Source organism: Hippoglossus stenolepis, chromosome 5 (assembly GCF_022539355.2).
Source record: "Hippoglossus stenolepis isolate QCI-W04-F060 chromosome 5, HSTE1.2, whole genome shotgun sequence".
Lineage (NCBI taxonomy): Eukaryota > Metazoa > Chordata > Actinopteri > Pleuronectiformes > Pleuronectidae > Hippoglossus > Hippoglossus stenolepis.
Window position 1 is genome coordinate 16,549,264 of NC_061487.1, and position 121,896 is coordinate 16,671,159.

The following is a 121,896-nucleotide window of genomic DNA, read 5'->3' on the forward strand; positions in this document are numbered from 1 at the left end:
ACACCTGCCTCGGCCCTGGTGGGATCCCCCCCCTCGCTCCAAAATGAAGCACAGAGGCATTGGCTTAATTATCCCCCTCCAACCATCAGCACTACCACCATCCACACCCCCACACTGACTCTCAACAAGACGAAGATAAAAAAAAATACAATTAAGAGTAAACGTTTAGGGGAGAGATTATTTACTGGGGCCCATCTAGACACTGAGGTCCTGAGAGACGAGCATGTCCATCAGCTTGGGGGAAGTCGAGCAATCCAATTAAACTAGAGATCTTTCAGGCAGTCGGCACTAACCAACGGTGGTCATCACCCAACGACAACACCGCTTCAATGATTAGTGATTTAAATCCTGGGATGAATAAAAGCAAAACACATATCTTCTATAGAAAGAGGTGCAAACTATTCAAACTACAACACTTCACCTCAGTTTAACTCCAACTCTTTCCCCCAGTATCTCCTGCAACAATATTTCACGATGTATATCAATAATATACAGTATATAAACATATGTGTGTGTATTATGTGCATTGCATTCTCTCTCTCTCTCTCTCTCAATGTATTTTTAATGTTTGTATTCTTTATACTTGTATATTGTATAATTATGTACATCCTGCTTAGTGTGTTATGTGCCTGAGAACTAGCTGCTGTAACACAGGAATTTGGATCAATAAAGTATCTATCTATCTATCTATCTATCTATCTATCTATCTATCTATCTATCTGTCTATCTGTCTATCTCTATCTATCTGTCTATCTATCTATCTATCTGTCTATCTATCTATCTATCTATCTATCTATCTATCTATCTATCTGTCCACCTGTCAGTCTGTCTCTCTCTCTCTATCTATCTATCTATCTATCTATCTATCTATCTATCTATATCTGTCTGTCTGTCTGTCTGTCTGTCCACCTGTCAGTCCGTCTGTCTCTCTCCGTCTATCTATAAAAACTATGCGAGGTCATCACTTGTTTGCATCAAGAGAAGAAGAGTAAAGTGGACCAGGACACATGAGTCATATTCATGGTGGAGAAGAAGTGATGTGGGGCCTCTGTCAGACTGGAGTCACTGGGATATGTACTGTAAGTGTTACCAGTTGTTACCCATCCACACTGAAGGCTGACCACTCTGCAGCGAACAGGGGATTCTCATTAAGACAACAAAAGGCATGCGGGGCTGTGACAGCAGGAAGATTCCTGTGCTCTGTGTAGTATGCAGACTTCACCACAGACCCTCCAGGCTGAGGCTAAAAAAAAAGATTGCTGCAATTCAAAGAGCAGGACTTTACTTTGAGAGAGGCAAACCAAATGAGAGTCTGGGCCCCGGGTCCCCCAGGTCACCTAGCAGGTGGGAATGAGATGAAGCAGAGCAGGGGAGTGAAAGAAGAAAAAAAACGGATGGCAGAGTGGGGACATCACATCTGGGCTGAATTAGGAAAGTAATACGGCGGACCCAGAAATGTGTTTGAGGATCTGGGAGGCAGATCTCCTTTCCTTAGGAACAGCAGGTTAGTGTGTCAGCGGGGAGTCCAGATGAGAATGATTAGAGCTGGCCTTTGAGGAGCAGGTGCCTCCTCTACCTCCGCTGCTTAGCACTGACTGGACCGTCATTAATCTTACATTGTCATAAGGCATTTAAGCAGATGATACTTTATGAGCTTGTCAATTTCCACCGTGTATGTGGTTTGTTTCAGATTTCTTTTTTTTCCGTAGGGGCCATTAGGAAGAGGCGCTTCGTTACAGCCTTGAAGTTTAGACTGGAATCTTCTGGTGCAGAGATGGAAACAGCGGCTCGTCCTCACTGCAAATGACCTCACATAGCATTGCATCATGGTGGAGTTTGTGAATATGTTATTTGGCAATATCACAATTTAAAATCGTGTGGCCGGCAGATTAAGTGTCGCCTCACCGAACGCAGCCAGCTATTAAAAACAGAGATACGTCCACTGACTAAATCCTGTGAGAAGCCAAGAGTAACAACAGTGTCTCCTTAATAGTCTCATAATTCCCCCCTTGGCTGTAACGTCTCCCTCCGCTCCCCCAGCCCTCCTGCTCCGCATGGCGGGGACGGACACTTTTGAGAATCGATTCAGCGCTACATTAAGTAATCCAGTAATCATTTACACCAACTGTGTTTGGAGAAACACGAGCATATTAAACTGGCATTAATGTCACTACGGAGCAGTTTGGGCGCCACGGCAGCGAGATCAGATTTGGACGGCCCGCGTTGAGGGCTCTGCTCTCGGTTACCTCCTCGAGCTATACAGTGGAGTGGAAGATCTCCTTTTTCACGCCACCATTTCCACCCCATTCCTTTGCATCTCATTGTTATCCCCGTCTCGGAAAACAATCCAGTCAGTCAGCGAGAGCGAGGAGTATGCATCTGCTCGCAGGCGAGTGGGAAGAGCAGCTGTGGACGCAGACCACTGCATGAGAACCGCAGTGTAGGTGTTTGTCAACATGAAAAAAGGCCCTAGACAGACAAAGATACTCTTTCACAATTTCAGATCTGCAGTGGAGCGGCGCTTTGTTATTCATCCCACCTCGTGATTGCATGCATTTTCACTGTATTCAGCTCCACTTAAGCATCGTGATATTGATACAAGTAGTGATGTCGAGCACCAGATTAAGGGGCTTTTATAGTTTGACAACTTCTCCGTAACATATTTTGGATTTTAAAAAACGCCATTCTTTGTTGTGCATGAAACCCTCATCAAGCTGTGAGCTATCTTACACCGTGGACAAGGAGGAGGAGATGGAAGGGAAATCTCAGGCGAAGGAAGACCAAGCTGAGCAACTCTACAGACATGCCTGAAATGCATTGTGCAGATTTTAAGGTGTCAAAACACGAAAAATATTTTTTCACCTGCCAATGGTAAAATAAAGAGGATGTGCTATGAGAGAGAACTTTAAAGGTAACATGTTTGAGACCATTTGGGATATCGTAAGAAACAGCAGACCAGTATTTAGTCTCACTCAGAACACATATGTATGCCAATGCTCAACAGTCCCCTTAAATTCAATCAAGCTGCACCAAATTTCACGGAAAACGCTCTATCCCACAATGTTAAATAAAGTTCAAGGACAATCCTGGATCAACCGCCTGATCCAGATCCGCACCAAAATGTAATGAGTTATTTCCTAACCCATGACGTAGTGTTCCACCAAGTTTCGTGGTAATCTGTCGAGTAGTTTTTGTGTAATCTTGCTTACAAACAAACAAACCAACACACAAACAAACAGCGGTGAGGACATAACCTTCACAGAGATAATAGAGAACATCAGAGCAAGGTGTGTGTTCAACCATAACTCAAGCAATACATTTTAAATATGCAAAAAACTGAGATAATTGTATTAAATATCACTCAATGAAATATTCTCGTTTCTTGATATTTGCATTGGACAAGTTTGTTGGCAGGAGACAAGCATTGAACTTTTGAAAAGTGTGAATCATCTGCCCCGAAAACTTTCGCCTGCATTCTCGTGCTCTCTCGTCGGTTCGGGATGGAAGGTGTGGGTGGCTGCTGGATCAGTAATGATTTACAAATAATAAGTAGAGAAATGAACAAATCAATAAATCAGTAAGAGCTCTGGATATTTGCGAGGCAACCTTATTTCTTTATTTATCCGGGGTGTTTTATTTGTTTTCAGCTCTCCGAGGCAGGAGCAGGAATCCCAAATTATCCAGGGGGTTAGGGGGCGCGGTGCCCCTGAGCCCCGAGCCCCATAGCGGAGGTAACGTATTCAATGGCCTGGGGCGAGTGGAGGAGAGGAGCGGCCCTGCTGCATACTGATGGCAGGGAGAGAAGCCCAGTAATTGGAGCTGCAGAGGAGAGGGGAGAGGAGGGCAAGCACTGGGAGATGATGGCTTTGTTTTCTCTCTTCCTGTCTGCGCCGCTCAAACTCCTCCCCCCCAGACCCCTTCTCTCCCTCACACTCACTAAGTAGAGATATGGAGAAATTGAATAGAGATACTTACTAATTGGTCTCTTGCTGCTTGCTTAAAGGACCATAGACATTCTTTTTTTTTTTTTCACTGAAACTAATAAACTGTGTGTGTGTGTAAGTATGTGTGTGTGTGTGTGTGTGTAGTATTTCAAGGATCACATGAAGCGCTGTGTCGTTCTAATGGAGAAAAGAAAAAGGTGTGAAGGACCGCTTACACGGTGGTTTTAAGAATGGTTGTTATTTTTATTAAGACTGAAAGCAGAAGCTGCTCAATATAACATGAGCATGTCCTTTAAAAAAAAAAAAATCTAAGAGTATTTATGATGCCGTATCAAAGCTCGACTGGATCCTTTCCTGTGTTGCGTCTCCCCTCTTGTCGTAAAACATATGCATTACGTCCATGAAAGCCAATTTAAACGCAGCGCCGCCCGATATGATGTAAATTGGTAAATACTATTTTAATCAGAGCACATCGCAGTTAATTAAGAAAATTACTTTGACAAACTGTTTGAAGCCGGCGCGAGAGCTCAAGCCAACATTGCAATCAGGCTCATTCCTTATGGTGGTGCTCCCTCATGTGGGTACAAGGAAACGCTGAGGAGGCATGCTGCATATACATCGCCGAGGATCACAATCAAATCAGCCAGGAGGAAAGTGGCGAGGAAGCGAATCTCCCAAAAAACAAAACCCCCCGGCACGTTGTTCCCGCGGCGTCCCTCTGCCGACTGACACACTTAAATGATATGAAATAAACTGGCAAACGGCCTGACAGAACCAGAGGCTGTGGTGGCATGTTTGGAATCACTGCTGCTGGCCAGTTTTCCTTTATAACAGGTTGAAGCCCCCAGGTCACTAGAAGGACATGAGGAAGTGGAGCTTTCATTTCCTGTCAAAGAGGAGCAGACAGATGCTTTCCAAAGGCATCAGTCGCTGGCTAATTGGGCCCCGGTGGGTGACACCGCGGCATCATAAATAAAACAAACAGTTGTGGCGTGTTTTTTTTTGCCACTGGACTCTTTACACCTTCATCACAGAGCGAGCGGTTCTGATGAAACGCGCGGCCTAATTACTCTGGTACGTGGCTGTTATCTTTTCTGCCTCGCTGTAATTGATCCTTTCTTTTCTCTCTCTGCATTTATGTTTTTAATCAGAAATGAGAGCGTGCATTGCCTGAGAGCTGGAAGACCTTGTTGGAGCCGATAATTAGCTGCCGCGGTTAATGGGCCTGACTGCAAACGGGCGCTACACACACCAGTCTCTGGTGTGGTGACGTGGAGGAGCTCGGAGAAGACTCGGCGCTCGGGGGCGATGCTCGTGTGATTAGTCTCCTCACTTCGACCACGACACCTCTTCACACCTATAGCTTCACAGTCAGCGCCACGGAACTCCACTCGCCAATCAAGTCTGCCCCCTCCGAACCTCAGACTGATCCATGACCAGACTCAGTGTTTAATCTCTTTTCTTTTAACTAGAAACACTGAAACGTCTATTTGTTTTCAAAGTAGCGCAAAAAGTAACGTTGCCTCTTTAATATGTTGTGCTGCATTTTCTGTATTTGTATAGCAGCATGTATGCTAATTCAGATAAATATACAACTTGCCCTGGGCCCTGAATTATAAATCGGGCTAATAATAATACACTTAGAGTCTCTTGCTTCTTTTAAATTCACACTGGATCAAAATACATCAGCTCCCCCGATTGTCATGTTGTGCATTCTTCACTCGGAGACTTTGTTATTCCGCCAGTGGCTCCTTCCTTGGGACCATATATTCATATTCATCCAGAACCTATAGAATGTGTCAAATAGAGGTGTCCTAATTGTGTCCTTGATGAAAGGCTATTAATATTGAACACTTTCACATTCACCCATGTGCCAGCGGAGGAGGAAATGTGTTTTCCCCTTCTTTCTCGCCGAGACAAAAAGCAGATCTGCTCATATCTCTAATGATACCTGATTCCCCGGGGGTTAGTGGCGAGACGAGCTGTGGCTTTAGCAGATTCATCAAACAAAATGTGCTTCTCTTTCCTCAGGAGGCTGGGAGTCACATTGCGTTATATCACTGTTAATTAGAATGAAATATGCAGTTCAATTATTCTTTGTATTGTTTCCTGACGCGTGTGCTCGTGCTAACTGCGGAGCACTGATGTAACACCAAATGTTAGAAAGCTTAACACTTTATTTCCTCTCTTTTTTTTCAAAGGCACACTCAGTGTCCCTCCCTCCCCTCCTCATACAGTTTATCCATTTCCTAACAAAGTAAGCTCATAGCTATTCCCCACAGCGGCTGTAAAAACACAGCCTTTAAGAATTTGAAGGTTGTCGCAGTTCTCATAAGCAGTACTGTCATGATTCTGGCAGGAGGCGCCCTGATTGGCTGGGTGGCCAACTGTCTGTTCCCATGTGACATTGTATTTCTGAGGCAAGGCAGTCGCTGTCTTGTGGCCGGTGTCAGATCCCAACAACCTCTGATCTGGGAACAGCGACTGTCAGGACTGCACCTGTAGCACCGAGACCTTGTGTCCCCCCTCGTCCACAACGCAGGGTTTGCGCTCAGACATGCTTTGCATCTCGCCGCCTCTCATTGGCCTGAGCAATACTCCAGAGACTGGGCATGATCCCAGCTGTTGTCTTCATTTTAATGCACTCTGAATAATATTAAAGCAGAATCAGTTGAATTTATTAATGCAGCTTGCCCCTTAGAGAGATGCTTTTAAAGGCCAATGATTTAATTTCAGCTCTTAAAGGCCATCTTCTATTCTTGAAGCTGTAAAGAATTATGGCTTTTGCCATGTCTTAACACCGCTGTGTACCGCGGGCCACAAAATGAATTATTAGTAAACTGGAGGTACTGAAAACAGCCGCTATTAGTGACCATTTTTCTCTCTGTTGTTACCTCAGTCCCCCATTCCCAGAGACAACATCAATCCTGGTTACCGTGATTTATATCGTCTCTCATCAGCAGACTAAAGCAATGTGCCGACTCGGTAAGTTACAATCTGGAACAAACCGCGAAAAGCAGGTTAGCGCATCTTTTTAAAACCTCCCCATTCAGCCTCCTTAGGTTTGTGTGCTCCAGTGGCGGATCAGGGATTTTTCTAAATCGGGGGCCATCATTTATAGAGAGGGGGCAATTATAAGCCCATCATCAATGCACAATTCCTGATGCATTAAGGTGCACAAAGTCATTCCTTGTTTACCGGTAGCTCGATAGCTAAACCACATTTATATTAATATATTTAGTCAATTGCTCCTTTTTCAAGCCCGTTGTGTACTTCAAAAAACAAAAAATCAAAAAACTAAAATCTGGTATTGTTAGCTAGTGACTACCGACAGGAGAGGGGCACTCCAGGGGCCAATCACATTTCAGCTCGGGCCAGAGCCCCCCCTGGCCCCACCCCTGGATCTGCCCCTGGTTGGCTCATAATCACAAAACAATCAGTTAACTGTTGCAAACTCAGCGAGGTTTGTCATTTGGGTTGTGTTTCCACCGAGTTGACGCTCAGCAAATCCTGCTCTTTATTGGTGTCAGGCTTGTGCGCGGAGGCACAGCATCACCTCCACACCTTTAATTTAGGCCAGTCGGGAAACGGAGCGCAGCCGCTGATCTCCGCGACCCGCTGCTCAGGTGGTACACGCAGACCAAATAACACATGCATAAGAGCTTCAACACATGTAAGTTAACTGTGAGTCGCGCTTTTGTTACTTTGTCCTACTGTGCGCATTATGTCTCTCAGAGAGGAGGTCAGAGAACCTTAACGGCACTGCACATGTAACAATTACTACAGGGGTGCTGAGAATAGTGGCTTATTCAAATGAGGACGGTTTTGTGTGTGCTGTGCATCTCCTTGTAAAGCAGCACTGAACTGCGACAGAGAAAGAGGTGCACTGTTCCCTCTCTCTGCACTTGGTAGTTTGACGCCCGCTCCGGGGCTGAACATCAGAGGAGCGGCTGCTGAAAAAACAGGTTGTATGGGTCCTCGCACACAGCCTGCCTGTGGTGCCGCCTGAAGGACTGCCATGGAAACAAGGAGTGTGACAGGCTCTGGGGGGATCCGCCACAGCTGCAGGCACTTCCTTTTTGACAGCCTGATGAAGACATCACTGCCACAACATGCACAACAACAACAACTACCGCAGGAAAAAAAAATGTGATCAGACAACTTTAACTGCTGTGTGGTTCAAATGTTCATTAGCAGGCGTGCAAAGCATCCAGGGGATTTTCGCCACACCACATTTTAAAGTGACTTCCTCTTCCGAGATTCACAGTCTTCCCAGGAGAAAAATACGTAAAACAAATAATACCTCAAAAAAGATTGCACCTCTTTTGGAAATGGGGCTTATTTGTGTTTGCGTGTGTGTGTGTGTTTATATGAGTGGGTGGCATAAGTGTGCACTGGTGCATGCAGCGCCAAATCAACAACTGCTGTAACCCTGTCACACTCGTCTCTGTGATCCGTTGACTATGAATGATACAGGGAACATCCAAGTCCACCACCTCAGTGCCACAGTTTCAAGGGGTTTGACAGCTTGAAGGCAGGCGACCGTGGTCCCACACGACCCCTCGTAATGTCATCGGCAGAATTTGCCTCAATGATATCCCCCGACACACTATTATTTCAACTTAAAAACTGCTACTCACCGAAGCGAGTTAAACTGGGCTCTATACGTGCACGCTAATTGCCGGGGTCTAATTATCATATGTTCTGTTAGAGATTTAGACGTCCTGGTGCGGCAATTTGGTTGTTTGCTGAGATGTCGATTAAAAAGTACCCTGGGAGTTTTTGCTTAATTGGTTTCACTTCTTGGGGACACTTCGCCAGGCCTCGCCAGTGATCTGCTTGTACCCCCCCTTCTTTCCACAGCTCTGTCCTCCTCCCAGCACAGCCAAAACCAGCATCCCCAACCCGCATCACCCCCCCACAACCCCAGTGGAGCCAAGAATGTAGGAGGGTTCCAGCCAGTGTGTGGGATTTAGCTCGTCAGAAGCTCAGGGTCACCTCCACACCCTCTCACTTTGAAATGGACCCCTGGTGGCAGCTCCTGGGAGAGCCCAGTGATGTCTCTATCAGCCTGTCAAAAGAGATAGCCCGGGGCTCCACCAGGTCCCCCTGAGCCAATCAAACTCTTCACAAAGCACAGATGGATGCTCTTTCACCAGCGTGCTACTTCTGCGGCGCGGCGGTGGTGGGGGGGCAGCCGGCCGTGATGCTCAGTCCCCCAGTCGGTTAGAACAAACTCCCCTCGCTGAGGTCCAAGCCCGGTTCAGCCCCAACTTTAATTCTAACAATGTATGTTTAAAAAGAGAGCGCTTAGCGTTTGTGTACTACAAGAGAAACAGAAAACAGGTGGAGGAATTTATTTACTTATGCCAATGAGTTTGTATAGTGAACGTTTAACAACCACTCATGTAGATTATGCTCATGTAGTGAAATGTACTTATTTAGAACGTTACTTTCCTCTCTCAGTAGAATATTGTCCAGTTTGCAAAATTCTAAATGTGTCAATAATTGACAGATAGAAAATCATCTTTCACAAACTAGTGTGGAAAAGACAGAGTGTGTGTGTGTGTGTATCCACGAGAGGCCAGGTGATTTTATCATAAAGTGCTGAGGATGGAGCGAGTCCTCTCGGTGAGATGAGCTCTCTTTCCCTCTCTCTCTCTCTCATCTGGACCCTGTTATTGTGAGGAGGCAACAAAGCAGTGCATTAGGAAGCACAGTGGAGCCACACAGCTTTGATGTGAGCTCGGTAACCAAGGCGCAGCGGTGGCCGGTGTGTGAGCTCTGTTCCAATGGCTGTGTTGTGTAATCAGATGTGTTTACTGTGTATTCAAGTAAAGACGCGGTGTAATCCATCCTCACTAGAGTGCAGTCATTGTAGAAACACGGGCAAAAAAACACGAGCTCACACTGATCATGATTCTTTATTTAGGATTCTTGCAAATGCTCCATTTGATGCTGCAGACATGATGTTGAGTAAAAATAAACTGTCAAATTAATCAGCTGAACATGAGGGAAAAAATAACACTTAGAAAATGTATATAAAAAAAGGTCAACCAGAGATAATACACATATAAATACATTTCTATATATGCTGAAATCCAATAAAGAAATCTTACAGCATTATGTTATATACAATAAAACCTTACCAAGACAAGTATAATATAATTCAGTACTGTCCTAATATGTGCAACAAAACATTGATTCTCCCTTGTAATTCAAATATCAATGATATGTATTCTATGATTTTTATCCTTTAACTATATTAACATGTGGATATAAAGAAACTGCCATGGTTTCTTTCCCATAACCTTAAGGCAAATTTCTGTTTCACCAAAGTCAAAAAAAGTCAAAACAGTGGAAGTTGAAGGTAAACTAAAACCGACGCTTTTCATTCCTTTTCTAAATCATATCCAAAGATGAAGGCTGCGCCTGGCAGCGCTCTTTTCTTTACCTCCAGGGTTGTGATTGACAGCACCATGTGCTTCCCTCCTAGCTGCTGCAGTTCACAGCCCCTGTCAGGGGAGTGGCAAACACACAAGCCAGAGTGCGGCTGTCTGCCCCTCAGCAGCAGGGGGCAGAGTTAGGGTGGTATGGTGGGGTGCACGGGGTCATGGGCTCTGCTAGTGCTGGAGCATTGTTGTCAGGTAGAGCGCGGCGTACCATATTCAAAAGGAGAGCAGGCTTTCATCCAGCGTGTCCGCCGAGCCTACCTTTTCCTCCGTGGCTGGCTCTGGCTGGTGGGCGCTCTCAGCACGCTGTACTGCACCTGTAAAAACAAACAGGAGTTTGGTCAGAGGCAGGTAATCCGAGCTCAGTGGAGCGCACGGTAATGGCTCCCCTGAGGAGAGCTGGTGCAGGGGAAAGCGAGGCGGGCTCGCCTGTAATGAATCATTTTTTAAACACAGGAGCAGAGGGGATTAATCACAGGGAGGAAGGATTTGAAGAGTCAAGGGTTCCGTACCAGTGTACGCCCCCCTCATTCTGCACCACAATCACAATATTAGAAACAGACATCAACTGTTGAGATGACCTGCCAGGCCAGTCAGGGAGCTACACACTGCATAATCACTCACTATAGCTCCTGTCCCCTAAAGAAAACTTTGTTCAAGCCTCAGAATAGCATAAAGCCAGGGTTGTTGGAGCGGAGAAGTTATCAACATCAGTTGATGTCTAACTTTCTTCGTGGCTTTACAGACTCGGAGTGTGACTAATTTCTTCAGGCAAAAACAAGACGTGAAAAGTGACATTTGGACTCACAGCCTAGTTTTTTTTTTCTGCCAGTTACATATGTAGAATTAAGTTCAAGATGATTCACTCCTGTCTCAGTGTTTCTCTCAGAAAATCCATGATGTTCAAATGTATTTACAAAATAAATGTGTGTCGTAAAATCATGTTCTCTCTGCGGAAAAAAATAATTCAGTGGGCCGTTTTATTTTTTTTGTCCCACCAAAATTGCCACCATCGTCCAAAGAAGACTGATCATAGTGTGAACTGAAAAGGAGAGGAGCTGGAATTCGAAAACTTGCTTTTGAAGCGTGCCTGCCGAGCTCAAACAATGCAGTGAATCTGTTGAATAAAGGTAAGAACTATGCTAATTAGCCGGTCTCCATTATTAGAATGGGAGATGGAATGTGGGAACAAAGTGACTGCCTCCTGCATCAGAACATGAAACTGTCCTCAGAACTGACAGATGCTTCTTATTTCAGGACAGACACTGTGTTGTCAGAAGTCCCCGTTTGAGGCAGACTTTGTAGATGTGCACAGGCACTAATTGCCAAGTCACATTTGCAAGAAAGACAGGAGTCAATTTTCAGCCTTTGTGGTGTTTTTGTGTCCACACCTATCCGAGCATTGAAGTTCTAAGTCAACAAAAACAAAATATGTGGTCTATTGTTTTGGGTCTCCTGTGTATATGATGTTAAGGTTATTTTTCACAGCACATAATGAAACGTACTTATGATGAATCTTAAGGGTGTTTTGTTTTTTTATGATTGGAGCTATTCTCAAGATGTAGTCTCTCTTTTAAACCGGGCTAAAAAGTATTGTTTCCATGGGATTTGAAAGTGAGTCGCTTTCAAAGCTCAAACGCTGTATCCCAACGGGGAAGAAGACATACAAAAGATTCCGAATCAAAATGTATTTACCACCTTGTTTTGCCAACTCAGTCAGCCAAATCTCAAACAACACAGGCTCCCTCCAACATCACAGAGGAGTCAGCGATGGCTTGCTGCAGGAGGACATCAAGGGTGCAGCAGAGAAAGGGGCTGGGGTGAGAGTGTATTCCCAGATCCAGACTGTAAGGATTTCTCACTGAATTCTGTCTGGCGAGTTACCTCCGAGATGAAGGCGCTGTGTGGCACTTCATTTCCTGGCCAGGCAGAATTCTCAGCCGGAGAACGGCGAGCGCCCAGCACCACTTACAAAACCCTGACAGCTCTCCTCAGCTCTGTGATGTAAATGCAAATGACATATCAGCCATGGCTAATATGTAATCACATATGGCACCCAGAAAGACGACCGGGGCTCATGACTACATTAATTGACTCAGCCACCCTGAAGTGACTGAGGCCACATCAGAGTTTTTATGCGCTGACACAACAGCCACACACGTCAGGAGCCCTCTGCCGGTGCCTCGGCCAATCACTAACTTTAATGTCACAGCGCTTCAATCACACAGACAAAATTGCTAATAACGGACGAGGCTGCGGCAATATGGCTGAGTGCAGATCTAAGCATCTCCCCGCTCTGGCGCTACGGCGACTACATGGAGCTGCACCGAGGAATAATTGGGCCAGGGCTGCTTTAAAGGCGAGAGTCCATTAATAATCAAACAAAGCCAGAGGATATATTTCTGCAACACTTGGGAATTCTGGTACAGCAAATAATGCCGACATCTTCAGGGAATTCCCTCCCTATCTGTATGTAAAACTGGACCCTTACCTTTTGAACATCAGAAGGCACCCTCTTGAGGAAATCCAGTATTTCATTATTGTCAATAGTATATGGGTTGCGCAGCTTCTTGGTAAATTTGTTAACGCCTGTGAAAACAAGAACACATTAATAAATAAAGGTGTCATACCAACCGGCATATTTGTTACAGCTTTACACTGTAAAAAACAACTGCATTAATATTATACTGAAAGTGTTGTGTAACCGTGTATACTGCATGCACAGAATGGGAATCCTGCTAATACATCATTGATGTCATTTCAAATTATTTGTTGCAGGCAAACTAAATTCAAGCCTGACCAATGAAGACAGGTAAGGATACAGCAACCTCTCAATTTATTATCACCCGTTGTAAACCTGCCTGTTTGGAATGGGCTGTTCTCTTGTCTCTGTGTTGATGCTCCGGAGCAACTTCAGAATTATTCCTTGTCATTAGTGAGCCCTCCTCAAAAGGTTCTACAATATACTGTCACTGTGTGCAGAGCTTTTTCTAAACAGTCTACGTTGCGGAGGGAAGTTAGTCATGTGTTCATCTTACCTGATTTATCTCCAGTGAAGATGATTTTCATAAAATGAAACTGAATTTGCTTTATTACTTTTCAACATCTAATGATTTACTGAACTGCTGTCATTTTTTCATACATTGCATGTCAAGTATAATTGACAAAATCTTCAGACCCAAGTTTACAACCTCTCAAAATAAAAGCTATAATTCAGCTCAGTATAAAGCATCGCAGCAGCAAATTGACCTTGTGCTTTAACTTTGAAGACAAACTGGCGAACAGGAAGTGACTCTGTGAATGTTGTTTCCATGACGGAGATCAACAACCACAACACCAGTGAATGTCTGTGTCGGTCTGATATGGTGAAATAAAAGTAATCAGCTTATTAAAATGATCCGGCTTTGATTTTGACCCAGCTGCCCACTGCCCCGCCCCCACTGACTGCTACAGACTGCTAGCAGCTTGTTTATTCAAATTTCATTAATATTGAACGTATCCTGTGTCCAAATCGCACCAAATTCAACACTGCACTTCCCCGGGCAATTTACGATACAAATGCCAAGTGTAAAGCCGATAATATAATCGGTTCAGGAGATATACGTTCCACATACAGACAGACGTTTGTGGGATTAGTAGGTAGAACTAAATGAACAACAGGCAAACTTTCATTACAACTTTTTCTTTGCTTCAACCCGATCATTTCTAGCACATCTATATTTACTTTGCACATGGCTGCGCAGCGCTGAGGAAGAAAATCTCTTGGGTCTTGTAATGGGACCATTATATTCACAGCCTGGTACTGCCTGTACCTCAACATGCAGACAAAGAACCTAAGGACTTAAATATGTGCAAGCAACTTGAAAGGCCTGCCTTGCAACCACAGAGATGGGGGTTAACTGGGAAGGCAGAGGAGTGTCTCAGACTGTGTGTTTTTTTTGTTTGATACAGTGTTTTTTTTGGTATTGATTGTGTTGAAGGCAGTGTGGAAGTACAGTGGTTGTGGGCTTACAGCTGGAGGAGGAGAGCCTGTTAAGGGCAGCGTTATCTCCCTGACCACTGAGATGACTGTCTATTCTGTATGACTACAGCAGATAATGAGAGGCTAGACCAGGAGCCTACAGACTGCCCAAGGACATCATGTATTATATACAGCTTGCTGCTCTACCTCCGCTTTGTTTCCACACAAACCTTAGGCCTCGCCTCTGCTGGGCTCTGCCACATCAGCCCACACTGAGCAAAGCAAACCTCTGCAGCTGTCTGATCTCAGTGCATCTGCAGAGGTGTAGGAATGGCAGAGTTCTGAAATTACTGCACTTCATTAAATTCATGGATTTTCCGTTAGGGTGACTGAATAAGAGTTGTGTGGTATGTTCGTAACATTTTCTAGTATTTTTTAGGACATTTTGCTCAGAGTAATGAAGAATCTAGCAAGAAAAAAATAGTGGCAGTTTGTTAGTTTTTGGTACGTTCCCAAAAACCCTTTTAATAAGCAGATGAATGTACATATATATGTACATATATTTAAATGGACGGTTTTTAAATAGAACTTTTACAGTCTTATCAACCACACAAAGCGCTTTACAGTACAAGTCCCATTCACCCATTCTCACACACATTCATACAGCGCTTCTAAAACCAGTGCTGTTTCCGCAAACGGCAATTTGGGGTTAAATATCTTGCCCAGGGGCACATTGGAAGGCAAACTGGAGGAGCCGGCGATCGAACTACCAACCTTCTCCTCTCTCCCTCCTGAGCAACAACCGCCACACAATTTACAATTTTGTGAATTTGTATGTGTTTTTGGATGTACAACTTACCCCATATCAGCACAATATATCGCAGTGGGACGAAATACAACAGCGCCGTTGACACAGACAGCACCAGGCAGGTCAGGCATGACATGAAGGGGACAGACCAGTTGAATATGCTGTAAAGGAATAATCACGTCAGTCTAATGTCAACTGATAATGAAGTCAACGTTCTTTTAAATAAAAAAAAAATGAAGTGGTTGATTTACTTCTTGAATCGCTCTCCGATGTTTGAGATTTCGTCCAAAACATTCTGGACGACCAGCACGACTTCCTGCACCATATGTATCTTATCCATCAAACCCTTTTTTCCAGATTCCTAGAGAGAGAAAAAAGGAAACACAAAATGCACAGACACTGATGAGGGACAGTGTATGTCAATTGTTGGGCAGGGTAGACAAAGAACAGTTTATCTTTGCAATGCCATTATGTGTGATTTATCTATTGAATGGCCCGTAATGAGCAAACAGTGTACATCTTCAGACTATGCTTTTGAAGATGAGAGGGACTCAGTGCTCAGACGATGTTATGTGGATGGCTGAGAGATTTCAGCTTTTGTCTGACACACACAATAGGGCTGTTGCACAAGTGCAGCACAATCAAGTCTCTCCGGTAGATGAAAAGTACACAAAATGGCCAATCCGCAATCAGATAGACAAGACAACCTAGACGAGAAGTGCAGGGGGCCTCACAACTTAAGAGGACGGATTCCATTCCAGCAGCCTGCACAGGGACAAGCTTCAACATGTTTTTACAAATCTGCCAGGTCTGGCTCCCTAACACTTTCTCTGACAAAAAAAACCCTCCTGCTCAGAACACCGGTGTGATGTGTCGCTCACTCACTCATTCATATGATTCTTGTTACAGCCACCACTGCACATAAAGTATTATTTGCTTTTAAAGCACCACGATAGTAATGACTGAGTCAAGCAATAAGTCAACATGTGAGGGGGGTTGTGTCAAAATGAAAAAAAAAAAGACATGATCACATCAAGGCTAGAAATAACGAGTGTGAAGGCTTCCAGAGACAGAGGAGTGACTAATGATAACACGAGTAACACAAGCTAAAGAGGGCTGAGAAAGCTCACATCAAAAGGAGGAAATAATGACAGGAATGATGACAAAGGAGGGTGGGAGAGGCAGAAGGGGAGTGAGAGTGTCGCGGGGGGAGGAGGGCACGCTGATGGACCCTACCGGGAGGCTTGAGGATGTCTATATGTTTATGTTACGAGTCAGCCAAAGTCGCAGCCTGTGTGCATTGACAGGTTCCAGACAGAACGCCTTTATCAGAGCTTCATGAGACAGCCCCTGGGAACACGCTGTCTGCCAGCACAGAGAGACTCCCCACCGCCAGGCCCACTCTTCTCCACGAAAGGCGCAGGAAGAGAGCAATTCCCACACTAGCGGAGCCTCCCCCACTGGGCTCAGATCTGGACAGACACTGGAGGCTCAGTATTGTCCAAAAAAGGAAGAACTATCACAAATATGCTTTCTTTGAGTTTAACGTCATGGTCTCACCATGGGGAAAGAGGACTGTCTGTGTGCGTGCATCCTGCTCTGCCTCGCTGCACTGGGGGGGCTGAGCAAACCTTTGTGCAGATTCTTTACTCCAACATCAGGTGTTAATTGAGCTCTTTATCCTGAATTTATTTTGAAAGCAGGGATCTCTGTTTGAGACATTACAATCTATGAACCGGGTCTGTGAGCTCCTGGACCTCCTTCTGCTCATCAGTGTGCCTCACTTTCAAATTTTTTTTGTTTTATTTGTGATAAGACGCATTATTTGAACGTACAATATGTAAATTTGGCCACTAGGAGTCTATCAATCAAAACAATACTTAAAAGACCTAGTTTGATCCCTAGTGTGGGATCATGTGGGAGTTGTAGTATTTACCACAATTGCCGATGAAAATCTACCTGACGTAATAAAGTTTTATTCCCATTACGCAGCAAACGGCAATGAATAATCCAGAGTGACCGATATAAACAGCGGAAGAACAACCGAGCAGTGTGTTTAACCATCTTCATAAGTCGTTTACACCAGGAAGTAATAGCAGAGACGTCACAGGTAGAGGATATGGGGTGATTAAGAGGTGACCAAAATTAAACGTCAAGTGGCCTTAAATTAATTTGTGGGTTTCTCTGGGTTTTAACATTGTCGGAAACATTTTGGATAAAGTAAGTACATGAGTCAATAAAATATATAACATAGGTCTAGTAATTTTTTGGACATTTATGTGAAGAATTGTTACAAATTGTATGTTTAATTGTAGGTTTCTGCAGCGGGTACACATGCAGGGTAAATTTAGCCTGTCCTGGCAGGATTAAACAGAAACTCTATTGGCTTTCATTTCTAAATGTTAAAACAGACAAATGGATATTCTGAATCATGCATCTAGAGACGGAGGTCTAGCGATTATCATTTTTCATCTGCTTTAAGTTTCGCAGAATCCTCCCATCTGAGCAACTGAAGTCCTTCCTAAATGAATCATATGAATCAATATTCTTTATCTTTGTTCATTTTTTCCGACACGTACATGAGTGCAGAGAAAACATAAAAAATAAATAAAAGATGTCCTGCTGAAATGGGAAAAGGATGGGTAAACGAGGGACGGACTAAATGAATCCTAAATGTCTACTGATTAGAAAACCTGTGTGAAATCATATTCTCATTTCAAATAAAATTGTAAAAGCTTCCTTTTAAGGGTGGAGTAATCGAGAACCAATTTGATCTCCTGCGCAAAGGTAAACATACTCTCGCAGACATGCAGGGTGTCATCAAAGACTGTAAAAAGCTCATTTAGCATAATTTTAATTAGAATAATCGCTGCCAAATTTGAATTCTCAGACTGAATATTTTCCGGGGGACTTTTCTGACAAGGATAAGAAGTGTGTTTGGATGAAAAACACCTGTGTTCCTGGCAAATTATCACATATGGAGGTAAAATGAGCTGACAAACAATTTGCTGGGATAAAACAGAGGAAAAAAACCCACCAGCTCTCTTTAGGCTTTAATGTGTCTGCGGGTCCGTGTGCGATGGGCTCTCGTAATGCACATCACGGATCATGACCTGGGCAGTCCGCCTATCTGGTGTACTCAAGGAGACCCAGCGGTGACTGTGGACTATCGGGTGAGAGATGGACTAACCCCCCCCACCCCCAGCCCAGTCTAGCACCCGCGCAACTGCCTCCTCCCCCAGCCCCCCATGCAAACTCCCCCGGGCTGGGCTCTGGGAGCAAGTCAACCCAAGACCAGCACTTCCAGCCAGGGGGCAATGAACGGGCTGTTTCATCTCCCCTGTTCGTTTCTGTTGGAGATCTATGGACTTGTTTTTGCCTCTCTGCTTCTTTATGTTATGATTAAATATTGTCTATCTGCACAATTGATACCTAAGGCCAAAGGGAAGTCACTTTGCCCACACATAATTTGTAAGCTGCCTCTTTCCCCGAGGACAGATTTGTTCACAGGCAGAGAATCTGTTCTGTATTATCCTGATGTAACAGTGCCTAGCCTTTCGTCTCTCTTTAACGTCATGCCTTCATATTCGCGCTACTCTGTCTGAGGTTTACATATTTCCTTCCTCAAGGGGACAAAAGGGGGATAAAAACATATTTGAGTGGTAATCATAACCTTCTCAGAGGGAAAAGCCTTTATTCACATGTTCGAGCAGAGACTAGGGAAAAAAGCAAAAGGCTTTGAAGTCATCAAATTTAACACTGATCACTCTTTAACCCCAAATATTTTCTAAAGAAGACTTTGATTGGAGGTGTAAAGCTACACTGCTTGATCTAGCTGCATGATATCACATTCAAGTGACAGCAAGACCATAACAAGTCTTTCAAATAAGCCACTTTAAATTAAAGTTGACAGCTTAAAACAAACATGGGTGAGTGCTTAATTAGTAAATGAAAGGAGATATTTCATTTCCTCTGAGTGTGAAAGGGTTTAGCAGCCTCATGTAAAAACCTTTCAAAAAGCTTTAAGAGGCGAAAGCTGAGTTCGGAAACGCACGCGGCACATTGAGAGGATCTTCAACCTCCTCTAAAGACACTGCCCTTTCTTAACATTCTAAAAAGTAAATACCGAAGTTTCAAGGCAAATGAAATATTAACTTTATAATGTGATTTAATATTCATCAAAACGCTTGCGTGTCTAAGCACCAGTTTGCCGGTTCCTCGCAGTGATACCCAGTGTGTGGCTTCCCACTCTGTGTGCAGACGTATCAGACGTATCATGCGAGTTTCATCTGTGAATTAGCTCATCCTTTCAGACAGGAGTTGGTGGATGTGCCTTTGTTTTTAAAAGAAGCTGGCTTTTTTCAGCGCCCCAGGTCAGCACAACAGAATATATTGAGCGCATTATGGATATGAATCCTGGGCCTAGACACGCAGCACAAGGGTCATCGCTCGGAGGCTCAGCGTTAGTTCCACACTTCATTGCCATAAAGCAATAATGCACATCCCTGTTAACTCTTCCTTTTTTACAGAGGACAGTGGGATCAGTGTAATTGAATATTATTTGCTGTGGGGAAATATAATTTTCAAGCTACTTAAAAATGTCCGGTTTTGTTTTTCAAGAGATACCAGAGAGATGTACTAATAAATATTATTACGTATGATTTCTCTTAAATGAACAAGTGAAAATGACCCATAACCTCTGGAGCAGAGTATTAGTTTCCATCTGTATTATTGTAGTTTGTTTATTTGGTCTATTATAAAAATGTCATTCTCACCATAACTTTTACATTTAGTTACTCCATTCACATGGAGAGATATATCAGGACTATTGATCCTATTCGGAACAAAAAGATCACTCAGTAGAACGTACACTTCCACCACGGCCCACACGTCCCCGTATGAAACTTACACTTGAATTCATTAGATCCAGATATTTATTTGGATCTGCATTTGGACACACTCATAAATATCAGTCCCCTGATCATGCCTGATTTTTTTTCTTTAAGACCCATGAATTATTCAGAAATCAGTGAAAATGTTGGTAAACGCAATTTCACAATATTAAAGAAAGTGAACAAAGCTCCAGCATTTAATTTAATGGGTTCCTCCCTGACCCAAGCTTCATCCTTCCACCAAGTTTTGTGATAATCCAACCTGTAGTTTTAGCATTATCATGCTTACAAATCAACAAATCAACCAATTAACAAATGGACAGAGGTGAGGAACACCTCCATGGAGGAGGTAACAATATTCCTCCTATTGATTATTCTGAAGACATTTTTTTAACAGAATATTCCTTTCATATTTCTGTTTACATGTTACAGAGTCTGATTACGACTCGAATCAACATTACATCCTCCTCGTTTACAATTAAACATGGGGTATATGTCATCAAGCAGTTAGTAACAACCATATGTCGATTTCACAAAATGCTGTGAAAACTCCAACAGGACGTTTTATTTGATTATTGCTTATTAAGAGTATGGTCTTATTTGGGTTAAGGTGATCAGAACATGCTGTTTACATGGAGCGTCTTATTCAGACTACCATCTTAATCTGGTTAATATCAGAATATTAGTGTCCATGTAAACGTGTCTGATGCCCCAACAGCTGTGCAAAATGTAACTGTAGCTGTTTAAATTGAAGTAATATAGCTTTTCAAAGGGCTGCAGTCTCGATGTGGTGCATTTTCAGAGTGACACTGAATACCCAGAGGATCAGAAGAAAGCGCTTCATGCTGCAACTGTTTCAAAAGATGCTGCCCTCATTTGGGATGCATGAAAATATTTCTATTCTTAGTTAGAAAAGAGCTTCTGAGAAGTGACTGTCAATGTGCTAAAATATTGACTAGAACCTGAATGGCTTTTTTTGGGTGCAATATTTCCTGTTCTCAAAGCAGCATATTTGTATAAGAACCACCGGTATTTGCTGAACAAGGACTTTACACTGCCCAGCAGTACGCAGATGTTGTTATATTGTTTGATTTAACCTTGGTTATTTGGAAAGGAATATTATCAAGGATCAAACTTGGGGATAAAGAAAGAGAGTTCTGTACAAAGTAATGTCACAGCCAAAATGGTACAAGAGCCTGTGTTTACGGTGAAGCTTAAAAGATATATTTATATATATATATATATATATATATTGGAAACTGAGGAGTAATAACATTCCAGTAAAACATATTATCCCTTAAAATGTTAGAAAGAGACAAGATAAAATACCTTCTCTTCTTCCTCTTCGTCGTCACCCATGCTCATGTTCACCTGAGAGAAAATAAAGGGTAGAGGGTGATTTCAAACGAACGGGACATGTGGGCACTGGAGCATTTTTAACAAACACCTAGTAATGAAATTTTCTTTGAGTACATTCACCCCTATTGGGAGAGGCTTGTTTCCATAGAGACTGCATCACAGGGGTGACCTCACACAAAAGGAGAGGTGAAAGAGGGCCTTCTTCACAAGAGCACTGTCACACCAAAGCAATCTCATTTCTCCACAACATAAGCACACAGAAAAACAGAAAGAGGAAAGGAGAAGAAAAAAAAAAAAACACGTTTAATTTGGATGCTGTTGCCTAGATCACTTTATATCAAGTCATCCCTGACCCCACTGTGGTGCACGCTGTGACATTGCCTGGGAACAGAGCTGTGTCATTGCCAGCTTGAGGGTCACCGAGGGGTGACAGAGTCTCCACACTGGATATGAGGGTGAGCCTGGGCTTTAACATTGCCTAGGGACGGCATCTTTGCCAGCAGCCATAAACACAATCACTGGGCCGAGGATGTTGCTTTGGGGAGGGTGCGTGAACAGGCCAGGCCCCTGGCTGGCTGGTGAGGAGGCTTACAACACAGTGAAATTGGGGGGCAGTCAGAAGTGTGAACAGCATTAACCTTCACAGACATGTGTAGGGCAAACATCATTTCCATAACAGTAGATAGCGAGGAGATAGTCTTATGCTGTGGAAAGAACTATAGTCTTTCCTCTTCAGATGTGGTGAGACTATATCAACAGACTGCAGGCTGTACTGTACATTTACAGTGATTCAATTTCAGTGGCTTCTTACTGCTTGATGTTTTATTGAGCCCCTGGAGACAATGTAGAAACTAGTCTTACCAGCTATAAAACAACTGGAATGCTGCCACAGCGGACTGTGGTGCATTTTATATAACAACTGCAGTATTATATAGTATGTATGCAAGTGTGAGAGTTGTTAATTGGCATTGCTGTAAAACCACAATTCACTCAGTGTCTACCTAAAGGATGTAATTCCATCTGGATGCGAGCATTGGTGGGTTTACATAGATTGAATCTGCACTATAACGGCATGCGTCTACAGATCTCTGTGGATGAACACTGAGGAGTTCAGGGACCTCGTCACTCACCAGGTCCTGGTTGGAGCTGGCCTTCCCCGCAGAGAGCTGAAAGTAGTTCCAGCCGATGAGCAGGAGCAGGAAGAGGGGCAGCATGAAGAGCTCCCAGTGCCACACTGTCACGAGGAAGATCTGAGGAGACGGGATATGACAGTTAAAACGCAAAGCACATCACACTATAGCAATGTCACCCAGCTTTGAAATCTCAGCAAGGCTCTTATAAAAATTGAATGTATAATGGAGATAACCATGTACTAAGTCTCACGAACAGCAAGCATTGGTACTGTTAGCGATTTGAAAGTGACGGACATTCAGGGACAACTTTTAATATCTTGAAATCCTATTTATCTGCACCAGAAACACTGTGCTGGCGGAGCGCCTTGCAGCTGAAAAGAAAAGTACGACATGGATAGGCATGGTGTGCTGTCTTTTAACTGGCACATCAAATCCGCTTAGATTCGGAGGCAGCGAGTCTCTTTGACGAGGCACATATGGCAACTGGAGAAGCATTTGCAACATTTACCCCCTCCGTGGCGATGATACTGAGAAAAGCCAAGACCCCTGGTAGAAATAAGATGGATCACACTGAATGACTAATCCCTCATAATTCTGTAAAGGAGTGGTGCTAAGCACGTTGCACAACACCCACTGCATTTCACAGCAGAGAACTAATTGGACGGCTGCATTTAAACCCATTTAGTGACAGCCTAATGAGCCTTTCTCCGACTGAAGTGATCAGGAATGTGTGAGGAGGATCACATCAGCAGGTTGACAGGGATGAAATAAAAATGTCCCAAACAGCAAGTTGAACCTTAAAATCTATTGATAGTGCGAATATGAGGCGGAAAAAACTACACATTTCGCACTTTAATTTCATCCTGACCCTTTATGTAAATTTCCGATAATTAATAAAACCATTGCAACAGCTAAATGCTTTGTTCTGTCATAGCAGGTCTTTGTTTCAAAACATTGAATATTACTGCTGTGATGACCCCACACAATGGTAGCACTGTGCAGTCTAGGCTCAAAGAGCTAGAGGCCGGTTAGAGTATGAACAATATGTTCGAGTTAAGCCCGAGACAGGATGTGAAGCTCTGGGGCCTTCAGGCCTCAATAGCGGGCCTGTAAACAGCAGACTGCTCCTGTCATAGTAACCGTGCAAAGTCTGTGCACGTTGCTCAGGGGGCCAGTCATACCTACTGCCACACCAGGCCTAGGTTCAAATGGCCACTAGAGAAACGTGAACCATGAGTAATGCAGACAACACTGTGGCCCAAGTGCCCCAGGCTTCACCACTGTAACACGTATTATCCCTGCGTACAACCTGGGAGATGGTGGGTGAGCTGGAGCATAATGCAGAAACACAGCAGGATATAAGGAAATGAACAATATGTTGTTGTATTTTTCTTATACGTATTGAATTACGTGTATAGCAGCAAACTAGAGCTGGTGGGGGGGATGTAAAAAAGGTAAACAATGAATATGCATGATGTGCAAAGGTAGCTGCAGTACATCTCCTCTCTGTTATGAATAACCTACGTCATGTGTTGTCACCTCAGTTCCCATGAGGCGATTCTAAAGCGACGCTCCCCTTGCCCCAGAGGAATTCAGCTGGCTGGAGGACAGGTAGCTTGTCATATTCCCAGTATTCTCGTGAAAAAAGGAAGAAGAAAAGGGGGGAAATGTGCCTGGAAACTGACATGAGCCCAGCAGGAATGTTGAACCTCCTTGCCCTCCCTGCAAAAGCTGCTACATTAACCACTAAAGTCTAATTGCTTGGTCTCTGTCTTCCTGAGCAAGTCAACAGAGGGAGCCAATTCATTTCCGCCCAGGGAGCCGGCAGAGAGAATCTGTCACAGGTATTCATAATCGCCCACTAATGCAAATTTCTGCACACCGCGTTCTGGCTCAGTGGACAAGATAAAAGCCTACAGAAATACAATGCCTTGTGTCTAAACTGAGCGCTTAAATGAGGGTATAAACCAAAACTGTCAGAAGTATCTTCTCAATTCTTCCCTCATGGTATGTCAGCCCGTGTGTTGAGGACTTACATGCTTTCTTAACACTAATAAAAACGATTGAGGACAAAAATCTGGGAAAAACCTCTCGGATTCCTTCACTCAGGTGCATCGACTGAGACTCTGCCGTCAGATTTCCCACAGTAATGAGCAGAGACAAGGCTATACCGTCCCCTTGTCTGCTCACATTCTCCAGAGTTTGTGTGAAATGGAGACAGAACTAATTCCAAAGTAAGTGGTTTATGTTTTATTAGAAAGCAGCTAAATGTGATTAAAGGACATGTTGGACAAAGTGCAACCTTTGAAACGCAAGTGTAAATTTGTATTAAAAAAATAATCCACATTTTTAATTGCCTTCAAGGGTGGACTCCATCTCAGTCTAACTGGCCTGACTCCAGACAAATTAGGCATGACAGGTAAAACCTTGAACTTTTTTTAACAAGACAATGCTAATATGTTGCTCGAGCTGTGAAACAGTCATGTATTTAACCAAAAAGGACGTAAAGACATAAACAAAAGCAAGGGAGGTAATAATTAATGACATACCGAAGCATTTCGGTGTACACACAACAGGACTAGATAACAAACGACTTGTAATTGAGAAAGTGATAGTATGCATGTCTGGGAGGAGTGTCTCCAGTGTAAGAAACCTCCCTTGACAAACACCCTTTAGCTGAAAAATGTCTGTATGATTATGCGCAGGGTGTCTAGGGAGGAAAAAATAGAATGAATTAATAAAACTATTAGCACACGGTGGAGTAGATGATGGAGATGCACTCTCCTTAGCCACCTGTAAGCGCTTGGAGAAGGGGGCAACCCTGGGCAGGGCAATTCTGCCAGCAGGGTTAAGAACAGCCTGACAGATTTGTTTTATAGCGCCATTAATATGATTCCACTAAATGCATTCTGCGCCTTCTCATGCAGATCCCCTGGCCAGCAGAATCCGGCACCTAATAATAAAGCACTCAGCGATTAAAAGTGTGAATAAAATAACTTAAAGCTGAGCAAGCATGGCAGCTCCCACCACCCACACTCTCCCAGGAGAGGGAGAAGGGATCGCAGCAGGAACAAAGGGACAAAGACACCCTCTGTAAGAGTTTCTACCATCCTGTAAATTGATTAACAGAGGGCGGGGTGGCCCAGTCTACCAACCCAAACTACTGACTGGCAGACGTAGCAGCAGACTGCGAGCCTGCCAAACGCTGCCCTTATACACTGCTGCACACAACAGACTATAAATACAAGCCTCACATCACTAAAACACACATAATACTGTTGATGAGCCAAATTAGTATGGCATCTCAGCACATGGTTTCGTGCTGTACAAAAACAGCAATCGACTATTCCACTATTATTCTTCTCATGGTACATTTCAAAAATACCTTTATTTTTAAGGCTGTGCACTATCCGAAAACATGCAAGATTTAATCTTGGCCGCATCCTCACTTCTTCTCTTCAGTTGCACTCCACTTGGAAAGCTAAACAAAGCGAGAAGAGCGCCAGCCAGAATTATGAGGGTCAGTCATGGGGGCTGTGGACGGATGCCAGATTACGTGAACATACACAGAAAGAGTTAACAAGACTGACTTCAGGCTGCAGGGTTTGTGCGTGCATGTGTGCGGCTGACTCTGTGAGACAGAGAAAAGGACATATTGTGCGAGTATGTGCAAGTATTTGATAAACAAATATTAAGGAAAAAAATTCAAATTATTGCTATTTTAAAAAATGGACATAACCTTGAATAGTCTTTACTCTGAAGACATTATTATCTTATTTTGCTGGGTGAAATAAAGGGCAGCAAAAATTAATCTGCATTACTTGCTCAATTAAAATACAAAAAAAAAAAGAGATTAATAATGAATCAAAAGCACAAATAGCAGCTCAGCTCACGCAGGTCTTTTTTATACAGCCAGGCTGAAACACAGTCTGGCTGAGGGCTTATGCAGAGGACAGGAGCGGCAGGCTTTAAAGTAGCTGTAAACGCAGAGCAATGAGACATGTAATTTGTGTTGAGCTTGGGCCAGCGTGGGGACAGGCTTTCAGGGGGTGTCGGAGGCAGAGGAAGAACAGATAAGATTTCTCTTCAGGGCAGGTAGAGTGTGTGGGCAGCCGTAGTGCTCTGAGCTAACGCTGAATAAATATTTCACATACGCTCAGCTCAAGTCTTATCGACTGGGTAGAGAGAGAAAGAGAGAGAGAGAGAGAGAGAGAGAGAGAGAGAGAGGGTGGAACTACATTTGGGTGAGAGCAATAAAATGGGGAATTTCATGTCCCTCTTCAGCGGGTCGAAATCTGCTGGAAGAGTACCAGGGTGATACAATTTAAAATTCAATTTTCCTATCAAACACGAATTTACCAACATTGATATTTACTGCACTTCCTATTCAAGTTAAGTGGTTAGTTCTCCACTGAGTATACAATTAGTATTAATAATCTACTACATGATGGTTAAAAAAATCTGTTTTAATAAAAGAAATTATAGCTAAATCTAACCATGAACAATTACATTCTTTGGGTAAACCATAAACCATTGTAATAAAAATAACCTATGATGTTGCAATGTGCAATTTCAGCTAATTCAGTGTGGGTCATATTTGACTAATTTATAAAAAATAAAAAATAAAATATATATATATATATATATATATATATATATATATATAAATGTTAGCCAGCTCAAACTGATAACAGCCAGAGCTTGTAAGGACGCCTGCACAGTACAGTGCAATAGTGATAGCAGCTCTTTATCAAAGCACTGAAGAAGAGCAGCCGTGCGAGGCAAAGGCATTAGCATTTGCTCACAGGGCCAGTGCTGGCCGTTGTCTCCCCGTCTGTCTGACACATGCCAGGGCCAGAGCAGCACCAGTACGAGGCTGGAGCGGGGCAGTCAGCGGGTGCCCCGTGGTGCCTGTCAGTGGTGGCTACACTGACCCCGCACTCCGGCACTGGCCACTAGTGTTTAATCCGTGTCGGGAGCGTTAACACTGAGCGACCTCCTGGGTGACAGATCTGCCATGCGAGCCTTTTCCCCTGAGGAGGCGGGGAGGGAGTGGTATGGACTCTCTCTCCCTGTCAGCTCGGCTCAAACGCACGTTAACGTGGCAGGGGCCAAGACTGGCCCCGGAACTGCCACACACGGGGTGGACAGGTTGCCACCTCAGCTGCCTGGGGAGAGCGGTCCTCTGTGACTAGGAAGGTGGTGAGTATGTTAAATGTAGTCATTATGATACAGCACACACAATGGGGTTAAACGCAGAGCATACTTCATCAAGGCTGGAGACGCTCATAATATAACAACACTACAACAGATCAACACAGTTATTTAGTGCAGTAAACTAATATTAATCTGAAGACCCTTTACTTGTTCATACTTAAAAGTTACTTTATGCTGTTTAATAATAATGATGAATTTGGTTACTTTAAATTGAATCAAATGTGTTCTCAAGACTGAAATCCATGTCTTAAATCTTATAAAAACGGGAACAATTTCACAGCCCTAATGAAGTGAATATTAGCAGGGAAAGCTTATTAATCCCACTAATAGGGGGACATGTTTCAAGGTTACACATTCAGGCTGCATCCAGCCAGTCTCAAGAGCTGACAAGTGACACGTAGCCAATCCAGGTCAGCTAAATAATAATACTGTGTTAAATCAGGAGGCATCGCTGAGCAGTTTGCTATAGTCACAGCCCATCATTTAATAATTAATAGATCTCAGACTGGAAACCATGAATACACGGATCGCCATCACTGCCGTCATTTTTTTTCCTTTTCTCCCTTGCTAGACACATTCCCACTGCAAGGTCTGTGAGAACTCCCACAACCACGGCGATGGAGAGTGTAACCCCCACGAGACGGAAGAAACCCACTCCTATAAGGCCGCCAACTTTTTCCAACAGAGAGAAAACAGATGCAAAGCAGAAACAAGGAGACAATTCACAGGCGTGCACAGTCCTCGCGCTGTTCTCACAAAAGCTCGGCCACACTGCAATGCAGCAAACCACAAACGGCGGCTCCAAGACTCACAAAGCGTCTCCTTTTCAGGGACAGTGTTAACAAGAACAATTATGACAACTCTGATTATAGCTTTGATCTCGGCTGGACTGCTGCGCTGGTTAATGGCCCCAACTGCTGTGGCTCTACACAGGTGGTCTCCTGAGACCTCTGGAGCCAGATCTGACCCTGTCCTGCCCTCATCTAGGGAGACGGCGATTCTATCAGCCCCCCAAAAAAGCACCCGGTGCAGCTGCCAAGTGTGTTTACAGCTGCACCGCATCAAACATTCATCAAATGCCATCTTTACAGTGTGTGATGTGAGGCAATCAGCATTTCACAGGCTGTCAAATGATGTCTAAAGCAGTTGCTACCTGGCAGTGTCAAAAAGAAATACTCACATTAGGTATACAGGTTTCTTTCTAGTCCAACTCCTGACAGATGAGGTTCCTCATATGTTAAAATATTAATTCTACTTAAATACTTAAAGCGGTCTAATGACAGCAAAGCTCAAAATCAGCTTTCAAGTGTAAATGATCCTTTTTCTTTTCTTTTTTTCACTTTCATCCATTTCATCTAAATCTAAATTGTTCTCAACTTTTAAACTTCTGAAACAGATTAATTTGGCCGGATAATAAATGCTCATTTAGAATTTTTCATTTTTTTGTGGAAGAACTTGTTTCTCTTGGTCAAATGCACAGAAATGGAGGATTTCACTCCAAGTTGTTCCCACGAATGGCTCCTGTAGGGAAAAGTAACTGATCTCTTTCGCGCCTCCATTCATGTTTCCAGCAGTGCTGTAGCTCCATCTACAGGTCCCCGTCTTGTGTGCAGCAAAGAACTCTGGGTGACCCCTCTGCAGTCACTGCTGATGTATAGCACATTCATCTCACCCAGTCTTAGTGAAAAGCACATCTAAAGGCCGTTATTTTATGAAGATTTTAGCTGTCACATTTTCTCTCTCAGATAAAGGAACATGCTGTTGTCAAACTCTTGAAAAGCGCAGATCCTAGGCTCATTACTGTAGCATAAACAAGCAGAGGAGGAAAAAAATCAAAATTTCTTGTTTGTATTTCTGTTCACTGATGAAAATGTTTATGAGGATTTGCCAGAACTCTGTTTAAATGTGTGAGTAAGAATTTTTTTTCTTCTTCAGTTTTTTTGTTACATTACCTAATTAGACTCTATTTTAAAACTGCAACCCATTGGTGGAAAATTGAAGGCAACTTCAAACACTATGGACTCTGCTGATGAGGTTGCACAATCAAAACAAGTAACCTCCTGCACTCGCAAACAGCGACAGTACCGAGAGACTTTCCATTCCTTACCGAGTTTCCTCTCACACAATAACACCCAGCAGCAGCATTAATCTAAATAACCCATCAATCTGTGAATCTGTAAAAGTTATGTGTTCCTGGATGAGCAACTTTGTGGTTGCCACTCATGAGCGGGAAAAAAAGTTATCTCGGAATGAACAAACAAGACTTCTTCAAGAAGAAAAACAACCCTTAATTTTTTCCCACATTGCTATTCACTCACGTGAACCCGAGCGGTGATCCCTCGTGCAAAATATGAATACCTTACACACCACACACCAACAAGCACTTCATAATACATACATGAATCTACATAAACAGGATAGAAATGTAGACTACATGCTGTGCCAGGGTCAGAAAATTGGCCTGTGGGACTGAGTGATATAATGGCTAAGTATTCCTGGTAAAGCACTACACGAGCATCCCGCAGTCCCAGTAGAAACCACAACAGCGGTAATGCATTACAGGATGTATATGGTGTAAAAGGGTAGGACTGGTCTGCCTGCTTGATAAATAATGTATTGTAATGTATATTAAAGCCAGACCGACCACTGCAGCATTCCTAACGGCGTACCCTGAGAAGCGCTGCGCTGCCTGCCACTTTGGAAAAGAGCAGACACTCGTGGTATAATCATGCACATCTGAGAGGCAAGCAGAGGCCATCTGTCAATGTCTGAATCAGTTACCTTATTACCACTGCCTAAAGATATAAAGATAGGAGTGGGAGCTGCTTTCATTAAGGCACATGGTGGCATGCTGCTTCAGACGGCTCCAAACACTAACTTAATTGCAAATGATGACTTGGGGGAGGAGGAGGGGCTGCAAAGGGGCTGGCCTTGGAGTGGGCAGGGGCACGGGTGTAGATGGTGGCGTGGCACAAGGCTTGTAATGAGAGTCAGTCGAGACCTTGATGTTATCAGATACTAGTGCAAGTTCAGAGTCTCTTCTGTCACTTGCAATTACATGCTTTGTTTACATGTCATTTGCATGTTTCACTGTGCTTGTCGCTCGTTGAGATTATAGTAAATCATTGAAAGAAAACAACGTATCACTCTGTGAACTCTCGGTCTGCTGATGAGTGGGTGATGAATGCACAGGGGCAGGTTCACTTTGCTTAGGCAATCCTCGCCGCGAACCTCCAACACTTCCGACTATTAGAAGCGCACCTCATACAGACGGAGGCGTGCTCTGACTATTCTGCTACTGTCTGCTTTTGAAAACATCAACCACTATCCTGGTGGTGCTGGCGTCTTACAACAGAGCAGTTGTTCCAAATAAAAAAAGGACAAAGCAGCCACAGTCAAGGTCACGATAATTACCATTTCCCTGTCAGGGAGCAGATTACGTACAAGTGACAAAAATAAGACGGAGAAGCACGACAGCTCCAGCTACAATGAGGATGGTGATGAAAACAGTGAGTATGGGAGTCTTTTTTTCTTTCATTCTACGCTCTCCATTTGTGTGCAGCACTCCTAAACAGCAGGTGGAGTCGAAGTGAAAATGAAAGATTAGAGTGTGCCACCACACACTCCCATCGCCTGCGGAGGATCTAATTATAGGTGGAAGAAGATGGCCCCATCCCGCTGACCTGTCCCCTGTCAGCCTGCCTATCCTCCTGCTCTCCTGCCCATATCCCTGCCTCCAAGTCTCTCGCTATCTGCCTTCGTGGACTGCGCACTTCTTACCCAACTGTCTTCCTCCCTCCGTGCTCCAACTTTCTTTCCCAGATAGTAGCCTGCCTCCCACTCTATCTTTATACAATCGCTCGCATTGTTCTCTGTCTTGCCGACTGTGTGTCCGCCGGCCTGTCTGTGTGCCGTGCAGTTCTAAAGGCTGTGATACACCGAGCATGGCCATTGCCTGAGGGGATTTGCACCTAAGGATCAGTGAGAAGGGCTTATAGAATACACCAGGTATGAATTGCATGTCATCCTGAGACAGCACAGACAGAAGAAAGGCAGTGAAAGGAGAGTTCTTCACACACCCTGTCTGTGACCGCTTCCTCACCCTGACACGGCGCTGGCAGGGCTTTCATAGCAAGTGTACACTCTTAATCATGACATTACATGTGCTGTACTGAGGGGGATTCACAGGGTGATTTAAGATTATTTAAGCTTAGGACCTTAGATCACATACCCTCATTAAAAACAGCTAAACAGAGACATTTAAACAAGGTTCAAATCTCGGAGGCCGACTGTCACTCCTCCGCCCAAGGAAGCTGAGACGGTGATCCTCCTTACACCGTCCCCTGGGTTAGGAGGCTTTGCTAAGAAGTCAGATGTACAAACGCCCGAACCCCATACCTTCAAAACACACTCTAATGTCATCAGAACTGAAGGGAAAACCAAGTGGGGTTTGATTTAAAGGATCGAGCACATCCATCACATACACGCGGGATAAAAACAGAAGGCAGCCATTGTTTTTCATGGGAAAAAAGCGCTGGCAGAGAGAGAAAATGGCTAAACCAAAGATTCTCCACAACATCTAATTCACATAAAATGAAAGAGTTAAAACAGGGCTGCGGTGAAATGGGACAAAACTTGTTCGCCCCAAGGCTTAAAGAGAGTTCATTAACGTGAAGCAATGACTTACCAGAAAGGCTATTAGACTGCGTTGTGTGCTCTCCCATTGAAAACAGCTTTTAATGTACTGTAACGTGTACAGAACTGCTGTGCTGATTTTTCGAACCCGATATATATTCCGGGCAAGAACCTAATGGGACATAATTGGAAGAAAACACCGGTTAGTATCATTTGAAACTGGACATAATGTTTATGACTTTGCAATGAGGTTGAATCAAATCCATTATTAGCTACTTGTGAAATTAGATGTTTAAAGCCAATTAAACTAATTAGCACGACTATGACCGATCCAAACTATGACCATGTGTAGTTCTGCTGTGGCTACTTGATTAGTGTGATACGAGGGGAACCTTCTGGGAAAGCTTTTTGTTCCATCTAATGAATTCTGTTAAAAAAACATCAATAGAGCCGACCTTTTTGGAGAACTTCAGGTTTTCCTCCATTAATTTTGTCTCCTCTGGTTGGAAGGTTCTGACACCAGCCCGGACCTGGGACAAAGAAAGAAGATGAAATAGTGCAGTTTAACGTCAGGTTTTGACTTTACACTATAATATGAACTTTATTATAATTCTTATCTCTATGAACAGATTCTAAATGTGAATATGTAGAATCTGTAGGAGTTGGACAGGATTTTGGGGTGTTATGGTTTCAGTCAACATGGAGAGCAAAAGAGGTGGAACACATTGACCGCAATACAGCGGCTATCTGCTTTTTAATTTATCAGCATTCATATGCAGATACGTAGCTGCTAATAGAGATGAGCCAAAATATCGTCTGGATCTAAATCACCTACAGAAAGTATTGCTGTTTGTGTTTCGTGTGGAGAAACGTTCCACCTGTGTGATAAAAGAAACTAGTCCGACTGTAAACAGTCTATGGCAAAAAGAAGACAGAGTCTTGGGCCACTCTCTACACCGAAAGTCCCAAAATATTGGCCGTTGGCCCCAGAGACTAACGCGCCGTCAGACGATAGCCTATGTGCTCCGCGACTGTCATCATTCTAACAAACTTGACCTCATTCAGCCTTACTTTATTATAGATAACGTCCAGCACCAGTGTGATGGTTCCTTTGGATGCCCTTCCCAAGTCTTCCTTCTTCAAGAAAGGACATATCTGCTGCCCATTCTGAACCTTTGAGAATTTAAAAGAACAGTGTATATATATTAGTAAATGTGGTCATAATTTACAATGAGTTCATATTTTGTATATCAGAGTCCTTTACAAACTGAAAAAAAAAAAAAAACTTACACTCAATAAAGGAATTGCCACTTTCCCCAAACATATTGGGGTTTTGTCTCCATTTTCATCAAGGACAGTCAGTTCCATCACATCATGAATGTCTTTGATTGGGCTGTAACATAAGTGTGAGCACATATAATTAAAGAAATTAAGATACACAGCACAGAATGGGACAGATGCCCTGATTCTTTTTTCATTTCTTTCGTACTAACAATGTAAGGGCTTTGTTCCACTCAGGATTGACGGTCTTGTAGATTGTGTGAGTTTGAAGTTTACTGTTACCGAGCTCAATAACACATAAGGGGTTGCTTTTTCCTGCAAATAACAAATAACCGTTGTTAGTCATTATAAATAAAAGGCCATGAACAAGATGATAGAAAACAAAGAAGTGGATGTTCTGACTCAGATTACCATTGAGGTCTGTTGGAGGGAGATCATTGGCCTTTATAACTTTGACCTGAAGGAAGCCAACCTCCCCCACACATTTGTGCGAGTTCTTCAAGCTCTGAAAAAAGGAATATGATTAAATATGTTATTCAAAATGTTTGAGCAGGGTTAATAAATGTACCCCAAAAATTGAATCCTGGCATATGACATAACTGTACGCCTTATGAATCAGCCGATGAAACATAATTGGTAGAAGGATATTGTGCTAAAAATTGGAAACTTTATTTTTTGCCTAAAGATAAACTAAACCAAAAAGCTGACTTACAAATCTCTCCACTATTGTGTGTCTCTCATCAGGCTTCTCCAAGGCAGCAATTTCAATGTCAGAGATGGAGACTCCCCAGCAAGGTCGCAGGGTGACCAGAAACACTACCCTGCCCTTTCCTGGGTTCAGCACATGAGTGTAGAGGTGCCTCTCATTAAATGAGAGTCCCGATAGGTCAACCTCAAACCTGAGACACAAAAGGAAAATCGCTCCATTGAAACACATGAGGCCAACTAGTTCTGTCGAGGAGCCAATGAGAGCAAAATTAACACCATCTACTAAGAAATACTCACATCCCCCATGATTCCTCACCCTTCCTCCCTCTTTTCCAGGACACCTCCACCTGCAGAGGTTCCTGGTTATCGTCAAACTGATTGAAGTCAAACTGTTCTCTCCACTGGGGATTGGCCTGAATGCAAAGGTTCTAGGGGCAATAAAGACACAGATTCAGCACGTGCAGTAACGTGGAAACACACGCGTTCACATGTTTTGACGCAATGTCAGGTTTAATGCATTATCAGACTGAGCAGCTCCTGCATGGCAGGTGGATTAAGTCTTCATTCAGTCCAACCAGAACAAGGCAGGGGAGGAGAAAGAGAGGTGTGTTGTGTGTGTATGTGGGCATGTGTCTCAATTTGTGTGTGCTTGTATGTGTACGCTTCAGTAGCCACTCTGGGATTGTAAACACTGACAGCTTCCAATTAGAATCAGCTTTGTTCAACAAACAAACAAGCAGAGAGGAAAGCGGAGAGGTTTACAAAGAAATGACACAACAACACGAGACAAGTGCAGCATAGAATCATCAGGGGGGAGGCCAACAAGTACAGGTAGATGAACAGGGCATGCTGGGTATGCAAATGAAGGCAATGAAGCCCAACACCCGAAGCACGGGGAGAAGTGAGTGGCAGGCTTGCCCAGTCTAATGAGCTGCCTCAGCCATGGCCCAGTGAGCCAAGGTGGAGGTGAGTCACTGACAGGCACCTGCTGAGAGAGAGAGGCAGGGAAGTAAGAGATAGGGGCTGGGAAGAAACACTTGAAGTGTAAAGAACAGACATAGAAGCATGAGTAAAGGGAGTGTTAGGGAAGTGGGCTAAAGAAAGACTTCTTAAAAACAAGTCCAACCTTGCTCTTGTACTTCTGATCACCAAGGCGAAAGCGGACATAAATGTCCCCATGGCCGTACTGCGGCAGGTCCTGTCCCTCCACCAAGGTGATACTGAGCATCCCGCTCCACATCTGGTTCTTCGGCTGAGTCCTCTGTGGTTCCGCCGACCGCTGGGATGCTGCGGCCTGGTTCTGCTGCGGGGTGCAGATACACACAGACAATTAAAGGTTGTTTTTTTATGAGGCACCGTGTGTGGAGGCTCGGTGCGCTCCCCTTCGTTTACCTGCTCCTGCCTCAGCCTGGCACCTCATCATGTTCACAGAGTGCATGAAAGTAGGACAAAGGTTTACACTATACAGCACATCTCTGTTGGAGCACATTAGCACATCTCTACTGACAGGCAAGTCACACCACGGAGACTCCTGGAGAGAGAGGAAGAGAGGGACGTCAGCAAGCAGCCAGATGTCCCTGGCTGTGACAGTCCCACTCATCACTGGCTCCCAGACTGAGTGTGGGGAGGCAGGACACTTGGCATACTGCACCAGAGACAGCAGGCAGCAGTGAGTAATGATGCAAACCCCACAGCTCTCTCTCATCACCAAATTATGCATACATGCAGTATGTATGGCCGGCATCAGAGTATACTGCATGTTGGCAAATTCATCCGAATTTCATTTAGCCAGATTAAAACAACAAATCTTTTCCACTAATGTGACGCTAAAACGAAAAAAGATGTTGCGCATTTTAAGAACTCTGGAAATCAAGGACGAGCCCAGCGAATAATCCACTTCTCCTGCCGTGTGTCACAGAGGGAGTGGGAAAGAGAGGCCTTGATATGTTTCCATGTGAGAGTTCCCGTGAGGCCATGCGGTGATAGGCCAGGGCTGTAAAAACAAACAGCAGAGAGGTTGTGTAGGGCTGACTGTAATTAAAGAGCAGGACCGTAATCTGCTCTAGCCTCTTTGATTGCCCAGCTCCTTCAGCTGCCCCAGCGACGCTGCTTCAAACAGCCCCACTACAACTCCCCTGCCACTCCGGCCCCTCCTCTTCACTGCGGGGTCACAACCCACATTGCCACCCAATCCGAGGGGGATCAAAGCACATCTCAGGGACCTGAATTAACATGGAATACCACAGGCACAGCCCTATAAATATCAGCCCCTTCAAAAGAAGAGGAACAGAGGGAGTGGAGGAGCGATATAAACCATGCCTCAGCCAAGTCATCCCAAGTGTTTATCTTGGACACATTTCTATCTCAGCGGCCAATAAAACAATTCCACTTAACTGTAAGTGGCCCCTAAAGAGAATCTATTCCTGGTCCTAAAAGGGCTGTGCGATTGCTTCCATATGGTGGGACAGCATGGGGACAAGCACGATGAGCTCAGACCCAGGACCATTTGGCGAGTACCTCAGCACTGTCCATCCACAGCTGTGATATTACATCCCAACATCTGGGTTATTGCCTGCTATGCCTGGGAATTATCAGCCTTGCCGATCTTAGGCATCCCACACTGGCAACATGCCTCGAACAGCAGAGCCCCCCCCTCCCGCTTCTACCATACGCCCCCCTCCTGTTTGAAACACTATCACACAGCAGAATTTTACTCAGGCACTTGCCATTCCCTGTCTCTGTGGTGGCAACACAGAGGGAGAAAACGATGTTCGGAAAGAGGGGGAGTGGAGCTGCAAGAGCTGGGTGTTCAGCACGTCCAGGATAGGTGTTAAATGCAATAAGATATTGTACGTTTGTCAAAAATGAAATGGGGGAGAAATGGCATTGTTACATTGTTAAATTAGCACTGTGATTTAGGAAGCCGAACGTTGTGTTGAGTCCCATCACACATTTCTGTCTCCCTTTGAGTATCTTTAACCATCTGTAGTGGATAACCTACAATGTGTATGAAAATGGCTTCATTCCTTTGTCATCTAATTTCAAGTTGAGATTGTCTACTGGACCATCAAGAGACTGAACAGTGGCAGATGCAGTGACTACATAGGTGTGAATATAAACCCACTCGCTGCAGCGCCAGTCCCAAACAGCCACCCTCCTATTTCACTCTGAATCTAATTACAGCTGCAATATATTGAAAACCACTTGAGAGGAGATGGAACTTTGTTTACAACAAAAAACAAATACTCCTCTATAATACTCATCTGAGGGCTTCATCATGTCAACATATTTAGTCAACACTATTATTTTGGTTTAGATCAAAATATGATATTGTACCGTACCTTTTCACAGACAACAACACCACTGAAAATAATATGCATTGCAAAAAAAAATGATTCCCTATACAACCACAAAAGAAACAGGCTACGCTGAAACCAAGGTTACACACAAAAGCCTGAATCCTCAGCATACACCTCAGTCTTTGTTGCATCATTGCACAGTGAGCTACTGCCCCCTAGTGCTTCACATCAGGGTAAGTGTTAACTTCTGCTGTGTAAATGACAAGAGTTGAATGCAATAAAATATTATTTGTACTCCCGATACAATTTGGAAATTGGGAAATGTAATGATTTCTCAGTCCATACCTTATTCTTTCTTTGTGGCCATCTCTACAAAAAGAAAAGAATTATAAGAATCAGTAAAAGACTAAGCAAAAAGAAAATGCATCAAGAGAAAATGTTAATGAAGTAACTTCTCTTACCGGGCTTCTCTTGATGGTGGCATCTCGAAACATTAAGCAGACGTCAACAACAACCACTCCGAGGTCATCCCCTTTACTTTTAGGATCATCAAGATGCAACTCCATTTCATAGGTTCTGTTAAAAGAAAAAAAAACAGACAAGAAGATTACAACTGACGATCACTTATGGATGTCTGTAAAAGAATCTGTTCTATAAAATATAAATGAAGAATATAATACCCACTTGTACAATTCCAGATTTTTCAGAGAAATAGAGCTGGAACCCATGAACTCGTCAGCAGTCCGATTTTTATCATAGACCTGCAACAACATTACACATTTCATTTAGATCATAAAGTAAACTGCAGGCACCTGTATCGTAAGATAATGCACTTCGATTCAAACAAATATTTCTTACTCGAACTTCCACAAGGTGCTCTCGATCTCGCAGAGGATGAGAGAAGGACTCGTTCCACCGTGGGTTCAGGTTTTTATAAACCACTTTGCTTTTGTAGAACTGCTTTCCTTCAAGTTTGAACTTCACATATGGATCACTGGTACCTGAAATTCAATGTAGAAAATGAGCGAATCGACGCAACGTGAAGTGTTAACATTTAATCAAAAGTGTAAAAACACTCATTTCATAGCATTCTGTGGTGAGAGAGAATTATTTAATGCTTACTTTGTTTACTTTCTGTACGTGTTCATAGCATATTGTCACGTTAAAATGTACACCGTGTATGAAAACAGACATATAAATATACACACACACACACCCTTCCCCCATGCTGGTTGTGTGAGACACTGAAATATGTGAGGAGGAGGAGGAGGAGGAGGAGGGGGTGCACCCCACACATGGCAAAAACAGAGGAAAGTAGCTGTTTAATTGTGAAAGAGTAGAATCACTCGCCAGCATGAGGCGACCAGAAACCAAAATCTAGAAGCAACCAGTGTTAATCTCCCAAGCCTGTTAAGAAAGTCTGTCTGCGAGTGGGGTAGGGGTATGGGACTTCTTTGTTTCTGCAATTGCATGCAGATTGGCCAAAAAATGAAAGCCAGCCCTATGCCTTCATTTGTATAGGGGAATAAAAGGGTGCTTGAGAGAGCCTGCAGGGAGGCTTGAATCACATGACAAAGGCCCTGTGGGGATGGGCTGTCAGGCCTGTCAGCTCCCCACTCCAAATGAACATCTCGCAAAGGCAGGCAGGACCCACAGCAGCTCCACCCTGCCAGCCTGTGACAGGGAAACCTCCAGGCAACTTGACAGGAGGAGAATGTGGCAGCTAGCAAGGAGAAAAGCTCTGGCATGACTGAGAACAGTGACGATGGAAATTAATGGGAAAGAAGAGGAGAACAAAAACCAAGGAGTGGGGGCCCGGTGGCGTGGGTCCTTTCAGAATATGTAATGACAATGTATGCCATTGGTGAGCGTTTGGCATGGTGTTGATTGTTGGGCAAACAGTGGAGAGACAGGGGGCATGTGGGGATTGCATCATCACAGTGCCATCTTGTCATGGAGAGTAAGGTCTCAACTAGCAGGGAGTAGGGCACTGAGGTGGGAGGGTCTCCTGCCACCATGCAGGAAATAAACGGTTAAGCATCGTAAGAAAAGCATTGTGAGAAAAATGTCCGCTCACCATTACGCTGTAAAGTGATCTTCAAATGTATAATAATGATTAAAACCACAGTTGCCTTAAGGTGGACGTTTTCAATTAGGATTAATGACGCTCTGAATTTTCTGCTATAAAATACATCTATTGATCTAAAATGACTACTTTTAACTGCCATTATTACTTGAAGTAAAACAAACTGTATTAGCCAAAAAATCTGCTAAATTAATCTGTAAATAATCAGTCACACTTAATGTGACCACACATTAATTTACTCATATGTCAGAGTTCCGTTTATGTCCACTTGAGGGCGCTGCTTTCCTAAAGTAAACTTGACATGAGCCTCAGGGAAGGGACATGATGAGAGGAAACCTCTGTTTATCTTTCACTCACAGATCAAATTGACTGACACTGTTGACTCAAATCTTAATAGTCAACAAAGTTACGGAAATCAGCTCATTAAATGAGTAAAAATCAAAACAATCTATGAAGGTTTACGCTTGATTTTACACCCGGGTGTCAGTTATTAATTGCAAAGTATGGATCCAAAATTCATATGAATGAAACTCAAAGAAAAACAACAACTCAAAAACAACTGAGTGTCAATACATTTACTAAGTAATCCACATCCATTATTACCATTTTTCAAATGGTTTAAATATGTGGCAGTGCCAGTCTGCAGATCATTTGTTGTCTTTGATAAGAACTGATTGCTTGATCCCAGTGTGTGTTTTGTCATACTGGTCTGACAGCATGTTTCTCTAATGTGTGCTTTTTTTTCTTTTACATACACCACTTGATAAGAAACATCATCCTCACAGGAAAACATAATCAAAACTGAACACATCTTGGCTTTATACTCATTAACACTTATCCCATTCACAACTTCTCACTGGCTGATTGATTCATAAACACATCAAACTCATCAGGATGTATATGCACATGCAGTGTTTCATGTTTTGCTAAAAGCCAACACACAAGGAACTGCATATTTGTTCAGGATGTAAAAGACATCTTATCTGATCTGACATCTCTACATCTGTACAGTTCCTTCAAAAAAGTCCCCACAGTTAAAAGGGCAATTTGGTGTTAACTAAGACAGAGATAATAATGGTCCGCTTAAGATCCACGTGCTACTAAAACAGCATAAACGCTAGAAAATATCCTTTCAAAAGGAGGAATGCAGCAGGAGATAGTCTGGGTTAGACGTACTCTCAACAGGAAAATCTCCGGGGGTTCATGGGGTAGGTGGGGGTGGGGGGTCTGGGTAGAACATGCAGGAGGCAGGATCATTTTCATCCTCAGATTTTAATAGTCTTTTTTCAGTTTTGAACCCTCCAGATATCGTCCTGCTGTATTCTCACATTGCTCAATCGGACGTTGTCCAGAGTTTTTACTAGGGGGCTGGAAGGAAAAACTCCGGAGAACTCACCTAGTAAATGACTCAGAAATGTGAATTCTCACGTACAGCCCCTCCTGATAATTTTGGGCGAATTTCTGGAGTTCAGTGCATTTCTGAAAGCAGCTTCAGACTTTAATATCCCCTGCAGGTTGTTGACCTACCTGAGCGCTTGTGTTTGATGACCAGGTTCCTCCCCTGCTTTAGATTTATGGTCAGGAGGTATCTCTGGAACGACAAATGTGCCTGCACCTCAGGACCTGCTGCCTGCTGAGGAGAACCAATCACATTGAGATGCTTCCTCATGTCACACGTTTGACTTTCTTCAGCAGTGCACTGAGTACTCACAGAGTTGTCCGATGGGTCTTGAACATTTTCTTCAAAGAACTCGAACGTTTCACTGGACATCTACACAGAAGAAAACCATACATTTTATGATACATCAGATTGCAAGCATTTAGTAAAACAATCAAGCTGATGTGTGTAGATAAGGCTACTACTCTAAAGGTCTCATTGTACTTTTCAGTTACAAAAGGGGCTTATCCATTTTAACACAGACTCCATAGAAATGTTTAAAACAGAGTTTAACACAACGATTTCATCTTGTGCAATATTTTAATTCTCAAAAATTCATGTTTAGTGTTTACAATGTTTTTTTGTATTTTCTACTTATTCTCTGTTTTTATGTATGTATATATTTATATCATTTTTTCCCTCTTATTTTAAGCTTGTTCAGCACATTGTCAGCTGTGGTTGTTTTAAACGTGCTACATAAATAAACTTTGACTTAACTCTAATGTTCCTTATGATAATAGATAATGGCTGATACAGACAAACAACAACAAAGCACAGCACTGTTATCAACAGGAAAAAGTGTCAAGGCAAAAGGTCTCTTGCGCCACTAACTCGTTACACTGGTTTTCAACCGGTGTATCTAAACTAAACAGGATACAACAGCCTGAGTTTCAACTCTATCCAAGAGCTGTGTGGAATCAAATCCCAGGTGGTGAATTTGCATTTAACACTAATCTCGTGAGAATACTGTGGATTTACTGTGGCTGCAGCAGTAGACTGAAAAGTTAGTGTCATAAAGTATAAGCTTAAAAAAAAGGAATGTCAACTTTATGTAAGTCACCATATCAGAGTCTGGGCACACCTCTTAGCATAACAACTGAAAAACCAACCCACACTATTTGAAAGTGAAATGAAAGCATACAAATGTTCAAGGGAATGTGACCGATGTTACATTATACTACGTTACTCACAGTTCTTACTGTGCTGATATTATATTTGTAAGTGTTTTTTATTCATAAGACCTTATTTACTTCACACAACCCTTCTCTTGACCAGTTTATTATGGCCCTACAGATACATACATGATCTAATTCCTAGGAGAAGAATAGTTACCTCCTTCAAGAAGTTTATATTTCAGCCCTGCTTGTTTGTTTTTTGGTTTATCAGCAGGAATCTATTAAATAACTACTGAATGGATTTCCAGAAAACTTGGTAGAGGATGGAACACGGGCCAAGAAAGAATCCCATTAAATGTTGGCACCGATCCGGACAATGAGGCGGATCGAGGACATTTTTATAACTGTCTTTAACATTGGGAAATATATTTCCACCAAATTCCCAAAATGCACGGATCTTGATCTTATGCAGCTACCTATGAATGTGTGTAATTTGTTGCAGCTTGTTTGAATTTAAGGGGACTTTTTATAAAAGTTTCTAGTACTTAATGGTCTTTGGTGTTTGTGCACAGGACTGGACTGGTTTTGATTTATATCTGTACTATTGCTTTACAAAGAAATCATCAAATAACATCTACATACTTCTCCTATGACTGTAGCTGGAGTAAAACGCATGTAATAAAACTGACCTCTCCTATTTCTTGCAGGGCCTCCTCGTCCCGAGTTTCCTCTCGCAGAGCCTCCTCTGTGGAGACCCGTCTCATCAGGATGGGGAACCAGAGTTCGCGGTCCAGTTCCTCTGAGTCCGTTGCCCAGGGCCCACTGACTCGCTCCTCGCTGGGAGTGCCAGAGGCGGAGTCCATCGAGGTGCCATCTGCACTCTCCAAAGGAGCACCCAGAGTGTCTAGTGTCAGAGACATGCTGTGTGGAAGAGCTGTTCTTTTGGTTACCGGCGGAGTCCTGTTTTCAGATAATGCCTTCCTCTGTTCAATTGGTTTGGCCCTTCTCTCTGTGTATGGCGTCGATTGCTCTCCCAGTGAATGGGCTCTGGCCAGCGCTGCAGCCAGAGAACCTGGGAGAAGTCTCTCTCCTGAGGTGTCTTCACCTGAGACACTCCCTCTCTCTATACGGTCTGGTCTTGGTGGATAGACTTGTACGTTGTTAAAAATAGATCTTGGTGCAGGAAAAGGGTCCACAGTAGATTTCTGTCCACTCCCCTTGAATTCTTTATTCACCCGTGCATACAAAGCATCTTCAGGCAAGTTTCCCCTTTTCTCAAAATTAATCATGCATTCAGTTTCCTCATAAAGGGCCAGTATATCTGCTGGTGCACTTATTCTGTTCATAGCTGCCGCTGCGTAGACTGTATGAACCCTGGGTGTAACTTCTGGAAATGAGTCATTAAGTCTGTCCATTCTGAAAATCGGTCCATCGGTGACTGAGCCACTTGCGACAGAATCAGTGTCACTCATACGGGGAGAAATGCCAACGGAGATGTTATCAGAGACGGTGGACAGCAAGGCGTTCTGTGTGGTCTGACCTGGCACCAAGCTCAGATCTGGTACAGAAATGCTGCGGCGTTGGGCCAGCTTCCTCCCCTGCTTGGCGAGTGGCTTCTTACCGGGCTTCTTCAGATTAGGCAACTTAGTTTTCAGCCGCAAGTTCTCCAGGAAGTTCTTTTTCTTAACCTCCATCTTGAGTGATACCTTCACATAGACAGAAAATGTAAAATCAGGTTCCTGTGTGTTACAAGTGTACTTGCCATATCATGACAATAAACAACAGCCAAATGTAAAATCCACTACAGGTGGCTACTGATTACAGTTATGAACAATCTTTAAAAATGATTGAATATAATGACACTTACTGAGCAGAAATACATCCCCACAGTCTGTTTTACATTAAATGTTCTGTCTAAGGCACAAATAATATTTCGTGAAGGCAAAATTAGATCTATTGAAACCCTGCTACCGTACACAGGAAATAGCAAAGATATTCATGTCACACAAAATGTCCCCGTTTTCTGTCTTAAGCTAAAAGAAAACACAAATAAGTAACGTTCAAAACTAAAAGCAGGTATTGAGCCGCTTTAACAAAGTTAAATCTTAGAATTAAACCTACTACCTGATGTCTGATCCTAAAAATGTTTCTGAGTACATTTCTGACATTCCCTCCTGGATCTTTTTAGTCTAATTTAGTCAAAAGAAAACATCATTCTTTACCTGTTCAGCTGAGCTCGGCTGAGCAGCCTCGCTCTGATTCAGTTTGCACCGAGAGCAAGTTTTCCAACAGGCAGCTCAACCATCTTAACTATGATGATGAGGAAAGAAAAAAACAGGCCGAGTCTCGGGGCAGCTCAAACTGTGGAGTGCACTTTCCTGCTTGATGGCAACTTTGAAGGCGTGCGATTGGTGGAGAGGCCAAACTGGGTGAAACTAGCCATACCAGTCTCACAAGATGAGTTTCAATGACTAGGAGAATGCCACAGTCAGAGTGTTGAGTGTTGAGTCCTGCCCAGTTCTTTCATGAAGAATGTGGGAGAGGGAAAAGAATCCGGTGACAAATATTCCGTTCACAACAAGACAGTAGCACTGAAATTATGACGCAAGAGTTGTTCATTGTACACACGCAGTAGTAGTTGGCCTCATTGTTATTGCTTTGAATATGCGACTGTTCATTTTGCATTTGTATCTGGCTGTGTATCTGTTTTTAGATTCGCACTTCCGCTAATGTGGGTTAAGTATTTGAGAATACACTTAAAGCTATAAGCTGGCCTAGTTCTACAATACAACGTCCTTCTTATGTGTCCAAAACAGGCCGGAAATACTGCCGATGGATCCCGCAACATGACTGAGGCATATGAAATGTTGGCTGACTCTTCGTTTTACCTCATTCCCCGATCTTCAGCTCAGATCTGGCACCGGCCTTTTCATTCCAAACTGCATTTCTTTCACACAGCCGCATATTTGTTGAGAGTGGAAAAAGGTTTAGCCTAAGCTCGTCAAACTTGAGCATTTGTGTTTGCAAAGTATAAACTCTAGCTGTATGGGGGCTAATGCAGGAGGCCCACTGGTGTTCCCTCTCTCCCTCTCTCTCTCTGCTCCTCGCTGGAGACTATATGACAACAGATGAGTTTCAGTTTGGACCGAGTCTCGTTCAATATTTGCTGATGTCTTAAGGAGATCAGGGCCTCATGAAAGCGCTGCATCTTGGCTCCCAGTTGAAAGGCAGGGCTGGAGATCCGGAACAGGGCAAGCCCCCCCATGGCAGGTGGCATGTCACCCTCCCTCACATGCAACTTAAACAGCTTAAAAATCCTCCGTGGTTACTCCTCACATGCAGACAGGACCTGGTTCATCACAGCCTGCATCTGATGGACGGAAAGCCAAGCACATGCACTTAGGGACAGGTATACAGAGCATAGACTGAACATAAAGATGGACGACGTGTCTCCACTTCCTTCGAATCCTGAAATGAAGCCAAAATATCCTGGATACAAACGCAGCCCTTTTGTGCATTTGGAGGCAAAGTTTGCACAGTAGCGATCTGGGGATGGAGCCACGGCATCAAAGTCCCGCCTCTACACGGACTTGATCAATCCAGAGTCAGTCTAAGCTGTCAATCATGACATTTCACCCTGTTCCTATAGCATCAAATAACTGATTAAAACCAAGCTTATTGGAAGAATTTGCCCTTTGACACACATCAGTGTGATAAGAACAACCCAAAATCACAGACACCATCTTTAAGGAAAAAAAAAGTTTGACATGCACTTTAGCTTATTAGTTTGGTCCCATCCACTAACACAGAGGAGGCAGGGTTTATGACCCATCCCGCAGCCAGCCAGCAGCAGGATGCTTTGGCTTCATTTTTGGGTGCTGTTATGTCATCCATCTTTATTTACAGTTTCTGGCCCACTCCAAACATCCACCCTCAAGGACCCAAACTTTGAGGTTCGTTCTCAGTATGTCGGCCTTTCGGCAGACTGTGCTGAAGGGAATAACCCACAGTTCATACTGTAAATCGGACCCATTTCTGCTTATACCAGTTTTTAGCTCTTTCTACTTTTCAAACTCAATCACTCATCACATACAGAGCGATGCTTAAAAAAAGTCAGAATTCCCCTTTGGTAAATATTCAGAAGTTGTAAAATCCACTCATGTAACAAAATGTGAACATTATTTTTCTGGGGTCATCACTACCAGCACTAACTAGCTTCACCTGTCCGCCATTTTGAAGCGTTTGAAGTTCTGTCTGAACTTTGAACTCAACTCCCACGTTAAGTTAGCATCTGTTCAAATGTTCTATTTGCACCTTTAGTCTCTGAACACTTAAACTCAGTGTTTCTTATCCAAAGGGTTTAACTCACCTTGAACTGGATACTTTAAACTAACTTCTCCTTTTGTTAACTTTGCCTGCGTCATCTACTTCCTCCACCTGAACCAACGACATGCACCCACACAGCTGACCTGCGGCCTATAGAGTCGCTTACTGTGTCACAGTGCCGTCTGCTGGTCATACGCTGGAAATGCACAAATCTCTTCTGTAAAAACCTCTTGTGAATCGGAATGTCACTGTCACATGATAAATACATTGTGGTTTTTTGTATGATGCTTTTATTTGATCTGTATATGTGTATGTATATATATATATATAACTTTTATATAACTCATTTTACACTTTTAATGTCAACCAAAGGCTAAATATGGCTAGGTTTCTATTATTATTATCATTAATAATAATGATAATAATAATACTAATATCATTCCATTTAACTTGAGCTGACTTGACTATTCACTAATCACTTGGCAGATTCTGGTTTATCTTTCTAAAATATATATCTATAACCCTTTTTCTAAGTTAAAATTGGCTTCATATAAATCAAATAACTACGGCATCCAAAAGCTACCTAAAGACACCAGTAATAATATTATAGAAACTATAATGGAGGTCTTTCTATTTTGACTTAAACAGAGACTGCAACACTGAGCTCAGATATTAAATCAGCATTTTAAATATTTTGTAACTGGTGTATATCAGACAATTTCTATCTAAATGTAGGGAGTATAGTTTTGTTTTACAGCATTGTGTTTTTTCTGTTCTGCTTGTGTCACTGTGTGAGAGGCAATAGAGAAAGTGCCCCCTTGTTTTAACTCAGGCAATAAAACACATTCTCAAAGTGGAATTCAAAGACGAATAGACATGGAGTTCAGATTGAGCATACACTGAGGTGTTTAATAAAGTTGACAGTTTCTACTGTTTGGGACTTCACAGGAGAACAAATTCTATGTAAGAGTCGTTTACTTCATTTTATACAGAATAAAAGAGATCACCTAAATTACACATTAAAAGCCAATATTTGTACTTTTGTGAAGAATACAAATTTTGTACAACAATAGCTAGCATAGTATCTTAATTGTTTTAATAAAAAGATCACTTGAATATTTATCGTATGATGAAAATAAAATAACACATTCAAGGGAAATAAAATGTAGATTAACTTAAAATCTCTTTTAAATTCCGAAACAAATAATTTCATTATTGGCAACAAAGTCCAGCTTGTGCCGCCAAACGGTCCGAGCGTCTAGACCGAAAACAGCTTCTTTAGTTAAGTGAACTATCAACTACAAACACTTACCAAACACGTAGTTCTGTTTTTTATAAAAGCCATGAAGCAAAGCAGTGTACTCTTGCACAGCAAAGTGAAGAAAGTCCTCTACAAAGGTTCATTGATTAGCCATTCCTTTCACATTCATCAGTTGTGCAGAATTTGGACATACACCCAAGAGAGCCGAGCGTATCACGGTGCATTCACCGAGGCATTTTGTTTCTTTGTGCGAGTCTTTTTCCAAAAAAGGCAGGTCTGGTCACGTTTGAGTGATTTCTGCGTTTAGAAAATAAAAGTGGTGTCATTTATTCTTTGGGATAAGGCATTTCCTAACTGTGCATATAGGTAAACTACAAAATTCCCTGATATGTTATCGAGTGCTAAAGTATGTGCTCAACTACGAGGTGATGCCGCCACGACGGGCAGACAATTTTTTTGTTGTTGTTGTAGTTTTGTTGTTTATTATTGCTATTTTCACCTGGATTTACATAATGAATCACTAAGCATCATGGGATGTCTACTTAATGTGCATGAACATGAAGAGATTGCCCCGGGGGATCCAAATCAATCATTTCATAAAATGTATTCTGTGCATCGGGAAGTCCAGCGACGTCAAGCTGTGGCACTTCAGGATTTAAGAGGCTAACAGTCTGTCCTCTGATGCTCTTCTTCGTAATGCTATGTGGACTACATGTGACCTGTAATGACATCATCTTCTATTTATATAGATATATATATATATAATGGGAATTGAAGTTAAAACTGCATAGATCATCATAGGCTTTGACTGAGAACTTCTATGGCGTTGAAGATGGGGCAGAGAGAACAGAAACCTGAGAAACGCACACAAGACATGTCGCGGCGAATGCAGAGTGATACCTCGCTCTCGTACAGCAAACGTCTCATACGCGGGTGTGCAGTGAGATTGACGCGAGGAGATTGAAGTCGATGACGTTGCACTGTTGTTGTTGTTGTTGTAATGATTTAGCTGCTTAGTTATTTGCTTCTGTGACGAACGAGAAGGAAACAAGTCACCGTCTCCTTTCTTTTCAGCTGAGACATCTGCTCTGTGTTGCAGCACTTCTCCTGCACACGACCTCAGCGCCTTCTGACTTTCACTTTTCTAGCTCCTAAGGTTCCTACAGGCCTGCAGCACTCGTACTACGTATTGATATGAATCCACTTTCAGTAGCCAATTAAAGGAAACCGGTGAGTATTTTTCTACATAATTATTTCAAGTAGACCGAGATATTTACAACACGGGCGGTTTTTCAGATTTGTGTGAAGGTCAGCAGCCGCCTCCATCACGTTTTATGTCTTCTGCTTCTGCCAGTAAAAGGACAGTGGAAAAGGCCTGAGAGGTGCCACGTCTCTCATGCTGTAACAGTAGATCATTCTGGGATGTGGGACGTTGGGTTTGACTGTTGGCAGTGTATTCCGCAGCTGCTGGTATACAACTAACACGAGCTAACACAATAGGAGGGGAGGAAAACCCTATTTCCCCTGTAGCCTTGTGATCATCCTTCATAAATATGAAAATAGTAGAACTTCAACCTCACAGCATTGTTATTACAATGTCTTCAGGACAAACAGTCATCACTAATAAAGAGAGAGAGAGAGAGAAAAAAAACTAAAACGTACAGGAGATTATGTTGATAATTAAATTTAGAAGAGATTACAGTAAAATGAACACGATAGCAAATATTGACCAGTGAATGATCTACTTTTTTTTTAAGGGTCTACTCTTGTAAACTCGGCTGTAATCCACAAAAATATACTTTTCTTGAAAACGGTGGTCGTACAGTACATTCAGCATGTACCCTCACCCTGGTGATATATATTAAAGTCGCTATTTACACAACAAAAAGAAAAATGTTTGGCTCAAATTTTCAATCATACAAACAGAACAAGCAAATGTTCATGGCTTTAGAATATCGATTCATGATGTGGCGTACATGACTTTACACTGTTTGTAATAAAGCACAATTAAAAAAAAAGAAAAAAAAAACAATGGCGAAGAAACGGTGCATTTGGAGTGACCTGTTAGGAAACCATAGCAACTGTACAAAATAACAAAAGAAAACAGCTTTGGCTTATATTACTGATGAACTGTTATACAAATGTGAACATGTTTGATTTTCTCACCAGTTCAACTGGACAGGTTTTCTTAATTGCACATTTAGACTGAATATCCTACTCTTTTAAATTATAAAATGAATAAGTATGTCATTATTGCAATAAATTCTGTTGCTATTTTGTTTTTACCTCCCCCAACAGGTATTGTTTCATCTATTCACTAAAGTAGTCTCTGTTTCTCATGTGACCATAACTCCTGTGTAGTATTAGTTAACTCCGTGCTGTCTGTGTCTCCTGATCGAGTCGATAAATCACGAGAGGCCACTTGAGATAAAGGTCTTGTGTGGTTACAGCATGATTTTTTTTAAAAGATAGTTCTTGCAGTGAACATCGTATTTAAGGGTCCTCAGCCTGAAAGCAACACGACTTCCTCTGATTGTTTGCAACATGCAAGCACAACAGCAAAACAGCAACTACATGTAAGTGTCTGACTAGACCAGTGACTACAATAATCTACCGCCTATTGTTTAACAATTTTCTCTCTTCTGCAAAAAGTCTGAATTGCACCAAGTACCTGATACCACCCGCTTGTGCATTTAATTCAGTCCAACTCACTGAAATTTTTATTCTTTTTAAATCTTACTGCATCAGTTTGACAATTGACTTTAGATATATTACATCTCAGTCTCACAAATTGAAAGTGGAGTTGAATAATAGTATCATAATAATAGCTCAAAGGACCCTTGCTCTTTCTTTCATCTCCATGTCTAACCCCTCCCACTCTCTGACTGGCTGGTGACTGGAGGCGTGATCGGGGCTCTTTATGTCACCCATGTGTCCATGCGCAAGCGCTTGACCGAGGGGCTTTCCCTGTCTTCAGAGCCAGCAGGGGGTCTGCCGAGCCCCAGCGGGGAGTGGAAGTCGGGCCGGTGGTCTTCACGGTCGCTTCCGTCGTACGAGCTACAGGAGGAGCTGAGGCTGTCGGCAGGTGAGCGTCCCAGAACTTCCTGTCGGCTGGACCCCTGCTGCAGCTGCTGCTGGGGGAAGCTGGACGGGGTGACGCGCTCCCGCGGCGGCGAAATGGGTTCGGACTTGATGTTTATGCTCTGGCTGGTGTTGATGGATAGGTTGGAGACCTGAGTTAGGTGACCTCCGCCACTGCAGAGGAGACAAACGGGGCATTTTAGTGTTCGGTTCAAAAAAAGAGACAACAAATAGGAGGTGAAGAGACAGGAATATGTAGATGTGTGATTCAGCGTAATATCACAGAGCGCAGTGGGTGTTGCTTTCATGTGCGGGCGTCTGGAGAGTGTGCTTTTGTTTGGAAGTGTGTTACTCACACCAAAGAATTAAGAGCTGCCTGGCCCAGTTGATGCTGTTGCCATGCCGACATGGAGCCCAATGAGAGCCCAGGAGAGCTGAAGCCCTGTAGGGAAGAGATCTCTGCGCTGCTCAGGGAGTACTCTGTAAAAACAAAAGCAGCCACACGCACACATGGTGAGAACTCGCTCGCATTTCAGCTGAGTGCCACTGAAAAAAGAGCAGGGACCAGCGTGCGGCATAAACAGTCACAGCTAAGGTGGTTGTTGTCGGTCCGAGGGGAGAGCGCGGCCAGACTCACCGGGGTTGTAGGAGGTGGGCATGCCTGAGTAGACCAGGCCCTGTGGGGGTAAGCTGGGGGTGGTGACAGACACAACTGGAGTGGCCAGCGGCTGGTTGGACTGGGAGCTGCTTAACCTCTGGGTGTTCTGCAAAACACACAAAGCGAGAAAGAAAGCATGAGCCCAGAATACAAATACAAAACAATATGTGTGTGTGTTCTTAGAAATAAAGACAGCATCAATGTTTTTCTTTAATTTTCAAGTTTTACTAAATTTGTCATTTTTTATTTGCATATTATGGTTATCTGGGACATAAGAGTGTAATAATGACAGCTGCCACAAGGGGGTGGTGAAGCTTTATGGCAGTCAATATTTAATTTTACTGATCCAATGTTGCAGTAACTGAATAAATATTAAGAAGTGATGCTTTGGTTTCTTGTTGGTATTTTCTGAAATGTATCCACCTACAGCTCAATAAAACAATGTGTGTCATGCTTAAATGAATATATACAAAAACTGAAAGGTGGATTTCACTAATTAATAGAAATGATTAATTTATTCCATCAATTTAAAGCGGCTAAGTGACGGACGTAGTCAGTGCAGGAATCACAAGAGGAGACATGCAGCTGTAGGCACAAAAATACGATTAATCAGATATATTAGAATCTGCTAAATGAGTGTCTACTTTGTCAGTCATGAGAAAACAAAATGTTTTTATAGCGTTAGTGCAGGAGTGAGACGAATCAGAGTGGGTCTGGGGATCCGTTTCATAATCAAATAAACACCTCTTAACTGAGAGGGTGCAAAGGGGTAAAATTAACGACACATTTCAATTCCCAGGGTGACGCACGCAGGAGCTCCAGTCGTTTTTTGTTTTTAGTGCAGCGACTGGCATGCAGCCCACAAAAACATACCTACAGAGTCCGGTGTGGTCATGCAGCATACGATGCTACAAACGCACACACACACACACACCCCCACGCCAAGACTAATCAAATGCAGAGAAAACAATACCAAAGCAAATCCTCATAAGAATTAAATGTATCAGGGATATGTGCCGATGCCAGCAGCTGCATTTGAAGCAGCATTGCATCATAATCTAGTTGATGGCTTCCTCGCATTGTTCCAACACTCAGCAGCCAGATGACTTCACCAAACCCAAGTATCTCACAGAATGATATCATTTCAGATGATGTCAACTTCACTTCAGTGGAAAAATATATACTGTTAATGGTTTGTACTTCACTCAAGACGACTTTAACCCTCAAACTTTCCAGATTGTGATAGACTATAATAGTTTTTTGTTTTTTTTATTAAACAGTGATTCACGCATACATCGCTCTCTCTCTGTCACACACACACACACACACACACACACACACACACACACACACACACACACACACACACACACACACACACACACACACACACACACACACACACACACACACACACACACTACTAGTGGTTTATGACTTACAGTGACGTGTTGGGAATGGAGGAGCCAATTTAACAGGCTCAGGCAATTTTCACAGGCCAAACCCAAAACATGCAGTGACAAACCGTTTTCTTTTTTTATAACGTCATTATTGCTGGCAGTTCCGAGAGACAATCTCCGGTTGGAGCGCCCTTGGTCTAGTGTGCGTGTGATTACCGGAAGCATGTTCACATTGCAGCCATTTGCGCCAGGCATTCGTCAAAACTCACCAAATCCATTTCCTCCTCCTCCGACTGCTCTCAGCGGAAGAAGAGAAGAGAGGCAGAGTTACAGAAAAGAAGCAGAGCAACTGTAGATCGCTCTGGAAAATAGTGCCAGCTACTCTATCTAGATTTTCACAGTGGAGGGAACAACAGGGACACTCATTTTGTGTTTGTGGTTCAATGTATCACCCAAGAACCATTTTGTCCAAATCCTTGTCACGTCTCCCTCGATCACAGGGCTGACACTTGCAGACAAACTCACACCTCTTGGTAATTTAGTGTTTCCAATCAGCCTTACCTGCATGTCTTTGGACTATGGGCAGAGAACAGAGTGGGAAACTACACTGACACAGAGAGAATATGCAACTCCACACAAAAAACAGGGAGATTAAACCCAGAATCTTGTGCTAACTACTTCAACACCGTGACTTCTGGCACTTAATGAAGCTACCGTGAGTTTATCTTGTTGATATTGAAGAGGAAACACTCAAATCCTGCACAATGGCTGTGAGGTTAGGACCCAAGAGTACAGGCTGGAAAATACTTCAGGACACTGACTGATGCTCACCTGATTGTTAACGTGACACCACAATCACCTCATAATGATCAGCTAAAGTTTCTTCGCTTCTACCAACAATGGCTGCACAGTGCGGTGCATTTCCTATCCTCCCTGTGCCGAGAGAAGAAGCAGAAGCTCCATCTTTTCGGTGCGGTGGGACATACTGCCACCAGACCAGGGCTGTCTTAATGCCCACACTCAATCAATAGCAGCAGGAAGACACGACAAGGGCGACAAGATATTATCTGGCTCACACCCTGGGCCCATGATTAAGTCTTCATCTACACTCTGTCACACCGAGATGTGATTAATTTAATACCATTATGGCCTAATGACAGGCTGTCTGCAGACCTGCCACAGCCAGCACCAAAACGCCCTGACGGCTCAGACAGAGCAGAACCGTCCTCCCACCCCGCCTAACCTGTTTCAGACCTCTCGCAAGGCAACCCGTGCTGCTCCGCCGATTTCACATGGTCGACACGGTAACACGCAGTTATTTTAAAACACTGATCCAGGCTCGGAAAAAGAGGAGCACCCACAGTAACCTGAGGTTTATTTACCAAACACAATCGTTTTCCTGGCATGGCTCCTGTTGCCGACAACACCTGCAACATGAAGAGTTGGAAATATTGCATTTGTGGCCAATGTCTGAAACCCCCCATTTACGATGTTTTATAAATGTTGAAATATGACCGGGAGAAGTTTAGCCTCAGGTGTTCGCTGCAGTCGGAGCGCTCTGCAACTTCATTATTATAATTAGAGAAAGTCTCTCATTTAAATGTGAATAGCTGAGCGAGAGTTACGAGACTGGAGCTGCAGATCTGTGAAGACTGCAGCACAGATGAGGCCTGCACACTGTGAGTGAGTGAGTTCCACTTGGCAGATAAATATAGTCCTTGGTAAGGTGACAACCTCACTAGAACAGAGAGCTGCACTGCTGTGATAACATCAAAAAATGTGTGTAGGCAAAACCCAGCTATGAGAGTCTAGATAAAGACGCTAAACATCGATCTGCTCTGCCCCGCAGCAAAAAGACGTAAAGGTCCTTTGGTTGTTTCTTCTCGTGTGCAGTGGTGGAGCTCTGTACTCACCAGTGGGGGCATCATCCCTTTGCTCGATGGAGGGATAACAACCCTTAGGTCTGGCTTGCGGTTTCCCATCCCCATGTTCCCTCCGGGGGGCGGTGGAGACTTGGTGGGCATGACTTTACCCAGGCCGTTGCCGCTGGGTGTGCTGAGGAGGCCGGGGGAGCCCCTGGGGTTAACGAAACCGTTCCCTGCAGAGGTACAAGGCGACAGAAACACATCATCAAACCATGGACTGTGACTGACAACACCAGCAGTCATCAAGCAAACCTCTCGCACAGCGTTGTTTTCCTGCGTGCCACGGCACACGCCGTTAAGTGTTTCCAACCCTCTGGGAAGTTTTAATAGACTTGGATAATTATCCCGCACATTTACAATAATAAAATGTCCATTTCAAAATTGATGAGCCTTTTATTTTTATTGTGAATGATTACATCAAAGTCAGCTCTTTGTGTCTTGGGATGAGGAGCAGTTGATTGTCAAATGTACTGTGACTGCTTAAAAGTAATAGCTGAAGTCATTACAAATGAATAAAAACAATAAAAGAACTCCGAGTTGTTGTTTTTTTACACTGTGCTCACAAACAATAGAAAAGTGTTACTTTACTTTTAACATTCACACCTTGTTGTGTGTGTACATTAGCCACTTCCTCTTTATCAGAAAGAGAGTATAAGTCCCCAACAACTTAATTTAGGAGTCTCCTCACACCCCCTCATCATGAAACCAATAGGTTTTTATTGTTTTTCTCAAGATTTTCTTTGCTTATATAGTATATTTTTGTCGTAGATGACGATGTTAATTGTGTCTTCCTAAATCAAAAGATGTTTATAATTAATAAAATCACTGTACACTTCCTGCACCTTGCGATCTGTTCTTAGTACATCTGTCGGCATCTCTTCTGTTTTATTCCTGCTGCTTTTCTCAACCTACAGTTGGTTATTTTCAAAGGTCCAAGATACAGCGTGACTCATCTGTGCAAGGTCTGCAGTGGGATTCTGCAGCTTCCACACAAATATGCTCAAATACAAACCCAATGAGTGGTTCACCATACAAAAGCAATATTTCAAGTGCACTTGAATTTCACATTTACTTCACTTTATGTAGGTCTGAGTTAAAGCTACGACCTCGAAATGAAAATCCTGAAAACAACGGGAAGAGCTAATGAATGGTATCTCACACTGCATCAACGGATCAGTGGCACTTCAACAAGTTGCTGACTTCTCCATTGTGTCCGATTTATCCCGGCGTAACACAAAGTGTGCGCACAACGAGCCGGCTCTTGTGCAGGAACATAATGGAACAATAGATCCTCTGACTACAGATAAGGACAGCAACAATTCATGGTCAAATAAACAGCTATAACACCTACAATAGTATCTCACAGCTGAATCAACAGTGTGTACGCAGCTATTCAACATCAGCTCTGGCTTTGATCATACAGCATTTGGCTGCCGCTAGAAAAGTAATGTTTACAGAATTAGCCGAGTGTACGTCCAGGGGCCTAAAAATAGCAAATCTGATTAAAAGCAGTGGAGATGTCATTCAGAGGGAATGAGATGCAAGTACAAATATTAGTTGATGTAAGGGCTGCAATTTGTGAAGTGCTTTCTGATTACAGTCAGCAAGCTCTGATATTTTACTTTGAGATTACAGCTCAAAACATAAAGCTGTTGTGGAGAAAAGCCACAGACAAAAGACTCAGTATAATAAACGTGATTTGCATTATTAATGACACATGGTTAGGTATTTGTGGAGAAGGCCCAAAGTTAATTAGCTGGTTTTGTGACATTTGGCCATTCTCACATGGGATTACATCATCAACATGACAATCTTGTCAAGGTAACACAGATACAAAGCTAGAAAAAGACATAAATTATAACAGGGTATATGCATCTGTATGCACCTTCAAATTACACATGTGTAAATGCAGGATTCATATAAAAGTGTGTCTTCACTCTCTCTCTCTCCATTTCACGCATACCGTCCTGTCTATAATGGCAAAATGCCCCCAAAAATATCTTAAAATAAAAGGTGCAGTGAAAACAAAGGCATGCTAAAAACCTGAAGTTGATCATGAGAAACAGTATTTTTCCTCATCTCTCCGTCTTTTTCCAAGTAACTGGTGAACTTCCAGCAAATGTTTGATATGTTAATGGGCAACTCTACGTCTGTGCATCTTGTACACGTTCTTTTTCTTGGCTATTTGCAGTTATTCAATCAAATACATCTGTTTCTGTGTCCTACCTGCATTCTTCATTGTGCTTTTTTATGCTTTTGTAAAATTACAACAGTAATGTAGCCATTAACGTCGTACTGGGGTCTTTACCAACTCAGTGTCCAGTGTGTGAGACGCTTGACACTTTGCCAGTTCATCCCAAGGCAAAGACCTCCACTCAGTGCTGTCTTCATTTAGCTGATTCCGACTTGGATCGACTCGGATCGACCCACCTGACCTGCATATCTTTGCAATGTGCCTCTGATTATGACTTCAGATATCTGACGATGACTAAACATCGCACTTGTTTGAGATATTTGCCAAGATGCAGAAACACATGTCTGCACAAAATACTTGGGTTTCACAAAATTAGAACCAGCTTTTCATTTCAGTGGGCTTTTCTTGCGTCTGTCCTCATTCTATATCCAGACTTTCTTCTGGTTGTGCCAATAAATCCTCTCTGGCTGAAAACTGTGCACGTCGAAAGCTGTTTGGTTTCTGTTCATTGTCCTGAATTATTAACACGGTCTGGGAAGAGGCGTTACATAAGGCCCTGTGTTTACAACTGAAACATTCAGCTTTTCATTTTAAGTTCGGGGAAGGAAAACACTGACTTATTATGCCCCAACGTCCCACGTGTGTCAGGCTCAGGCAAAAGAGAACATGGCTTGATGAATGAGAAGACTCCTAGAGCCCAATCCTATTGTTGTGTCTCAGAAAACTGAGACCGGTCAGGATGTGCACACAGGGATTTGTTAAGACCAGGTATAGTATCATACTTGACCCTCACTCTTTTCTTAAAAACTGCAGACTCTAGAAAAAGTGGCAGACCACTCACATTGTTGCTTCTTTATTTAGCATATACGAGATTCACCACCATCATCCAACTTTGAATACAGGTTTTTACGTTATTATCTGTAGCACTTATCCTACGGATCATTTAGAGTCTCCAATCAACCTAACCCCAATCTGCATGTCTCTGGGTGGTGGGAAGAAGCCAGAGTACACAGAGAAAACTCCTGCAGACACAAGGGGAACATGCAAACTCCACACAGGGAGACCCCCCACTCGCAGGGCTAACAGGCCAATCACCACTTAGCATAATGGCCGCCCTCCTCATCTCCCGTGTGGGGTAGAGGCAGTTTAATGTTCCCTGTACGTTGTGTTAGGGAGTTTCTAACAATTGTTGCCATGCACTTCCTAAATTTAGCTTAGGCCAGATGTGAATAGTCATTGTTATGAATGTTCAACTTGGAGGTTAGCTGTGTATTGTTCTTTTGATTGGTGTTTGTATTTATATATTTCTGCATAAACAGATGACTTGATATTTGTATAGATTACATGTGAAATGTTATAAAAATAGTTTGACATAAAAAAGAAAGAGCCACCTGCGTAATGTCAGCATAAGAAAATCAAAAGCAAAAATGAAGTAAATTAACTTTCTAAAAGTGCCAGTGCCACGACAGAACTGTTCATTCTGCTGTCAGATGTGAAGCGCCGAACATACAAACATGCTTTGTTATGGTGTTTCAAGAGCTTGTAACGCTCCAATATTAATGAAGGGATGTGTACAGCTCGCAGACATATTGCATAACAGAGGACACTCACATGCAACACACACACACACACAAAAACAGCAAAATGACCCTTTGAAATTATAGTAGCTGTTGAGCTATATTATCTAAACCAGCCGCTAGATAAGAACAACAATACACTGCTTATTCTCCTAATAACAGAAATGTGTTTGCTTCAAAAATCTCTCCGGCAATGTTCACTGTCACATTCTTGCAGAACAGATAATCCTCACAATCAACTAATAACTAAATAATCCCTCGTCCAGATCCCACAATTAAAACAGACCCAGCGGTTCAGTGGGAAATAAAAAAAGGGTTGATTTACTTTTGGATTTTACATGCACTCAAGCTTCTCTCTATGGAGGCCACTGTTGAACAGGAGAGGAGGTGTCACACAGCCAAAATCCTCCATTTGGCCACTTTGAAAGGCTCCTGCTGCGGTCATAACTGCTACATGTGAAAAATCAGAGCTATGTCAGGAATGGTCATCTGACAGCGGGGGCTTCTCCTCCCTGTAGCCTCTGCTGTTCTACACACTTGGTACAAACAACAGCTGCAGCATGATCACACCGCGCCAAACGCTGACGCCCCCCTGGCAGAGGTCTAACGCTGCCCCCCCCCCGGGGAACTAACCACACCCCAAAACTTAAAACTCGCCCAGCGCTCCCTTTAAATTGCTGACGGTAAACCAATCTTAGATGGGAGGGCTCGTCATACTTTCTAATCAATACCTCATCAGATATCCCCTTAACCTTTTATCCGTGTGGCCTTCAGCTTGTTATCATCTTCGAATGTCACGCGGTTTCGCAACTACATTCTGCATTATGTCAGAAATACTATATGGAATACGGCGAGCTCACGAGGAGAGAGTTAAAACTCCACCTGCCTCCGCCTCTCACGTGGCACATTGCGCCCGTGACAGGCTGTCCGGTCATTGTGTACCGAAGGACTTAGATGGATGTCATGGCCCGAATACCTACAGGGTTATGCTGGTCTAGGCATCTTACAGACCCTCTCCAGCCTTTTAAGGGCTGCCAGGGTAGAGTGGGGTGGGAGTGAGGGGGGGGTGTGGGGGCAGATGCACCTGTCAATAGAGGGAAGGAAACAGGGGGAGGGAGGGCCTCACGGAGGTGACGGGTCTAAATGAAACGCTGCGTTTATCTCTCTGCCAGAGACAGTTGGACGGCTAATTACCTCACCTGGTTGCCCCTTTCAAATGCCCTCGCCGCGCTGTGTGAACGCTGCCCGCTCTCCCACACGTGCATTTAACAAGCATATCATACACGCCCTCTGTTGAGAGGAGGAACACACACCAGTCCCCCTTTGCCTGCGGTGAAAATATAATCAGGCAAAAGGCGCCATCAGTCAGTGACACTGACAACTGTCGTGGACCAATCGCAGATGGACACGCAACTATCCGGCTCACGTGCTAAGTCGCAGGTCTACTGGGCAGAGCTACAGAGAGCTTATGGATCTCTCCGGGAGGACTCACCCGCTGGGCCGGAGCCCGCACCACTTGGCACTGAAAGGTCTGTGGTATCCAGCATGCCACCTAATGAGATGCACAGAGTGATGAGATCAACCATCTGCAACCTTCTGCAAAGCGAGCAGAGCATGTGATGGAGATGCCAGACCAGACATGAAAATGTCATGTGGATGTGTCTTCACTGAGCACAGAACAGGGAGGGGTGTGCTCCCACCTGTGTTGTCATTGGGAAATATCCACGATGTGATGAAAGAGTGGAAACCAAGCATTCAACCACAAGGACGCACCTTCAACATGCAGTTATTCACTCTCTTGGAATTCAGGCAACTACTAAAGTGTCTCCTTAATGTCGTATGAATAGTTTCATAGAAAGACACTTTCAAGAGATACCAATTATTATAAAAAAAATATGCTGATGCAATTTAATAAAAATTAAAAAAACACCTCGCAACAAATAATCAAGAAAGAATATGGTGAAAAACAACCCATAGTTAAGAGCCCGTGTGCATTGGTAGGCCTGATGTATGGTTCGATTTGAATGAGGCATTTCACACCTTGTTGTTAGTACTTCTGTCGTATGTGGTGCAACTGAATCTTGCAAACGCCTTCTGCACTGACTGAGTCAGACCAGTCGTACAAGTACAGGCATAGTCTGACATCATTTTGCCACAATGCTGACAGAATGAGACGTGCGATGAGGGACAACTCAGGGTGTGAAAAAATAAGTATCACACAAACACAGTATATCACCCTTATATCCAATGCCATTGTGGGAAAACTGTGTAAACTCTACTATATATGTATTTTAGGACCAAAGAAATCCTGAAATGATCTATGAGGAATAATTTGACAATTATAAGTTAGATGAGAATATTGATAGCAAACCTGCACTGTAAAAGACATTTACTGTATTATTTTACTATTTTTTGTTAATGTTTTTTTTTGTATTAAGTGTAAATGCCATAACATGACGGTAAATTGCTTCATTAAAAATATTAATCATCAAATAAAAGTTGTAATCCTTAAATTAATATAGTTATATATCATTTTTACAGGATTATTCAATTTCTTAATGGTCTTGAATGTTAAATTACATTGAATTTTATGTAAAAATATTATTTCTTTTTGCAGTTTTTTTAGTGTGGTTATAAATCCAGGCTTTTTGTTTCCGGTCTTTATGAAAAGTTTCAAACTTGGCTGAACGACTACGATCAGTTTTTACTTGAATCTTCACATTGTTCTACAAACACAAATGATGCTGTTGGATTAATTTGATGCTATTATCAAAGAGGTGTGTTAATCTATTAAATCAAACCTAGTCTGAGTGGTCGGGATTATCCTCACCTTCTGACCAAATGACTGAGCTGAGCCACTAACCTGCATTGCCGGCACTGGTGGGCCTCTGGGGGCCTCCACTGGAGCCCACATTCCTGTGCAGAGAGGCCTGCGGAGGGGACAGCATCCCACTGTCGCTCAGAGAGCTGGTGGCTGCTGCCAGGGACTGACTGCCCAGAGTCCCCCCCGGCTGGTACATGGCATTAGGGTTGGATACAGGCACAGCCACATGCATGGAGAAGTTCTGCTGAGGCAATGCTGAGGGCTGTGGAGGAGGGAGACACACACACACACACACACATACATTCACACACACACACAAACACACACACAGACGCACACACAAAGAGAAGATATTTACACACAATCACAATGAAAATCCAAGGTCTGATGAGAAATCTGATGGAACAGTGGTTGTCATGGCATCATTAACAAAGAGCTGCCCCTGAGGTTCAGCTTAAATAAAGTAAGAAAATTCTTAAAACATTCAGGGAGAGCTTTACTAAAGCTGCAAAAAAAAAAGGTTAGACTATTGGGCATTTTATGTTTTCATTAACACATTACATGTAGAACACACAAATCTCCAGTGCTACAACAGTGCACACAAACCACAGAAAACAAAAATCCAAATAAAACATGCATTCAGGTGTTCACTTCGGCATTGCAGCAGTCAGCACGCCAGGCGTACGTTTGTGTTTTGAGACCACCCCCCCCCCCCGCGTTAATATGTCTCTCTGTACGACAGAGAGGGCTGATGGGGGGGGAATCACAACCACAAGAGTCGTGACTCACACGCATTTACCTACAACGCGCTGACTGTGCAAAGCACAAGTGAGAATGACAGGTGGCAGTGAGAAACGATTCATCATAGCATTATCCAGTGAGCCGGTCGGGTGTTATCATTAGTTGGTTAATGGCAGAGTGATGCTCCTCAAGTCAGGAGCAGAGAGAAGATGACTGCTTAGTAAGCACCGTGTTCTTGCACGTTTCTAATATTGTCACGCATGATAAGATCACAAAAAAGATCTGCGGTAGTTTAGAGGGTGAGCCGCTGTGTTACTTGATGAGGGAGAGGGAAGATGCTAAATGATAGCGTGTGTGCCGGTGAGCTCTGAGGACACTTTGCTGCCGGAACTGTTTCAGAAAAAGAGATGTTTAATTCTAGAGTGCAGCCAGAGAGCGGCAATAGGAGGATTTGAAGTGGAAAAAAATGTAAATGAATTGCAAAAAATTGTAAACTATAAAAATAAATAATCTTTGTTTCTGTTGAGATATGAGGTGGAAACCAGGTTTGGGACGGAAATTACTCATCCCTAAAACACAGGATATGCAGATCTTTGTGATAAACACTCACTAGACATGAGTATTTACTAAGTGTGTGAAGTTTGTTTGTGTTGAAATATGATAATATCACCATGGTATTTGGCTTATAATCTCTCCAGCAGAAGAACGGAACATTTCACCTGTTTATGAAATGTGATCTTATCAGGGTGTGCCAAAATATCAGCTGCAGAACAAATCAATGTAAAGAAAAAAAATGCACCCCCAGAGAAGTGGGCATTAATCTTAAGCTACAGTAGAGGTATAGGGTAAAAAAAAAAAAAGAGGAATAAAAGTTAGATGAAAAAAAAAGGAGTGAAAATCCTTTGTGCCACAAAGCCAAGCAAAAACAGTGCATTTACAGTACTTACGATTTTATGATTTCTCATCATATTATCAAACTCCTCATTAATTTTTTTATACTTTTCTTCTGTGTGAGGAGTGAGGACATATGAGGCATCGGGGTCCGGGCTATCACAACCTCTGTGTTCTTTCTTGTTTAGCGCCTGTAGTGAACATCAACATAAAGACAGGGATCAACACAAAAGAGCAGGCGACAGAGGAAAGTACTTACACCACAGCGCTTGTACATTAAATCACTCTCTTCGCTTAGTTTGCCGAAATGGTCGTCCATGAGGGGGCTGTGCCCGAAACAGTCATCGGGATCGGGACTAGCACAGTCATTATGGCCTTTGTTTCTCAATTTCTGAAATGAAATTGCACAGTTCAAAAGAAACAGTATACAAGGTGGGGTTTTGTTGTCTTCTATTAGCCATACATTGTTTTTAACTGAAAAACACCAATCATGTACCAAAATGATAAACTATTACTATTATAATAATCTGACACCATGTTGCACTCTCTCTCTATGTTTCTTATGTACATTTTTATTATTGATATTTTGTATAGTTTTGTTCCAATACATCTTATATAGTATTTGCTGTAACACAGGGATTTCCCAGTTTTGACATCAACAAAGTACATGTGCAATGTATCTATATATTGCTTTTTTTCTTCTTCTTCTTTCGGTATGTCATACTTTTACTTATGGCTAAAGTAAAACATTCACAGCTGCTCCAGCATCCATAGTTTAAAACCAGGCTCTGGAACAAGGAGAAACTGAAATGTCAGAAATACTCTTTCGCCCTTCAGATGTGTTCCGAGAAACAAAATCCTCTTCCCCTTTTTTTTTGTCTCTTCCCCTCGAACTTCCCTCCCTGCCTCCGCCCCTCCGCTCTGTTCATCCTCTCCTCTCGCTGCAAGTGCATGTTTGCATTTTTCATTATATTTCAGTTATCATAAGCCAACCAGCTGGAAAGGAGCCCCTGCATGAGAAGATTCTTACAGAGGAGCACTTCAGTTTATCCCACACTGTAATTCAGTACAGTTGTCACTCGTGGGATCTTTTCCAAGTTAATGCATGTACAGGGGGAGGAAATGGATTATCAGATGTGGTCAAAAATGCCTGTTTGAGCAGGACATTTTACAATTATTATAAAAGCAGAAGGCTCGTGAGTGCACAGAGTTATAAAGATCCTGTTCTGACTTCAGGGGGGGGGGACACATGTCGTACAACTAAACAAATAAATGCTGAACACTGTGCTCACTTTCATACAGGCGGTTCTCTGCTCCTCATTACAGCTCTGAATAGCAGTGTTAACAAGACTCGCTGACAGCATGTGACAGCTTGTGATATCGAGGCAGCGTACATCAAAACATGATTTATGTGTGGCTCTGAAGGTTTCTCTATCAGGCGGCTGCAGGTCCACGGCAGCGCCCTGCCCTGTCTGAGGGCTGCCGCGGAGGCCTCGTGTCTACAGGAAGGTCACTGACTCCTGTGGATGTAGGGGTCAGGGAGTGAGCCAGAGGAGCGTTACCTACACACACTAATGAGACCTTATTCTCTCTCTTCCTCTGTGTGTGTGTGTGTGTGTGTGTGTGTGTGTGTGTGTGTGTGTGTGTGTGTGTGTGTGTGTGTGTGTGTGTGTGTGTGTGTGTGTGGCAAGGTATTTCTACAGCTGCTACATCCTCTGACAGCGGCGTGACAATACGTTTAGGTCTGTGCAGAAAATGTGGCTAACCCAGCGCTGCTCACCACAACCTCAATGTACATCACATTTCCCTCAAAACTGTGCCACGGCTTTATGAGGCTCTATAATATCACTGCTCATTAAGCTCCGCACTGTTTCTGAGGGCTGCGCTGGGCATTTTTGGGCATGAGAACAATGTTAATCGAAGCTGCACAGACAGAAATGTGGCGCTGTGCACAGCTCAGACACAAATGAGGAAGTTTAAAGAAGCGCCCACATTTTTTCAGACATAAGTATCCACAATGCCCAAAGGAGAGCGAGAGAGAGGGAGAGGAGGCCTCTGGATAATGAATGGCCAGCACAGTACCACAGATACATTACTGTTTGGTGTGGTACAAAGCAGTGGCATTCTTCTCATTCTAAGAAAACGCCTTGCTGGTTCATTTCCTGTTTACTGAGCGCGCTCTCTTTAGTTAGGGTCCTGAAAGGCCTGTGTTTACTGGGGTTAAACTATGCACTTTCTCCTCCAGCCGAGCCAAGGATCCGATCCTAACCTGCAAATTTGAGCTCCAACCTGCTCATTATGTGAATAGCTCGGTCGGAGCGGTCAGGCACGGCTGTGTGATTTGGGGCAGGGCTGCTCCACTTTCACAACAAGCCTGGCCAGCCCTCAGCACACCGCACCCACTGGCCCACGCCATTTAGGGAAAGGTTGCAGCAGCACAGTGGGTGAGCGGGAACCAGATAGCGGCAAACAAAGACAGGCACTCAGCACTCAGATCTGTTCCACCATACATGACAGGAATCACTGCAACACATGTTATCTTCAAAACGATGCACTGGAGCTGTGATGCGGCGAGCAGTGTGTACACGACATTTGGCGTGCGAGCGCTAATCATCCCTGTGGATGTACTAATGTATATATAACAGTTAAGGCCTGGGAAAGCATGGCTTTAATTCTCTGTTAAATGACTTGGCATGTTCTGGGTGTTCCACAGACGCTGCCCACAGCTCTCAGTGAATGGATCACTAAATCAGCACATGGCCAAACAGGTGTCCCTCTTCCAAACACCTGTCAAGACCTGGCTCCCCGTGCCGGCCTGTCTGAGGCAGCCGTGCAGAGACATGGCCGTAGAAGGGAACGCATGGATCACATGTATCCCTGAAGGTCACCAGACCCCGGATCAACTCGGCTCTTACGTGTCAATGCAGCAGATTGCTCCAGACACCACAGCGATCCGACCTAGAAAAGGGGAAACGTAGTCGACGATGATCACGCAAATAAAAAAAAGAATAGATCACTCCTTTTTGAATTAGTTTGATGAAAGCGGGGGGCAAAATGCATCTGAAAGTGTTGAATCAAGTGGCAGTGTTTGCATTTTGGCTGAACGTGAATGCATGAGATTTTCAGTAGCGTTTTTAAAACATGAACGATGGGCTGTTTATTATAGGAGGGGTAGGGGGTGGTTTGCCTAGCGTATAGACAAGGAAACTTGTGTAATCTATTCACAAAGGCCCTGAGAGGCTCACAAAGATGAGAGGGACCAAGGCCAGCAGCTATTTTCTCACAGCAGCCACAAACCTGTATTGATAGAAATTTGGCTCTGAGTGGCCTGACGTCAAACCAAAGCCAGGCACTATTGTCTGTGTTTGCATGTAAGTGTGTCCATCAGTTTGCCTGTGTGGTACTTCAAATTCTCTTCGAGAAGAAAAAAATAAATCTTCCATCCCAGGAAGCCTTGAAGCTTCCTTATCCTGAAGAAAACATCCATCCATCATCTCCACTTGAGCCCCGACTACTAACTTATGAAACCATGGGGAACATTCAGCACAGTAAGTACCTCTCCAGGTTTGCAGGATACAGTGTGTTCAGAACAGAGAGTGACAGTGCAGTAAAAAGCAGCCTTGGACATCACTTTGATTTGATATTGTGATTTTGTAAATGTTATTCTGCACAATGGAATTTCTATTAGATATAAACGTTTCACATCGTGCCTACATTGAGCTCAATTCTGGGCCTTGGATTTACTTGCAAGCACTATAGTGCTTCTTTTCTAAATTGAAGCCTAACCAAACGCTATTCAATGGATTTAACATAAAAACCTAAACCATTGCATAAACCACCTACATCACCATTTTCTTGAGAAGTACTTTCAGCGAAATGGGGCCCGAGCAATTTACTCTGCTGCTGTGAGTCTTGGAAAACCATTTTACTCTGATGTTCTCCGTCTCTTTTAGCAGGAGAGCTTTCTGCATTTAACTTATTCATGTTCTGTAGAGTACTGTACGTGAATAGGACGCAGGGTGAAAGGAGGGAGATACTGGTTAGGTATAAAAGCTGAAGTTCAAAATTGTAGGGGGTGGGGTGGCTTAAAGAAAGGCACGATGAGGCTGTTTCCATACTCTCCGCCATTGTGCCTGAATCCCAGCAAAGGGCTATACTTACAGTGGCTTTCGCTTCTGCTGGAGCACCACCTGACCTGTGACTGGTGCACCGCAGCTCGGATTACCGGCCCCTCCACGAGCAAGACAGCTTGTAGCGTAATGGCAACGCGGCAGGAAATTACACGAAATGTTTCAAAAGTGGAGTACATCGTGAGTGTTTAATGCACGTTGTGTTTGTTCCATTCCCTCCCTGAAGTGTGGAGAAGCTGCATTTTAACCGCTTGTTGTGGAGTGGGCCGAGTACCCTCGCCTGGTTACAGCCGGGTGTCCCAGCCTCTCACCCCGTACCGCTGTGAATTAGCCCTTGTGCCCGCCACTACGCTAAGCAAGGTAGCGTGCTAATCCACATGACATCACTATTGTGTCCAGGCCGTTCCATCTAATGTGCTTATCAAAGGGCTTCTTTGAGTGGGAACATACTAGGAAATCAGCATGGGGAGGCGGCTGATAGGAAGGCTTTTATCTGCGGAGGAATATTTCTGCTCTTATATAACATCTTAAGAGACTTCCACTACCATCATGTTCCCTTTCCCCCCGTGGTGCTGTAGTCTTCACTTGAGGGGAATAAAAGCCTCTTTTTGTTGATCTTCAGGAACTCTATGCCAGTGCCCATGCAACACTGGGTTACTGTAATATAGGAAGCCTTTCCTCTCGCTCCTTTTTCCACCACATATTGTGAGTTGGGAGCGAGGGGCTATTAGATAAGGAGACCTCTGTAATTCCCAGACATATCTTGTTTAATCTCATGACCATTACACATTACGGACTGATATCAGGATATGAGGCTGGATTCGTGTCCTTCCTTTGGCTCACTCCATTGTCAAGTGACTCAGGGGGGGAGACAGGAAGAGCAGCGGGAGGGGGCGAGCTCTCAACCTTTATTTTATTTTCATATTATTGTCTTGCAGCTGTTAGAAAAAAAAACAATATACAAAGTGAGATTCGATTCCCCACCTGACATCACAATGACATTGGACAAACCGCGGTGAACCGAGAGTTTAAAGTCAGTGGGCCATTAATCCAAAGTGAGTCAGGTTCGCTGAATCTAAAGCCACCACAGAGACAAATTCGTCATTTTCCGTCTTAAATAATGTGAATTATCGCGTTTGACTGACTGGATTGCCAATTAAATATAGCCCACCCATTTTACTGAATAAGAGGCAATTGGAAGTGCAGTGAGCGGTCCCTTCAGAGCTTTCTGCTCTGAGACTCTGGTGAATGACGGAAGTGACAAAGCTATTAGCTGCCACAATCAGAGAGCATAGTCTCAATCAGTGGACTGCACACTTTCAGTATAGACTAGAGGGAATTAAACTACAAATTGAGGATGAAGGCAAACCAATGTCATCACCATCTAAAAAGAATGAGAACATGCACTCTGTTCCTACTTCACATAAAGGAAAGGTGGCACAGATTAAAAAATGATCAGAGGAAATTACAATCCAGACGGAAACGGATTATTGAAAACCTTTCTGATGGTTTTTCACTCCCAGTATCTCTGTCTCGCTCTCCGGCTATCGCTCTCTCCCTGGTCATTGAGTTGATCATTAGCTGTCAGGGCCCTTGAAACCATACCCCCAACCCTGAACTCCCATTCCTGCTCGCCTCTAAAATATTCATAAGGACAATTAGGAGTTCCGATAAGGCGAGTACGGAGGGCTGAGGGGGCGTGCGGCAGAGAGGGCAGGATGTGCCAGCAGGACGTCTGTTCTGCAACACTCTATACCCAGACCACAGACCTGTCCTCATCAATCTGAGACCCAGCAGCGTCCCTTTTTGCCCCACGGTCAGGCGCGGCAGCCGGGGGAAGGTGGCACCGTGCCAACTAAACCCCCCAGTTGCCCCCACCACCACCACCACCACCCCAAATCCCAGCAGGCCTTGCTCTGTCCTAGCCCCTGGGCAGGAGGGGTTGGACACACAGCACGCACGGTGGGAGGAGGGGGGCGCAAGGGTAAGCTGACTGTTGAACGAGCTAACTCACAGAAGCCGCCCACGCACACAAGCAAGGTCTCGTTTCAGACGCTCGGCGCACAAGGTCACCGAAGAACACAGAGGGTGGACTCACGGCTTTTGGTCCTAGTGATCATTAACATAGCGGGAGCCAGTGTCGCTCTGCAACCACATCCAACCAACTTCTGTCGCTTTTTGACCTACATCATATTCAACACATGCAGTTTATGGTTTGAGCTCAATTTGAGAAGCTACAAATTGATTTTACCAGCTACACATTTTTAAAGCTGAGGAGTGACAAAGCACTGAATTGTTATTTATCATTAATCTTATTTTCTGTGAAAGATGACGCGTAAATGAGAAATACATTTTCACCGCTGTGAAGTAATTGAAGTACCGGTGTGAACAGATTAAGGCTGTGTCCGAAATCACTCGCTACTCACTACGTAGTCCACTAAATATAGTTTTGCCCTTTTGTAGTGCTGTCCAAATGTTAAGAGAGATTTTCAAACCCTATGTAGTAAATGGTCTGTCTTGATATAGCTCTTTTCTAGTCGTGATGCCCACTCAAAGCACTCATTGTTTCTCACAATCCAGTAGTGAAAAGTAGCTTAAAAATACGACCAACCATCTTTAGCAGCGTTCTTTATTTACAGTCTTTATTTACTTGCCACCGCTCAATTACTGAAGGTCACTTTCACAGTTTCATAAAGGAAGCTGCAGCCAGCACCACAACAGGCCAAGCAAACAGCCCATTGCAAACAGGCAGGTTTAAGAACGGCACTGCACTAGTTAAATGATCAACATACTACGACATGAGTCATGTGAATGTGTTTATGCTAAGATCTGCTGCTAGTCCGCTCCACACTGACTAACTATTCAAACTCAAACTCTCAGTTATCTTCGTTTCTGTGGAAGCTGACGCATAAAGATACAGTTCACTTTTTCACTGCTCTGAAGTGACTCAAGTCTTATTTACAGGATGGTTGAAGCGTGTTAACTTCATGCCAGGGACAATGTTAAAGCCATGTATGTCCACAGAAATAAGTCCCAATAAAGTGTCTTCTTGTGTTTGACAAACAAACTTAACCTAATTCAACATCCAAACACTGGTTCCAAGAAGCAAAATGCAAAAGTTTGATATTTCGCAAAAAAACATTTTCAATTTGAGATGAAAAACACTATTTATATACTCTAACAGAACAATTCAGTCATTCAGTTAAAAAAAGCTGTTTCTCTGTCTCTGTCTCTGTCTCTGTCTCTCTCTCTCTCTCTCTCTCTCTCTCTCTCTCTCTCTCTCTCTCTCTCTCTCTCTCTCTCTCTCTCTCTCTGGTGAATAAAAGTTTTTATGTAATGGTTTTAGCTCCAGATTTTGAGATATAGCATATCTAATTTTAGAGCTCGGAGTATTAACTCTTTAGTGTCACTGGAAAATAGCGTTGAGTAGAAGGCATCGTGGATTGTTATTGTGTCTCCTTTTATTATATGCTCTCTACAACACTCTCAGTTTGAAATGAGACATGTGCACTGTTGAGAGGACGGAAAAAAAGCTCTGACGTCAATGAAGCACGACATGTGCCAAAAGCAAAAAAAATCTCTTAGCAGTAACCTGGTAACAAGCATCACACACCGGAGCAGAGACATAATAAAACAATGAGATGTAATACATGATGGATTTAAAATGCACAGAGAACTAGTTCTGGATAATGGAGTTGAGCAATTCAGCAATTCAAAGGGAAACTGTAGTAAAGCCCTAAAGGAGAAAACCCCACATAAAGAGAGGAGTGGCTTACTGCTGGTTATGATCAGGTTAATCAAACTATATTTTAACAGTTGGAAAGTCCAACGCCATTACTCTGCCGCCAAGTAATAATTAATGAGTACTGTATCTGTTCCATACGTTCCATAGCAGAGATATATTACAGAATAATCTGCCCTATACTCGCATGAACATTAGCACATCTGTTTCATTACACTCAGAAAACTACAAAAGAGGACCGGTGACCCTTTTTCACTAAAAGCCCAGAGGAGAAGGAGTCCTTGTCCTATAAAAAGAGCCACTTTGAAACGCAGCATGTTGCTCGCAACAGAACCATTAATAGAGCTTCAGTCACTGTGGCAAGACAAGACTTTTCAGACAACTCTCCGCAGACTGCTGCTGAACAGATGATGTGATCGTGTACATCAAGAGGAAAGGAATGACTGAATAAGTGAACAGGACTATTTACACCGTCATAACTTCAGAAGAGGCTCTAATAAAGCAATACCACATCATTAACAAGATGTAAAATAAGGCCACAGTGAATATTTCTAATTAAATCAAGGCTCTGAATGCATCATTGAAAACATCTAAGAAACAACAAACAACCTATAAAAATATATTAGGTCTTGATTTTGTTATTTATTGACTTTGTTTACACAGACAGCAATTTTCCAATATTAACTCGATTCAGAAGATAATCTGAATAAGACCCTGCCATGTAAATATAATTTTCTGATTCCCTTAACCTCAATAAGGTCACTGTCAGAAGAAGCAACAATCAAACTAGAATGTCACTCAGCAGAGCGAAAAAACATGCGCCAAGGTCCGACAGTTATTTAAATCCTATCAAAAAGCACCTAATTTCATACACTCATAGATCAGTCCCATAAATGTGTCAGGTTATTTTTTTCATCTAGATCCATAAATTATTCGCGGGGAAACGGTAAAAAGATTGAAAAACGTCTGCATGCGATGTTAAAGAAAGTGAAAAAAAAATCTGGACCTGCACGGAAGTACAGCCTCCTCTGAGTTTTGTGGAAATTGAATCAGTTATTTTTGCTTACAAACAAAACACCAAACAAATGGACAGGGGTAAAACCTCCTTGGCGCTGGTAACAACCTATAGGAGTGTTTAAGGTTTGATTTAGTTATTTATAGACTTTATTCATATAAACAGCTATATTCCAAACATTTCTTGTTTATTTTTATCTTGTCCTACTGCACTAGTCTGAAAATAGATGCTGGTGCTGCATGAAGAGCCGGCGTGTTTGTTTTGACGAGCGAGTTCACTCTGGAGCTGACCTGGCCCCAAACATGGGTCAAAGGTTAAGTGCCAGCTCTCTGTTGTACAAAACACTCTCCGCACACAGGAAACAAGAAGTAGCTAATCCTTACAACAAGGTGTGTTTGTGTGCGTGACAAATTAAGAGGCGATAATAGGATTTCAGGAAAATAAGTTAATATCGCACATGTTGCTGAATCTTCCTTTCCGGAAACAACACATTACCCAACGCACGGAGAATAAACATGGCCCTCGTTAGAAAGCAATATCTCAGATAATGAAAACCCACTGATTAAAATATATAGAGTTCTGAAAAACAAGATCATCGTACTCGTGGTAATCCGCAGTCTTGTGCGTGACCTACAGTGGAAATGAAAATATAGAAAATCATTTTAATATCACTCCAATAAATCACAGAAGCCCCAAATGTGCGCATACTTAAAAAAAAATGTAATATTAAAAATGGCCTGGCAGAAAATTTCACATATATTGAAAAGCAGTGGAAAATCAACATCAAGCCAATAAGTCTATGTCAATAGCAATGACATTTGGTTTAGCTTAAAAAGGATTTCTCATCCTGGTGAAATACCAAAAAGGAGAATAGTAATATGATGACGGCACATACAGTCGGGGGGGAAGACAGAATTAGAAAGATACCGGAGTTACGATGACTTCAATGGAGTCAAGTTAAAATCTGATTAATGAAGACATTTAAATGGGCTCAATCTGTTGATGATATCAGAAAAAAATACCAATATCTTGTCTGTTTTGCCACATTTCACCACGTTGATCATTTATCCGCTGTAGCTGCACCAGTGCTTTGGAACAATCTGTTGTTTACCATGAAGTGCTCGACTGAAGACTTTCATGTTTGTATATTATTTTATTTCATTATATCTCATTCTGGCCTTATTTTATTCTTTTCTTGTAATTTGCATCGTGCTGATTTTGTTTATACTCACCCTCTCTCTTTCCAATCCACTATAAATAGTCCAGCAAATTATAGATGTACATAATTATTGACATAGACAAAGCAATTTGGACAATCAGACATTAAGAATTTATGGATATTTCCAACTAGAATAATGACTTGTCACAAGTGTTATATTCGCTATAAATAGAAAATGTTTAATTAAATTGTTATTCTACATTTCTCAAAAATAACAGCTGACTAGTTTTGACAAAAACAGAGCAGAGAACACAGCCAGGATTCTCAGAACTTGCACTAAAAAGAAAGAGAGTGACTCGAGTGTATCTGACTGTAAACAGGTTCTAATGTAAATGGTTTCTATTTCTGTGAAATAGATAAATGCTTTTTTTTAAAACCTCATGGACTTAAACATGTGCAGCCCCCTCTTATGTAATCTGTGGATAATGAAGATGATACCCAGACACAGTGGAGAGCCGCGCAACGCAGCAGATTTACATCCACGGGCCAAACGTCAAGACGGAAGAAGGAGAAGAAATAACCCAAAACTCAGGATTACAGTTATTTTATTTTTCTGTCAACATATGGACACATAGACTGAGCTGCAGCTATGTTTAGATTTCTCGCCTGGTTTTCAACATAAAGTAAAGGTAGTGAGAAAAGAGAGAAAATGCTGCGCTGCAAAGGAATTGATGTCATTCATGTTTGTAACGCCAAGAATGACTTCCTCAGAATAAACAGATGTCAGAAAATAGCATTGGAAGCGCGCAACAGCTACAGAGACAAAAAAAACAACAACCATACTCTGCTCACATCCACGCAGGACAAAAGATCCTCAGAGATACGCGAGATTTGAAAATGGCTCAAGGTTATTTGTAATAAAACGCTGCTGAACGTGAAAAGTGAGTACTGCACTACTGAAAGAATTACATACCATGATATGTGTGAAATGTAATATGCATGTGTGCCAGCCAGAGCCTCATTTGACCGTTCTTCTATGTTTCTGTGTCACGTTTGTCCAAAAAACACGGTTGATCTGCTTTTGTTGCTCTGAGTATAGTCTCACCATCCAGTGTGCTTTGATTGTCAACGCTACTGTTAAAACCAACACAAACAAACTGCACAACACAATATCCTCAGCAGGATTCAGAGTCGGAGGCGCATTGATAGTAAATATTTGCATGGCTGAGGCTCGTTCGTCTCCCTGAGGGATATCTGATCAGAATTCTGCTGATGGAGAATCAGACGGGGGTTTAAAAATAATGCTGATTCTCTTTTTGTTCATGCAATGTTGTGTATTTTGCATACAACACTTTGAAAGATAAACCTCTGATACTTGTAAACTGAATACTTGTATTTATTGCCTTGTAAAAAGTGAGCGGCCTCTTTCCTCTAGTCTAATCAAATAAAGAATCTCATTTACTGAGCGAAGGTTAGAGTTTGCTGTTCGGTTTTTTTTCCCCCCCTCGTGCTCTTTCATCTCCTCTTCCTACCCCCCAACTCCCGACCCCATTCCCCGATGCAGCCTCCATTTCCAGTGCGCCACCAGCAGCAGGATAATTGATCAATCATGCTAATTGAAGAGTCTGGACAGCTAGCCCACCATAGCAGATGTGCCAATTTGCATTCATTAAGAAAGAAATGAGTCTTAATCACTACTCAGCCTTTGATTGACAACATAAACACCCCCTGTCTGAAGCTCCTTCAGCCCAGAGCTTTTTATTAAGTGGTTTATTCCATAACTGGAAATAGTAAGAAAATATTCTTTCTTTAAGCTGCAAGTCCCTGAAAATGGCCTTTTGAAGCGGTAAAATAATAATACAAATAATTATAATAATAATATTAATAATAATAATACAATGCCCTGTGCTGATTGTGCGTGTAGCTTTTGTCAGTCTCAAATCTGCAAAGGGCAGAGAAAATATCACAAACAAAAAAGGCTAAATGTGGGATTCAGATGAAAACACAGGGCTTGACATTCAGTAATGGTCAAAATTTACATATCTTATTGAACGATTAACACAGCCCCATTCATCACAAAGCCTACCTGAGATTACCTGACTCTTTAATGCTAATTTCTGATACTGTGGGGGGGTCTCGTGAAAAGGCGAATGTTTCTTCATAAATGTTTTGGCCACTCGTATATAACGAGAGGAAGAAAAGCAGAATTTCCCTATGAATGATCTCAGATTGTTGACTCTCACAAATCTTCGGGGGAAAAAGACAATATGCAGAGTCAATTCTCTGCATATGATGCAGTCCAGTTATTGACAATTAGGGAAGCATCGGTATTTGACTTAAATTACATTCCCAAATTGGGTTAGAGCCTATTCACAACCCTGATTTTATAAGATTACAGTTAAGTGTTGGCTTAATGTTGATTCCATGTGCCTGCAAATTAGATTTTTCCTAATCCATATTATATACCTGAATTGCTCCAAGCGGGGACACATGGATGACAAATGATGTCTGTGAAGTGACGGACTGCTTTCAAGGTTTCTGCCGGGGACAAAGGGGTTCTTTCTGTGCGGGGGGAGAACGGTGTGAGGTTTGTTGTGGAGCGTAGGCGAAATCTGATTAGCTCCACTAGCGGAGAGGGGAGGAAGAGTAAATATTATTAGATTAATGTAATGACTAACAGCAGAGTTTTCATTTGCGGAATAAACAGAATTTGATAGAACGCGCAATCGAAGCGACGCCATAAAACTTCATCTGTCATGTACTGTACACTCCTCACTGCTACACAACCCTATTGAATACTGCATTTAAGTCCAATGCAAAATGACTATATGGTGATGATGGGTATGATATTAAGACGAAGGCATCATTTGTGTTTGTTGATCAGGAAACATGTTTTCTTCTTTTTGGCTCTGATTGGCAGTTGTGTAGTTTCTTTTAGTTGGAATTGCAGATGTTGCTGTATTAACAGACTAGTAAAACAAAAGTGAGCACTGTGATTCTAAATATGTCATTTTGATATATTTTCAGTAAGTAAATACAAACCATATATAGATAAAATAATAAAATACAACTTAATTAAGGAACATTTGCATGGCAGGTGAATGCGTTAAAGGACAGATTTCATACAGCAGTTCACCTGTCGCCTGGAGCGCTAGCAACATTGATACCAAAACACACACACACACACATAAAAGAACAATCTGAGCCTACTGCTCTGCTTTGGACAGGGAGCCAAGTTTGAGACAAAGTCCACAGCCCTCCACTGGGTTATCACACTGTGGCCCAGGCATGCATCCATCTGTGGAAAACATGGAGCCTGCTCTCCCACACTGCACAGCTCAGCCTTTATCTACAGATGGTACTACCGAGCGGCACCGTGACCTCTGATTTAGTTTCTCACACTGAACCAGCTTCCCAGCAAAAAAAACAGTGGGAGAGGGTTTTTCTGGCCCTCACAAACCGGACAAATGAGCACATGATTGTTTGCATGGCCAAAGATTGGTTTAACGCAATTTAAAAATTTAGATAAGTGTCCAGTGTAAGTGTCCTCATGTGAGCCGCATTTCGCTAGATAAACGGGGGGAGGGGCAGATTCTTCCCATCATTACAAATGCATCACCTCCTCTGTGCTGTGTACGAGGATCTGTGCAGCTGCAGAGGAGCACACGTCCGCAAATCAGAACGGGAGATTCCGTATTCCTCTTAATGTATATCATACTTTCAACATATTATCAACCACCTCCACCACGAGCTCTCCGGCCGAATGAATAGTGGGGTAATGTGGCGATGCCGTGAAGTGGACCGGGTTGGTTACTTCTGCTCTGCTTCTTCACTTCTGAAACTTGACCACGTAGCCAGCAGGCAGAAGGGATGGGGGGTGGGGGGGGGGGGTTGTGCATATCTGCAAAGATGCTGGACGAGTGAACGTGGCAACGGTGGCTTGTTCTCGCCTTTTGTGCAGCGGGGCGGCTTCCTTGAGAGTAGCCAGGAGGGCTAAGTGGGGAATCAGCATGGGACCCTTGGAGCAACATAACGCACAATGTACACTGCAATTACGCCGCCGCTATCAACATAGACACACGTCAGTTGACCAGAGATGTATGTGATAGAAGAGTGCCAGGGGGAAGGACCCAGCTGATAGGGACCGGAATGCGTTTGCAGCCAAAGTCTTGTTTAAAGTAAGACAGCTTCCAGTCACGGCAAACACAAATTTGTGGTCACTCTTATGTAAGTAAGGAATGTATCCATGTATTTTTTATGCAGGTGAGCCCCTGCTCAGCTCCGAGGGCCCCTGATGGTGGAGTGACTGCATGAGTCTACTGGATGCCAAAGCACTCTTCTGCAGCTCTGCCAAGCAGGTAATTCACAGGCAGCAGCAGCAGCATGAATAAAAGATAATGGGCCACAGCTGACTCCTTTATGCTGCATGTAATTTCACTAATTCCTCCAAGTGAAAGTCTTTTCCAAAGATGGGATTCTTGAAAGATTTCAATCTCACCCACCATCTTAGTGTCTCTTACTAGAGAGGCAATAATAAAAAATGCTGTATGTTGTAGTGGACAGGTGGCTGAAACAAAACCAGAGTGTTGCAATGCAGCAGTCTTTGTGCAGAAAACGTTATTTCAAATAATAGCTATAAAAATGAAGGGGAAATTTGTAATCAATAGTCATTAACATACATTGTACATGCTTTTATCTAGTCAGTTTAGATACCTGCCTCTTAAAGCCGATTTTGAATAAGCCACACATGTGCCAATAAAAGATGTTTGGAACATGAAGTATCTCTAATCATTCTCATTTACTTTGGCTTTTACACTTTTGGCTGACAATTTTATAAGCTGGCATAACAAGTGGATTACTCTTCCGCTAGTCGGCGGGCAGGCAGAAGCTGCCAGGAAAACCCCAAAATGTTTGTTGAGTTTTATAGAGCAGCGTGGAATGTACTAAACACTGTATTTTCACTGAAATACTTGTCTGCAACGAGGAATAACCAGAGAACTGAGCCCTACAGGTACAATATCTATGGGAAACAGGGTCATAATGGCGGTCAGCAGCTACTGCGTGCATGCACGAGCAGAGATAGGTTCTTTGCGCCCGTTGATGAGCATGAGAGATGCTGAACTTATCAGAGAGTGCAGACCTCCCTGTGGCCTATCTGAATGGTGACGAGGAGGAAACTGTTACTTGTTCCCCACAATTGTCTGTTACCCCTTCAGCAATCATCAAAGCCCTTATGGTTAAAGATATTTTACAGTGGGAATCCAGCCCTCAAATTTATTATAAGGTCTAAGTTTTTTGCCTGAAGTTGAATATCAGTTGTGTGAGAAGAGAAAATACTTGATGGCAGTGAGGGTAATAGGGGCACGGCGTGAAGGAAGTTTTCCTTCGCAAAGTAAGAAAGAGACACTCACCTCTACAATGTCAGAGTTGGTTCTGCTCTCATGGGGCTCATTGTACTCTGTGTATTTCAGCAGCACTTTGTCCATGTCTGTGCTGGCGTACTGGAACAGTTTGTTAGAGCTGTTGAAGATGATGAGGGCTATCTCGCAGTCACACAGTACGCTCAGCTCGTAGGCCTTCTTCATCAAGCCAAACTTCCTCTTCGTGAAGGTAACCTGAGGAACACACACACAAAGCAAGAACAAACATCCATTAAAGAGGAAAACTGTTTCGCTAAAGTGAAGTGAACAATGTGAACATAAAAGTTAACTTTGTATTCAGTAGTTTGTTTCTCCAACTCCATGTTTGTTGTGTAAAGTAATCGTCAGTGGTGGAAGAAGTAAAAAGAGAAAAACCACAGTGTAAAAGTCCTAGTATACAACTATAAGTCCTCCATTCTGAAGTACAAGAATAAAAGTAAAAGATATATTGTCAGCAAAAAATCTAGTAAAATACTCATAATGAAACATGTTGTTATTATTACATTTTTGGATTCTTTTTAAATTTTAACAATTTTATTGTGATTATATGTTTTATATGTAAAAATCTTAAGTATCAAGATACTAAGTATCAAAGTTTGTCGGATAAATGTAAAAGAAATTTTGTAGAGCTGCTCATTTACAAAATTTGTATTCAGATTTGTATTAAATCGGAGTACAGTAAAGAGTCCAACCAAATCCTAAGAGTTCTGAAACTGAAAACCCCATACTCTCATCTGGAGCATGTAAGCCAGGAAAATATGACTATTAATGGTCTCATTATATTACAACAATGTTTCTGTAACCAAGGTGACAGTTAACAAGATTGCCCCTCCTTTAGGGATGATTGCAATAACATAGTGCGTGTCTGAAATGTCTAGTTATCAGGCCAGAGGTCGAGCTAAGACGCGCGAGTCAGCGAGCTGAGTCAGAGGTTTGGAAACAACAGGGGTCTATACATTACTTTAGCCCCTGACTCCATATACGGAAAGCTATCTCTGTAGCGCAGCATAAGCCTCGTAACATGAGCCCTCATGAGCATGAGATGGGACTTGGGGTCATACATCACTGCGATGGTAACGCAAACCCTCCCTGCAAAGTGACTTTATGTCCTGCACCTCTGCAGCTCTGTCTCTGTGGTCGCCCATGCACACATGTCATTATGTTACGCCATCTATTTACAGTATGCGACACTCACTTCGCAAGCGAAAAACATTATTCACAAGTAGGGTGGATAGAAAGGCAGCTGTTCTCTCTGTTGGTTTTTTTAAATGGCTGATTGCAGGATGTAGTTTTTTTTTTATTTATGCATTTGAAACCAGGGCTCCGGGTTTATGTTTATCTCGCGTGTTTCTTGTCAAATGTGTATTCTGTTGTGTGCATCGTGAGTGTGCTGGTAAAAGCTCCGAGCCACGGAGGAGTGCATGTGTCTGTATTCTCCATCAGTCTCACTGACCTACTAAGAGGAGTTGAGCAGATGAGCAGGCTTTTTTCAACTTTAATTGGTCACAGCTTGCGGCTGTACCCTTATTTTAACAGTTATAATGTGGCATAATCCTATGTGTTGCATGGAGCCCATGTAACCACTCAGGCAGCCGGGTCACTCCAGCTGAGATAAATGAATTTCAAATCTTCCTCACTACAGGTAATTACACAGGACCATTATTCCCGCTCGAGACACGGAGGAGCCGCTCCTCATGTCATTTTCTGTCCCGTGCACTGATGTTAGCCGAGCTTACATGACAAACAAAATTCTGAAATTACATTTGTTAAAATGACGAGGTTTAAAAACAGGAGAGGTTGAATCAAATGACATCGTCCCTTGCAAATTGCAGACACATAGAGTGAAGCCTGGTTGAAAAGAGAAATCATAGTGTTGTTTTGCAGATGTCGCTCCAATGGGTTTCTCGAGGTGGATTTCTGCACAGAATCAGAAAAGGAGATAACACATGTGACCAGTTTAATGCCTGTTTCTATCCGGCTACTGCACCTGTTGTTCTAACCAGCTGATGCCAGTCTCCTCTGATAAAGCGTTGAGGCGGCCCACTCACCCATTCGGCTGCTTGCATATTTACTTGCTTGCCAAACCAATTGGAAAGCAGGGACGGACTGTCGAGTGGGAAAACGATTAGCAAATTGTATGCTCTTTAGCAGATGAATGTGGCCGCTAAGCCACGGAGATGTCACCTTTCAGCAGGAAGCCCAGGATGAGACGCTGAGTGAGGACTTTGTTCCACCTGGATGGATGGCAGAGTGCTGAGTGCAGGGCTGCTGACCCAGGCAACGCTTCATTTCAACCTCAGCAGCAGCAGCAGCAGCTCTGAGACTTGGTCCTGGCCCCAGTTACAGACACAGAACCTCTACTAAAGCCAGCTGCCATTGAAGGTGATAACCATTTAACTCTTTGCAGTTACCTTTAAGCACGATTTCTGCAGGTTTCAACGAGTTCAAGTTAGGACCTATGTAAAGTACGACAGCTATGAAGGAATATCAGAGTCCCAGTCTCACACTACAGGAAGAGACTGTCGGAATCCATGGTCGTTCCCACAGCCAAGCCAAGTGCAGTGAGCCACTTATTATTATAGCGTGCTAATATCTTTATCATTGAGAACTACACTGAACATTTCTCTCAAAAAAAATAATTATAGTACGACAGAGGCAGTGTTAAAGCACATTAACATAATTAAGATCTATCAAAAGACCTAGAACATAATATTTTTTTATTTTGAAAGAGTTTTCAAGGCCTAAAATTCAGATTAATAAACATTAGACTTTTGAAGACCCCACGGAAACCCTGTTTAATTGGCATAGAAGTTGGCTATTTAGCCCCATAGGACATTTAATATGTGTAGATATGACACAAAACAGCCCTGAGCATAAAGAGCAGCACACACTAATACAACCTTCATCCACCCCCATCTTCTCTGGGGTGACTGGTGAGACAGTGGAAAACCACAGACATCCTTGAGGTCAAGTGGGAGGTTCACTGGCAGAGGGTTCCTATAGTTCAACCGAGTCAAAGACACCCACAAAGACACTCAGTGCGGTTTCCAAAAACTTTGAGCTGCTCCTATGGTTAGATGTGGAACACATGCAGTCAAGCTCCCTGACTAATTCATGTAATTCGCAGTGACAGGATTAGCGTCAGCGTTGTACAACACACTGTACCGCTCCGTTTCACAGCTGTTCCGAGGCATCAAATGTCTCAGCGAAAAGGGATGATCGGCCACCTTTGGACTTCCAATGATCTGGACGGATTCGAACGTTCTCCGTCTCTGATAAGGTCATCATAGCGGCTCACACAATGCCAGGCACATTGCTAACTACACTAGCATTTCATTTAGACTGTGGCAAGCTGAGACTTCTGACCTTTTACACCAGTCTCAAAATGTCCAGTTGAGGTGGTAATTCTGCTCTCAATTCACACTTTCCACACTTCCGACTTCTTCCCAGGTGCCCCACTATCCAATGTTTTTCCTGAGCTTTAATTGAGCTTGGTAATTCAGGTCTTATGTGCATATCTTTTATACTTCAGTTATGAACTTTGCAGGCTAACAAGGCTCTCAACGGGTATTTTAAGCAACAACACAATACCCAAGATGTTTCTGTAAAACTATGGCCATCGCATCAGTCAATATCAGAGTGGTGCTGCAGTAGAGAAAAGCATGCTACATTTCCCTTAGCAACAGCATAGATTCACCTTATTTATCCCAATATAAGTGGTCACTGGTGGGAATCTTCCTTCACCGGAAATCACAAAATGAAACCCAAGGGGAAACGATAAAGAATCTCACATAAAAAGCAACAAGCCAATTGGGCTCAGCAATTATAGTCGTCTTTTGGATATAAATTAAACCAGTTAGGTTGGTAAAGTACAATGCAAAGTGAACTGGCTGAGCTTAATGCAACTCTTCATGTGTGTGTACAATTGTACAATAGATCCTGAGATATACACATCTTAAATATATAACAAGCCATAGCATGTTTTTATTGCTATAGACAATTTTTGTTTTATAATTTTCATCCTCCACCAGACTGTATGGGATATAATAACATAACCGACACACACATCTACACGGAGTTGATGTGTCAATCAAAGGGTCTATCAATGTCTGTCCTCGGGCCGACGTGCCAAGATGACAAACAAGACATCTGGGACTGAGAGTGCAGCTGTGACCGGGGCATGGCAGGAGATGCCTGAGTCACTAACACCTTCGGAGGGGTGACGAGCTAGCGGCCTTATTAGAACCTCATGCCACCTCTGACGGCCCCCGTGGCAGATATGAGAGCCAGCTTGGGAGACATGGAGGTCTGGCACCAGCTGGCAGAGTGACCCGGGCCCTGTGGCTGCTGCCCTGGCTACGCAGTGCCAGAGTGTGCTGGCCTGGGAGACAGGCCAGGTCCACCACAACTGTCTGCCTCTATCAGCTCTCGCTGGGAGAGAGGACAGCCCCAGGTTCCGCATGTGGACAATGGAGGGCGTGAAGGCCTCGTCCACTGGGTGGGATTGACCTTGAAACCTACTGTAGCCATGACTGATCCCGTTTTGTGGAGAGGATCACAAGCTAGTTAATAAAACATAAGTTAACTAGAGATACATCTAATCACAAACAAGAATGATCCGGTTTAGGGACAATAGGGAGGTTTGAGAGTGATGCGTTTATAAGATCAAATAATTTCAGGCTCTCTGAATTGTTTGACGGTGTGAATGTGGGCATGAATTGGCTCTGGCTCCCCTGTGACCATCAAAGAATAAGTGGTATAGTTGGATGTATGGATGTATGGATGGATGGATGGATGGATAATTCTACAGGGTACGACATCTACGTTGACACCACCAACTTCACGTTTTGCTGCTTCAGTGTAGTTTTGTGGAAATGACACATACACATAAGGTCTTTAGCTGTCAAAATATAATGGTGACCAATCAGAACTTCAGTAATGGGTGAAGACTTTTTAAAAATGGGAGGTGTGCACTGTGCTGCTCCCTGGAGAGAAAGTGAGAGAAAAGTGCTCTGTGCCCACGGGCATTTGATGTGCCAGAGCAAATTCCAAAATGAGCCGCAGCAAGGGCAGGCAAACCCTCCACCCAGCAGCAAAATCATCAAACTTTTAATGACTTGGGCAATTACCCCCAGTGAGCCTGCTTAATGGCATCCAGAGGACGTCACCAGACACAGCTCGCTAGACTACACCGGCCTTTCCCCTACACTAACTTACAAGACTGATGTGCACGATCCCTTCCTCACCATCACTCCTCACTCACACACACACACACACACACACACACACACACATATCTACAGTATATATATATATATATATATATGACAGCTGCTCCGAGAAGCAGGTACCACAGACTCTGCTCTAACGTTGTTATTTTTTGTGGTTCATGAGCTCCAAACTGTCAAAATAAACAGAACAGATGCTCCTCTCGTTTTTGAAATTTCACTGGTCTGTCTCGGTCCACTTTTAACAGAAAAATAGAGATGATGATGATGATGATGACATTTTTAACATGCAACGGACACGAAACTGAAAAAAAACAACAATAAGAATATGAATATATCAGGATGAAAAAGAAATGCCATACACGTAGAAAACCCTGGCGAAGTTGTCAACTTGGAAAGGCAACGCGATCCAACAGCTTTTGTTGATAAGGGCTGACGGCCATGTCGATGTGCGGTAAACACGCCTCCGGCATGCTGTACCCGGGCGCGACCCGTCACCGGAGTTTTCCACATATTTTCTTGTTTTTGTGAAAGTGTCCGACCCAGACAATCTCCTGCTGCATTCTTCACATGTGCAAAAAAAATTAATAAAATGTCCGGACAACAATTTTGAGACATTTTCCAGAGTTCATGTCTGAAAAGGCTTGAAAGTCATAATTGCTATAGATAATATAAGTGAGGAGAATATACCAGGGGCGGTGCTGCTGTCTGCTTGTTATCTGGCATTCATTTGCAATCAGCATGTCAGTCTGGCTGATGACTCTGCTGCTGTGCTGTAGGATCATCACTAATGCAGGCCATGGATCAGGAGCTAGAGTATCCTACAGTTCAGCCGTTATCAGACGTGACCTGCGGGTAAAATCCAGAGAATTGGGTCTGGACTTTAACCGGAGTGTCGTCTACCTGTGTGTCCCCTCTTCTCCACTGGAGATTTGTTTTGTTTTTGTATTTTTGCGTCTGTTTGAAGCATCATCAACCCCCCCACTCCCTGGATTCACCGAATTCTCCTGACTTTCTAGAAGTCAGGAGAAACTGCGGAGGCTCTCACTCGGATATTTGCGTTCACACATGCACTTCCTCTGGAGAAAATACGGAGGATCTGCGGAGTTCAGTGCTTCTCTGAAAGCAGCTTATGTATGACAGGACCTCTGCTGCCTTCATGTCTCATTTAACACACACAAACTATTGTGTGAACATAAAGCTGCACATTAAGTTCGTATTTTAACATAATGTAGGCAACAACTAAACAGAGTTTTATTTATCATTGTTTCGTACGTGTCATGTTGGGACAATAGACTTCGCTGCTCTGAATTATAAATATTGCTTGTCAGAATTCACTGTTGGTAATGACTTGAAGCCAAATAAAAAACGCCCGTCTCACCTCTGCACTCACAATTCCTGATAGATTGCACAATTACAGACCTTCTCAGCCTGTGCCACACTCCATCTTATAAATCCTGAAAGGTTAACAGCCCTCCTAAAACACTTGAGGTGATAATGCAAAGGAGCCCCCACTGTCCCCACACAGCATCCTGTATAGCAATGCTATCTAATTAGCCCACTTAAGGACTCCTTTCATTTTAACGCCAAGCGTATGGATAGCTAGTATCAGAGCGGCGCAGATAAAGATTCAAATTGGCTCCTGACAATGGGGACCATATGCTAATGGTTATTTCCCCTTGCTTCGGAGCATGCCCCGGGGAGATGGCACTGTGTGCTTCGTGGCTCACAGGAAAAAAAAAGACAGAAAGACACACATGCATACATCACTTTATACCAAAGCTTTATTTCAGCACAGTGGCCTATTGTCATAGCAGCTTCTCTGCTGAGCCAGCTAAAACCAACTAAACGCAAGCTGGAATGCCTGCATTCTGCTGATAAACTTTCTAACAAATTATACAGTGAGATTTTTAAAATCTGATGCAAACACCAGACTTTGGGAGACGCATCAGTAATAAGAAATGTCTCGCCCTTTGCAGCTCCACTTTTCTGTTACACAATAGAGCTAAATATCTTCCCTCCCTCCCTTCATACATTTAGTGTCTGTTCAGAGTGGGTCATTTGATGGGTTAAGTTAAGGCACTTTTCCCACAGGTAAAAAAAACCCACTAACATCTGGCTGCAATGGGAATGGACACAGTCAGCAGTCACCCCAGGGTGAAATGACTCTGCAGTAGACACAGGTTTTTACCGGCTCTGGCTCCGATCGGCACTGATGGAAACATGACACCCAAGTGTCGAGAGTGACGTTGACGCTGCACCCTTTCCGGCACAACGTTACTATGAGCATTGACCTTTCTGGGTAAATAGCCATGAACGTTTGTGTACTTGTAGTTTTTTTACTTTAATAGCTTTTTAGTTTATGGCGCGATTGCGACATCATACACTTGCTAGGGGGAAAAAAGGCAAACTCCTCCACAGGCAATGGGAAAGAAGTCAAACACCTTTTTTTGGAATTTACCCAGGTTTGAAGAACCTGCGTATACCTGCTAATTTTGGTGTAAAAGAGGTACATCAAACATTTCATGTAATTTCCCCTCTTTCCTTTTTCCTCCAAATGTCACAGGTCATTGCACAGACCGCAGCCACCACCAATGGACCAAGAGTGATTCCTCTCCTGCCCTTCTTTTTGGATCCCACCCAGAGCCAGGTGTACTGACAATTGGCCCACAGTGAAGATTTTTGCTTCACACTTGGCTGAGCTGTTATAGCCTCACAGTAGCAGATAGAGGCCAAGTGAGAGAACCGTGTGGATAGTACGGTATCATGTTAATACCCAGAGGAAAGGAAGCACTACCGTTTATTATATTTCTGTGTGCCCAGCAAAAAGTTCCACCTGTTAAGGAATGCTAATTATACATAGAGAAGGAGGTAACACAATGTGTTCTACAGAGAAAACCCATTTGGTATAATTCATCAAAATCTGCGGCATGGATTTTTTTAAATCAGAGGGAGCAAATCTATAAAAGAAGTGGACCTGGTCTTCCTGCTATAGATATCGAAGCCTGTTATTCTTGTTTCAAACAGACGCAGGCTGTTTTCTACAGTGTTTTGCTGTTTAGGAGTTTAAATTTAACATGAGCAGACAGAGAGAATTCCAGTTCTCTCCCCGTCTGTGGCTAGCCAGGACCAGTGTAACCGAGGCAGAGAAGGGTGCTGTGTGTCCTGCTGACCCACCCTGCAAATGAGAGGGTGCTGTGGTGCGGTGGCTGCTCCTAATTACAACCAAACAGCTGCAAACACATAGAGTTACAGCGAAAGGGGCTAGGCCATACTGCCAGGCCAGGGGACAAGCCCTACAGTGTGGCGAGGCCACAGTCGTCTCGCTGTGTTCCTCACTACCCTCAGCTCACTCCCACGCCATGAGGCCCCCGCTGCAGCCCAGCGCTCCTGCTGCCTCATCAACTTCTCAGGCTGAAATTGCAGGGTGGCAGGGGAATCATGTCTGTAAATATGACCGCACTGACAAAGAAATGTCACGGTCCCTGTTCTGCTCGCTGGGACATTGGGGAGGGAGGTATGTCTGTTTAGATCCATGCACACTATGACAGCTCCTGAACTCTGGTCCAAGGCAACAAGGAAAAATGGAGCAAGAGTGTAACCTCCAGCCAGGTACAGTACAAACTGTGGCTTTATATTTTTTCAGATACCAGGTAAATTCAGTAGCGTTTTGTAAAATACGATCAGAGATTATGAGCCTGATGATCCCAATATATATGAATGCATTTATAGGACATATGCATAACATTTACAGTATCTAAACAGTGGATGGATGGATGGAGGGATGTTAGATAGCTGGGGCTAAGGTTGTCCACGAACCAAAAGGTTGGTGGTTCAATCCCCAGCTCCTCCAATTTCCAATTCCAAAGTGTCCAAAGATAATGAACCCCAAATTGCCCCTGATGGCTGTGCTGAATGTTGTGATAAAAAAACACTGCTATACGATTGTGGGTCATGTATGTGTGAATGAGGCTTGTACTGTAAAGAGCTTTTAGGGGCCGATAGGACTAGAAGAGTGCTGTATACAGTCCATTTACCATTGATTCTGTGTGTCCAATGACAAAGAAAAATGATGACACTCACCTGCCTGTTCCTCTCATCCATGATCCTGGTGATCTGTATCTTCTTCCGCCCCATGGCTGCGTTCCTTTTCCGGTCTCTCTGACACCTCGACAATATCAGAAAAACAACACTCTTTCTTCCTCCACTCTCCTAGCACATTGTGCAAAAGTCTTTCTTCTTATATACGCTCTTTCACTCTTCTCAGTACACTCTCTGCGCTCTGACAAGACCAGGCCGCACTCCGCAGGACGACCTATAGAGAAACAAGGGGAGAGAGACAGAGAGAGAGAGACAGAAAGTTAACTTGACACGCAACAATGTCTCCTCAGGCACTTCAAAGCACCGGAGGGCTCTGCGTTCTGTTCTCGAGCACATTCAGAAAGCATGAGAGCCACATGGCATGTGCGTATCTCCTCAGCTGCTGCACTTGAGCCACAGCTGAAGTCAATGAAAGATGGCTTCATTCTTTAAAGGGCAGCAGCTACACAAGAGTCACAGGCAAGTTGTATTGAACAGAACATATAACATATGCTAACCCAAATTACTGAAATACATTACCTACTGAACCGAACCATAATTTGATCTTTCTAGAGGCGATGCTAGATGCTTACATTTGCATAAAGATGACACGAGATGTTAATTAGTACGATTTAGGGGAGCTGGTGAGAGGATTTGGTGTCTACACATAGATCCGAGCTTTTCCCTCTTTATCGATCTTTCATTCTGTTTTCCGGCATGTCCGTAAAATTGGGCCATGACATTTTCCAAGGTTTTCTTCCTCTGTGTCTTCCGATTGTTGGCACCTCTTTTTCACACTGAGATATTTGTATTATGCCAGTTTTGCGTCTGCCCACTGAATTTTCCTCAAATTTTCCCGCTGTATTCTCACATGTGCTCACTCTGACGTTTTTAAGACATTTTACAAGGGGGTTCGCAGGAAAAGTTCTGGAAAATGTCAAAAGCAAATGACTCAGACATTTACATTCTCGCATACTGCCCCTCCAATAAATTTCATGAAAATGTTTGGACTTCATTGCATGTCCGAAAGCAACTTCAGTCTTTGTGCTAAGCTAAGCTAACCAGCTACTTGCCGCATGTCTTTTCATTTACTTTCACCTGCTGGGCGAGACAGTACAGCGAGGCTTCATGCTCTTCCTGAGCTGACCCACCCTCATGCAGGCTTTGCTCTTAAGATGATTAAGAGAGCACCCAGTCTGGGGTTGACAGTAGCTGAAATCTCCTGGGCTGCCGGAGAAGCCACAGGGGATGTTGTGGGAGGGGGTGTATTCCCACATATGTTTCTAACCTGTCTAGTGGTTCAGACCACACTGTTCCCCGGAGAAAATCTAACTCTGTCCTGTCTCTACTTCTCTGCAAGAAGAAATATAGCCCCCTCCCTAATGGTACATCCATCACTTACGCCCAGCAAATACAAAATGTCTAAACAACTTCATTTCCCCTATGAGAACAAATGTAGAGAGGTTAACAACTCAGGCCATTCGATGCAGTCAGCAGTTGTGAGGCAAGGAAGCCAAGGGCCGAATTGGCAGTGAAAATGAAAATGACCAGTTCCAGTGGCACACAGTCATTATCGGTTACAGATGGACTGGCATTATGGTGTCTGGCTGTCTGAATCGGGGCTCCGCTGTAGGCAACCTTGACTGAGATCACCTCACTAACTACCCACGCGTGGCTGTCGGAGCCAGGAAAGTGACAGCCTGATCTCTTATGAAGAATTTCCCCCTGAACCCCATCACAACAGGTCAGGGAGAACGATGGTGCTCTTGTTCATTCACCATTTCACACAAACTGAAAAAGCAGTGTTAGAATAAGAGGCAGGTAGGGTCAGGGATGGGTTCAGCTCCCCAAAAGACATATTTGACCATGAACGCAGCAGTTGTGCGTGTTAAAAAAAGTGATTAAATTAAGTGATTGTGCTTATGTAATATTAAAAACCTTAAAGACCTTGATTGTGTTTTTTTCCCCCTTAATTTAAGGAGTGGAGATTTTTTGCTTCTGATTTCATGGCACAATGTCAGAGATTTTGCATTTGGGTCTCTACATGCAAATAGAGATTTTTTTTAAACGTTTAAAAAACTCTGGTTTATGTGTATCCATGTGTAAATGTTAAAATGGAGTGTTTGGGAAAAAATGACATCACAGGTTACCTCACACATGCCCACTGTTGCTTTGCATAACGAATATGCACCAGCGACACGACAATGTTGGGTGACCCTAGGTTTGGTTAGCATCTTAGTTAGCAGCGTTAGCATCACTGCATCACATTTCCGGCAGTAATATATGCCCAATGATAACTGGACCACATTGTTCTTTCCTGGTATTTGACGGACAGTTGGTGTAGACGTTAACGCCACCTTCAGGCCCGATACACTCGTGTGAGGATTTTTGGTTATTTTTGTGTTCTCATCTTGGCAGAAATGTTTTGGAAAATGAAGGCCGTGTGGATGGAGAGTTTATTTTAAATACGGAGGGGAAAATATCCATTGAAAAAAAGGATCCACAAGACAAGGCAAGCGTTTTGGTTTTACCAACAAGTTAAAAAAAAATTTGCTCAACAGTAATTGTTAGGGAATTGTCTACCGTGGTCAATTTGATCCAAATACAGAAAAGGAGACATTTTTTTATCACTGTGATCTGTGTTGGTTAAGAGACATCCTCGCATATACGGATGCATGTGTCCACTCTGTCCTCCCTTTATGCAGAGGAGCTGCCACATTAGGACAGTTCAGGTCTACAGGCATGAGACACTGTCATGACTTTCATTCTCACAAAGACAGATACACAATGACAAGCCGAGAGGGGCTTCAGACTGCAGGTGTGCCAGGCTCCCAACTAATTGTCCACATTCGTCTAAAATGTACCTAAAAAGCTAAAAAAATATATGCTGACAAAACCCACATTGCAGGATGTCAACTATAAACACTATAATCTAATTGTGCCGTTAATCATATCACAACATAATTCACTGTAGATTGAATATTGAAATTTCTGTTTTACAAAGAAGAACAATGTCAGTACTGTGTGCAGAGTACATGTTTGGGTGTGATGTTCTGACTTCTAAGCACAAGAATGGGACAGACTATCTGTTTATGGCCTTAATCATGTGCTCCTTCTGTGTGCTCTTTCTGTGTGTGTGTGTGTGTGTGTGTGTGTGTGTGTGTGTGTGTGTGTGTGTGTGTGTGTGTGTGTGTGTGTGTGTGTGTGTGTGTGTTGCGAGTAAGAAACAGGGAGACGAGGAAATAGAAAAAAGAGAAGGAAAGCGAGCACGTGGTTAATATCTGTGTTAAGTGTGAACAGAAACCCCCTAACTACTGCAAAATCCCACCTTCAAAACTCATACATAGCACTCTGCAAACAACAGGATGTAGTAGAAGAGGAGAGCACTTACTTCCGCGAAGGTTGACGGATATTTTTCACCATATTGCATGTTAAGATGAGATACATATACATGTGCACAGAAATGTTCTGAAAAATAGGGAAGATATTGATTCTCTAATACAGTTGAAATGAGAGTTTGTTATTGCACAGTAACTGAATAAAAATCGCCTCCATCATAAAAAATATCTATTTTGATTCACTCAATCCAGATCCACACCAAATTTCAGCTGTTGATAGATTTTTCTCATAAAGATCTGCGTATTATTTCTCGAAAAAATAAGAAATTAACGCCACATCTCACAATGATAATCAAAGTGACAAAAATTCCTGCTGAATCCTCCCCCCGGACCCATACCGCATCCTTCCACCAAGTTTCGTGGTAATCTGTACAGTAGTTTTGCATAATCCTGCTAGTAACTGACAAACAAATAAAAACTCGGATGAAAACATAACCTCCTTAGTGGAGTTATCAAGGTTAAGAACCTTGTATGCATCATAGGGCTGCATGAATCAGAGGATTGGTGCATGTTTGCACAAACAGAGATGGACAGTGTTTAACGGCCTTAATTCCATCCTCTTTAAGAAGACATTTACTTGACACGTACACGTGGTCCACTTCGATGTGCACTACTCCAGCACTTCTGAAAGATGCTTACCAAACCTTGCCACACATGAATCAATGTGCGGAGAATATGTCGCCATAGGAACGAGCACATTAGCTTGGCACAGAAAGTCAATATGACTTGTCTAAGCCTTAGTGTTGAACACACGCTCACAGTTCTGGAATATACTGTATACATATGGAACATGCATTACGGTGATTTCTGACCAGAGCTGCACTGATCCTCCATGACGAGGTGCGAGACTGGTCCATTGACGGGAGGGCCGGTCTGCTTTCTCCTCCCTAAAGGAGGCTCATGGAGACAATGGAGGACTTGGTGACAGCCCTGGTCCTTTCACAATCAATAAAACATGCTCAATCCCCTGTGTAATTACTGGATCCAGCATGTCCTCCTCCTCCTCCCCCTCTGCTTCCAAGCCTGTGTTCACTCGGCACAAAGTTGAGGCATTACTCCCTCAACTGTTGTCCTATATAAAAGGTAATATAAATCTACACAGTATATTCATGTTGCGGTTACCTAATGAACAGAAAATGAGGCCAGTGTTACTCTATATGTTTGCGGTATAATAAAACTGCATCAAATCTACACCACTAGAATCTTTTCTAGTCTAACATGTGCAAATAAAACCTGATATATTGCAGCTATTCGAGCATTCACCCTGTTTGACTTGTGCTAAAGAAGCATCCAATACGTGAGGCGAGCATGCCTACACTTCTTTGAAGGTGGTGGACAGCAGCCAAAGTCTTGAGCATAGCCGTGACAGTTGTGTTTCCTGTGCGAGGCAGCGTCAGCCTCAGTATCCTACCGCAGGCCGTGGGCAGACAAGACTCAACTTCCTGCCCCTCCACTTCCTGTTATTCAGGACCCTTCTGCGTGCCCTCCGCGGGGGAGTCAAAGGGAGGCCAGGGAGAGATGGAGAGGAGGAAGAAAGGGAGGGAACCACCTTGGGGACACCCTTCCCCTCTGATCCTTCCCCTTATTACTGTCCCGACTGTAAGTCCGAGACTAAACAACAACAGAGGCTCATCTCCTCTGGCCTCGCTCTGTGTGCTTATTATGTTTACTGGAAGGATCATTACACAGGCTGGACAATGTGCACATGCTGCTTTCAGCCGCTCACTTTGCAATTAGTAGGCAGAGACCTTTCCTTGTTGTTCAAACACTCCACCGGTTACATAAGAATGAATCACAGCTCTCACAACAGGAGTTAACATACATGGAAACAACATGATTATGACAGAAGTACATTTCTGATGGGATGCAACAGCCTCACGCAGTAATCTGATGTACAGCGATATGTGGATTCTGTGGAAATAATCCTGCGTTCTTAAGTGTATCGAAACCAGAGTGTCAACACACTCGCTCGGATGTGATTCGCCTCTGGCAGCCGGCAGACAAAGAGCTAAAGCAGCCTAAATCCACAGTTTTACCAATGTGTTTCAATGGAGCTTTGACACCAGCGCAGCAGGAAATGAACATTCACCCCTTTGTTCTTGCTTTCATCAGGAGGTGCTGTACCTGTAAATGGGGTTGTTGGCCTGAGGGGAGTGGAGGCAAGCCAACCCTCTCATGCTCTCTCCCTCTTCCCTTTGTGCGAGCGCGCTTATCTCCTTCTCCAGCAGTGAAAGGCAGGATTGTGGCCCCAGCAGCAGCATCACTAGTGTTAATGTCTCCTGATGCTAATCTGACACACGGCTGATCTCTCAACAGCCACTTTTTCCATCGCCTCTTTTCAGCCCTCTTTCTTTCTTTGCTTTTTCTCGTGATTTCTTTCTTTTCGTTCCATCTTTCTTTCTTTGAACTCATGTTATACGTTCTTTCACCTCAGTTTCCAAGGCAACTAATGAGATATAATTAATAAGAGCTATCGCAAGGGCATGCGGACAAAAAAGAAGTGAAAAGGGAGGCTTTGAGAAATGTGGAAAGAGGTGGGGCTGTCTTCAAATCATGGACTTTCTGCAGCACTTCCCCTTTCTCTGTAAAGAATTGCTGTGGCTGACATTTTTCATATAAAGAGGGGTGATTTACAGGCAAGGCTAACATAATTTTGATATGATTACCTTAAAGGTTTTGAAGGAAAAACAAAATACATACAATTAGCTCAAAAGAAAAACCTCCAGGCCAAAATCTTGAGATTTCTAAATTAAGATATATCTTCAATAGATTACTTTCAAATTTAAAGTGGATCGTAACAGTACATTAAGAAATGTTTTGCTGCGAGGGGTCTCTCAATCAAAACAATAACAAAATACCTTATTTGATGACGTCGTGAAGCAGCGTGGGATCATGGGAGTTGTTGTCTTGACCGCAATTGCTGATGAAAATGTACCTGACGTGACTCAGGCACAACTCATGTTCACGGATAAGGTAATGTAATAAAGTTTTATCCACGTTATATAGCAAACGGCAATGAGTAATCGTGACGCATCACAAGTGACCAATACAAATAGTGGAAGGAAAAAACACCTGACTGGCTGACTGGCTAGCAGTGTGTTTAACCTTCTTCATACATCGTTTGCCCGGACGTTATTTGAGAGACGGGTAAAGTGGATATGACACAATGAAGGCGTCCCGTTACCATAAACTAAATTGGAAATTTCTCTGGTTTTGAACATTGTTGGAAATATGTTGAATAATGTAAGTACACAAGTCAACAAAATATTAAAAGAATGTCTGGTAATCTCTAGGCACGTTAATGAAGAATTTCTACATATTAAATCTTTAAAGGTCATTGAGATTCTATCAAGTCTAATTTCATTAGGAAAAAAACTCATTGCTCCAGAGGAGGCAGTGACCTGCACAGTCGGGACAGTCACAAAGCCAGCAGTGAGAGTCTGCACTAAAATGGCAGCCAGGCAGACAGCGAGTGGTTAATCTGCCCTGATGACTGGTGGCTCAGTCCAACCCTCCGATGACCCAGCTGTAATCCCACATTGGATCAATGCAAGTTCAAACAATCCACCACGCTGCTAGCACCTTGCCTGGGCTGTGGGGATTGTGCTGTAAGACAGGGACCAGGAGACAGAAAGCTACTTATCACCTCCAAAATGACATCAAAAGGAAAGAAAACCCCACAGGATGAACCTGCTCGCACTGAGAGCAGGTTTCAATGTGGGCCCACGTTACACAGCCGCCTGGATGGAAACCATGTCCATCTTCAGAATAAACACTGGACAAGTGTCCAATCTACAACATCTGAATGACGATGAGTGGAAGTACAGGAACGACCAATAACCGAAGGACGTCATTCGCTGACAGCATTACCAGACAGACATCCTCCATCTCACTCTCACATTGCTGTCAGGGGATGAGAGGACTATGCAAGGTGACTTTGACTAAGTGCCTTGGGGTTTCATGAGAAAAATGCCATTGACATTACATTAATTTCATGTCTCTTTTTTAACTGACTTAGTGCCACGGAGTCCCGGATAGCACGGGGGAAAAAAAGGAAAAAGACCGAGACAATTTTGCTGTAGCTTCAAGGCACAAGAGGCCAAGGAAGACAACAGTGACAAATAGGTGACATGATCGGCCACCAACTTTTTTCCTCCATTCAACAGAGGGACGAGACATTCGCAGGATGAATGTTAGTCGGAAACTTTGCGCTGCACTTCACGTGTGTTTGGGTGCGACAGCAGGTGTGTGCGACACGGAGACTGAACAAAAACAAGAGAGGAAGGGGAGGGAAAGTCAGACGGGGCGAAAAGACAGTAAGAGTGTGTTAACTATGTGGAAAAGATGTAAAGGAAATAAGACTAAAAGAAGCACCCGGCGCCCATCCCATCCCACCTCTGTGGTAGTGAGCGGCAGCGGCGTTGTAACATAATTACTGCTGGGACACTTCTATTCCCAATGATCCATTTGCGTCAGTCAGGTTTTCAAGCCCAGCCAATGAATGGATTCTCAGTTTCTCAAGGATAAAGAGATGACCCTCTCCGAGCAGTTATATCCATTTCATGTAGAAAAGCTACTCTCCTCCTCAAGGTAAATCCCTTGATGCAGATTGGAGTGAAACTTTTACGAACAAAGAAAACGATGTTAACTTCCTTGATGCAAGGGTAGGTTGATGAATTATGTCTCATTAAAACTGAATGTGCTTGACAACTGAGAATTCATAGACACACAGTACAGTTTATATAGTGGCCTACTAGATTATTTTTTAATAATCATTCACAGGTGATCTTTAAAAAATCCAGAGTGATCTAATAACATTTAACACACTTTTGAAGATTTCTCCACAATTCTAAGATCTAGATATAAAATATTTCATGAAAGCATATTTTGAACCTGTTCCCCAAGTTGTGTCACATTGTTGTAATCCAAATTAGCAGTAGCCACAAATTAAGATCTCCTTGCTAATTTTTCTATCAAAGTTCTTTAAAGATTTCTTACGTTTTCATGTTTTGTTTGTGTTTTACGAAAATATCAAGAACATATCTCGATTTCAGCTATTTAAATTATGCAATCGCAGCTTGTAAAAAGGGGAAAAACGTTTTTTTTTTTACCGTTCATCGTACCAGAGCTCTAAACTCTAACCTCTTCACCCTTGGACATAATTTCTAATCAAACAATCTGCACAACGTCTGTAAAATGCAACTGACAGACTAATGGATAACTACTCACTTTATATTAACACTGTTGCTTGAACAAACTGTGTCTCTGAGCAAAAGCCCTCCGTCACCAACATCCCTTATGACAGTATGTCAGTATGTCACTTTAACAAGTCAGTGTCTTGACATGACACAACACCAGAATCCAGGACTCTTTATGGATGAGCACTTCTTTGCTTTAACTAATAAAGTTACATGTTACAAATTAGAGTGAGTTTTATCACCAGTTTTCAAAATTTGATGTTTTTCTTACAGATTTTTGTTGGAAGATGAGTATTATTTTCTACTTGTTTTTACACACATGCACACAAAAACACAAATGCATGCATGGTCCTAGAGGTTTATACATTTGCATAGCATTACAGTGCGGTCCTGTCGTCTGATATCCTACAATGGCATGTGTCCATTTGCATGGTTGTCTATCATTAGATGGACCTCTCACCAGGGAATTATAATAATGCCAACACCACTGGGAGCAACAGACCCCCTTCTCACCCACCCTCCCAGGAACCCTGCGAGTTGTGTTAAGTGCCATGGCAGCCTTTTGATGTTGCGCAGGCCGCAACTCAGAAATGGTAAACAGCGAAGATGAACTGAGATCTTCCTCCGGGGGGAATCTGCAGTGCAAGGGTATTAGGGACGTCACGCATAATGTCTCTCAGCAGTCGAGCATTTACCCAATCTCGACGCATCTTTGGAAACACTGAGGATCCAGATTAGATACTGAGATTCCACATATTCAATTCAATTCTCTCCCAGTGTTTGATGATCAGCGGGCATATTTCATTAAATAAATAGTGAGCGGCGAAAACAAAAAGAGTTTTTTTGCTGCAAATACTGTACATGCAGTTTAGGATTACTGTCTGCCTTCAGAGAATGTCCGCTTTCAATGGAAAAAAAATTAAAAAGCTCAGAATAAATATTTGATTTTCTCTTCCCATTTTTATCTTCCACTCGATGCCTCTTTCCCACAGTGTTCCATTACATAAAAGGTTTATGCAATATGAGCAGTGAGGATGGCCATGAGTCATAACAACAGTGAAAGGGGCTAGCTAGAGTAGCATTGATTTTTTTTCTTTCTTTCTTATAATTTAATGTTGTAGAATTAGTCTTTTAATGATCCCTCACAGCCTCTGTGATTCACGCTTTTATTTATTTTTTTCACGTAAACATTTCAAACGAAGCAGCTGCTCACTGTATTTCTGAAAATACATAATGACACATGGAGGCTGGAAGTGGCAGGAAAATATATAAAATCTGGATCTGTGCGATGTTTGTCATGGAGTTTTATGTTGTTAGACGTCTGCAACACAATAGGAGACAGTTTTCATTTAGAGAGCATGCTCTGAATCTGCTTTGTGAATGATGCGTCTTAACAGAAAACAGCCGTTTTAGCAGCAGACAATCCCCTAATGCTCTGTTCTCAGAGGGCAGATGTGACCAAAAAAAGTGTGAGGCGGATCATTTCTTTATAACCAATAAAAGCAGATGAGGGGAACATTTTTCTCTCTCTCTCTCCCCCGCTTGAATATCTATTGACATCAATGAAGGGCATTCACTGAGCAAATAATCTAAGGGGCATTTAGGCAGTTAGCCCACAGTATCTCCCAAATCAGATGATGTGTGCTAGCTGTCACATGAACACTGTGTGCAAACACTGTGATAGAGAGAGAGAGAGAGAGAGAGAGAGAGAGAGAGAGAGAGAGAGAGAGAGAGAGAGAGAGAGAGTAAGAGAGAGAGAGAGAAAGAGAGAGAGAGAGAGAGAGAGAGAGAAAGAAAGAGAGACCCCACAGGCCCCTGCTGCAGCTCACCTCTCCAGGAATCTTTTCAGTCAAACTGTTTGCTGATAGCCTCTGGTCCCGAGTCCCAGGGCCAACGGCTGATGATGGATGCCACCCCCCCCCCCTACACACCACCCCAACCCCTCTCCCCAGCCCCCATATATGTTCTGAACACCCCTGGCAGTTGGAACGGCGACAGAGGTTGAGGGGAGGAGGGAAACAGAATCAAGAACAACACAGTCTGACATGAATATAGGCTGCCAACAACTCACTGGTGGAAAGAAAAAAAAACGACACAATTTTCACCTAGATTTGCAGCCCACAGCACACAGATGGAAACTGGACTGGGAGAAGGTGGAGAGGACAGGCAGGCAGACGCACAAACAGCGGGCGGACCCGACACCTCAATCTCAATCCCAGTCACACTATAGAGAGCTGGGATCCAGGGACTAAAGATGTGATGACAATACTTTATGGATGGAATTTACTCAAAAAGACTGTGCCTGAGTTTTAAAAAAAGCTTTATTGACAACTAGAACCTCCAGCAAGGCTGACACACTATCCCGCTGGTTTATCTGAATGAGATTATCTAGAGGTTTCACCCCCAGCAATTTCTAACATGCAAAACTGAAAGAAATATATATCATACATACATCCGCTGAAGATGTCACCTGGGAAAGACAACAAGATCCAAGAGCTTTCGGTGATAAGGGCCGACACCTGTGTGGATGTGCTGTTAACAAAAGCATGTGATCTCCGCAGTACAATATAAACGTTATGTCCTGCCTGTTGTGAACACGTCTGACTGGAGAATCTCCTCCTGCACTCCTCATGTGTGAAAGACAAACTCCAGAGAAAGTTCAGACCCTATTGTGTGGACATTATCTGGAGTTTCATGCTTGAAAACAGCCCATTTTTCATGAAATCCTGCTAACAGACAAACAAACTAACGGCAACAAAAACATCACCTCCACAACGGAAGTAAATATGACTTACCAGATTGCAGAGGTTTTAAAATTGTGTCCTCTTAAAGAGTAAAGAGGAGTACTGTTGATCCTTAAGAAAACTAAGTGAACTGGAAACGTCTAAAGATGATATCTAGGCTTGTAAAAATCGTACTTGACTAAGCTTATACACTTCCCCTAAAGTGAGCAAGGTCATAAACATGTTCGGAATCTGCACACACAACATAAACACAATAAACTCTATCTCACTCTAACGTACAAAGTTTGGAAACTCATGCTGTATAACCAAAAAAGAACACGCGTGTGGCGTTGCAGTGTACATGCTGCTAGTTCATGGCCCTAACAGCGGAGAGGAAGACAACTTTGAACTGCAAGTCAGAGCCCTGCAGTGGACCAGGGCCGCGTCCACAGAGTAGAAGGGGCTGGGTCACTTCCCTTCCCTGTTCATATGGCCCCATATGTGCTGCAAAATAATGGGAGGAATCGCACCACCAGCACCGTGGCCGCCACCGCCCCCTCAGCTGTCCTGGTTCACAGGCCTTTCTGAGACAGACAGAAAAACAAGGATATCGCAGGCCAGGCCTCCTTCCTGCAGCCCGAGGGAGGCGTGACAGAGTCTGTCCAGCTGCAGGAGAGTCCAGGCCAGTAGCTTCCTTCCAGTGGCTACTGGACTTTTAGTCAGTGCTGCAAAGCTGTTACACCCAGGCCTCAAAAACACCAGCCAATGATGAACACTTATCTGTGGACTCCACGTCTTTACCATTATGGGAAACATGATGGGAGTCAAGATTAAATGGCGATAAAGGTTGTAAGCGATGTTTCAAATCACTTATTTTGGCACCGGATAACGGCATAGTAAACAGCTCCATTACACAGAGCTTACTAGACTTTGAAGAAAGTTCACTTAGCACACACTTCAATTGTTTGTCTGCTTGTGATGCTTCTACTTAAATTATCTCTACACAAAGCAGGAGAATTTAAATCTCCAGCGAGCGAGAAAAGATCTACAATACAGCATCAGGAATTCAATACAGTGGGGTATATTAACAATCATGGGAGATCTTTTGATCTAGTAAATTAGATTATAATGTATTCCTTTGATTTATGTATGTCTCATTGAGATTCAGTTAAAACGCAACTCAGCAAAGAGATGTCTTTCTTAACTTAATTTTCAACTTCATCAGTTTTGCTTTTACACATGATTCAACTTAATAATATCACTATGGTATTGTGCAGCAACATAGTCACTTAATATAGCCGCTTTTCTACCATCCATCACTGTTAACCCTTTTCCGATGGTCAAACAGACCCACTAACATGATCATGGTCAAATGACTGCACGGTTGACACAGGTTTTTATCGTCTTCTGCTCCGATTGGCACTGATGGAAACATGACTTCTGGGTGAATAGCCTAATTTCCTCTTCTTTATTTTTGGCAGGCTAGATACCGACACTACACCTTTTCGCACATTGAACTTCGGGCTTTGGCGCGTAAATAGCCATGAATGTTTGTGTACTGTTGCGTATTGGGAGTTTTTTCATTCATATCGTGCAAGATGCAAGCGAGGTTTTCGAACTAACTCACCAGGGGAAATAAAACAAAGGAAGGGCAAACTCCTCCGCTTACAATGGAAAAACAAGTCAATTACCTTTTTTCAGCAGGTTTACAAAAAAACCCCACATATTTTGGTGTAAAAGAGGCCTATTAGGAAATGTCTGTAGCATATAAACAACATTAAGAAAGCAAGCTAAAAAACAATAATGACCAACTAAACCACAGGAAACACATATTTGGGTTATACGTCTTGTTAGTGTAACCCACTCACTTGTGAGATGATGCAGTGTGACTCTGTGGTTTCTCTTGCACTCCAGAAAGCCAAAGAGGGAGGAGGTGACATCTCAGAAAAGTGTGAAATGACTTGACTTCTCAAAGTCATCACCTTTGCTCCACCACATGCTTCCCCAGTCTATAGCATCCCAAACCACACATCGTGCATGTGCAATTGCTAACCTCATTAGATTAAATTAAAGGTGACATAGCCAGCAACTGAGGGAAAAACAAATCTTGCATGGTGCTTTATAGAAAAGAAAAAAATAGCAACAAGTCCTACAAACTGAACGACCATTTAAATGTACAATACATAACTCGGCCACTAGGTGACTTTCAATCAAAACAATAACACAATACCTAGTTTGAAGATGTCATGAAGCTGTGTGATCATGTGAGTTGTTGTCTTCACCACCATAGCTGATGAAAATGTACCTGACGTGACTCAAGCGCAAATCATTTTGATGAGGTAATGTCTAAAGGTTTTAATCACAATACGCAGCAAACAGCCAAGAATAATCGCGATCCATTGCGAGTGCCAAAAACGAAAACTGGAAAAAGCTGCTGACTGGCTAACTGGCTACATGTGCGCTTTTCCTTCTTCATACGTCGTTTGCCCCGTAAATTACGGCAGAGAATGGTTAAGCAGATATGACACAGTTAAAAGGCGACAAAAAGAAACGTCCCGTTACTTTGAATAAATTGAGAATTTCTCTGGGTTTGAACATTGTTAGCAACATTTTGGATAATGTAAGTACACATGTCAAAAAATATACAACACAGGTCATTTTAATGAAGAATTTTTACATATAATATATGTCACTTTTATCTCCCTTCCCTTACGACCCTGGAATAGTGCCTGTATCACAACAGGCACACAGGACCTTTGTTGCAGTCAAGCTTATTTTACCGACACAGTATGGTTAGGTTTAAGATAAAAACTACTTGGTCAGGTTTAGGGAAAGGTGGTGGACTTCCTGGACCTTTGTTGTCACACAGTTAAGGTTGTTGACCGGACAAGGGTAAAAGAAAAATTGATGACTATTGGTTTCAAATGGTAAAAGAACTGTGGTCTCCTAATTCCAATGTCCTGTCGACCCATCTATCATCCCCATCCGTCTCCTAGCGTGAACTTTAGGGCTCTGCACACTACGTCAGCTGACTTTCTGCTTTACTCCCATCATAATTACTATGGTCACTAGTAGTCAGCTGATAAACATGTAACTATGGGTCGCAGTATACTGCTTGCACGGATGACCTTTGGGATCATTTTTTAGAGGGGGACAGTCCTTATTTTATCCTGGATGTACCTCTATGGCAACAGTGGACACCATGGATTTGTTTGTTTGTATTCAGAGTCACAGTCGGCGAACAGTATGGATGTGTAGTGAGACGCAGCCCATGCAGGATCATAGTGTTGAAAGCAGATTAACAGCAGATTTAGAGTGCGGCTCTGCCCGAGGATCCTCCTGCTGATTCTCCTGTGTGGTCCAGGTGTAAGAGGTGAATAGACCTCCAGTCAGTCCTTGTTTGGAGGAGCAGGGGAGGCAGGAAAAGACAGCACGGCCTTAAGCTGCTCTGCCCCGCTCAGCAGCACATGTGCTGAGTGAGCCGAACGGGGTGGCTTACCACCAGAGGTCTCAGGCAAGGGCAGGACAGTTGAAAGGTCACTGGTAGCTGTCTTGCTATACAAACATTGCCTCAGCGAGTACTACATTTACCCTCTGAGCTTACATCAAGCTGTTAGAGGGCCCTCATAATACTGGAGTGTCTGACAGCCACTCAAATGTACAACAACAATACCATTTTCTGATATTTGTTCATTATAAATATGGGGAAAGTTTTTTAAGATTAATAACAAAAGCATTCTTTGACTTGGTGACATCTGAAAATTAAGTTTCAATGTCCTTGCTGTGGTTAAAGGTTTTAAAGAGAACCACATAATGTTAAACAATGAACACATGTTCCATACGTGAGACCCACTGCTATTTCTTGCCCACAATGGCTCACAATCTCACCATATGAACATCCTGTCTAATATGAGACGCACAAGCATGAAAATGTGACGCAGAGTGAACCAAGGATCTATACACCGTGACGCCCCCATACTCCGGATATTTGCTGGTATGATGACCCAATAACCATTAACCAGATACAGAAGGAAAAAATATTTTTTATAAATCATGTATCTTGACTTGAAACTACTCTAAATAAAAGTTTTCTGCTTAAAGTTTATAGTTTAAGGTCTCATTATTGGCTTTGTGCACAGCAACAGAAATAATCAAACAGTATATTCGCATTAATGTGAAGTTTTCTTTACCAAAAAAAAAGAGAAAAACAACACAAGACTTCGCTCTTTGGTCTACACAGGACAGTCTACAGTGAACTGCGGTCTAAAACATTATCTGCCAGGCTCAAGATTCTGCATCCAACCTCCAGGTCTCACAGGAGAACGCTGGAATCTCCATATTGATGCTCCAATAAACAATGAATCATGTTACTAAGGGTCAAAGACAAAGTTGAGTTAACATAAAACACAATTTCAAGCATTAGATTCTCTCAAGATACAGAGTTAAAACAAACTATAAAGGAAAAAAGGATAGGACAGTTACTTATTTTATAAAATTCAATTTCTAATGTTTCAGTAGATAATAATAATTACAACCAAACCACCTAACAATCTGTATTTACTACGTCCTAAAGCAACTGAACTTAAATCTCACTTGCCAAATGTTCAGTAGTAATAAAACAAACAGCTCTTTACAAATGCGGCTTCACTGCTGCACATTAAACAATATCAAATAATGCAAAACCCGTTAAAAAATAGATTTACAATCATGTGGAAAAATTCAAAATGCACAAAACTATTGTGAAACAATTGTAATATCCATAATTGCTGTGATGTTAAAGCTGAATTTGCAATATAAAAGAACATCTCGGCTTACCGAACAATCAAAGAAACACTATCCTCTTTATTGGCCCGAGAATATTCAGCTTCTATCTCTTATTTTTCATTCAATACATCCTTGGATTTCAGCTTTCTGGTGTTTTGTCCTCCTTGGAGAAAAAAAAACGTCCTGGGAGGAGGAGAGGAGGAGAAAAGACTTGCACTCAGTGATTCAGAGGCATCGTGTGAACGCCAGCATTCTCCCTCTGACAACCAGCCTTAATTGCGGATCCAACTCGCCCACACACTCCACATTTCTCCTGGAAGGAGAAGCTGAGACACTGATACTGAAGTGGGATGAGGAGTGCAGTAAAAGATGCTGCAGCTGCCCATTCCTCACAACGTCGCCACCTCTCATTTCTCCCTTTCCAACCGAGAACTTGTGCTGAGACGCTAACAACACGCACTTCGGCAACATTTACAGAGACATGAAAACATAACATGTAACAAGGCTAAAACCTTTAATAAACACTCGCAGCCATCGAGGAAATATCCGCCATCTATCGCGCATTAGTGCGTCTTCCTGTCCTTGATTAAATGATAGAGGGCAAAATCTCATTATTATCATGTTATCAAACCTCTCCCAGTGTGTTTGTGTAATGGAAAAGGCAAAGGTTAGAGCGACAGTTCAACCGCATGCATAGGAAAGACATTTACGATGGCTCGATCCGCGCCTTCACGTTCTTGCTCAGACTAATACACATCATAAATTGTTGAGATGATATTCATTTCGGCAGCGTAGAAAGAATCCCTCATCCACACATTAGACATAAGAGCTCACGTGATGTGGATCATGAGCAACAAGGCCCCATTACTGACGAGGCCTGGGGCAGCGCAGAAGCTAATGACTGCAGATTGGAGGGTGCTTTATGCTTTGCTTTAGAAATCACTGGCAGCCAGCTGGTAAGGTAATGTGCATGCCATCGGAACAGCGGTAACAGAAAATGGGCTTTGAAAAAACTACAAGCGTGCTGAAACAACTCGTGTCCCAGAAGAATGACTTTAATAGGAACATTTGTTATTGGTTCAGTTCATACAGCAAGTTGTAAAATATTGATTGCTGAGATCAACGCAAAGAGATCATTTCTAAATAGGTAACTGTAAATAACTCAAGGAAGACGCAGCTTTTTAGGACTATGTGAATTGGCTGGATCCATTCGGTAACACAAACCACACTTTACAAGTTGCAACACATCAGACAACCATAAAAAAAAAAAGAAAATCCCAAGGATTAAATTCATACCAATGTTACATTTTGCTATTCTCTGTAGCAACCACCTCATTCTGAACAATATTAATGAGACAAGTAAGGTTGTAGGCGTACACTAGAAACATTTGAGAAGGTCAGGTTACCGCTGGCCGCTGCTCGCTGTGGCCAGAGGTTAAGGTCACACGGAGAGAAAAGAGACAGACGAGAGATTCAAAGAAGCACCTCGCAGCAGAGATCCACTAACAGGCTCCATAAACCAAACCTGACTGTGCAACTTATCCGACATGTACCGTGCAATTGACTGCCACTTAAAAAAATAGATGGTAAGGTGAGTTTGTGCAGTGACAAGACTGTCAAGATTAAAGATTACCTCTTCAATATTTCAGCGGAGCTTTTTTAAGCCTATTAAATTTTAAATAAAGCCATAACCGGGTTGTTTACTATATATTCAGGAAACACATAGTCTCTTACAGGCATCTGAATCAGTGTATGACATGTTAAAATGCCAAAACAAGAGTATCTCAGGTTTGATTTCTTGTTTAATATATTTTTAAGTTTGTTGCAGACATAAGGACAACACTGAGAGCAGCGTGCGAGTGTAGAGACAGGCTGAACAGTACCATCTACATCTCAACACCACTAACTTCAAGCTAGGAGCAAAACTGGCACCAGGCTCTAGCACTCGTGTGTAAATTAAAAATAATAATAAGTGTTATTAGATGTGTAGACTCAAAACAAATGGAAAGTGGTCACATCATTTTAAAGAAAATAATGTGCTCAACTTTCTATCACCATGACACACTCAGTGTGTGTGTGTGTGTGTGTGTGTGTGTGTGTGTGTGTGTGTGTGTGAAGTGACGGCTCCACTGTGTTATTACACACACTGATTACTATTTTCCCCGAGCGATGCGCCTGTTTGACAAAGTACACTCAGGTTCACACTTTCCACAACAAGGACTTTTACAGACACAGATCACGGATGGGAGTTTTTTTTTCTTATTTTTTGGGAAGGAGCGCGTTACCGGATGAATCCTGGAAAAGTTTCTCGCTATTATTCGGGTTGATATCAACGCACAGAAAACACGCAGAGGATCACAGCTCGAACAGGAGACCTGCCACGAGAAGACGTTGACGTTATCTTCAGTTGGATTAATAGATAGATAAATAGATGAGGAGTCTCCCCCGGCTCCTCAATCCCACTCTACATCTCCCTCTTGCGCTCTCTCTCGCTCTCACTCTCTCTCACTCTCTCTCTCTCTGTGTCGCTGCTGCCACACTCAACACTGCCACATTGTTTCTATTTCCGTGTACTCACCTTCGCTCCTTCGCTGGATATAGACACTCTATATCGGTGGCTCCGCTGGATAAACGTAATTTCAGTTCGCATTTACACGCTGACTGCTATTTTAGGGGAGGGGGGGGACGCTGACAAACTCAGAGAAGCCAGTCTTCCTCTTGTCACCGAGACTCCTCCCCTCATCTGACGAGCTGCCTCTCTATCCCTCCCTCCCTCCCTCCCTCTCTCTCTCTCTCTCTCTCTCTCTCTCTCTCTCTCTCTCTCACACACACACACACACACACACACACACGGAGTCAAAACATTGGAACAACTTGGAAAAGTCCCTGATTATAACCGAGAGGTAAACAAAGCAATAGAGAATCTCAGATCTCTTTTGCAGAATATTATTTTTTTTTTTAAAAAACAGCTTTTTAATAAATACTCTGCTGTGGTTTGATTCCTGTCACATTCTTCATAACAATAACTGTGTCCCATGGGAGCAGAGTAAAAGAAAACTTGTGGAAACTTTGACAGAACTTTAACCGAATTAACTAATAATAATAAAAACAAGTTAAACGAGCCTAAATCTGAAGCCAAGTATTTAATTGCGTTAAAGTACAGTCTGTTTCTTTGGAGTCTGACTTTGATACTTTTTTGGGGAGGGGGGGGCAACTTCCAGCCTCATCACATTAGACACGTTTGACGTCATATCTCTAAGACAACAGCGATGGAATTCGGGGGTGGGAAGGACGCGCCCACAAGCCAATGGGAACCCGCAGCGTCTCTTCGGGAGCCAATAGGAAGGGGAGGAGGGCGGGAGCTGGTTGACGTGCGCATGAGCGTGTCACGTGTGAACATGTGCAGGATCAGAGGAGGTGTGGTGGTCAGCTCAGACTGTGCGCTGGCATGTAGGAGGCAGGTGCGAGTGAAAGAGCAGTTTACTGGATTGTGTATGAAATATGGTGGGAAAGAACATGTAATCCAGTTTGGACAGGGGACTAGAGAAGCTCATGGAGAGTGGAGAACTTCAGCAGGTTAAACCAGGAGCACTTCAAGTCTCCAAACTGATCTCGAGTTAAACTACATAGTCATTTGAAACTATGTTTTTGTTGTTGTATATAAACACCTTAAAAGTTGATGTGCATGCGTAAGTAATCAGTTTGTTCAAGGTTCCCCTGTCTTCACAGATTTTATAATATCTTGAGAACTTCCATTCTCCGGGTTACGTAGGGGGGGGGGGTGCTCGTGAGGTTGTCGAGAACGAGTGATGACGCTATGGAGCTGTAGCCCCAAAATTTAACTTTTCCAAGAAAATATTTTTCTGCCAATTTTCTTAATGTTTTTGATATCAAATGGTGAAACAATAGATGGTTAATATATATTGTTCGATTACATTTGATTTGTGGCTTTCCAATCATAAGTACTTTATTATAAGTACTTGTAAGGTCATGTCCCATAATGGCATGGTCCATTTAGGTTTCAGCAGAGCCGGTTATCATGTGAATGTGGAACGTAGACTTGACAAAAAGTGAAGCCAAACCATTATGACCCCCTTGTGGTTGGCTGCAGTAAAGGTCATAAATCCTACCTCCTCCATGTTAAGGCCGATTCATGATTCTGCGTCGAAGCTACCCTGTAGGTAAGCACGTAGCCTACGCACAGGGCAGCGTTTCTATGCTGGTGTTGAGTGTCTTCCGGTTTCTGGTCCTGTTTACTTCAGATCAATGGCGAGTTTTACTCAGTGGATCGTGTTGGAGTTGGAGCTGACAGATGTTGAAGAGCAATTACTTTCTCTTAAAGAACTGCAACGAAGAAAAGAAAGACGTCGTCCGTGTTCTTTCCTTGAAGTCAATTAAAAAATGGCGGCAAGTCTGCCAGAGATGCGATGCTACCAAGCGGACCAATCACAGCTCTTGCTGTCTGGGCAAACTAGTGAGTGCCCTCTAGGTGAATTGCAGCATATTTCAATACAACAGGACTAACAGGAAGTGGGCAGGCTCTATGTACAGGGCCTCTGACCGTTTCCGTTTAAATAAAAAAATGTTCTGAGCTGAACATGCCCTGTTATGTTAATGGGGCAACCCGAACAGTGTGGATAAGTTCTCAAGTACATATAGTTTACTCAAGCATTTTCCATTAGCTGCTACTTAGTCCAACATTTCAGAGGGAAATATTTTATTCCACTACATTTATTTTACAGCTGTAGTTACAGCAGATTAAGATTGTATCTGCAAAATTTAAGATGAGCTCATAAACATGATTAATCAGTAATTTAATGGCAACATTTCAGTGGCTGAATAGTAAAACAATGCATGATTATTTGGGCTTCCGCTCCTATAATGACATCCAGTGTCATTATGCTGTATGGGCACTAATGAAGGAGAAGGGTTTTCACAAAGTATTGCTGTCTCCAACTCATTTGTATTAGTCTAGTATAGTATGGTCCCTGGTGTATTGAGCTACCTTTTTCACCACTTAGTCCCAGTCCCACAGGAAAAGGTTGTGTCTCGCCTTCCTCATCCCTCCTGATTGCTCAGGGCTCTAGGCCAAGAATTCACAACTGTCCTTAATGACTTTTAATGCCTATACAAAACACTTGCCGCATTAATACCCACACTGCACTATACGTTTGTTAAAGTCTCCATAGGTATGTCATAATCTGCAGGAACAATCCACAATAGTGGTGGACTTTAAAAGACCATTGCTTGAAGTCATCCAGATTTAGTGTCTGTATTGTCCCGCTCTTGGCTCCTGGCCATGCACTGGTTCAGGTTAAATGAGGTGATTCTTTATGGCAACATGAGGTGATGTGTTGGTTGGCTCTTCCTGCAGTTTGCTTGAGCCTTGGTCCTCTTTTACTTTACTGTGCAAAAGAACAATATTAAAGGAGCCAGACACTCCACCTGCTGGCTTTTAAAAGGCCAGCCGAGATAAAGTATAATGATCACTTTGTCCATAGTTGTCAATGGCAGCTGAAGCCAACTTCACATGACATGGAAATAGTGTGTACCCACTCAAAGAAGAAGAAGAAGAAGAGTAGATGCTAAACCAAAGGGCACCGCTACTGTTCTCATGGTAGAGATACAGATCACATCAGTCCTCATATTGCACCACAATGCACTATGTGTATTTGTTAGTTGTGGAGGTTTTAAATGTCCTTAGTTGTCTTTTTTTAAATGAAGTCATTAGTACAAAATGAGAGTTTGGGCAAGTTTTCACTGAGAAAGGCATATTTTCAATCATATCTGTAATTTTTATAGTTATTACACTATTATGCCAAATTAATTTCCTTTCTGTGGGGGTGGCTCAGATTGTGTTCCATGGCACCCAGAGGGGCTTTTATTTTAGAGATGTTGTACCGAACAACAACAAACGAGTGATTTCCCAGTCCTTCAGCGTGATAGAACTGGCTTTCTGAAAACTGATAACTTTCTGAAATCACTTTTCCGTGATTTCTACAGGTCAATACACACTGCTGCAGCATCGTGAGAGTAATATTAAATTCAGCAAAAATTTTAATTTTCTTTACAGTTTTCTAAAACGTATCCACATTAAAACCATAGACTTTATATAAGGATGACATGACTGCTCTCCAATAGTGAAGCCAAAGCATCTCAGTTACCACCTGGTGGCTGGCTTCACTGTAGGTCATAAACCCTGTCTTCTCCATGTTAGCAGGTAGGACATGGACCCAATTAAAAAACCAAAGTACACATTAAGATGGTTTCTGTCATTTTAGGTAGTTCTCAACGATGTGTAAAATGTTATATTTGTCCCTCTGCAGACTGTGGCTCAAATGAGCAAGATGCCAGTATTCGTAACTTGGATATTTTGGCTTCATTTCTGGGTAGAGGGAGGAAGTGGAGACACTTTGTCCATCTTTGTATACAGTCTATGTTTAAAACCATATTAGCAACATTCCTTTTAATAAAAGTAAAAGAAAGCATAGCATGACATTATTTTTTAATAAAAACAGATAAAACAACATCCTCTTGAACATGAATGTTATTTGGCTCTTTCTTGGGCATCACATAGTGTGTAACAATAGTCGTGGCAAACAACAATTACAGTCCCCAGCTGTTTCCTTGGAGTGTTTTCAATCAGTAAACTTTCTGCTGTGTACTGGTTCTTTGTGAGTTCAGACTGATGCCAGCTGACAACAGTTCGGATCCAGACTGCTCTCAGCATCTCCTTTAGCAGCTCCTTTGCCCACCCCACACTCCCATCTTCCCAAAGTGATGGCCACAATAAAATAAAAAACTGTGATGCTGGCAAAAACACAACCAACACAATGGCAGTGGTTTACATTAGCTCATTAGGTTTAACTAGAACGTGATGCAGTGGACTAAAGTATGATACAGTATGTGTTGTTAGATCATTTTTCAAATCCACATAATCGCAGATGTATCAAACCTGACGTGACATTAGCTTTAATTGGCATCACATTTCCGTCACGTGGAAGCAGTCGAGACCCTTTGTGACGCCTGTGTCTCACCTGTTTGTTGTTGCTGCTGCTGCTGCACAGACACCTTCACAGAACCTGCTGTTCCGACCTTCTCCTCGGCGTATTAACTTTCTTTGTCTCTCCTTTGCGTTCTACCTGCAAGACGTCCTCTTCTTTCTGCTGGTTTTGTTTCACTCTGCCCATCGATTTACCTCAAAGCCAGACCAGCTGGCTTTGGATGCTTTTCCCTCCGAGCCCTGAGAGGCCCGTCTTCACACCCTGTTCCTCCTCTTGTCCCTCTGTCTCTCTGCCGGCAGAGAGCAACGAGGGGGCTTGTGGTTTGAAGAGTGGACCCCCAGATGGACATGGACATGTCGGGCATGCGTTATGTGATGGGGCTTGGCTCAGGGCTCTCTGCACCAGCCACAGCTGTCAGTCATAACTCCAGAAGGTGTTGAGGATTTTTCTTTCCTCGCTCAGGAGGATAGACAGAATACAAAAATGTCCTTTTCTGCAAACAGGGTAAAGTTTTAGAGTTAATAATTTTAAGTTTATGTCTGACTCTTATTTGGTTTATATACCGAAATTAACCTTTAAAGGGCATTTTTTCACGTTGATTAAAAAGGCGAGTTTCTTAAACTTTATTCATCAAATGTCCATGTGCGGCAGTTTGCCTTTTTAAATTAAGGGGAAAATTGACTATAAGACAAAGTAAGCGATGTATTTCAACAAGTTGCAGGGAGATGCCAAATAACGGTTTGTTCTAGCAGGGCTTTGATGCGCGACAGCTGGCATTTCCAACATTACTCCAGACCACAAATAGACCCAGACACTCTTTCTCTCCAATTAAAAAAAGGGCCTAAAAACACACGTCTCATGCAGCCAGCTTTATTAGGCTGTACGAGTCAAGTTTGATCTATAATACGAATGTGGGGGGAAAGAAATAGATGTTTATTTTGTAAATGAGAAAAGCACGAGCAGATCACTGAGTCACACAATTTTCTGAGGCGGCAATCGCGCCACCGCGATCTCTGAAATAACATTTCATTATCTGAGGCTCATTAAAAGAGCCTCTCTGAAAAGCCCTCAACGGCCCTCACCCATCCCGTGGTCCTCCGCTCGCCACACACACTACACCTTCAGTCACGAGACAAATTCTGCCAACAAATGTCACACCGCGGCTACAGTGAGATAACGACTCTGATATATAAATGTACTCATTACATACGCTGTTGGAGTTTCTCACCAAAGCATGCAAATGGGTTTGTGAAGTTTAAAACATATAAAATATTAAGATCCAGAAAATGATGGTTTCAAAGTGCTGAAACTCACCATCCACAGTGATTATATCATATTTACGGGGGGAAAAAAGTCTCCCAACAAAGTCGTATCTGTGCAGCGGCGTGTTAGATAATCAAGATCAAGATCTAAAAATACCGTGTGTCTCACAGTCTGGATTTCGTCTCTTATTACCCACTGTAATTAAAAGTAACCACGGCCTGTCGGCTGCAAACAGCGTAGAATAGCACACAACTGTTAATGCAGAGGAATGCCACTTGAAATGAAACCCCCCCACCCATGATATCAGTGAGCTGGGTAAAGTGCAGCACATAACGCAGAGCTCCAGTGACTGTGGGTGAGTAGGAAGGTGACCAGTTTGCTTTAAGGGTCATCAGCCGTCAGATGATCCTCTGCGAGTCAGGACGGTTTCCGTGTGTTTGTCAGACAGGTTTTAATGACAGGAGTGACTTCTCTGGTGTTGTCTGATGTTTTTCCTCTTGTTTTTCTCATCTCACTTCTGTGCAACTCTGACACTCCGCCGTGGGTTTTTTTGTCGAACGCCTGTGCTTTTCCCGAGGCAGAGAACGACAGCACCACAAAGGTCCCTATGATGAGCTGCATGATCTCTCTGGAGATTAACCCATCTCCCGGGTCTCTTGATGTATTCTCCTCTGTTTATCACAGCGCTGAATGCTTGTGACCTGCGAGGCGGAGTCGTCCAAGTGTCCATCTTGTCTTGGTTGGTTTATGGGTGTACGGAAATCCCTGCAGGTAATAACACACGCTCTTTAATTATCCCCAATATTCACATGAGCCTATAGCTCCATTTATAAAATCTGGTCTCCATCATCTGTGAGCTCATTAAATATTGAACAAGGTCAGGAATGAAACTGCTCTTACCATTATTCATTTTGTCCCTAATTTCAAGTATTATTCAATTAATCACCTCAGATGATTCACGGTGTCAGAGGTTGCTGGGTAAGATGAGCCGATTTTGCAAGCACACAAATTGCATAGAATAAAGGGAACAACAAACTTTCTCTAAATTTCTTCCTTCTGTTTTTTTTTTTAATTAAGAGAGAGCTGTAATTTCCTGCGGTAGCATTTACATTTAAAAAAAAGACAACGTTCATGATGCCTTAATGCCTGTTCTGGCTTTTAGGAGGATAAAACTTTTATGTTCTATGAGGCGTAACGATCATTTTGTACTTAGGCATTTCACTGTCGGCTAATTTCACAGATTTTCTGACTTGATGATTGCATCATAAGCAAAATCCCCGTTGTGTGTGTGTGTGTACGTGTGATTTTCTGACATTGCCAGAGCCAGTCAGCAGGTGCCATCACTTCTCATTCCCACCATTTACAGTGTAAAGACATGTCGAGGACAAGCACGATCGAGGGAGTCTGCCAGAGGGAATGTGTGGGAGAGACCACTCCTTGGCATTTTAGCGACGACTCCACATCAAGCTAATGCTACCGTAATTCACTTTGTCAGACTGTATGGCAAGGAAGCTAAAGATATCTGGATCCACTGTCACTGTTCACCTGTGGGCTGTATTTTAGAGGAGACGGTTTTCTCCACTCGGCTCCAGATGCTGTTCAGACCTTTTTTAACTGATAAGAACCACATGAAAAACATCATGTATACATTTGTTAAAAACACGTTTCCTCTCACACCAACTTTTGCTGTTACACTGCTGCCTTTGCACACTGAGCTCAATTTTACATGCATATTCCCTAACAATGCCCCGGTACAGCACACTTGATTTCTAAAAATCTACCCTCATGCAGTTGAAGGTAGGTGCCCAAGTCTCGCTGAGCATTATGACTCATAGCATGCGTAGAGCAGCTATGTAACTCTAATCCACAAGAGATAATTTGGTATTCATGTTTTACAAATGTGCTTGAGAAAAAAATCCCTAAATCTTTTTGGCAAGTGGAGTCGAGGAAGTCGTAGCAAGCATGTCATCCACCGTGAAAAGGCGGCGGCGTGTTTGGGTAGCTCACCGCTTTGTCTCCTGAATTCAGCCTGAAAGACACTGCCATCATCAGCCTCCTTTGTTGCAGACTTTGTCTTTTCCAGTATTTTACTGGTTTCTCAAAGGTAAATAGAGGCTTGACTCAGAGGGGCACATGCAGTTTTCCTACAACAGGTAATAAATTTGTGTGTCAGGCCTGCGCGTCACAGATTAAACATGCTTTGTTTAGGATGATTTATGGGCGCGATGTCGTGCTGGGTGCACTTGGCTGCGAGGAGCTGAGGGTTTGATGGCGGTGAGGGGGTAGCAGGTGGGGCGGTGGGTTGTTGAGTGTCAGATTTGTCTTACAGGAAGACTGATCTGTAGCTGCTCCGAGGGTGCCCACTGCAACACACACCTCTGTCATTAATCACACACAGCCTCGGAGTACAGAGTGCTTTGTCTTCTCCTCTCTCACCAGTGCTGCAAGCTGTCACCGCGCTGGGAAAAAAAAAGCTTACTTCAGAACAAGTATCAAGAAGTAAAAACTGCCGGTGCTGTGCCTTCTGAAACTGTGGGGTTCGTACAGCGTGTATTCTCGCAGAGGAAAGATATTAACTTGTAACTCTAAAAAACAGGACCCTTTCCTCATTTTCCGCACAGTGTGGCAGCTGTTGCGTTCATGCCGGTACAAAATCAATGATCCTAACCCCATGTAGGAACAGTCCTATGTTGCCGTCTTTGTCTAGACATGGCCCGACTACAACGTCTGCACTTCTCTTGTATTCATCCTCCTTCAGAAAAGGTTACCTGGATATACAGGATTAAGATCATTCACTATGCTGCAGAAACAGCTGATTCAGCAGACAGCACAGCTAAAAGCATGTTGACTTATAATCCAAATACAGCTGACCGCTGATGCCCTACTTTTCTACGGATCTCACACGCTCACTCCTTCCATTCGGATGTTGAGTTTCAGGTAATGAGGCACAGCAGGGGGGAAATTAGAGCTCTTCTCTGACTGACTTAAAGGTGAACACGTTGTTGACCTTACATGACTTTACACACATTTGATCCATTCAACTTTCATGAGGACAAGAGTCATCGGAAGGAGTGAATGCATCCTTTCCGAAAACGGTTTGATTCCATTGTCCCCATTCCTCATGCTGAAGTGTCTTTGGGCAAGATAGTGAACCCTAAATATCCCTTGACTGCTGTGGGTGCAGTGTATGAGTGATATATGATAGAGAAAGTGCTGCACAGTATAGATGCACTGTGTGACTGTGTTTTTATGGATACAATCTATCAACTAATTCCAGAAATCTGTCTGTATGTTGCTCGCATATCTCGGAAATATCTGATTGGCTTCACACTTGTCATGTGTTTTGTTGAGGGCCCGGGAAGTGCAATTAATCTAGTTTGGTTCGATTTGGACACACGATATGCTAAATTTTAATAAACTTTGAATAAACAGGCGATCAGCAGTCATCAATTTAAGTCACATAAGTCACAACGAAAACGTCACCGGTTCTCTAGTTTGAGATTCTGCATGGTGAGACGAGCTTCAGTGAACTTGAACAGGTGAGCAGCTTTTTCTGCAGAAGTGGTGGCGCAATTTCATGGTTCTTTAGATTCCGAAAAAAAGCTCCAACCAGTATCTCCACAGGCCAAACAAACATCCGATTCCAAACAGGTTTGGAGGTTTAGGCAGGTTTAGAACGGGCACTGCACTAGTAGGAATAATAGGCTATACTGTGGCCAGGAGAAAAGAGCTTTTAAAAAATCCAGAGAGGTGGGAAAAAAATCCCTGACACGGAGGAGATAAAACGGCTGAACGTATAATAGCAAAAGGGAACTAAACCCGTTTGCCATTTTCACCTTTTTACAGTGAAGGCAAGGAAAGTAAAAGAGCACAAGTCCTCGAAACAGGACAAACGGCATTAGGGGAAGTCCATTCTTCAGTCAGTGACATAAAAATGAATCAAGAAAACTCAGAAAAGAAGAAACCAGACTGTACGCATCTGTGCATTTTAATGTATTCTCTGCTCCCTGAACCTGAGAAATGTTCATGTAAAAACCTATATTTTCCTCACACTGGAATATGGCATAAAAAAATGTGCCATCCACCCAAGGCATCTCATAAACAGTTCATTTCTGAATGTAACCCTAGGTGGTCAGGAAGGGGGAATAACGATCTGTCAAAATAGAGCTCATATGTGCACAAAGTGCGCTTTCACCGTGCAGGGTTAGATATGTGAAGTGCATAATTGCATGCACTGTTTAACATTTATTACATTCAGTACACCATTGCGGTTTGTTTATCATAACACACCAGGCAAACAGAGTTAATGTGTGCCTAAGCAAATATTTGCAGCGCTATATCAAATTCAGCGACCAAATTAAGGATATCACAGAGGCCAAATAGGGTCGCGTGTGAAATAACAGAGTTGTTAGGCCATCCGCTGTTCCGTACACAGATTGCCCTATCACACGAGTGGTTGAAGTGTTTGCACATAGAGCTTTGCCGCCTGCGGGCTTATATATCACACTGTGCCTTATTAAGAGCTTTAACAAAATCTGGCTTTCACTACCCCCCCCTTAGTCACCGCTCTGAGGGCAGCAGTCTCCAGGACCTCTGTTTGTGCACGGCAGCGACTAAAAGCCTGGTCCCCCTGAAACAGATCGGGGCAGTGTACATGTGCATGAAGTGATATGCTTCTTCCTGTAAGAGATGGAACAGATCAGACGCACTCAGATTTATTGGTCATGACATGGATGAGCTTTTTTTTCTCTCCCAACGTATTTAGATGCACAACACAAAATCTTTTTACGTTATTGCATTAAAATTCAGAAAGGGATTTTTTTTTCTAGGCGGCGCGGTGGTGTGGTGGTTACAGATAGAAGGTTCGAAATCCAGCTCGGCCGAGACTTTTCTATGCTGAGTTCGTGACATGCAGATAGCGGTTAGGTTCACTGGAGACTCTATATGGATGGTGGGTGTGAATGCGAGTGTGACTGGTTGTTCGGCCCTTCGATACGCTGGCGACCTGTCCAGGTTGTCGCCCAATGTCAGCTGGGATTGTCTCCAGCTCCCCCCTGAGACTCTCACACGATAAGCAGTGGCTGGATGGATGGCTTTATCATTCATAATCATATTTTACAGTAACATGTTCTGATAACCAGATAGAGCATGCTGGGAATGGTCCCATGACACAAGTTCAGCTGTCAGACAGACAAGCTATTTACTTTTATGCAAAACTAATGAGCAGTGCTCAAAGAGGAGCGAACCACTGACCCACAAATTGATTATCTCCAGCTGCACCCTGACCCAAAGAAATGACTTCACTGTAATCGCTGAAAGTTATGATGTATTCTGGGTGTAGCCTGACTCTGTCCTATTTGTTCAGTCACCGAAATAGAGGAATCCATTTTATTACAACATGCTGGGAATTCCCCTCCATTTCCTCAAGCTCTTGACCTCCCACCCTCTATTGTGTGCGCGAGGAGAGGGTCTGGGGGGCCGGAGCGGCCGGAGCGGCTCTGCCCGGCTGACGGATCTGCTCGTCGTGCCCTCTGCTGCTCCGTCTGCACTGCGGCTCCATTGTTCTGCTCTCTCAGGCCGAGTCGCGGGGCAACTCCTCACCATTGTGTCTGACAGACCTGCAACCTGATACCATGGCAGCAGGCGCCTGCCTCCATCCCAGAGGAACACTGATGCAGCGTGTGTATGTGCACATGTGGGTGTGTGAGCATGTACATTAAGTTTTCACACAAAGGGAATTGTTTTTTCTATATATTTATTTTATATATTTATTTTCTTTGGAAAAGTGAGATTAATTGTTGTAAATATGTGAATTAATAATGAAGGGCTTTTAGCAACCAGAGCCATGTATCTCACTATCAGGAAAAATGAACATGATACAGGCACCATAGGCAGAGGAACAAACTCTGCACTATACACTGTAGTGGGATGAATATCTACAAAGGCCCATTGCTCCTATTTAGTTGCAAACTCTACACTCACAGTCACATCTTCACTGCTACAAGAGGAAGACTGACATCTTATCGCACCTCCACAGAGGAATGGAAAAAACTGAGCCTCAAGAAGCCTATAGTGCAGACACAACACAACAGCCTCTACACATCAAAGCAAGCCCCGACCAAGCTGAGCATGCCGTTGTATGTCACTGAGGAATAGTCCTCTTTTTATGTAACACACAGATGATTAAAGAGTTCAACACAGCAAGCAGACTAATGACTCCACTGGGTTGCAGGGGAACTCAGGAGAGAAGAAGGCAGGGCCTCTGGAGAATACTTGCTGGAACTGGGATAGGTTCTAAAATATACAAATTTATTCATCAGAAAACAGTCTTTTTATGTCATCGATGTGTGTGCCTATGTGAGTGTGTGCAGGTGGCACAGAGTGAATGTGAGCGAGGAAGGCGGGGGAAGAGAGATGAGAGAGAAAAAGACGTATATCAGATAGCATCAGCCTCGTGTGAGCTAAAGAACATCAAGCGATCGGCAACAACCGCCAACCAACTCCGCCATAATGTTAGCTTCCCTTCTTTTGTTTGCTCTGACAGCGCAAGGAACAATTTAGGTATCTTTAATAAGTTATATTGCAACATTAACGATCTCAACTACCACTTTTCTTTCATTTGCTTTCTCACAGTTTAGGAGACTACATCATGGAGGCAACATTATACACAGAACAGAGCCACTGTTTTTCCTTTGGATAAATGGACACCGGTGGGTCCCTGGCGAGGGGTGACAGAGTGATGAATGGTTGTGGCGTCTCCTGGACAAAGTGCAGGAATTATTGTCAGTCACTATATGAGGAGGGATTAATGACCACAACCAAGTGGCAAAGGGTAATCGTGCGAGATTAAGAAAAAACGCAATTCTCAGACATAGTTAGTGCAAAGTTTGACCCTATAATCAGGTGTGCAAGGATAAAACGTGCACATCAGCAGCCATTCTGCTGGGGCTTATGTCTCGACAACACTCAGAAACTCTACATGTACGTTTTCATAACATTGCATATTCATTTTGAAGGTTACGTAAACAGCTTTTAGAAAGACTCATTTTCTAAGAGTGTTCTTAATAGGCTTTTTTCATCAACAAGAAATATTGATCGTATAAAAATCCCCATGGAAATGCATCTTATACAAAGTGTTAATACAATATTCTATTATTTTATACTTTTGTGCTCATAGAATATATGACATTGATGAACTTCATGTTGTGAACCAGTGCTGGTGCTATTTGTCTACTGGCAATAGCGCTTTGCTACTGTCTGAATAAAAATGTTACGACTGTTGGTTGTTTTTGACAAATTGGAAAATATTATTACAACCTCCAATCAATATATAAATATAGCAATAAATGAATGTCTTTTTTCTCTCCATTGATTCTTAACCTCAATCCTCTCTATCCCCTCACTCTCCAGTCACCTATCAGTCCAGATTTCAACCAACCTTGTAATACTTGCCAAATAATAGCAAGATATTTGTTTTTACACAGTATTGATTGCCTCATTGTATGACAGTACTGGCTAAATGCAAATCTGTGTACTGGTTGATATCAGAGCTTATCAAAATCTAACATTAAATGTAAATGTGTTTAATGTTGGTATAAAGGCTCCATAGCGCACTGACTGCAATTTACAGATATAAGTCTCAAATCTGGTTTAAGCATAGATGTATTGATTTTCATCCCCAGCACAACAAGCAAATGTGAGAGATAAATGAAAAGAAACTCTTTGGATTTGGAAGCTGAATTTAATTTTCCACCTTTTTCCTCTGTATCCTGCTCAAGGTCACAGGAGTGAGGCTGGAGCTTATCCCAGAACACGTAATGTAAAAAGTTGAGCATTCACTGGGCGGATAGTCTGTGAGTGTGCTCCTACTTGATATGTTGTCTTTTTGTGTTACTTTCTTGTAGCCTTCGACAGGATATTTCAGTATTTCCCACGGCCTCATGTAGTGATGTGACTATTTCTGAAGAACAACCAAGTAATGCACATTGAACTTTGGGGGGATTCCACTTCGTCTGTTGTTGACATAACACCGAGCCTGTTCCACTGAAAAGAAACATGTTACGTGTTTAGACTGAGGTGCTATTTTTACATTAAAAGCAGATAGAGAACAGACTTGTAAAGTGATATCTTAAATAAGTCATTACTAGACACAATTGTAAAACTCAAACTCTTTAGGGAAAATAGCACAGATTATAAGAAGGTCCACAGTATGTTAAAATATGTTTATAGAAGAAACATGTCATTTTGTTATACAGAAACTTAAATCTAATACAAATGGACATGTGTTAAACATACTTTCAATTCCCCAATTAGCATAACCAAGAATCACAGAGAAAATCAAAGAGAGAATTTGACATAATCTGTTTAATATCTGTTTGTAATTTCACACCATCTGATTCTGTTTAAATATTTCTCAATTCATTCTAGAGGTTGTTCAAATTCACATTTTTCTATCCACAAGCGTGCTACTACCCCTTCTCTCCAGGTCAAGACCTCTTTCCCGAGATAGAACATAATACCCAGAACATACATCATTTTAGTGGAAGCGGTCGTCATTCCGAGAAATTCCATCCGAAAAAGTGAACACAAATCCGCTGAAACGGTTCCTCCTCGTGAGAACGATCCAGCAGAGATGACAACATAAACAATAGTGCTGATAGTTGTTCAAACCAGCTGCACAGAGCTATTGTGGGGATTAGCATGGTAATCTCAGGGCTGGAATAGCTCACTGCGGAGACACCTGATCAGCCAGGGTGGATAAGTATTTGTTCCTCTTTCATTTTACAAACAGCCTTCCTCAATATTACATTTTCGTATTGTTCCTTTCATCCAATGTCTTCTGGACGTATTTTGTCACTTCATGTATTTTGGTGCAGCTTCCGTGTATTCTTTTGCAGCACTAACCAAATGAATAGGCTCTTTTGCATGATTACGTTAAATTTAATTAGATTTCTTCCGAGACAAACATTCATTTTGCATCAAGTTAAGCTAGGAGAACGTAATATAAGAGTAGCATGTGCAAGATGGAGATGATGAGAGACACAATGTAGAAGAGGACTACAACCGGGCAAAGAAACAGAGGAAGGGAAATATAAAAGAAAAGAAAGCAAAATGTGAGCTTGTGTGTGTGTGTGTGTGTGTAAATGGGCAGAAGGCCTGCAGAGCTTGGCAGGACTCCTGCGTCTGACAGCAGCTGCGGCCTCGGTTTTATATCTTAAGGTGGTGCCTTGACTCTTCACCAGCTCTTCTATCTCCAGCTCTCATGTTTTCAATCAGAAGGGACCATAAATTATTGTCAGCAGTAATCACAGCTGTCCACCGTGGGCCTGCTGAGGGGTCCCAGCCTGTCCTGGTGAATCAAGTCACGCTGGATGGTGGCACCTCTGATATGGGCAGTGGAAAGGGCCTGCGAGCAGGCGAGCACAGCGGAGGAGGTGCTTTTTATCTGAGAACCTGAGGCAAGTGAAAATGATCTGCTGGAATGAGACAATCAAACTCAGCGTTAAAGGCATTTTCACCTAAAAAAGTTACGTGTGATCAGTATCAGTATCTACAGACACACGATC

General features: G+C 42.9%; 2 protein-coding genes and 1 long non-coding RNA gene across 8 annotated transcripts; all 3 read right to left on the reverse strand.

The window, feature by feature from the left end:
* Positions 1-9,852: 9,852 nt before the first annotated feature.
* mctp2a (multiple C2 domains, transmembrane 2a) lies at positions 9,853-45,522 on the reverse strand. 2 transcript variants are annotated; one of them, XM_035156218.2, is made up of 23 exons: positions 44,551-45,522; positions 43,018-44,034; positions 41,487-41,546; positions 41,303-41,405; positions 38,548-38,690; positions 38,374-38,450; positions 38,151-38,265; positions 38,035-38,058; positions 35,517-35,693; positions 34,688-34,818; positions 34,395-34,581; positions 34,094-34,187; positions 33,895-33,997; positions 33,692-33,794; positions 33,473-33,574; positions 32,857-32,931; positions 32,454-32,573; positions 22,547-22,666; positions 21,387-21,428; positions 15,417-15,526; positions 15,217-15,326; positions 12,888-12,985; positions 9,853-10,713 (listed from the first exon to the last, which is right to left on the reverse strand). In XM_035156218.2, exons 2-23 carry the CDS (start codon positions 44,020-44,022, stop codon positions 10,654-10,656), a joined length of 3,159 nt encoding a protein of 1,052 aa, XP_035012109.1. In that variant the 5' UTR covers positions 44,023-44,034; positions 44,551-45,522; the 3' UTR covers positions 9,853-10,653. The 2 variants fall into 2 exon arrangements, with proteins under 2 accessions (XP_035012109.1, XP_035012108.1); XM_035156217.2 differs by having other exon boundaries at positions 41,303-41,408.
* A 2,014-nt stretch (positions 45,523-47,536) lies between these two features.
* Positions 47,537-111,412, reverse strand: mef2aa (myocyte enhancer factor 2aa). Of its 5 annotated transcripts, none has more exons than XM_035156222.2 (10): positions 111,101-111,411; positions 87,984-88,215; positions 78,664-78,867; positions 63,466-63,597; positions 61,614-61,836; positions 54,968-55,152; positions 53,324-53,347; positions 51,634-51,760; positions 51,353-51,476; positions 47,537-51,170 (listed from the first exon to the last, which is right to left on the reverse strand). In XM_035156222.2, exons 2-10 carry the CDS (start codon positions 88,035-88,037, stop codon positions 50,834-50,836), a joined length of 1,410 nt encoding a protein of 469 aa, XP_035012113.1. In that variant the 5' UTR covers positions 88,038-88,215; positions 111,101-111,411; the 3' UTR covers positions 47,537-50,833. The 5 variants fall into 5 exon arrangements, with proteins under 5 accessions (XP_035012113.1, XP_035012111.1, XP_035012112.1 ...); XM_035156220.2 differs by lacking the exon at positions 63,466-63,597 and adding an exon at positions 63,263-63,397 and having other exon boundaries at positions 111,101-111,410; XM_035156221.2 differs by lacking the exons at positions 63,466-63,597; positions 111,101-111,411 and adding exons at positions 63,263-63,397; positions 106,642-106,805.
* An 8,637-nt stretch (positions 111,413-120,049) lies between these two features.
* LOC118109923 lies at positions 120,050-121,050 on the reverse strand. The gene is made up of 2 exons (XR_004696875.2): positions 120,861-121,050; positions 120,050-120,373 (listed from the first exon to the last, which is right to left on the reverse strand). It is a non-coding gene; the product is annotated as an uncharacterized LOC118109923 (long non-coding RNA).
* Between the last annotated feature and the right edge of the window lie 846 nt (positions 121,051-121,896).

Excerpts from the sequence above, each read along its gene's own strand:
- mctp2a (XM_035156217.2), bottom strand. The coding sequence starts at position 44,022 with ATGGAGGTTAAGAAAAAGAACTTCCTGGAGAACTTGCGGCTGAAAACT. Across the intron at positions 33,575-33,691 it reads TGGCAATTCCTTTATTGAGT|GTTCAGAATGGGCAGCAGAT; the intron begins GTAAGTTTTTTT and ends AAATTCTCAAAG. Across the intron at positions 22,667-32,453 it reads GCAGTCTAATAGCCTTTCTG|ATCTTCCTCGTGACAGTGTG; the intron begins GTAAGTCATTGC and ends CCGTCTCCTCAG.
- mef2aa (XM_035156220.2), bottom strand. The coding sequence starts at position 88,037 with ATGGGGCGGAAGAAGATACAGATCACCAGGATCATGGATGAGAGGAAC. Across the intron at positions 51,761-53,323 it reads AGGAGGAGGAAATGGATTTG|AACACCCAGAGGTTAAGCAG; the intron begins GTGAGTTTTGAC and ends TGTGTTTTGCAG. Across the intron at positions 51,171-51,352 it reads GCAGCTCTTAATTCTTTGGT|TGGCGGAGGTCACCTAACTC; the intron begins GTGAGTAACACA and ends TCTCCTCTGCAG.